The 144,179-nt window shown below is 41.5% G+C and overlaps 2 protein-coding genes and 3 non-coding genes across 6 annotated transcripts; 2 read left to right on the top strand and 3 right to left on the bottom strand.

The window, feature by feature from the left end:
• Positions 1 to 24,079: 24,079 nt before the first annotated feature.
• Positions 24,080 to 46,028, bottom strand: EAPP (E2F associated phosphoprotein). Of its 2 annotated transcripts, XM_032871297.1 has the most exons (6): positions 45,873 to 46,023; positions 40,391 to 40,572; positions 39,263 to 39,358; positions 37,206 to 37,323; positions 32,155 to 32,268; positions 24,080 to 24,626 (listed from the first exon to the last, which is right to left on the bottom strand). In XM_032871297.1, the coding sequence occupies exons 1-6, from the start codon at positions 45,944 to 45,946 to the stop codon at positions 24,350 to 24,352; spliced, it is 861 nt and encodes a 286-aa protein (XP_032727188.1). In that variant the 5' UTR covers positions 45,947 to 46,023; the 3' UTR covers positions 24,080 to 24,349. The 2 variants fall into 2 exon arrangements, with proteins under 2 accessions (XP_032727188.1, XP_032727189.1); XM_032871298.1 differs by lacking the exon at positions 37,206 to 37,323 and having other exon boundaries at positions 24,432 to 24,626; positions 45,873 to 46,028.
• A 5,364-nt stretch (positions 46,029 to 51,392) lies between these two features.
• On the top strand, positions 51,393 to 51,556 carry LOC116875707. The gene has a single exon (XR_004384259.1). It is a non-coding gene; the product is annotated as a U1 spliceosomal RNA (small nuclear RNA).
• Positions 51,557 to 56,263: 4,707 nt separating this feature from the next.
• On the bottom strand, positions 56,264 to 56,353 carry TRNAY-GUA. The gene is given in 2 exon segments: positions 56,264 to 56,299; positions 56,317 to 56,353. It is a non-coding gene; the product is annotated as a tRNA-Tyr (tRNA).
• Positions 56,354 to 60,301: 3,948 nt separating this feature from the next.
• On the top strand, positions 60,302 to 60,465 carry LOC116875708. The gene has a single exon (XR_004384260.1). It is a non-coding gene; the product is annotated as a U1 spliceosomal RNA (small nuclear RNA).
• Positions 60,466 to 63,013: 2,548 nt separating this feature from the next.
• SNX6 (sorting nexin 6) lies at positions 63,014 to 126,732 on the bottom strand. Its single transcript, XM_032871295.1, has 14 exons — positions 126,485 to 126,732; positions 126,271 to 126,318; positions 113,692 to 113,796; positions 112,780 to 112,890; positions 110,773 to 110,894; positions 108,731 to 108,854; positions 98,707 to 98,802; positions 96,689 to 96,794; positions 86,838 to 86,913; positions 84,855 to 84,894; positions 78,759 to 78,845; positions 72,969 to 73,128; positions 72,795 to 72,880; positions 63,014 to 64,709 (listed from the first exon to the last, which is right to left on the bottom strand). Exons 1-14 carry the CDS (start codon positions 126,488 to 126,490, stop codon positions 64,656 to 64,658), a joined length of 1,221 nt encoding a protein of 406 aa, XP_032727186.1. The 5' UTR covers positions 126,491 to 126,732; the 3' UTR covers positions 63,014 to 64,655.
• Between the last annotated feature and the right edge of the window lie 17,447 nt (positions 126,733 to 144,179).

Raw genomic sequence — 144,179 nt, 5'->3', positions numbered from 1 at the left:
GGTGAGCAATCCTGATGACTCACATATGAATTCGCTCAACGTCATGTGCTGGGAACCAGCCGTACAAAGGGACTCTTTGAAGGGCTCAGCTCTCAAGAAGCTCACAGCCCAGATACAGAGCAGATGATTCCACACAATTCCTTACAACGGCAGAGCTCAGCAGCTGATGCCAGGAGCAGCAGCCACCAAGCCCAGGCTTCACCAAGGAGCACCTGCCTTCATCAGACCCCCTCTGCTTTTTGTCCACAGATCCTGCTTTATTGTCACGTAAGCAGTGAAAAAACCGAAGCTGGGCGGGACTATGAAAATTAAACATCTGCCTTGCCTTGTCCAGATGAAGGTAATAGTTACAGATGAAGGCAGCCACAAAATAAAGAGAAAAGTGCCTCTCCCGATGACACACTATATAGCTCTCAAGTATCAAACCCCCTCCTTTGGGTGACTACGGCTTGCTACCTCCCTGAAAGCCTTGTTCTCTTTACAGACTAGATTATCAGAAATTTTGCTATTTGGGGCGCCTGCGTGGCTCAGTCAGTCAAGACTCTGCCTTTGGATCAGGTCATGATCCTGGAGCCCAGGGATCAAGCCCCACATGAGCCCCACACCCAGGCTCCCTGCTCAGCAGGGAGTCTGCTTCTCCCTCTGCTCCACCCCCCACTTGTGTTCTCACTCTCTCTCAAATAAATAAAGAAAATCTTTAAAAAAAAAAAAAATTTTCCTATTTAAAATTTTATCAGTAAAAAGGAAACAACCATTGCCGGATACAAAGAAGCAGTCTTGATTTACAACCTAGGCGCAAAGCTTCAGAAAAGAGGTAGTGGACCCAGCATTCCACATCCAAACCCTATGGTTTTCAAGGAAACAACACAACAGTTTAGACTTAACACTGACCCCTTTCCATGAGTCTGTTTTGCTTCTAGACTATCAAAATACTGCTTTACTTAAATTTTATTTCCTCCCTCCCCCCAAGTCTTACATTAATGCTTATCTTTTGTTTGGTCCTCTGATGGGTAGCCTCCCCCATTGCAATGAGTTCGTCAACCTCAGTTGGTCGGACTATAGGTCTGTAGATGGGCTGAGACACCATCAAATCTATGAGAACCTTGTTGATCTCCAAAATGCCATCATAACACTCTAGATAGCATTGATTTGGGGTAATTAGCAAATTCATACCTGAGGTTTAGTTTCTCAGTAAATGTAGTCATTTGGTAGCTTGAAATTTGGTCCTGTACATGGGTTATGATGAATGAAATCTGGAAACAGCATTTTAAGAAACTTAAAGTCTACTATTTTAAAAATAATAATAAGAAGAAGATAGATGGAAAACTTGCATTCAGACAAAAAAAGTTTCCCAAAGAAGAGTTTGGTCAAACAAAAAATTAACAACCTCCGAGGGCTGCATTCCTGACCAATTCACACTAAAGCCCTAGGATTCAGCTCAAACATTATCTCCTGTACAGAGCTGCCCCTAGTCCTTCCTCTTCTATACTCTGGTGGCACCTGCTGTCAAACGGGTGCCATGGCACCCATCACACATTACCGTCACTGCTGGTTACTTGCTTCACCGACTCCTTTCATGTCAACTGGTTAACAGCAGGCCCCTGCCACTGACCTGTCAATTCCTAGCACCTGGCATAGTCCCCACACATGGGAGGAGCTCAATTCCTGATGAACAGACAAACAATGAAGGAAGGGGAGATGAGAAGAAAGAAAACCAGTTGGCAGGTAGTTGTCATGGTCCACAGGGAATGAAAATGATTGGCACTCAGCGTGACTAGAAGGAAAAGATAGATGAGTAAGGGCCATTTGAGAGTGAGAAGAAAAAAGATTTGTTGGGGCACCTGGGTGGCTCAGTTGGTTAAGCACCTGCCTTCGGCTCAGGTCATGATCTCGAGGTCCTGGGATAGAGCCCCATGTGGGGCTTCCCACTCAGCAGGAAGTCCACTTCTCCCTCTTCTTCTGTCCCTTCCCCTTTGTGTGCTCCTGTACAATTTCTCTCTCTCTCTCTTTCTCACTCTCAAATAAAAAGATACAATAAAATAAAAGATCTGTTAACTAAAAGGAAGTGTGAAATGAATAAAAAGGAATCACCATGAAAATTTTTTTTTAATTTTAAACCTACAGTGTTAGGAGGCGGCTACCACAACTGGCATAAAGGAATTCAAGAGGAGCCAGTTTGTCCAGCTTTAGAAAAGCAAATTTTGCGAGGTCCTCGAAAAATCCAATATGCTATTGCACATTCAGAATGAGAGTCAAGGCTCAAAACAGACTTAGGAGCCACTGGCATTGAGGCTGAAACATTTGAAAACTGTGGATGAATTCTTAGGAAGAGACTATGCGTTGAGTAGTTGAAGGACTGAAATCTCGAGAACGCAAAGGCCTCGAGGAAAGGAAGAAGAAAAAAAGGTAGCAAAGAAAAATGTGTTTGTGGAGGGGCAGGGCTGTGCAGTATCCCAGACACCAGTGGAGAAGTACCCCTTGCAGATGAGAGGTAGAAAACCCGAGAATCCCCCAAAAAACTATTAGAACTCACAGTTCAGTAAGGTGGTGGGTTACAGAATCCAACAAGCAATTGTCTGCAACAATCAATGGCTTTCCTCCAACTACAACCTGTTAGAAAATATAATAGACAAAAGATCCCATTTGCAATAGCAAACAAAACAAAACAAAACAAAAATATCTAGGGATGAACTTGGAAAATGTGTGGGACTTTTATGAATTCACAAAAAACTGAAAAAGGATTTTGATAATGAGAAAGTTTGGTAAATTGGAAACATGAAATGTCAGTGTCCTGACACTGTATACATTTAATGTATATACTTAATATGTTTAATGTATACATGTATTATTTTATAATCTGTATATTTAATACAACTTCAAGCCAAAATAAATTTCCAGGTGGACCAATGAAATGTATGAAAAATAAAAACATAAAATAAGTATAAAAGGGGAAAAAAGGGTAGAAAGTTTTCCAGCCATAAGCCCAAAGGCTGTACTCTAAAGAAAATGTTTGCTTGCTAGATAGGATTCTGAACAAACCGTGATTCCGAGAGCCCAAGCATCCTCGCCTTGAAAATGTCCTCCTAAGTCCTTGGATCTGTGATAAGGCCATTCCAATTTTTCTCCCCCTTAGCTCAAACATTTCCATCCCCTGTGCAGAGAAATCATCTGTAAGTACTCATCAATGCTCTCCACAATCCTGCTGTGAGCAAACCCACACTGAGCGTCCTCTCAAAGCCTTCTAATACAGCAAACGCTTAGCCCTGGCTAAGAAATGGGATCAAGAGGAAAAAAAAGGCCAGGCCCCGTTTGGCACTGATAATCCAGAAGACAAAATTCCACATCCAGAGTGTAGCATTGTTCTAGCCCTAGAAGTAGAAGTAACACACCCACCCAACCAAAAGCAGAGAGAAGACAGTAGCAGGTGTTTGTATTAGGGTGAATATTTCAGTGTTCTTGGGCTTGCTTTTTCTTTGACATGTTTTTCTTCTTTCTTTTTTTTTCACAATAAGTGTACTCTTTAATCCATCCCCATCCCCTATTTCCATCATCCCCCTACCTACCTCCCCTCTGGTAACCATCATTTTGTTCTCTTTAGTTAAGAGTCTGTTTCTCAGTTTATCTTTCTTTTTTTTTCCTTTGCTCATCTGTTTTGCTTCTAAAATTCCACATTGAGTGAGATCATATAGTATTTATCTTTCTCTGGCTTAGTTCACTCAGCATTATACTCTCTAGCTCAATCCATGTTCTTGCAACTGGCAAGATTTCACTCTTTTTATGGCTGAGTTTTATATATATATATATATATATATATATATTTAACACCTTGACTGTGGTGAGTTTCATGGATACATACATATGTAAAAATAAAATTGAACACTTTAATATGTACTTTATTGTACATCATTTATACCTCAATAAAGCTATAAAAACATTAAAAATATGCAAGCCAAAGTGCACCTGGTGGTAGTCAGTAGAAAAATATGACTGGATCTTGGGGTTGCAGGTTCAAGCCCCATGTTGGATATAAAAAAAAAAAAAATCCTTTAAAAATCTTAAAATAAAAATAAAATTTAAATATGAAAAGCAAATCCAGAAATATAGAAAAACTATAATATGAACCTAAAACTATTCTAAAAAATTATCTATTAAAAAAAGGAGGGGGGACCTACTCTTGATCTCAGCTCAGATGTTGATGTCAGGGTCATGAGTTCAAGTCCTGCACTGGGTGTAGAACCTATTTAAAAATTAAAATTATAATAATAATTATATAATAAATATTAAATATTTATTATATTATATATAATATAGTAAATGTATTATTTTATATTAAATATTATAATAAAATTAAAATTATAATTAAAATCAAAATTATATTATTATTAATATAATTATTCTATAAATAACATAATTAATATTATTAATTATATTTTATATAATATGATTAATTATATTATATTATATTTTATATAATATAATATAATTATTATGTTATAATTATAATAATTCTAAATAATAAAACAAATAATTGTGTCGGGGCAGGGTTCCCAAGACCATGCCCAGGTTCAATGGTTCAGAAGGAGGACTCACAGGATTCAGCACATAGTCACACTCATGGCTATGATTTACTACAGCGAAAGGGTACAAAGCAAAATAAGCAAAAGAGAAAGGCAGATGGGCAAGTCCAGAGGAAACAAGGCACAAAGTTCTAAGAGTCACCCAGTGGAGTCACTGGGACACACTTAACTCCCCTAACAACAAGCTGTGGCAACATGTGTGAAATGCTCTCTACCAAGGAAACTCATTAGAGATGGGGTTCCCAAGGTTTTTATTTGGGGCTGGTCACATAGGTACGCTCTGCCTAACTGTACCAAAATTCCAGGTCCTCTGAAGGAAAGTAAGTGTTTAGCATAAATCACATTGTTTACACAAACAGTTTAGGCATAGTGAGCCGTTCTTATAAGTTAGAGTGTTAGAACCCTCCCAAAATTCCTGGTTCCCAGATGCTAGCCAAGAACTAACATGGTAAGCAGGCCTTTCAAAGGATAGCAGTCAGGCCAGCTATGTTAACTCTTTTCCACACAATACTACAAACTAGTTGAATTTATCCCAGAAATGTAAGGGGAGTTAACATTTATAAAATCTATAAATAATGTTCCCTAATCAAAAGAAACTAACCATTTTAATAAACAGAGAACATAGTTGGTTAAATTCAATACACATTAATTATAAACTTCAGCCAAGCATAAATTAATCTCATAAAATATATCCATTAAAAAAAAAGATCTAGGGGTGCCTGGGTGGTTCAGTGGGTTAAAGTCTCTGCCTTCGGCTCAGGTCATGGTCTCAGGGTCCTGGGATCAAGCCCCACATTGGGCTCTCTGCTCAGCAGGGAGCCTGCTTCCTCCCTCTCTCTCTGCCTGCCTCTCTGCCTACTTGTGATCTTGTGATCTATCAAATAAATAAATAAAATCTTTAAAAAAAACAAAAAGATCTATAGCAAACATGATTTCTTAAAACATTAGAAGCAGGGGCGCCTGGGTGGCTCAGTCAGTTAAACAGCTGAATCTTGGTTTCAGCTCAGGTCATGCTCTTGTTGTCATGAGATTAAGCCCCGTGACCGGCTCTGAGCTCCACACACAGTTTACTTCAAATTCTATCTCCGTCTCCCTCCAGTTCACTCTTTCTCTATCTGTCTCTGCCATTGCTATAGCAGCCAATAAACTAATCAGCTCACATCAAAAGGGGTTTCTCTCACTTCAGAGCCCGCAAGGAAAATAAATAAAGTCTTTAAAAAAAAAAAAACAACAACATTTAGAAGCACACTCTTTAGTTAAGGAACAAACAAGAATGCCTTCAATCAATGCTTCTATTCAACATTTTATTGGAGATCCTCACCAGTCCAGTAAGAGAAAAAAATAAAAGGTATAAGGATTGGAAAGGAAAAAAGAAATGCCATTATTCATAGATGATAGCATTGTCTACCCAAAAAAAAAAAAAAGACAAAAGTATAGGAATACAAGAGTCTAGCAAAATGACTGAATATAAGATTGATTTATAAAATCAATTGGCTTTAAAAGGACAAACTGTACAGTATACCTCAGTATACTGTATACTCAGTATACTGAGGTATATTGTATAAAGTTTACAGGTATACTGTATAAATTACAGTATACTGAGGTATGACTTCATGTCTCGTCCAAAAGCAAATACCAGATTTTTTTTAAATACAGCAGCCACACCAAGATATAACTCATATACCATACAACTCACCCATTATATATAGATAGATAGATACAGTATATATATATATATATATATACTGTATCTATCTATCTCTCTTCTATTCAGTCATCTTGCTAAACTCCTATATTCCTGAACACTTAGCTTGCCAAATCACTACATCATATACCTGAAACTAATATTATAATACATGGCAATCATACTTAAGTAAAAATAGAAAAATTTTTTAAATATTCTAGGCCAGACAATTACTAAAGTTAACGTACTCAAACAGAGACCATGATCATGATATTGTTTAACTATACATTTTTTTTAAAGATTTTTATTCATTTTTTTGAGAAAGAGCACGAGCAGGGTCAGAGGCAGGGAGTGCGTGGGCAGCAGGCTCTGGCTGAGCAGAGTGCCCAACGCAGGACTCGATCCCAGGACCCTGTCATGACCTGTGTGGAAGGCAGACACTCAACCGACTGAGCCACCCAGGTGCTCCCTAACTGTCCATTTAAAAAAATCCAAAAATAATCCAGAATTGAACACTTAAGTTCAAAATTAGAAAAGCTGACTTCAAGAGAAAACTCCACGCTTAAACAACAAATTCTACCAGAGATATTTAGAAGTTGATCAGCAAACTAATAGAACACTGCATGTTAACCAAGTGTAATTAAAATAAAGATTTAAATTAAAAACAAAAAGAAGTTCGTCAGCATTATCAGGAAGGAACCATCAACAGTCTCCACTGGTGTGCAGGGACTCCGGAGTAAAAGAAATGAAAAATACAGCAGTACCAAAACAAAAAGAACGAATGAGCCTTCCCATGTCTCTCATTGCAGCACAACTAGTGATTAATTAAATTCGGATAAAATAATGGAGGAGATGATTTTCATGATGGTTAATGCTTGGGTAGGACAGAGGACCGTTCTTTCAAGTGGACATTAGACCCCATATTAGTGATCTGACTTCGGTGAAAGTGAAGGAAATGACAAACTCACTATGAGTAAAAATGAAAGTCTTGGTTTTATGAAAGGAAAAGCCCCAGTAAAGAAAGGGAGAAGAATCCACGTAAATCAAAATGTAGTACTTTGGGACCCCAGGAGATGCCATTGCTATAGCAGCCAATAAACTAATCAGCTCACATCAAAAGGGGTTTCTCTCACTTCAGAGCCCGCAAGGAAACCACTAACAAATATTAAGTCCCGCAGCTAAAAGCAAGGTCTAAATAGATTCCACAAGCAGCCTCAGGAAGTGGTGGCTACAGAAGCCCACTTGTGAATGCTTCTAGTAAGTCTTGATAACTGGTAGAATGTTTTACAACAATTTCACGCATCTTCCTATAGAACACAGCATCTGCTCAAACAGAAACACAGTGAAACGGAGAGGTTGGCATTTTTGTTTAATGCATGGGAGGAAGCTATGTGAATGCCTGTGTGTGTCTGTGTAAAAATCGCTTTATATTAAATCACTGATACAGGAAGTACTTCTCAAGTACCCCATTAGCCCTACTATAATGTCAGTTAATATTTTTTAAGGAAGCATAGGTCTGAATTTATCATAGATAAGTACTTAGAAATATTTTAGATAAAGGTGTGAATTTTAATCAGCTGCTAGTCATATATATGTAATTAATATACATATATATTTGCTTATATATGTATTCCAACTCTTGTTAACCTTAAGAATTAATAATACCCAATGTGGTTGTGCCTTATAAAAACATAGATGTTAACCCCAAAGTAAGCAATTCAGAAATACGATTAAAGAGGGAATTTGCCTTTTTTTTTTTTTAATTTATTTGACAGAGAGAAATCATAAGTAGACAGAGAGGCAGGCAGAGAGAGAGAGAGAGGGAAGCAGGCTCCCTGCTGAGCAGAGAGCCCGATGTGGGACTCGATCCCAGGACCCCGAGATCATGACCTGAGCTGAAGGCAGCGGCTTAACCCACTGAGCCACCCAGGCGCCCCGGAATTTGCCTTTTTTATTTAAAAGCAATTGCACCTCGCGCCTGGGTGGCTCAGTCATTAAGTGTCTGCCTTCGGCTCAGGTCTTGATCCCAGGATTCTGGGATTGACTCCCGAGTCAGGCTCCCTGTCTGCAGGGAGTCTGCTTCTCCCTCTACCCCTCCTCGCACTTGTGCTCTCAATCTCTCTCTCTAATAAAGAAATAAAATCTTAAAAAAAAAAAAAGAAAGAAAGAAACATGTATAAGAATGCTCATGATCCCAATGTTTATAATAGCAAGATAAACAGGGGACACCTGAGTGACTCAGTCAGTTAAGCTCCAACTCTCCATCTCAGAGTCAGTCCTGAGTTCAAGCCCCACATTGGGATCCACTAATTCTATAATAGCAAGATAAATAAAAAGAAAAGCAATCCAAATATCAACCAGCAGGAAAATAACTCTTCTCAATGGCCAGGTTTCAACTCAAACATCACTTCCTTGGGGCTTCTCTGAGCTTTATTTTTTTTTTAAGATTCTTTTTATTTATTTGAGATAGGGATAGAGAACTCACACGAGCTGGGGGGTACAGGGGGCAGAGGGAGAGGAAGAAGCAGACTCCCCACTGTAACCCTCCCTCAGAACAACGTGTTGCTTAAAATATAACCTATGAGGGGCGTCTGGGTGGCTCAGTGTGTTAAAGCCTCTGCCTTTGGCTCAGGTCATGATCTCAGGGTCCTGGGATTGAGCCCCGCATCAGGCTTTCTGCTCATCAGGGAGCCTGCTTCCCCCTCTCTCTGCCTGCCTCTCTGCCTACTTGTGATCTGTCTGTCAGATAAATAAATAAATTACACACACACACACACACACACATATATATATATATAACCTTATAACCTATGTTATATAATCTAGTTACCAAGCATGCTTAGATATAGCTTTAAGAAAAACATGTACTGGTAACAGGTCTTTGCGGAGAGAACGATCGACGTCTTGAAGCCGAGCAGCTGGGGATGCCGGATTCGCTCAGGACGGAATGCTGCCTGCTTCATTTTTCCGTTATCTCCCCTTCCCCAGAGAGCATCAGCAGTTAGTCAATGCTTTCATTTGAGCTTGCTCACTGTAGGTCATGTACTATGTGACCAAACACATTTTGCCTTTCTTCTTACATATCTATAAGATTCATAGTCAATGTGTAATCTTCTCCGGCTTTGTTGATTGTTATTCACTTTCTAATAAATATGAGACTGAGGAGTTGTTTGGGGCGACAATCTTTTCTACTGTCACCCCCTGTCCCATTCTCTTGCAGCTGACTTGTTTGTGCCTCATTCTTCTCCCATGCACCATCAGGAGGTGACACCCCACTGAGGAGGGAGCCAGCCCCACGTGGAGCCAATCCCAGGACCCCAGAATCATGACCTGAGCCAAAGGCAGATGCTTAACTGACTGAGCCACCCAGGCGTCCCTCTCCCCGCTTTAAATTTAAAACACACACCCACACTCAGTCACTCTCTTCTAGCAGCTACACTTACATCAAGACACAACTATCAATTACTACCCAATATCAATGCTTTAAGATCTGTCTTCTCCCCAAGAGACAGTAATCTCCATGAAAAGAATATTGTCTCTTCTTACTTTGTATCTCTAGGCCTTAGCATATAGTAACACTGAAAACAAAGCAAAGGAGGGAGGGAAATCACAAGAGTGGGAAGGGCAGGGGGAGGAGTCAAGATGGCAGAGGAGGAGCAGACTGAGATGACATCAGGTCACAGGAGTTCATTTAGTTATCAAACTTCCGAACACCTACAAACCAAATAGGAGATCAAAGAGAAGAAGAGCAACAATTCTAGAAACAGAAAATCTACCACTTTCTCAAAGGTAGGACATAGGGAGAAGTGAATCCGAAGCAACGGGAAGATAGACCATGTGGGGAGGGGCCGGCTCTTGGCAAGTGAGCACAAGCAACGGAGCACAAAATCAGAACTTTTTTTTTTTTTTAAGATTTTATTTCTTTATCTGACAGAGGAGAGAAATCATGAGTAGGCAGAGAGACAGACAGAGGTTGGGGGGGGGGGGGGGAAGCAGGCTCCCTGCCAAGCAGAGAGCCCGATCGATGCGGGAATCAATCCCAGGACCCTGGGATCATGACCTGAGCTGAAGGCAGAGGCTTAATCCACTGAGCCACCCAGGTGCCCCACAAAATCAAACTTTTAAAAGTCTGTTCCATTGAGGGGCATCGCTCCAGAGGCTAAGCAGGGATGGAGCCCTCATGGGGACTGTGTGGTCTCAGGACCCACGGGGTCACTGAAAGATCAGGGGTGTCTGAGTGTGGCAGAGCTGCCAGGTATGGGAGTGGGGAAAGCCAAGTGCAGAGACAGAGCCGAGGAGTAAGCTCTCAGCTTGGGGTTACCTTAAACCGTGATCCAAGGCAGAGTCGGGCACTGCTCTTTGAGAAGGGACTCCACAAGTGGAAGATCTGGGGAGACCCACCTTCATCCACTGGAAGAGCAGAGCAACAGGATCTGCTGGGTGCGCAGACTCCAAACAGGGCCATGTGCCAGAGACAGAAATGCTCTGTCACAGGCTGGGTGAGCTCAGAGCACAGCCGGAGACCAGGGAGTCAGGAGGGATTGAGCGCTTTTCTCTGAGAGTGAACTGAGGAGTGGGGCCCCTAGCTCTTGACTCCTCTGGGCCAGAGATTGGGAGGCCGCCATTTTCATTCCGTCCTCCAGAGCTCTATGGAAAGTGTTCAAGGAACAAAAGCTTCCGAGAGGGAAACAGAGCAGATTAGTTAGCCTGGCCCCTGGCAAGGGTGGTGCAATTCTGCCTCAGGCAAAGACATTTAAGAATCATGGCAAGAGGACCCTCCACCAGAAGATCAGTAAGAATATCCCGCCAAGGCCAAACTCACTAATCAAAGGTAACAGCAGAATTCCAGAGGAGGGGAAAGCAAAGCATGGAATTCATGGCTTTCTCCCCATGATTCTTTAGACTTGCAAAGTGAATTTATTTTATTTTTTTTATTTTGTAATTTTTTTTTAACTTTTCCTCTTTCAACGTTTTTTAACTAGTTTATCTGAACAATACCTTTCTTTAAAAAAAATCTTTTTCAGGGATGCTCAGTTGGTTAAGCAGCTGCCTTCGGCTCAGGTCATGATCCCAGGACCCTGGGATCAAGTCCCGCATCAGGCTCCTTTCTCAGCGGGGAGCCTGCTTCTCTCTCTGCCTCTCCTTGCCGCTCTGCCTACTTGTGATCTCTCTCTCTGACAAATAAATAAATCATTAAAAAAAGTCTTTTTCAACCTTCATTTTTATAGTCCTATTTTATCCTTCATTGCATCTAACTTTATTTTTTGTATACATATAGGGGTTTTTCTTCTAAAAAGTTCTGGGATACAATTTCTAGTAGATAAAAATATACCCTAAATCTAGCACAGAGCTTTGTTCTAGTCTCCAGCCTGAGCAAATTCTCTCCTCATCCCTTTTTTTTCCTTCTCTTTCCAACCAACTTATCTTCTCAATTCTTTAGAATTTTTTTTAAATTTTCATCTTTACAGTCATATTCTATCCCTTCAGCATGTTTACACATAGTTTTGTGTATATATATATAAGATTTTCTTTCTTTAAAATTTTGGGAGGTAGTTTCCTCTAAGTGACCAAAATACACCCAAAATCAAGTGGGTGGCTCTGTTCTATTCACCAGTCTAATATATATATTTTTTTTTAATTTTTAAAAAAAATTTTTAAACTTCTTTTCACCCCCTATTTTCTCCCCCCAATTTGGGGTCTCTTCTGATTTGGTTAGTGTACATTTTTCTGGGGTCTTTGACACCCTTTTAGTATTTTATTCTCCCGTTCATATATTCTTATCTGGATAAAATGACAAGGCAGAAAAACTCACCACAAAAAAGAGAACTAGAGGCAGTACTGAAGGCTAGGAACCTAATCAATACAGACATTGGTAATATGTCAGATCTAGAGTTCAGAATGATGATTCTCAAGGTGCTAGCTGGGCTCCAAAAAGACATGGAAGATATTAGAGAAACCCTGTCTGGAGAAATAAAAGCCCTTTCTGGAGAAGTAAAAGAACTAAAATCTAACCAAGCTGAAATCAAAAAACCTAATAATGAGGTGCAATAAAAAATGAAGGCTCTTACTGCTAGGATAAATAAGGCAGAAGAGAGAATTAGTGATATAGAAGACCAAATGACAGAGAATAAAGAAGCTGAGCAAAAGAGAGACAACAACTACTGGACCACAAGGGGAGAATTCAAGAGATAAGTGATACTATAAGACAAAACAGTATTGGAATAATTGTGATTCCAAAAGAAGAAGAAAGAGAGAGAGGGGCAGAAGGTATATTTGGAGTGAATTATTGTAGAGAATTTCCCTACAATGGAAAAGGAAACAAGCATCAAAATCCAGCAGACACAAAGAACCACCCTCAAAATCAGTGAAAATAGGTCCACACCCCATCATCTAATAGTAAAACTGACAAGTCATAGTGACAAGGAGAAAATCCTGAAACCAGCCAGGGACAAGAAGTCTAACATACAATGGTAAAATATTAGATTGGCAGCAGACTTATCCACAGAGACCTGGCAGGCCAGAAAGAACTGGCATGATATATTCAGAGCACTAAATGAGAAAAACATGCAGCCAAGAATACTATATCCAGCTAGGCTATCATTGAAAATAGAAGGAAAGATAAAAAGCTTCCAGGACAAACAAAAACTAAAACCAGCTCTATAGGAAATATTGAAAGTGGTCCTCTAAGCAAAGACAGAGCCTAAAAGTAGTAGAACAGAAAGTAACAGACAATATACAGTAACAGTCACCTTACAGGCAATACAATGGCACTAAATTCATAACTATCAATAGTTACCCTGAATGTAAATGGGCTAAATGCCCCAATCAAAAGATACAGGGTATCAGAATGGATAAAAAAAAAACAAAACCTATCAATATGCTGTCTTAAGAAACTCATTTAGACCCAAAGCCACTTCCAGATTTAAAGTGAGGTAGTGTAAAACAATTCACCATGCTAAGGGACATCAAAAGAAAGCTGGGGTGGCAATTCTTAGATCAATTAAATTTTAAGCCAAAGACTATAATAAGAGATGAGGAAGGACACTATATCATACTCAAAGGGTCTGTCCAACAAGAAGATCTAACAATTTTAAATATCTATGCCCCTAACATGGGAGCAGCCAACTATATAAACCAATTAATAACAAAATCAAAGAAATACATCAACAATAATACAATAATAGTAGGGGACTTTAAAACCCCCCCTCACTGAAATGGACAGATCATCCAAGCAAAAGATCAACAAAGAAATAAAGGCCTTAAATGACACACTGGACCAGATGGACATCACAGATATATTCAGAACATTCCATCCCAAAGCAACAGAATACACATTCTTCTCCAGTGCACATGGAACATTTTCCAGAGCAGATCACATCCCAGGTCACAAATCAGGTCTCAACTGGTACCAAAAGATTGGGATCATTCCCTGCATATTTTCAGACCGCAATGCTCTAAAGCCAGAACTCAATCACAAGAGGAAAGTTGGAAAGAATCCAAATATATGGAGGCTAAAGAGCATCCTACTAAAGAATGAATGGGTCAACCATGAAATTAAAGAAGAACTGAAAAAATTCATGGAAACAAATGAAAATGAAAACACAATTGTTCAAAACCTGTGGGACACAGCAAAGGCAGTCCTGAGAGGAAAATATATAGCGATACAAGCCTTTCTCAAGAAACAAAAAAGGTCTCAAATACACAACCTAACCCTACACCCTAAAGGAGCTGGAGGAAGAACAGGAAAGAAAGCCTAAACCCAGCAGGAGAAGAGAAATAATAAAGATCAGAGCAGAAATCAATGAAATAGAAACCAAAAGGACAGTAGAACAATTCAACGAAACTAGGAGCTGGTTCTTTGAAAGAATTAATAAGATTGATAAACCCCTGGCCAGACTTATCAAAAAGAAAAGAGAAAGGACCCAAATAAATAAAATCATGAATTTTGAAAAAGGAGATATCACAACCAACACCAAAGAAATACAAACAATTATGAGAACATATTATGAGCAACTATATGCCAGCAAATTGTACAAACTGGAAGAAATGGAGGCATTCCTAGAAACAAATAAACTGCCAAAACTGAACAAGGAAGAAAAGAAAACCTGAACAGACCCATAACCAGTAAGATTGAAGCAGTCATCAAAAATCTCCCAAACAGGGGCTCCTGGGTGGCTCAGTGGGTTAAGCCTCTGCCTTCAGCTCAGGTCATGATCTCAGGGTCCTGGGATCAAGTCCTACATTGGGCTCTCTGCTAGGCGGGGAGCCTGCTTCCTCCTCTCTCTCTCTCTCTCTCTCTCTCTCTGCCTGCCTCTCTGCCTACTTGTGATCTCTGTCAAATAAATAAAATCTTTAAAAAAAAAAAAAATCTCCCAAAAAAACAAGAGCCCAGGGCCAGACAGCTCCCCAGAGGCATTCTACCAAATGTTTAAAGAAGAATTAATTCTTCTTAATTCTCCTGAGTTATTATTCTCCTGAAACTGTTCCAAAAAATAGAATTGGAAGGAAAACTGCCAAACTCATTTTATGAGGCCAGCATTACCTTGATCCCAAAACCAGACAGAGACCCCATCAAAAAAGAGAATTATAGACCAATATCCTTGATGAACACAGATGCGAAAACTCGCACCAAAACACTAGCCAATAGGATCCAACAGTACATCAAAAGGATTATTCACTACGACCAAGTGGGATTTAATCCTGGGCTGCAAGTTTGGTTCAACATCCGCAAATCAATCAATGTGATACCACACATTAATAAAAGAAAGAACAAGAACCATGTGATACTCTCAATAGATGCTGAAAAAGCATTTGACAAAGTACAGCATCCTTTCTTGATCAAAACTCTTCAAAGTATAGGGATAGAGGGTACATACTTCAATATCATCAAAGCCATCTATAAAAAAAAAAAAAATCCACGGCAAATATCATTCTCAATGAAGAAAAACTGAGAGCTTTTCCCCTAAGGTCAGGAACATGGCAGCGATGTCCATTATCACCACTGCTATTCAACATAGTACTAGAAGTCCTAGCCTCAGCAATCAGACAACAAAAAGAAATTGAAGGCATCCAAATTGGCAAAGAAGAAGTCAAACTATCACTCTTTGCAGATGATTTGGTACTTTATGTGGAAAACCCAAAAGACTCCACTCCAAATCTGTTAGAACTCACGCAGGAGTTCTGTAAAGTGTCCGGATGTAAAATCAATGCACAGAAATCAGTTGCATTTCTATACACCAATAACAAGACAGAAGAAAGAGAAATTAAGGAGTCAATCCCATTTACAATTGCACCCAAAACCATAAGATACCTAGGAATAAACCTAACCAAAGAGGCAAAGAATCTGTACTCAGAAAACTATCAAGTACTCATGAAAGAAATCGAGGAAGACACAAAGAAATGGAAAAACGGTCCATGCTCATGGATTGGAAGAACAAATATTGTGAAAATGACTATGCTTCTGAAAGCAATCTACACGTTTAATGCAATCCCTATCAAAATACCATCCATTTTTTTCAAAGAAATGGAACAAATAATCCTAAAATTTATATGGAACCAGAAAAGACCTCAAATACCCAGAGGAATGTTGACAAAGAAAGCCAAAGTTGGTGGCATCACAATTCCAGACTTCAAGCTCTATTACAAAGCTGTCATCATCAAGACAGTATGGTACTGGCACAAAAACAGTCATATAGACCAATGGAACAGAATAGAGAGCCCAGAAATAGACCCTCAACTCTATGGCCAACTAATCTTTGACAAAACAGGAAAGAATGTCCAATGTAAAAAAGACAGTCTCTTCAACAAATGGTGTTGGAAAAATTGGACAGCCACATGCAAAAGAATGAAACTGGAGGGGCGCCTGGGTGGCTCAGTCGTTAAGCATCTGCCTTGGGCTTAGGTCGTGATCCCAGGGTCCTGGGATTGAGTGCCGCATCAGAGTCTCCCCTCAGTGGGAAGCCTGCTTCTCCTTCTCCCACTCCCCCTGCTTGTGTTCCCTCTCTGTCTCTGTCTGTCAAATAAATAAATAAAATCTTTTTTAAAAAAATGAAACTGGACCATTTCCTTACACCACACACAAAAATAGATTCCAAATGGATGAAAGACCTCAATGTGAGACAGAAATCCATGGAAATCCCTGAGAACACAGGCAGCAACCTCTTCGACCTCAGCCACAGCAACTTCTTCCTAGAAGCACCACCAAAGGCAAGGGAAGCAAGGGCAAAAATGAACTAGTTGGACTTCATCAAAATCAAAAGCTTTTGCACAGCAAAGGAAACAGTCAACAAAACCAAAAGACAACTGACAGAATGGGAGAAGATATTTGCCAACGACATATCAGATAAAGGGCTAGTATCCAAAATCTATAAAAAATTTATCAAACTCGACACCCAGAGAACAAATAATCCAATCAAGAAATGGGCAGAGGACATGAACAGACATTTCTGCAAAGAAGACATCCAGATGGCCAACAGACACAGGAAAAAGTGTTCCACATCACTCGGCATCAGGGAAATACAAATCAAAACCACAATGAGATACCGCCTCATACCAGTCAGAATGGCTAAAATTAACAAGTCAGGAAAGGACAGATGTTGGCAAGGATTCGGAGAAAAGGGAACCCTCCCACACTGTTGGTAGGAATGCAAGCTAGTGCAGCCACTCTGGAAAACAGCATGGAGGTTCCTCAGAAAGTTGAAAATAGAGCTACCCTATGACCCAGCAATCACACTACTGGGTATTTACCTTAAAGATACAAATGTAGTGATCCGAAGGGGCATGTGCACCTGAATGTTTATAGCACAATGTCCACAGTAGCCAAACTATGGAAAGAACCTAGATGTCCATCAACAGATGAATGGATAAAGAAGATGTGGGGTGGGTGTGTGTGTGTATATACATATATACACACATACATACAATGTAATACTATGCAGCCATCAAAAAAACCCAAAATCTTGCCATTTGCAATGACATGGATGGAACTAGAGGGTATTATACTAAGCAAAATAAGTCAATCATAGAAAGACAATTATATGATCTCTCTGATATGAGGAATTTGAGAGGCAGGGTGGGGGTCATGGGGGGTAGGGAAGGAAAAAATGAAATAAGATGGGATCAGGAGGGAGACAAACCATAAGAGACTCTTAATCTCAGGAAACAAACTGAGGGTTGCTGTGGGGTGGAGGGGAGGGATAGGGTGGCCGGGTTTGGACATTGGGGAGGATATGGTGAGTGCTGTGAATTGTGTAAGGCTGATGATTCACAGACCTGTACCACTGAAACAAATAATACATTATATGTTAATAAATAAATAAATAAATAAATAAATAAGTAAACAAACCTGTTCCTGCTTTCTAGCTTACACTCTTACTTCCACTATTGATATGCTTCATCACTGAGGGGTAGGGGTGTTCCTATTAGAAGACAATGGAAAGTAAGATTCATCTTCATTGAAATGTGCTTTACCATCAACTTTGCTCATCTCATAAAATGAAGAATGACAATTGTTATGGGCTTAACTGCATCCTCCCAAAATTCATGTTTGAAGTCCTAACTGTGGTGTCTAAACACGGTGTCTGTCAGATCAGATGGGGGCCCCCAAACATGAGGCGAAAATTTGGTGGAAAGTGGTAGCTTGGGCAGTTGAAGAATTCACCTGAGGCAGAACAAAGGAGAGAGTAGTTTATCAAATATACTACAAGGGAGTGGAGGGCAGGACAGCAGAGGAGATGGTGTCTGTGAGGAGACAGTGGGTAGGGGCTGTTTTCAATGGGGGGGAAGGCAAAGAGGTATTGGTGATATATGGAATTTTCCCTTTTTTTTTTTGGTAACTGTGCCTAGTTGTAAGTAGCCCACTGGTTAGTTAGGGCCTACAGACATTTTGAGGTGGGTCGCCCTAATGGGCTTTCTATTCCTCCGGGGGTGGGGGGGGTCACTGTGGGCCCTTTCTACATTCCATCGCTCAAGCCTGTTTGCCAGAAAGCTAACCCTACCCTAATGCCTTTTCCTTACCATGTGACTATACTTGGAGACAGGGTCTTTAAGGAGATAATCAAGGCAAATGAGGTCATATAGGCAAGTCCTAATCCACTGTGACTGGTTCTTATGAAGAGGAGATTAGAACACACACTTGGGAACACAGAGGAACCACAGTGTGAAGAAACCACAAGCAGGTATCCTTCTGCAAGGCAAGGCAAGAAACCAAACTTGCTGACACCCTGAATGTGAACTTCCAGCCTCCAGAACTATCAGGAAGTAAATGTATATTAAAGCCGCCCAATCTGTAGTATTTTGTATGGCAGCCCTAGCAAACTAATGCACAGATCTAAATAAAAAGTATTCTGCCTAGAATTGCTTTAGTATGAAGAAAAATTTTCCTGTGCTTCTCTAACACCGATTAAGTGAAAGTAAAATCTGTCATACTATTAAGAATTACTGAAATTGCTTAATTTCCTGAGGATGGGATGTTAGTAAACTGCTGTCAACCTTTTGTCCCCTTACTGATCCACAGGCAGAGTCAAACAAAACCAATTTATCCATCTGGCACTGCAGGCCCAGTGCCCAGGGCTTAAAAGCTTTTCCAGAAAAGAAAATCCACAGGGAAAAAATGTCTGTGATATGGGCAGGTCCTGGTTCTAAATAAAATAAATCTACAAAAGTAAGAGATATTTAATTAAATTCACATATAAACATCATAATTTTTAAATTTAAAACACAGATTTTCGGGGCGCCTGGGTGGCTCAGCGGGTTAAGCCGCTGCCTTCAGCTCAGGTCATGATCTCAGGGTTCTGGGATCGAGTCCCATATGGGGCTCTCTGCTCAGCAGGGAGCCTGCTTCCCTCTCTCTCTCTCTGCCTGCCTCTGTCTACTGTGATCTCTCTCTGTCAAATAAATAAATAAAATCTTTAAAAAAAAAAAAAAAAAAAAAAACACAGATTTTCATTATGTTTGACATTAATTCATATACTGAATTTTTGTATTTAAGAATTCCCATGTACACACAATGACTTTAAAAATCAAATCATAAAAGAGGCAATATAGTCTAATAATCTCAAAAATAAAAATAATCCATTCAAAAGGTTTTACAAGAAAATCATTCCACATTGGATATAGGTGCATCTTACTATTTGCTATGACAGGGTAACGGTCTCCCTTTTCTCCCCCTGCTCCCTAACTGCCTTGCCTCCTTTAGTGCCAAATCACTGATAACAGTTCAGAAAGCCTGAGGCAGTATTCCTGCCAGGGAGGGCTGGTGGTTGAGAGGGCAAAGTTTCTAAGGAGTAGGAGGATGAAGAGCTAAGAAAAGAAGCAAGCACAATCTGAATAGAACCTGCATGCAAACAGACCAAACACAGCTATATCCAGGGTCCTTTGAAATATAAGTGACAGACTTAACAGGCAACAGATTTCATGCTGTATTTCCACAGACAGCTGCAGGAGGCCACATCTAGAAGTAGGTTCTCTTCTGGGAGCTAAGAGCAGCTCCTGGCTTAGGACCAGCCAGAAACCAGCAAGCTCAGCTCTATAAGCATAAGGCAGTGGGTCCTGCCAGTAATATAAGGGAACTTAGAGGTAGGATCTTTCCCAGTCAAATCTCCAGCCGAGAATGCAACCTGGCTGGCAACTTGATTACAAACTTCTGAGACCCCGAATAGAGAACACTAGGCTGTACCCACACTATCATCTCACAAAAACTATGGGGTGATAAATGTGTCATTTTTATGCCACTAAGTTTGTGGTCACTTGTTAGTCACTTGTTACACAGCAATAAAAATTAATACAGTGAGCCAAGCTGATCAGGAAAAAGAACAATTTAGTTTCATCAGAAATCACCAAACCATAGCCCCAGGCCCACATATTTAGTTAAATTTCATTTATATATTAATTAAATATTAAATAATTTATGATTCTTATAATATAAATAAATTATGTTCATATACAAAGGGAATGGTGGCGGCCACAAGTGGTTCTTTAAAGGCTCCCATGTAGCTCTTTAACAGAGATAAGACAAAAACATTTATGATTACAGAATGTGAAAGGGCTATGCTGAAAAGCATGGCTTGTTGAATAATCTGTAGATATCACATTGTAGACAGCATCCTAAGAAAACAAAAGAACAGAAAGTATATTCAAAACTATGCATTAAAAATTGAAGTGGGGGTGCCTGGGTGGCTCAGTGGGTCAAGCATCTGACTCTTGATTTCAGCTCAGGTCTTGATCTCACAGTAGGAGTTCTAATTGGCCTCCATGCTAGGCCTGGAGCCTACTTAAAAAAAAAGGTGGGGGGAACGCCTGGGTGGCTCAGTTGGTTAAGCCACTGCCTTCAACTCAGGTCATGAACCTGGGGTCCTGAGATCGAGTCCCACATCCGGCTCCTTGCTTGGCAGGGAGCCTGCTTCCTCCTCTCACTCTGCCTGCCTCTCTGCCTATTTGTGTGTACTCTCTCTCTCTGACAAAAAATAAAATCTTTAAAAAAGGGGCACCTGGGGCTCAGTGGGTTAAGCCTCTGCCTTCGGCTTGGGTCATAGTCCCAGGGTCCTGGGATCGAGCCCACAGATCCAGCCCCACGTTGGGCTCTCTGCTCAGCGGGGAGCCTGCTTCCCTTCTTCTCTCTCTGCCTACCTATGATCTCTGCCAAGTGAATAAATAAAATCTTAAAAAATATATATATATTAAAAAAAAAAAGATGGGGGGCCCCCGGGTGGCTCAGTGGGTTAAGCCTCTGCCTTCAGCTCAGGTCAAGATCTCAGGGTCCTTGGATCAAACATTGTACAGAAACACTCAAATTATCAAATGTTAAAACTTAGAAATCACTAGTTAAAAACAAGATTTAAAATATGAGTAGCCAAATAAAATTATCAACAAAGACATTTAGTAATTACTGCAGTTAAAATCAATGTCTGATGGGGTGCCTGGGTGACTCAGTGGGTTAAGCCTCTGCCTTCAGCTCAGGTCATGGTCTCAGGGTCCTGGGATCAAGCCCTGTATCGGGCTTTCTGCTCAGCGGGGAGCCTGCTTCCCCCTCTCTCTCTGCCTGCCTCTCTGCCTACTTGTGATCTCTCTCTCTGTGTCAAATAAATAAAATCTTAAAAATAAATAAATAATTAATTTAAAAAAAAAAAAAAGATGGAAATCTATCACAGCCCACCCTGCTTCAAGCCAGAACAGTGTTCATCACCAATTTCCATAAGTGATATTTCAAGGAATTTTTTTTTAAATAAGAGGACATCTGGCACTTCGGTGGCTTAGTTGGTTAAACATCCAACTCTTGATACTGGTTCAGGTCATACATTAATCTCAGTCATGAGATCAAGTTCTGACTCAGCTCTATGCTCAGCATGGGGTCAGCTTGAGATTCTTTCTCCCTCTGTCCCTCCCTCCCCAACACTGCTCATGCATTTTCTCTCTCCCAAAAAAATAAAATAATAAAATAAGCAAGAAATAAAGGGATATAAAGAGCTGTACAGTTTTATATTTTATGATATAATACTCATATATATTATGCTCTATTCTTGGGTCACTTTAAATATTCTTGTTGCAACATCTTCATGGTTACCCTAGGAATTACAAGTGCCTTCTTAAATTTCTTTCTTTTTTTTAAAGATTTTATTTGAGGGGCACCTGGGTGGCTCAGTCGTTAAGCATCTGCATTCAACTCAGGTCATGATCCCAGGGTCCTGGGATGGAGCCCCGTATCAGGCTCCCTGCTCGGCAGGAAGCTTGCTTTTCCCTCTCCCACTCCCCCTGCTTGTGTTCCCTCTCTTGCTGTGTCTCTCTTTGTCAAATAAATAAATAAAATCTTTAAAAAGTAAGGATTTTATTTGAGAGAGTGAGCAAGAGAGAGTGCACAAGCAAGGGGAGGAGCAGAGGGAGAAAGAGCAGCAGACTCCCTGCTGAGCAAGGAGCCCGACTAGGGGCTCGATTCTGTCATGACCCAAGCTGAAGGGAGATGCCCGAGCCAAACATAGACGCCCAACCGAATGAGCCACCCAGGCACCCCAACTTCTTAAATTTCTAACAAACTAGCTTGAACTTACCTTCGCTAGTACATAAAACTCTGCTCCTACACAGTTCTGTATCTCCCCTTTATGTTATTGCCAGAAGTTAAATCTTTATATATTGGTTACCTGCTCACTTTTATTATTGAGTCACATTCTGAGTAGGGCCTTTTACCATCTGCCCCAGGTGGCCTTTATGTGTAAGACTGCTGAGACCTTTCAGTGAAGTGGAGAAGAGGGTACAATGGAGGAGTGGTTGTAGGATCTGAGAAGAAAGAGGGTTTGCAATGACAGTAAGTAGGAAAGAGATCTTCCAAGCTATAATATGGCAAAAACAAGATTAAAATACACTAGTAGTATTATTCTGTAACATATCACCTGACAATACATTAAAACATTTAGAAGTAAATCAGCACACTATAAAAATTATAAAATATGCTATTAAGATACTGGAAATTCCCTAGAAGCAAATCGATAATTTTTCTGCCTCCACCCAATTCAGAGGAACACCACACCATCACTGGTTCCAGCTCTCCTTCTGTGCAGCTTTTAGAAAACACAGAAGGCAAGGCAGTGGGAAGGACATGTCTCCCCTCCTGGAGGTGTATCATTCTGAGGGAGTACAGAGGTACCCCTCAAGCTCTGCTGAGCCCTGACCTCTGTAAGCAATCAGTGCCCTTGTCCTATCTTTTCACTTTATAGATGGGAAAACGGAGACTCACGGGAACAAACTTGACCAAGATTAGTGTGAGAGAACCTGAACTAAAACATATTTCCTGGGCTACCTGGCTGGCTCAGTCAGTAGAGCACATAACTCTTGATCTCAAGGTCATGAGTTCCAGCCCCACATTAGAGATTACTTTCAAAAATTAAAAAATAAAATCTTTTAAAAAAAAGTATTTCGTGTGGTGCCTTGGTGGCTCAGATGGTTAAGCATCTGACTTCAGCTCAGGTCATGATCACAAGGTCCTAGGATTGAGCCCCCCACTCTCCTCCTCCCCCTCCTTGTATTCCCTCCCTCAGATAAATAAATAAAATCTTTTTTTAAAAAAAGTACCTCCTGGGCACCTGAGTGGCTCAGGTCATGATCCTAGAGTCCCAGGATGGGAGTCCCACTTTGGGATCCCTGCTCAGCAGGGAGTCTACTTCTCCCTCTGCCTCTGTTCCTTCCCCTACTCATTTTCTCTCCCTCTCTAATAAAATCTTAAAAAAAAAAATATTTCCTGACTTTACTCCACTCTATCATATCTCTATTAGAATATCAGGACTCTGAGTTTCCTAATGTTTTGGAAACAATTCATTCTTTTCAAAAGCACCAATGCCTATGATGCAATTTCCTCCAAGGGGTCACTAATGATTTTTACACTATTAATACAAAGAAGAAAGAAAGAAAAAACAACACATTGGTTGCTGGAAACAGAAGTTCCAGAACAAATGGGGGTGCAAGAGGCAGCAAAAGGATTTTTAAGTCTAAGGGTGGAGGGTGAGGTTGCTTTTCACCAGAAATTTCTATCTACTGTGTTAATTCACTACATTTAGAATACCGTCACTACACAATCCTTTTAGGGAAAGACCTATATTAATTACTCAAAACACCTGGCAATATTAACTTCATGTAACTGTAACAGTTACTAAATACTGTCACTCCATACTATAAGGTAAAAGTAAATAAAGATACTTCTTAGCAAAAACAATATAGGCAGAAGCCAGGAAATAGTTTCTAGGTTTTTTTTTCCCCTCCCCCCGCAATAGTTTCTAGTTTAATCACACCACAAGTACAACCAAAATAAAAAATAAAAATAAAACTGAAACAAAGATTACTTATAATTCCAGACCATTTTAATTCTAAAGAGCTTTAATATATAAAAAGCCCCATAGTTTCCAAATGCCCCACAAAAAGGGAATGAATAATGAGTCCCATCAGAGCTGAGGAAAAAAATTTTTAAGGGGGTGGAGAGATGAAGGCTGACAACCATTCTCTTTCAAAAAGATAAACAATGTGTCCTCAAATAACTGCTCAGAAGGAAAAGAACTGTCCACATTTGCCTTACATACGGTATTGGGCAATTAAATGCCAACTTAGCTATTTAAGAATGACTTGCTAAAACATTGAAAAAATGAAAGACTTCGTCCTTGTCATAGACTGCCACTTCAGTGGAACATTCGGTGCACATGACTGGGTGGTAGAGTTCTTCTGCTTGTGCCTCTGCCGGCTCTGCAGCATCCTCATGGCTGGACCTCATCTTCTTAGGGCCTCGCCTTTTCTTCCTGTTCTCTGGGATTTTGTATCTTAGAACCTCCTCTTTGTTGACAGAACAATTCATCACAAACATTGCTCTATACTGAGTTTTGTAGGATTCGTGCCTAAGAGGAAAATGAAATGAAGAATTTGGATTTATGTTCTATTTTAATAGGTTATCCATTTAGATTTTTTAAAAATTTTACTGAAGTATAGTTGACACAGTGTTACATTGGTTTCAGGTGTACAACACAGTGACTCAAGAAGTTTACACGCTACTATACTCAACAGAGCAGTGCAGCTAACATCTGTCAACATACAATGCTACATACAATACATACATACATACAACATACAATTATAGTATCACTGTATTTTATCCCCATGACTTATTCACTCCACACCTGGAAGCCTTTATCTTCCACTCCCCCTCACTCATGCTGGCCATTCCCTACTGTGCTCCCCTCTGGCAACCATCAGTTTGTTCTCTATAATTATGGGTCTGTTTCTGCTTTTCATCATTTATTCATCTGTTTTGCTTTTTAGATTCTACGTATAAGTGAAATAATATAATATTTGTCTTTCTCTGACTTAATTTCACTTAGCATAATACCCTTTAGGTCTATCCATGTTGTCACGAAAGGCAAGACCCTCATCCTTTTTATGGCTGAATAATATTCCACTGTGTGCATATATCATAGTCTCTTTATTCATCGATCAAAGCACACTTAGGTTGTTTTCATATCTTGGCTATTGTAAATACTACAATACACACAAGGGTGCATATATCTTTTCAAATTTCAGTTTTCACTTTCTGGAAAAATACTCCGTATTGGAATGACTGCATCACTGGTTATTTCTAATTTTTTTTTTTTTTTTTAAGGAATTTCCGTGCTGTTTTCTACCATGACTGCACTGATTTACCTTCCCACCAACAGTACACGAGGGTTTCCTTTTCTCCACATCCTGACCAACACTTCTTTTTTTTTTTTTTAAGATTTTATATATTTATTTGACAGACAGAGATATCACAAGGAGGCAGAGAGGCAGGCAGAGAGAGAGAGGAGGAAGCAGGCTCCCTGCAGAGCACAGAGCCCGATGGGGCTCCATCCCAGGACCCTGGGATCATGACCTGAGCCGAAGGCAGAGGCTTTAACCCACTGAGCCACCCAGGCGCCCCTGACCAACACTTTTTAATTGTCTTTTTGATTCTAGCCATCATGACAAGTGTAAGATCGTATCTCACTGTGGTTTTAAGTGCATTTCCCTGATGATTAATGATGCTGAGCATCTTTTCATGTTATCTGTTGGACATTATAAGTCTACTTCAGAAAAACATCTATTCAGTACTCTGCCCATTTTAATCAGATTATTCGGGTTTTTCAGTGTTGAACTGTATCCGTTCTTTACATAGTTTGGAATATTAATCCTGTAACAGATCACTTGCAAAAATCTTCTCCCATTCCATGAGGTGTCTTTTCATTTTGTTGATGGTTTCCTTCACTGTGCAAAAGATTTTTATTTTGGTGTAGTCTCATCAGTTTATTTTTGCTTTTATTTCCCTTGCCTTAGAAGACATATCTGAAAAAATGTTGCTATTTTTTTCCTTGCCTTAGGAAACAAATCTGGGGAAATGGCTGATAGCAAAGAAATTACTTCTGTTTTTTTCTAGGAGTTTTATGGTTCAGGTTTCACATTTAGGTCCTTAATTTATTTTTGTGTATGGTGTTACAAAGTGGTCCAATTTTCCCAGCATCATTTATTGAAGACACTATCTTTTTTCACCACTGTATATTCTCACCTCTCCATGTAGTTAAAATTTTTTTAAAGATTTATTTTTTCGACAGACAGAGATCACAAGTAGGCAAAGAGGCAGGCTGCGGGGGGGAGGGAATGGGGGGGGAGAAGCAGGCTCCCTGCTGAATGTAGTTAAAATTTAAGAACAAAAAAACTTACTGAAATATAACCAAAATAAAAACCTGAGAACAAAATGGGAAATTTAAAGAAATGTTAAGTGGGGTGCCTGGGTTGCTCAGTCAGTTAAGCGGCTACCTTCGACTCAGGTCATGATCCTAGGGTCCAGGGATCAAGCCCTGCATTGGGCTCCCAGCTCAGTGGAGAGCCTGCTTCTCCCTCTCCCTCAGCCTGCCGCTTCTGTCTACTTGTGCTCTCTCTCCCTGAAAATCTTTAAAAAAATAAAATAAAATGTTAAGATTATTTTAAGAACAAGAAAAAACTTGTTAATAGAGAATAGTTTATAAAGAATGAATATATCCTTTTTTCCACTGCTTTAAAAGTAACTTTAATCTCTGAAAAAAAAAATTTGCTCTTCAAACTTAGAAAGACAAGAAAGTTATTGGAAAACTTGAAAGCTAATGTTTAAACAATTTTGACTGTCTTTTCACACTGTGGCCTAAAATTCTGCCCTCCTCTCGTTACAAGTTGTGCTATTCTTAGGGCACCTGGGTGGCTCAGTTGGTTAGGGGTCTGCCTTGGGCTCAGGTCATGATCCCAGGGTCCTGGGATCGACCCCCCACATCGGGCTCTCTACTCAGTGGGGAGCCTGCTTCCCTTCCTCTCTCTCTGCCTGCCTTTCTGCCTACCTGTGTTCTCTGTCAATTAATTAATTAATTAATTAATTAATTAAAATTAAAGGGGCACCTGGGTAGCTCAGTGGGTTAAGCCTCTGCCTTCAGCTCAGGTCATGATCTCAGGGTCCTGGGATCGAGTCCTGCATCAGGCTCTCTGCTCAGTGGGGGCCCTGATTCCCCCTCCCTCTCTGCCTGCCTCTCTGCCTACTTGCAACCTCTGTCAAATAAATAAATAAAATCCTTAAAAAAATTAAATTAAAAAAAAAGTGGTAATATTCTTGTCACCATTTTAGTAATAGCTACAGTTTTATAAAAGCTTAAAGAGCTTCCAACTTTACAATGTCCACTCCTGGCTTTACTCCAGCAGTCTACAGAATAGATAACGCTTCATTTATTCTCCTCATATACTCAGTATTTTCCTACCTCTTTCCCCACCTAATAAGGTGGATTTTTCTCCCCTTAAACCTCATGCAACAGAAATATCTATCTGGCTAAACACAGCAAACTCAAGTATACTTTCATTAGTTCCAAATGTTGATCTCCACCACCAACACCACCCACAAAGAATTTAGACTATGCAAGCTGGTACTTCTCCAAGTAAAATTATAAAAATTTCATTTATACTCCACTGTATAAAGGACTAGAATCCTGTATTAACATGGAACACAGTTTTTACCAAGGCTGATTTCTATCTGTTAATTATGGCACAACTTCTTTTGAATACAGCAACTCTATAATAACATGGTTTAATTTGGAAGAGAAACAACTGCAGTACAAAGATATTTTACTTTTTCTGCATTCCATAAGTATGCTCTGGGTTGTCAATTTATATACAAAAAGCATAACAGTTCATTTGGAAAGCACAAAATTTAATTGTTGCAGATGATCAAAAACCTCAAGCTAGCTTATAATAAGGTGAACCGTATCTGGCTATTCATTAGTACTAGAACAAATCCACCACCCACAGTATCACTTAGTTTCGGTTATATATATACATATAAAATATATATATATAAAATATATATACATATATTTTTTTTAGAGACAGACAGAAACAGAAAAGGAGAGAGACAGAGGGGAGGGAGGGAGAAAGAGAAGACAAGAGGGGTAGAGGGAGAGAGAAAATTCCAAGGAGGCTCCATGCCCACCACAGCCCAATGCAGGGCTCAAGCCCACACCCCGAGATCATGACCTGGGCTGAAATCAAGAGTCAGATGCTTAACTAAGGGAGCCACCCAGGCATCCCAATGACATGACCTTATATGTAGGAAACTGAAGACTGCACAAAAAACTACTAGAGCTGATAAACTAATTCAGCAAAGCGGCAGGGTACAAAATCAACACACAAAAATGTGTTCGCTTCTATACATGAGCAATGAATGATCCAGAAAGAAAAACAGAATAGAGGTTACCACAGGCTGGGGTGGGTAGGGGTGGAGAATGGGGAAATTTTGTCTAATGGGTACAGAGTTTCTGTCTGGAATGACAAAAAAGTTCTGGAAATGGACTGTGGAGATAGCTGTACAATATTGTGAAAGTAGTTAATGTCACTGAATCGTACATTTAAAATGGTTAAAACAGGGAACAAAGAGTACCCCCTCTCACCACTCTCACCTATTCAACATTGTCCTCTAAGTCTAACCAGGGCAAGATCAGGCAAGAAAATGAAATAAAAGGTATCCAAATAGGAAAGAAAGAGGTACAACTGTTTGCAGATAACATAATTTTTTAAACATAAAATATCACAGACGCCACCAAAAAAAATGCCAAAATAAATATAAGGAGTGCCCGGGTCGCTCAGCTGGTTGGACGTCTGCCTTCGGCTTGGGTCATGATCCGAGGGTCCTGGGATCGGGCCCTACACGGGGCTCCCTGCTCAGTAGGAAGACTGCTTCTCCTTCTCCCTCTCCCTCTGCCACTCTCCCTCTTGTGCTCTCTCTCTCTCTCTCTCAAATAAATAATATCATAAAAATAATAATAAATAACAAAATAAAAAATAAATATGAAATTCAGGAAAGTTTCAGAATAAAAAACCAATATACAAAAACCTACTGTATTTCTGTACATTAACCGTAAACAATCTGAAAAAGAAATTAAGAAATTAATCCCATTCATGATGCCATCCAAAATAATAAAATACTCGGAAATAAACTTAACCAAGGAGGTGAGAGATTTATACACTGTAAAACATTCATGAAAGAAACTGAAGAAAATACAAGTAAATGGAAAGATATCCCATGTGCATGCATCAGAGAACTACCATAATTTTTTTAAGATTTTATTTATTTATTTGACAGAGCGAGATCACAAGTAGGTAGAGCAGCAGGCAGAGAGAGGGAGAAGCAGGCTCCCCAATGAGCAGAGAGTCCAATGCGGGGCTCAATCCCAGGACCCCGAGATCATGACCTGAGCTGAAGGCAGAGGCTTAACCCACTGAGCCACCCAGGCGCCCCAAGAATTACCATTATTAAAATGTCCACATTACCCAAAGCCATCTTAGTCAATGCAATCTCATCAAAATTTCAATGGCATTTTTCACAGAAATAGAAAAAACCCTCAACGCTGTATGGGATCACAAAAGACCCCAAACAGCCACAGCAACCTTGAGAAATAACAACAAAGTTGGAGGCATCACACTTCCCAATTTCAAACTGTACTACAAAGCTATAGTAATCAAAACAGTACAGTTTAGGCATAAAAACAGACTCACACACCAATAAAGCAGAACAGAGAGCCCAAAAATGAACTCATGCATACATGGTTAACTAATACTTGACTAGGGAGCCAAAAATATGCAATGCCAGAAAGATAATCTCTTCAGTTAATGATTTGGGGAAAATTAGATATTCACATGCGAAAGAATGAAACCGGACCCCTGACTTACTCCACTCACAAAATTAACTTGAAATGGATTAAAAACATAAATGTGAGACCTGAAATTATAAGACTACTCAAAGAAAACAGGGAAAAAGCTCAACATGGGTCTTGACAATGAGTTTTTGGATAAGCATAGCAACAAAAGCAAAAATAAACAAGTGGGACTACATCAAGCTCAAAAGCTTCTGCATAGCAAAGAAATCATCAACAAAAGGAAAAGGCAACCTATGGAATCGGAGAAAATATTTGTAAATCATGTATCTGACAAAGGGTTAATATCCAAGAAACTCATACAACTCAACAAAAAGCAGAGTAAAGCAAAAATTGGCAAAGAACCAAAACAGACATTTTTTTCCAAAAAACGATACACAAATGGCCAACAGGTACATGAAAAGATGTTCATCATCATTAATCATCAGGAAAATGTAAATCAAAAACTACAGTGAGGTATCACCTCACACCTGTTAGAATGGCTATAATCGAAAAGACAAGAGAAAACAAAAGTGAACCCTTTTGCATTACTGGTGGGAATATGAATTGGTATAGTTGCTCTGGAAAACAGTATGGCACTTCCTCAAAATACTAAGAATAGTGGGGTGCCTGGGTGGCTCAGTCAGTTAAGTGGCTGCCTTCAGCTCAGGTCATGATCCCAGGGTCCTGGGATCAAGCCCCACATCAGGCTCCCTGCTTAGCGCCCTCTCCCTCTGCCTGCTGGTCTGCCTACCTACGTTCTCTGTCAAATAAATAAAACCTTTAAAAAAATATTAAGAATAGAACTACCATATGATCAAGCAATCCTACTTCTGGGTATGTGTCTGAAGGAAATGAAATCACTATCTCAAAGAGGTATCTCCACCCCCACCTCAGCCAGGTGATCAAGTTCAACATTAACAGTCATAAATCTGTTGATTTTTTTGTTGTTGACAGTCTGTGCCCTTGATATAATATAATGAAAACAACACTTTACCTCTGTGGTCTTCTCCCCCAAATCTACTACAGCTTTATTCATAACAGCCAAACATGGAAACAAACTAAGTGTCCATACATAGGAGAATGGATAAAGAAAACAGGGTGTATAAATATAATAGAATATGAAAAAAAAAAAAAAAGGAAATCCTGCCATTGTGAAAACATGGATGAGCTTAAGGGCATTATACTAAATGAAGTAAGTCAGACAGAGACAAAAAATTATTGATCTCACTTATATGTGAATCCAAACAAAATGAACTCATAGAAACAGAGAGTAGATTGGTGGTTTGTGGGGGAAGTGTGGATGAATGAAAACAGTCAAATGGTACAAACTTCCAGTTATAAGACGAGGAAGGTCTGGTGATGTGATAAACAGCATAGTTAACAATGTTGAACTACATACTTGAAAGTTGCTAAGAAAGCAGATCTTAAAAGTTCTCAACACACACACAAAAAAGGTATAGATGTGAAGTGATGGATGTGTTAACTTACCTTATTGTGGTAACTGTTTTGCAATACATGTGTATACCAAGTCATCATGTTGTACACTTAAAACTAACACATAAACAATGTTATATGTCAATTACATCTCAATAAAGCTAGGAAAAGAGTCTAAATTTTTAAATGGTCTAGTTGACAATAAACTGAATATCCAAATGATGTACTCCTTAATGAAAATTTTTTAATGGTTAAAATGATAAATGTTATGTGTATTTTATCACAATTTTTTTTGAAAAAAGTGTCTTTGACAGATTCTGTCATTCTATAACATACATGCAGTTTCACTGAATCCTTGTCAGTACTGATAAGCGCTTTATTAGAAAAACTACTTATAATAGAAATACATATAACCAAAATTATTTGTATAAAGATTAATCATGTAGCAGCAAGGATATGTGAGGACAGAACTTTATCAGAATTCCTAAGTATAGGGGTGCCTGGGTGGCTCAGTCAATTAAATGTCTGCCTTCAGTTCAGGTCATGATCCCAGAGTCCTGGGATTGAGTCCCGCACAGGGCTCCCTGCTCAGAGGGGAGCCTGCTTCTCCCTCTCCCTCTCGCATTTCCCCTGCTTGTGCTATCAAATAAATAAAATCTTAAAAAAAAAAAAAAAAAAAAATTAAGTATATACCTCGAAAGTCTATTTTTTATTTAAACAAAGACCACCAAATTTTTTTTCGTTTTATGTGTGCATGTGGTCACCCTTTATTCGTTACCTTTGGCAATCAAGACATAGTGTGGTCATGCAGGCAGGGCAGTTCAAGACAGCATCACTATTTGGAACAGGCTGCTGTTGTTGATGTGGCCTCTGTATTCCAAAACCATGGTAGCTACAACAGAAAAAGAAAAGGTTGGTGGAGGTAGTGGGAGAGACATACATTAAAGCCAAATCCTGATTCTTTTTTTTTAAGGGGCTCCACGCCCAACATGGGGCTTGAACTCACAACCCCAAGATTAAGAGTCACATGCTCTGGGGTGCCTGGGTAGCTCAGTGGGTCAAGTGTTGAACTCCTGATTTCAGCTCAGGTCATGACCTCAGGGTTGTGAGACTGAGCCCCATGTCAGCCTCTACTCTGAGCATGGAGCCTGCTTACGATTCTCTCTCCCCCTCTGCTTCTGCCCTTCCCCACCTCTCTCTCTCTAACCCCTTAAAAAAAAAAAAAAAAAAAAGTCACATGTTCTACCAAATGAGCTGGCCAGGTACCTCCAAGATCTTGATGTCTAATGCCACTCTCCAATAAAAGAAACTAGTACTCCTGAGAGAAATGGCTGATTCTAGGAATAGGCATACAAGATGAACCTGGAGCTTCTTGTACTGCCAGAAAGTAAGGAAGTGCTCAAAAACAATGAAGCAGGTATGTCAAGGGGTCACAAAAGCCAGCTTAAAGAGTTCCCAATGGCCAAAGCTGAAACAATTAGAACAAAATAAATCAATATTGGATTATAACCCAAAGTATAAATAAATACCCGAGTCTATACTGATATGAATGAATGAATGAATGAACGAATGAAGGAAGGGAAGGATGAAGAACAGACAAATCTCCCGTATGAAAGAATAATTTATGAAGATATTCTCCCCTCAAGGAAGTGGAGCATAACTCCCCACTCCTCAAGTCTGGGCTGCACATAGTGACTTCCTTCCCGAAGTACAGCATGCAAAGGAGGGGTGGAGAGTTAACTTTACAGGAGGAAACCTGACAAACAGTTCCTTACCAAGGTGACCAAGATCAACATTAACAATCATAAATCAGTATGTGCCCTTCATTACAATGTGATGAAAATGGCACCTTGTCTCTGTGGTCTTCCTCACCAAAACCCATAATTACAATCTAATCTATGAAAGATTAAGAGTCACACATTCCAATAGAGTGGCCTCCTACAATATACCTGACCACTACTCCTAAAAACTGTTAAGTCAAAACCAAGGAAAGTCAGAGAAACCGTCAACAGCAAGAAGAGCCTAAAGAGACATGACAACTCTAAGTACCTGGTGTCCTGGATGGGCTCTTGCAATCGAAAATACGTAGTAGGTAACTAAGAAATTCTGAATAAAGCATGGACCTTGGTTTATAATGATATATAAATACTGGTTCATTAATTGTGACAAATGTACATATTAATGTAACATGTTAGTAATAGGTGAAACTCGTGTGTGTGTGTGTGTGTGTGTGTGTGTGTGTGTGTTACTGTGGGAGGGTATACAGGAACTCTGTATTATTGGCTCAATTTTTCTGTAAATCTAAAACTGTTCTAAAAAATAAAGTCTCTTGGGGTGCCTGAGTGGCTGCGTCAGTTGAGAGTCCAACTTCCGGTTTCGACTTGTGTCATGACCTCTTGGGGAGTGGTGGGACTGACGCAGAATCAGGCTCCACACTCAGCAGGGAGTCGCCTGAGATTCTCTCTCTCTGTCCCTCCCTCATCTTTGTTTTCTCTCTCAAATAAATAAAAAAATAAATCTAAATATATAAAGTCTATTAATTTGAAAAACCTAGCAAAGCAACATTTTAAAAGCAAGCACATAAGCTCTAAGTGCTTTAAGATTTTTGTCTGTTTTGTTCTTTGCTGTATTTCAAGAATCTAGAACAGTGTCTGGTACATAGTCACTGTTCAGTGAACATTTGCTGACTGCAAAAGTATAACACGAATCTACTTATGAAGGTACTAAAGTATAAAAGCATATGTTTCTGAAAAGGGAGTTATGGTAAACGCCCAAAAACCAAACAACAAAAGATAAATTATTTGATATTACTTCCGAAACTCTTCAAATGTCTCTGGGGAAAAATACTGAAAACATGTGGTACTTATTTATAACTGTTGTTATATCCCTCCAATGCTTAGCAGATTTCAAAACCCAAACCTCAGAAAGTAACATATTCATTCAACAGATACTTAATGAGTGCCCATTTAATACAGAGTGTAAGATGTCTGGGATATAGCAGTGAACAAGACTGCCTCCATGACACTGAAAACGTAGTCAACTCATTATTTTAAGTTGGTTTCTGTAATCTTAAAAGACAACTACCGCTTGATGCAGGAATGTGAATAAACCAATAAAATGTTAATTCTTCTCAAGATATATATATAACAAAAGGAGCGCCTGGTTGACTCAGATGGTAGAATATCTGACTCTCGATCTTGGGGTCTTGAGTTCAAGCCCCATGTTGGCGACAGAGTTTACTTTAAAAAAAAATTTTTTTTTTAATTTTATAGAACGATGACGGATGCCTGGGTGGCTCAGTTGATTAAAGATTATAGAACAATGAAAATACATTCCATCTTACCTCACTGACCAGAATCAAGAGCTACACTGTAATTTTCTTAACTATCTCAGTATCAATCATGGCACTCAAAATGTTCATTTTGCACTGGGGGCAATCAAAACATATTTATTTAATAAATACAAGGGGCAGTTGTAGGAAGTGGTACATGGGTAAAACTTTGAGAAGGAAAGAAGGAAAAATAACAAAGTGGGAGACCGGAGGCTAAAAGGTAAGGTACAAACACCCAACAACATCAAACTCTCTCTGGACTTAAATATACTTGATTTATGGGTAGCCTGGGTGGCTCAGTGGGTTAAGCCTCTGCCTTCAGCTCAGGTCATGATCTCTGGGTTCTGGGATCAAGCCCCACATCGGACTCTGCTTGGCAGGAAGCCTATTTCCCCTTCTCTCTTTGCCTGCTCTCTGCCTATTTGTGATCTCTCTCTCTCTCTGTCAAATAAATAAATAAAATATTTTTTTAAAAAATACTTGATTTATCTTTTGTTGTTCAGTTTTCAAGAGTTTACCATCCCAGCCCCTATTACCTTAGCTAAATCAAAACTTCCTAGAATGGGACTCCAGGGTTTGCATTTAATTCTTCCCAGGTGATTCTGAAGCACAGCCAGGTGAGGGAAGCACTGGGTAACAGCAGTATACTGCCTAGCTTTTAGTTGTATGACAAATTAGCCTTCACAAACTCGAACTGGAAAACAAGTATGGCCATTTCCTCTTGGGATGATGAAAATGGTTTGAAAAATAGAGGTAGTAGTTGCCTAACACTATGAATATACTAAATGCCACTGGATTGTTCACTTTAAAATGATTAATTTTAAATAAATTAAATGGAGGCACCTGGGTAGCTCAGTGGGTTAAAGCCTCTGCCTTCAGCTCAGGTCATGATCCCAGGGTTCTGGGATCAAGCCCCGCATCAGGCTCTCTGCTCATCGGGAAGCCTGCTTCCTCCTCTCTCTCTCTGTGTCTCTCTGCCTGCTTGTGATCTCTGTCTGTCAAATAAATAAAATCTTTAAATAAATTAAATGATTAATTTTACATTATGTGAATGTCTCCTCAATTTAAAAAAAATCTAATTTGTGGGGCACCTGAGTGGCTCAGTCGTTAAGCATCTGCCTTCAGCTCAGGTCATGATCCCAGGATCCTAGGATGGAGTCCCATGTCAAGCTCCCCACACAGCGGGGAGTCTGCTTCTCCCTCTCCCTCTGCCACTCCCCGCTCCCCCAGCTCATGGTCACACTAATAAATAAATAAAATATTTTAAAAATCGAATCTGTAAATAATTATAAAGAACAATTCAGGTGTAAAATGTAACATCCACTCTTCATCCACATAAATGTTTAATCTCCAAATAATCTGAAATTATGTCTATTTGAGAAAAGTCAGCATTATTTCTTCAATGGAGAGACTGACTACAGCAGTTTGAATTCAACAACAGTTTTTTTAAAAATAAATTACCTGACAGGTACCTGAATGGCACAGCCAGTTAAGCATCTGACACTTGGTTTCAGCTCAAGCTGTGATCTCAGGCTCAGTGAGATCAGGCCCCAAGTCACGCTCCATTCTCAGAGCAGAGTCTGCTTAAGACTCTCTCCCCAGGGCACCTGGGTGGCTCAGTCAGTTATGCAACTACCCTCAGCTCAGGTCATGATCCCAGGGTCCTGGAATCGAGCCCCACATCAGGCTCCCTGCTCAGCCTGGAGCCCTGCCTGTCCCTCTCCCTCTGCTGCTCCCCCTGCTTGTGCTCTCTCTTTCTGTCAAATAAATAAATATATTTTTAAAAGACTCCCCATCTCCTGCCCCTTGCCACCAAACTTATTCTCTCTCTCACTCTCTCTCTCTCTGTCAGATAAATAAAAAAATCTTTCAGAAAAGTTTAAAAAAACAAGTAAGTCATCTGAGTGAAATCTGCTGGTAATTTTCAAAATAAATAATTCAACAGTTTTCTTCCAAAATTCTTTTTTTAATGTATGTCTGTATGAACACAATACACATAAATTCAAAATGTGAACACAGAGATGCCCGGGTGGCTCAGTCGGTTAAATGTCTGCCTTTGGCTCAGTTCATGATCCCAGGGTCCTGGGACTGAGTCTACATCAGGCTCCCTGCTCAGCGGGAGCCTGCTTCCCCCTCTGCCTGCCACTCCCCCTGCTTGTGCTCTCCCTCTCTCTCTCTCTGACAAATAAATAAACAAAATCTTTTTTTTTTTTTTTTTAAAGATTCCATCCATCTACTTGACAGACGGAGACCACAAGTAGGCAGAGAGGCAGGCAGAGAGAGAGGAGGAAGCGGGCTCCCCGCTGAGCAGAGAGCCCAACTCGGGGCTCAATCCCAGGACTCTGGGATCATGACCCGATCCGAAAGCAGAGGCTATAACCCACTGAGCCACCCAGGTGCCCCTAAATAAAATCTTTTTTAAAAAATGTGAATGTAGTAAAAATCATCTCTTAATCATTTTTCTCTAAAGATTCTAAATATTAAAGTTAAGTTCTTACCCTCTTCTCTGTGCATCAACCCAGGCCTGATCTCTATTATCTTTTTCAGGATCATATAGTAACTCATCATTTGTTGGAATCCTGTGTCGCTTTTTCTTCTTCTTCTTGGTCACCTGTGCTAATTTTGAAAATGTTAAGGATATGGCTAGGTATCATGTCTAAAGCACACATTTATTTAATACAGGACATAGAATCTTCACCTACATTTTTTTTCTATGTGTATTTCCCCCCCCCAAATTTTTTTAACTATTCCTCCAAATAAATTTCTTGTCCAATTAATAAGGCATTAAAATGAAGATGACAGAGGAGGAAAAAATTGTTTCTTCACTAAAAATATACTGTTATCTCAAGAACTGTACTCAAATAATGAGAATTCAGTCTCAGAAAGACCAATGTAAACCAAGATCAAAAACTTCCTGATGTTATAAATTCTCAACAAGTTCCCATATATAAAATGCTACTGAAATCAGAATAAAAGTATTTCAGGGCTACATGGGTAGCTCAGTCAGTTAAGGGTCTGCCTTCAGCTCAAGTCATGATCCCAGGGTCCCAGGACTAAGTCCCACGTGGGGTTCCTTGCTCAGTGAGGAGCCTGCTTCTCCCTCTGCCTGTCTTTCCCCCTGCTTGTGCATGCACTCTCTCACTCTCTCTCTGACAAATAAAGAAGTAAAATCTTAAAAAAAAAAAAAAAATCTTAAGAAATCAGGGGAGGGGCGCCTGGGTGGTTCAGTGGGTTAAAGCCTCGGCCTTCGGCTCAGGTCATGATCCCGGGGTCCTGGGATCAAGCCCCACACTAGGCTTTCTGCTCAGCAGGGAGCCTGCTTCCTCCTCTCTCTCTCTCTGCCTACTTGTGATCCCTCTCTGTCAAATAAATAAAATCTTTAAAAAAAAAAATTAAATTAAAAAAAGAAAAAGATCAGGGCCACCTGGGTGGCTCAGTCAGTTAAGCATCCAACTCTTGATTTCAGCTTGTATCATGATCTCAGGGTCATGAGATCAAGCCCCATGTCAGGCTCCATGCTCGGGGTGAGCCTGCTTGAGATTTTTCCCTCTCCCTCTGACCCACCCCTGACTCACGTAAGCAGGCATGTGTGCACACAGTCTCTCTCTCTCTCAAAATAAATAAAGAAAATCTTTTTTAAAAAAAAAGTGAAAACCCACTATGGTTATCTACATGCACTAGACTCTTAAAATTTACTTAAATATGTTAATATTTAGGTACTAATATATAAAAATATAAAATTGTTTCTTGGAGTACCTGAGTGGCACAGTCAGTTGAGCATCTAATTGTTTCTTTACCATATAAATGTGTTACTTGTGTATTTCAGCATAATTACTGATATAAATCAGTTTTAACTCTTACTTTGCTCAGATTTTATACAAAATCAATTCCAGAGAACAGAGAAGCCGATAAAAAAGCAATGAGTTAGAAAAATTTCTGCAAAATATAAAGTATATATAAATTTCTATATTTTCTGTAAAAATAATATTATTAATTATTTGCAGGTGTGAAAGCAAATGTTGCTGTACTAAGGAACCTTAAGAAGGGCGCCAAGAGCCCTGAAGATGTTAGGACTGAGCTGGGACACACTCTCCCTTCTTCCCAATATGCCCATGCAGTGCCCATGCAGTGCCCATGCAGTGCCCATGCAGCACCCCTGCCGGTCCCATGTCCTCATACGTGCATTCCCATCTGTTCTTATTTATCAATTCCTGCTTTTGTTTTCACATCAACAGCCTAGAATTTTTTTTTTAAAGATTTTATTTATTTATTTGACAGAAAGATCACAAGTAGGCAGAGAGGCAGGTAGAGAGAGAAGGGGAAGCAGGCTCCCCGCTGAGCAGAGAGCCCGATGTGGGGCTCAATCCCAGGACCCTGAGATCATGACCTGAGCCGAAGGCAGAGGTTTAACCCACTGAGCCACCCAAGTGCCCCAACAGCCTAGAATTTCTTAAAAGATAAAACTTGGAGGGAAATTCTAATATCCAGTAATTGTTAGGTTAACCTTTTTTTTCTATAAAATATAACCTCTAAACGTGGTAAACATGCTACTTACCTGTTTTGTCTTCATCCTCAGAATCAGAATCAAAATATATATCATCATAGTACTTTGTCAGAGCTGTTCCAACTTTTCCAGTTCCCGAGGAAGACCCTATTTACATAAGGGCAGTTTACAGATTAAACCATATAAAACTGACAAGAAAAAAAACGCAACTTACTCTTCCATCACCTCAAAGTAATTATCAACTCATTCCCAATTCTCATTTGGATGAAAAAATACTTTCACATCAGTGACTTACTGAATTTCTCTGCCCTATGCAATTACAGAGAACTGTAATTGTTACAATGTAAGGAAGTGTTCCAAATCATAAGAAAATTTTTCTCTCACCCTTCTCACAAATCTTGAATTAGATTTTACTGAATTACAAAATAGCCTATTTCCAGGTTGCCACCATACGTATCTCTACCTTTCAGCCATGCAGTACACTGTTAAGAACAGGAAATAAACATCTCCTACGGGACTTTAGGGGAAAGAGGATAAGAGCCCTAAAGAGAGGCAGGGCGCATGATTCAAGGACACACTTTCCTCTCCTCAGTTGTGCCCAGCACCATGACTCAGACTATATTCGTGTCCTCACAAGCCTGTGTCCCTAATTCCTCCTCTTAATTAACATCTGCTTTTGCTCTTATTGTTATTACTATTACATATGCTTTCAGTTCCTAACAGTTAATACATGGAAACCAAAGCTGAGGCACAAATCAAGTTTTGGGGTCAGGTACACTTTACATAAAAACAAAGCATCAAAATGAAGTATGTTTCATTACTTACTAAAATGAGACAGGAATTTGTGGTGACCTATCATTCACTCTGCCGTATCAGTGCTATATAACCCTAAAAACACCTCTATAAGCTTGTGTCTTTCTTATCCTAGGGTAAAAATTACAAAAGAAAATCACACAAGTAAACAATACTAAACAGTGTCATTTCAACAACAGGAAAATTCTTCACTAGTCATCAAAGAAAACTATGCTCAACTTGCCAAACATATTTATTCATTCACTCAATAAATATTTATTGAGCACCTACTCAAAGTGTCGGTGTAACATAACAAAGCATAAATAAGGTTCCTGCCCTTGCAGAGCTTAGAAAATTATCTATATGAAAATTTAACTAAAAGTTTACCTGTTTCCAGAGAGGATAACTTGTCCTCCATTGTTTTTATGGTAGAATTTAATTCGGCTTCCATTTCTTTTTCAAATTCATCTTCGCTAGATGATTCACTTTCTCCAGTAAGACATTCTCTGATGAGTTTTCGTTTTTGGTCAGGAGTTCCATGTAAAAGCACATCCACTTCATCTTCAGAACTAGTTTGCATTTAAATCATAAGGCATGTGAATACTAAAGAATTAAAATGACCTAAAACTTCCACCCTCTCACTGCCCAACAATTTTAAGTTTTTACAAGGTTGCATTTATGTATTATATTAAATACAGCTATTCTCATTTAAAGATCAACCATTTCTCAGGGTGCCTGGGTGGCTCAGTCAGTTAAGCATCTGCCTTCCGCTCAGGTCACAATTTCAGGGTGATCTCAGGGTCAGCAGGCTCCATGCTCAGCCGGGAGTCCACTTCTCCCTCCCCTTTTGCTCCTCCCCCTCATGTGTGCCTGCGCGCCCTCTCTCAAATAAATAAAATCTTTAAAAAAAAAGATCAACCATTTCGCATATTTCCAAATATATTTCCAATGTCTGCATAACATTTCCTCTTATAGATGCTGTATGTTTATTTCTCTTTGCTATTACACTACAATGATTAGCTCAGTAGGGCATATGTAATTTCGTTTCTGTTGATTTCCTTAGGATAAATGTCTAAACTAGACATAAAAACATCTTTCTAACTTCTTGAATTATCACACTGTTTTCCAAAAGTATTGCACCAGTTCATAACTCTATCAGCAATGAAAAGTTTACTTCACAAAACTAGGAGTTTTTTGACATACTTAAATAAAACTTATTTGTACTTAAAACTTAATACATGCAGCCAATATACAGCTAATATACACAAACAAAATGTTAACAGATAGTAATTAGATGTTACCATTTTAAAGGCTAAAGAGAACTATAAAAAGAAGGTTAAATTATATTACAAATTCTCCTGAGCAATTACTGCCAAATTACTTGCCCTTTTGCCCCTGGGTTTCCCATTAATAGCAATATGACAGAAATAAACCAGATACCAGAAAAAAATGAAATGTTATCAAAATGAATGAAACACCTAATATATTTCTAATACAATCAATAGTTCATAAAGAATGTTCAATTATTTGTGGTCTGATGAATAGTTACAGACTACCCCTGGCTTTCGTTTCTCTACGTTCTTCTTCTAGGACAATGCTTTTAAGCCTCCAGCAGAACATAAATCTGTAAAATGCAACTTGCACCATTTAATTCTGCTAATGATAGAGGCCTTAGCCAGACTCTACTCATAAGAGAATTCCCCATCTAACACTCCTCATCCTGAACCATATACTCCCTTTCTCCTTTACCACTATACTCATTTGGGTCCTCTTAACTCTGCCTACTCCCCCATATCCTAAGGATCACCACGCCTCCCAACTTTTATTTCGTTCTATCCTTAATTCTGCTGCCAAAATGTTAGTCCTAAAAAACTGTCATCACATCACTACCCAATTCTGAAAGAAATCATCTATGGCCAAATCTTCAACTACAGCACTCAAAAGAGCCTTCCCCATTTTGTTTCACCTTATCTTTCCACCCGCACTGGGATCCCTGCTCAGCGGGAAGCCTGCTTCTCCCTCTCCTGCTTCCCCTGCTTGTGTTCCCTCTCTTGCTGTCTCTCTCCCTGTCAAATAAATAAAATCTTTTAAAAAAAAATTTCTTTCCAGTCTTAACCCCTCACCCTTGAATTACACCACTGGTCTCCAACTAGGGGGCATCTTGCCCTCCAGGGAATGTATGGCATAGCTAGACATTTTTGACTGTGACAACTAAGAGGTGGGAGGAAGGACTAATGGCATCCAGTGGGTAGAGGTCAGGGATACTGTTAAACATCCTACAATGCACAGGACAGCCTCCCACAACACAACAGAAACTTATGTGATCCAAGATGTCAATGCTACTGAGGCTGAGAAACTCTGATGTATCTTATATTCCAGTGTTTCCAAAGTGTGCAATGTATTATCTTAAGGAGTACCAGGACAGACAGGCTGCTAAACAACTTTGAAGTCATTGTGATAGGACTCTAAAATGATAGAAATACTATGTAGCTTGACAGGGGCGGCTTGACAGGGGCGCCTGGGTGGTTCAGTGGTTAAGCGTCTGCCTTCAGCTCGGTCATGATCCCAGGGTCCTGGGATCGAGCCCACATCCGGTTCCCTGCTCAGCGGAAAGCCTGCTTCTCCCTCTCCTGCATTCCCTGCTTGTGTTCCCTCTCTCACTGTGTCTGTCAAATAAATAAAATCTTAAAAAAAAAAGAAAAGAAAAGAAAATAGCTTGACAGTTTCTTATAAAACCAAACACGCATCCACCACACAACCCGGCGGCAATCATATTCCTTGGCATTTATCCCAGAGAAATGAAAACTTACGTTCACACAAAAACCTATACATGAATGTATAGATGCTTTATTCACAAGAGTCACAATGAGAAATTAGACATCCTTCGATAAGGGAATGGTTAAAAAAAAATGTGAAATAGTTGTCAGCAATAAAAAAGGAATGATTTACTGATACCCACAACAATGTGAATAAATCTCCAGAGAATTACGCTGAATAAAAAGAGCCAATTCCAAAAAGTTACATACTGCATGATCCCATTTATGTAATATTCTTAAAAAGGACAAAATTATAGAAGTGAATAATAGATTGGTGGTTACCAGCATTTAAGTAGGGCACGGTGGGGCAGTAAGTTGGCAATGAGGGATCCTTGTGGTAATGAAAATGTTCTACATTTTGACCATATTAATGTCAAATTTCACCAGTTGTAATATTATACTAAAGTTACTAATGTTAACATTGAGGGAAAGTGGGTAGAGGAGACACAGAATCCCTCTGTATAATTTTTTGTTTAACTTTTCTCGTGGCATTAATTTGCTGTCATAAGTTCTTACATTTAAATATACAATTAGGGGCACCTAGGTGGCTAGTGGGTTAAGCCTCTGCCTACGGCTCATGTCGTGATCTCAGGGTCCTGGGATTGAGCCCCACATCGGGCTCTCCACTTGGTGGGGAGCCTGCCTCCCCCCACCTCTCTCTGCCTGCCTGTGATCTCTGTCAAGTAAATAAATAAAATAAATAAATAAAATCTTAAATAAATAAACAAACAAACAATTAAGGGCACGTGGGTGGCTCAGTTGGTTAAGCAACTACCTTTGGCTCCAGTCATTATCTTGGACTCCTGGGATGATGAGTCCCACATCAGGTTCCCTGCCTAGCAGGGAGTCTGCTTCTGCTTCTCCCTCTGACCCTCTCCCCTTTCATGTTCTCTCTCTGTCTCTCACACTCTCTCAAATAAATTAACTAATTTTTAAAAATCTTAAGTATACAATTCACTGATTTTTTTCTATATACTATTTCTTATAACTACCTCTGAACCTACCTCAAAATGAAGTTTAATTTTTTAAAGAAAGATTAATCACAAGACAAGAGAGTTACTTTTATTACAAATTTTCTCTAACCCTTGTGACTATTTCAGGAGAAGTGTCAGCACAGTTAGCTGAGGCAACACTGTATGGGCCAGGTACATTCTTGCTGAGGGTGTCAAGAAATGCAAAGTTCTCATCACTCTTCACCCAGGCCATTTCTCAGGGTTATGTTTTACAGTGCGCAGCCTTGAAGGAAAGGTGAGGTCTCCCTCCAGGAGAAAGAGCAGGCTTATTTACTGACTGCTGTAAAAGAAGTGGAATTCCCAAGCTCAAGTGGTCCTCAGCCATGATACAACCCACTGAATGTGTAGCATCCACCTGGGCCTCTCCGTGCAACCTCTGTAGGAGTTGGCAACTAAGAGCAACCAACTTCATCGTAATGCTCATTCTGCCTGCTCTGAGTAGTCTCCGACCCAGGAGTTTCTTATTTTCTGCCAGGTTCCATGAAACAGTAAGACTATAAAATACTAGCTTATAAGTAGGATAAAATCAAATCCTGACAGACACCTCCCGAATCTCTCCAATCTCCCCTCTTTTAAGACAACAAGCACCAGACTTGAGCAGGCAATACTGTCTAATAACACTGTTCCATTTCATAGTATTTATTCTTACAGTTACCTTACCAGTGGCAACTGTCACAGGATTACAGAGCTTCTTTAAAGAAACTTAACCCCCACCCCTCCCCCCAAAAAAAGAAAAGAAATTTAGCTACAAAAATCTTAAAGAAAAATATTAAATAAGTTGTAATACAGGTGAATATGGAGATGGTAATGGCTGAGTAACTCAAGTCCAGGAAATACTGCTTATTTCAATGAAACTTATTTCAATGAAATTTCAATGAAACTGAGGCCTACTAATTGATAATCTCCTTTCACGGACCAGACCCACTACCTGAAACTCGCAGGAAATCTTCGAATCCATCCTCACTCCCCACAAGAGACTCTTCACAGCAGTCCAATCTCCCAAGCCTACAACCCCTCCCCAGGGTAATACGAGGAAACATTAGGATTGGACGAAGGACAGTTTCACAGAAAGCTTAGTTGGGACAGAATGTTTTAGAGTTTATTGTCAGGATCTGCTACCATCTTTAAAAAAAAAAAAAAAAACATAAGCGTGCTAGGAAATCTCTTGCCAACATAACTGCAAGTTTCCCCCAGGTAAGCTGAAACCCTCCTTCCTGGAAATCTCTCCAGAACTTCATCTGTGTCTATCTCAGGTCCTAGTTTTCTACAATACTGTCCTGAGATAACATACTTTTTCCCAAGATATTTATGTTCCGAATACGTGTCTTATTTCCCCTACTATACTGAGAGCCTGTAGAAAACTGTAGCCCTAAACAAGCATACAAAACGCGCTCAAAAAAAGTCTGGGGACCGGGCGCCTGAGTGGCTCAGTTCTTAAGTGTCTGCCTTCGGATTAGGTCGTGATCCCAGGGTTTTGGGATCCAGACCCACGGAGAGCTCCCTGCTAGGCTAGCCAGCTTCTCCCTCTCTCTGCCTATTGATCCCTACTGTGCTCGCTCGCTCTGTGTCAAATAAATAAATAAAATCTTAAAAAAAAAAAAAACAGCTGAGTATTCCTTTGTTTATGACAGTTTAGTTTTCGAGATGGTCATTTCACATTAAGTCCCATTAGTCTCACAACATACTTAAGATGCAGCTGTTATCCCTTTTTGTAGATGAAAAAAACGAGGGTAAGTGACTTGCTTCCACTCACTGTGCTAGTAAGCTGCAGAGGCATGATTCGATCCCAAAGCTTTTGAAGACTTACGCGTAATTCCAGAATATTCCCGTTCCCCGCGCCGGTGTCCGCCCCGCCTCCCTTGTGGCTGCGCAACCTCACCAGAACCCCACTTGGCGTCCCACAGACAACAGCGGGACGCGAAAGGCGCCCGAGTCGCTGGGCCGAGGGTCCGCAAGGGCCTGGGAGGCGCAGCGACTGGAGGAGGCTAAAGCTTGTCCTCGGCCCGAAGCCTCGGAAGCCGGGACCCGGCAGGGGCCCACCTGCTCAAAGCGGGTTCTTCGTCGCTAGGCTCTTCTACTGCGTAGGGGTCGTAGTCCTCCTGGAGCCGGTTCATGGTGGCCTGCACCCTCAGACACCGACTACCAGCCGCCGCACAGAATTTGTTTACTCCGCAGGTGCCCCCGCTAAAGCGTCCGCCACTCCACTTCCGCCCACACTTCCGCGCCCTCCCTGCGCGCCTGCGCAGATCGTAACAGTGAGGGGGGCCAGAAGAGGGGATGAGTCCCAGCGTCTTGCCGCCGCCCTGGGGGTCTTCTGCTTACTTGGAAACGCAGCCTAATTACAGAACCTAGGAATCAGCAGTTTCCCAAGTGGCATTCTGAGCTGAGCGCTCTAGGTGCAGTCTCTCACGTCGTAATACGAAAAAGCAGAAATCTAGACGCTGAGGGACATGCAGCCTGAAATCTGGGCCAGTAGGTCCCCAGACACTAACACCTAATGTCCCTCCAAGCCTCAAGCCCTTCTGCCTTCTTCTTTTTTTTTTTTTTTTTAAGATTTTATTTATTTATTTGACAGAGAGAGATCACAAGTAGGCAGAGAGGCATCTGCCTTCTTTTTTTACCGTTAGGCTCTCTCACCTTCACCACTATTCGCTCCTCCATCTGACTTCAGCCCGACTGTCTACCGAGAAGTTGCTAGGCTGTCAGCAGTCAATTCCTAATTACCTGTTCTTGGCCTCTTCTCAGGCCTAACCTTTGATTGGCCCTTGTCCCAATTCCGCTCAATACTTGAGATGACATAGGTGATAACTTGAGATGAGGCCTCTTGATTGTTAAACTGTTTGCTGCCCTGTTTCTGTATTGGCCTCTTCTCAAGCTCCCTCTTCATGATCCCGTTCAGATAACTACCCATTTTATTTGGTCCTTGCACTCTCCTCGGGTACTATAATGGATTTCCAGTTGCCTGATTAGATAATCTCCACCGTGGTACCACTGGCAATTCAAATCAACATAGTCCAAATCCAACTGAGCATCTTCCATCCCATTTCTGTACCTCAGCCAGGAGCTATTTTGACCTTTGATTGCTGCTCATGTCACTTTCTCCATCCTTACAACTACTACAGGCTTGAATTTTGGTTGACTCCTTCCTCAACCCCTCCGTGAGCCCTCAATTCCCAAAGCCCTATGGATCGCTTCGTAACTGCTCTCATGAAAATCCCATCTCCCCACCCTTCACGTTGACTACTGATGTAGGCTCCTAATTGACAGCCTCGTTTACTTTTGTTCCCTTTCCAGTCTGTGCCACTCTCTACTGGCAGAGTAACCCTTTCCAACACAGCTTTGGTCTGGACAATTTCCTTCCTAAAAAGTTCTAATAGTTTGGGGCATTTGGGTGGCTCAGTTAAGCATCTGCTTTTATCTTAGGTCATGATCCCAGAGTCCTGGGATGGAGCCCCTTGTCAGGCTCCCTGCTCAGTGGAGAGAGCCCAATTCTCCCTCTCCCTCTGCCCCTCCCTGCTCTGATCATGCTCACTCTCGCGCTCTCTCTCTTTCTCTCTCTCTCTCAATCTCACTCTTGCTGTCACTCTATCTCAAATAACTAAATAAAATCTTTTTTTTTAAGTCCTAATAGTTCACCTTTACCTGCTGATCTGTTCATCTCATCTTGCAGTATTCTTGGCTCTCCACAATGCTTCCCTACATTATGCCAAACTGATATCCCTATACATAACCAACACAATTTGCTGATTCAAGAGTATGTCCCAGGGGGAAAAAAAAGAAGTATGTGTCATGCCTTCCATCACTAGGCCTTTGTTTATGCTGTTTCTTGGAGCTCCCTCTCCTACTATAAATTCCATTATCCAAACCCTATCTATCCTTCAAGATCCATTTGCAAGCAACAGATAGGACAGTAACTAGACAGAATGACATTTTAGGCTACCTTTCAGCCATGAGATGCTGCAATATTGGGAACTCGCTCTGTACCTTTTCCACAATGCCTTTTCAGACTCTCCCTCTACATGGGTATTTTTCTCTGCTTTGAACTCTTACGGGATCATGTACCACTCACATGCCATGGATTTCTCTGGTTTTCAATTGTTGTTCCACCCAACTTTTTTGAGAAGTAGAATACTCTCCCTGAGTCACAGTGATGTCAAGGACATACCTGTTGAGGAACCCATTTTCTCTTTTCTGGGACTCATGGGCCTCCTCAGGGATATGCCCTTACAGCATGTTCATTCTGCTCCACAAAAGTTGGGTCATTATTTACTGATTCCAATAAACTTTAAACTCAAGAGTTAGGGATTCTAAGGAGTTGGCTATGGTCCTAGGACCTACAAAAGGACAAATAAACTCAGAGAATTGCCGGATGAGACTGCCATTTTGGAGTGAGGAGCTTTGGGTGCAGATGATGAGCAAGCGAAGAAAAGTAGGAGTATGTAGCAGAGAGACTTTCCTTGACTCCCTTGTCAAAAACTTTAAGTCCTCTATTAAGCTAAGCAAAATAAGTCAATCAGAGGAAGACAATTATCATATGATCTCTCTGATATGAGGAATTTGAGAGGCAGGGCAGGGGGTTGTGGGGGGAGGGGAGGGAAAAATGAAACAAGATGGGACCTGGGAGGGAGACAAACCATAAGAGACTCTTAATCTCAGGAAACAAACTGAGGATTACTAGAGGGGAGGGGGATGGGATAGGGTGGATGAGGGACATTGGGGAGGTTATATGCTGTGGTGAGTGCTATGAAATTATGAAAGGCTGATGATTCACAGACCTGTACTCCAGAAACAAATAATACATTATATGTTAATAAAAAAAAATTTTTTAAATAAAACTTTAGGGGCACCTGGGTGGTTCAGTGGGTTAAAGACTCTGCCTTCGGCTCGAGTCACGATCCCAGGGTCCTGGGATCAAGCCCCGAGTTGGGGTCTCTGCTCGGCGGGGAGCCTGCTTCCCTCTTTCTCTCTCTGCCTGCCTCTCTGTCTACTTGTGATCTGTCTGTCAAATAAATAAATAAAATCTTTTAAAAAAATAAAAAAAAACTTTGAGCCTCAACCCCAGTCCCTTCTCTGCATCCCAACTCCTCTATCCCTTAACCACTTTTTTTCTCTCGTCTACTTCATATTGCTTGTTTGCTTGCTTCTCTCTCCTTGTTCCATTCTGTATTGGTGCACAAAAACACCACCCTAAAACTTGAGAGCTTTGAAACAATAACTGCCATCAATTTGGATCGCAGATATGCAATTTTGGCAGGCATTACTCTGCTCCCTGGTGTTTGGGGTCTCAGTTTGAGATTGAAACAGCTGGGGACTAGCTATGCACCTCTCTTTCTATGCATCTTTCTCCGCAAAGCCTTTGGCTTCTTCACAACACGGTAGCCTCAAAGTAATCAGCCTTCTTCCACGGTATCTCAAGTGTCCCAGACAGGGTTCCCAGACACCCAGATGGAAGTGGTAAAATTTCTTCTGATCCAGGCTGAGAATTCCCTGAGCAACCTTTTTGCCACATTGGCTGGGTCAAGCAAGTCACTACATTCCAGTTTCCAGGGGAAGAAATAAACCGATCTCTCAATGGACAGAGTAGCAGAGATTTAAAAAAAGGTTAACAGTGTACAATCTAAAAAATTGTGTTTGGCTCACCATCTAAAGGCAAAATGAGAGTGCGTCACCTGGGTGGCTCAGTCTTCCAACTCTTGACCCCGGATCAGGTGTTGATCTGAGGGTCCAGAGTCCAGGCTCAAGTGTTAGGCTCCACACCAGGCGTGGAGTCTACTTTAAAAAAAAAAAAAAAAAGAAAGAAATAGTTAAACAGATTAACTGGAATGTTTCAGAAACTGTGAATTGGCTAGAAAAAAGAAGAGTATACTTATAGTATACTTACAATTTTTCAAGTGTTTTAAAATACTTTCTGTTTTAGCAGCATTATGTACTTACTTGACCACTGCATAATTTGTTCAGTGGATGAAGTTTGCACTTTGTCCTGGTTTCAAGGTTAACTTTTTTTCCTTGACGTTTTTTCCCCCTTAGGGCGTTTGAGGGTTTGTTTTGGTTTTTGGTTTTTTGAGGGGTTTCTTTATGTTTTTTGTTTGTTTTTTAGAGAGGTGGGGATGAGCAGGGGGAGACATACAAGCAGGCTCTACACGGGCAAGCCAAATTTGGGGCTAGATCCCACCACCCGAGATCATGACCCGAGCGGAAATCAAGAGTCAGCCGCTTAACCCATTGACCCAGGCGGCCCTCCATGAGGTTTTACTAAGCTCACTTGTGTACGTTGAAGAAGTTCATACGTTAAAGTAGATTCTGACAGGCTTACTCAGGAAGATGCCATGAAAAAATAATCCTTGTTAATTTGGCTGGGGGACATCTTACTACTTAAGTGCTTAAGGGGAGAGTGTAACTGAACCCAAGTGTAACTGAACCTTTGCCTGGTGCATACAAAGGCAATCACTGAAACATCAGGTTTGCAGTAAGGAAAGGGCTTATTCAAGAGAGGCAGCCAAAGGAGGAGATTGGAGAGCAAGCCACCAATCTGCTTGCCTGAAGGGGGAGGGAACAAGTTTGGTTTTTTTTATAACCACAGGGCCTGCAGTATATACCTATTGATGAAAAGAGCAGAGAAAGTTATGATTATGCATGAGGAAAGATGGAGCAGGTGCATTTAGCAAGTGCATATATAACATACTTTTCGTGTTCACTTAGGGTGGAGACTTAACATCAGAAAAAAGCAAAATCCAGCCCCTTTCATCAGGAGATTATCATAGGCCATGCAGAAGGGGGCTATGGGCATGCTCCAAGAGCTGGTATAAACTGGATGGGGACTTGGGTTGATTACCGTGGGTTAACAATATGGGTTGGAGGCTAGAGAACCATATCGTTGACCTTGAATCCAGGCTTCTGCAGAGACAGTAGGATTATTGGTAGGGTCAGAAAAGACACAAAAACTGATGACGGGGAAAGCGTTCTCTGAAAAACAAGCTTTAAATTTTCTGCTAGCTTCAACCTCATTAATCTTATAGGTCACATTTTCAGGATGGGCAAGTCCGCATAATAAACTTCCAGTGAGGATGAGTTCAGAGGAACTGGCTAAAACAAAATATACTTCCGATATATTTTCGCTTTCGGTAAGGCGGGGTCACCCTCTCGTTGGGCCCTCAACTGCTCAGAGCTGAGAGACCCGTCTTCTAGAGTCACCGCTCCAGGTGCGGACGTCCTCGGCGCCCACACACCCGGTCCTCCTCCACGCCCCGCAGGCATCCGCGGCCTCGGCGGGGACGAGGACATCCGCTGTCCCAGAGCCGGGGACAGGGCTCGGGGACGTCACGACAAGGGCGTGGCGTATGCAGAGGAGCAGGCGCGCAGAGGCTGCCGGGCCCGCCCCGCCCGAGCCCGCGGGTCCCGCGTGGGGCCGGACGAAGGCGCCCGCCGTGGTTGCGCGGGTGGGCGAGGGGGCGGCGGCGGTGGTGCGGGGGGCGGGTGTCGCGGGGGCGGCGGGAGGGAAGTGACCGTGTGTAAGGAGCGGGTGGGGCGCGAGGGTGTGTGTGGGGAGGGGGAGGGCGACTCATACTTACCTGGCAGGGGAGATACCATGATCACGAAGGTGGTTTTCCCAGGGCGAGGCTTATCCATTGCACTCCGGATGTGCTGACCCCTGCGATTTCCCCAAATGTGGGAAACTCGACTGCATAATTTGTGGTAGTGGGGGACTGCGTTCGCGCTTTCCCCTGGAATTTCTGGTCTTTCAAGAGAAGGCTTCTTAAGTTCACGACCGGAGCTCTCTTACGGTTGCTACTTGACGGTGCCCCCCGAGATTCCCTATGGTTTTTTCCCTCTGTAAGTGACGTGCTCGTACTGCGGGCTCCCAGAGTGTCTTTAGTTTGTGGTGGCTCTTTCTTTGTCCTGCGGACTCACAGCGTGTCTTCAGTTTGTGGTGGCTCTTTCTTTCTCCGCGTTGTCACTGTAGTTGAAGTGTATTTATTGTTCAGCCAGGCAAGGGAGCTGTTTTCGAGAAGTTCCTTCCCTACTACTAATGGAAAAGCCCCTTTTCTTTTCTTCTTCTTTGCGGGGTCGCTTGCAAGGATTTGTCACCTTGGTTCGTGTGGTCCGTCGCCCAGCGATTTCAGCATCCTCTGGTCCCGTGGGCGCACGGTGGAGAAATGCCTCGTCCTAGGGTTTCCTGGGTGGTGCAAGGAGTGAAGCGTCAGGTCAGACTCTTGCTTTCAGTTCAGGTCGTCTCAGGGTTTCCGTGGAGCCTAAGGTTCTCCCTCTCCCCCAAACAAGGAAGCAGCATCTGAGGCCTCACCTTGGCACCATCTACCGATCATGATCAGCAGTTTAACAAGAGTCCCATTCGGTTCTAGGGGCATTAAAGTTTGGGAAGCACTGATCTGACATAGTATATATTTTACTTTTCTAATTTTACCCTCCTGCGATGTAAGTCCCCCAGGGCTGGGATTCTGGTCTATTTTGTTGACGCTCCATGCACACTTGCCTAGAATAGCCCATGGCCATATACTAGGCTTTCAACATACTGAATGAATTCACTTACTGATCTCAGTCTTTAAAAAGTGGATTCCAAGTGGGTTCTGGATTCTAGCTCTGAGTCCAGGTAAGATGACCAACACTCTCCTTCCTACAGAGAAACCACAGAGTTGGAAGCACTCCCTGTCCCGTTTCATCAGTAGTACCTCTGAACATCATTTGCCGGAGCCCCTAAAAGAGCTGTACAGAACAGTCCCTGGACTCAGGGAGAGGATCCTCTAGTCTACACCCTCAGCATCCAATCTAGCCTCCTTCAGCCCCTTCTCCCATGAGAGAAGAATGGGATCATTTTACAGACATCAGAGAGAGGTAAGTCAGGGGTTAGCACCTTATATCTGTCACATGCCTGCCTCTCTTGCTCATCCATTGCTTCACCCTGGATCAAACAGTAGGGGACACGGACTTTATTTCTATCCTTTTGGGGTCTCCACAGGACCTGAAAATTAAATGGACATAAAACAGAATAACAGGAGGCGGGACTGGGTGACTCAGTCCACAGAGTGTGTGCCTTCAGCTCAGGTCATGATCCCAGGGCCCTGGATTGAGTTCTCCGTCGGGCTCCTTGTTCAATGGGGAGCCTGCTTCTCCCTCTGCCTGCTACTCCCCCAGCTTGTGCTCGCTCTACGTCAAATAAATAAAATCTTGGGGCGCCTGGGTGGCTCAGTGGGTTGAGCCCTCTGCTTTCGGCTCAGGTCATGATCCCAGGGTCCTGGGATCGAGCCCCGCATCGGGCTCTCTGCTCGGCGGGGAGCCTGCTTCCTCCTCTCTCTCTGCCTGCTTCTCTGCCTACTTGTGATCTCTGTCTGTCAAATAAATAAATAAAATCTTAAAAAAAAAATTAAATAAATAAATAAATAAATAAAATCTTAAGGCATTAGGGACCCCTGGGTGGCTCAGTTGGTTAAGCGGCTGCCTTTGGCTCGGGTCATGATCCCAGCGTCCTGGGATCGAGTCCCACATCGGGCTCCTTGCTCGGCGGGGAGCCTGCTTCTCCCTCTGCCTCTGCCTATCACTCTGCCTGTGCTCGTGCTCTCTCTCTCTCTCCCTCTAACAAATAAATAAATAAAATCTGAAAAAAAAAAAAATCTTAAGGCATTAAAAAAAAAAAAAAAAAAAAAAAAAACCAAGACCAGAGTAAGAGGAGGCAAGCGTACAGATTTTTACATGTACGTAGGAGACCACGTAGTAAAATGAAGACCCAGAGAGGCAGCGAGGTGGGTCTCCAAGAAGCTCGGGTTCCTTTTACTTTTTCTTTTATTTATTTGAAGACCAAGATCTGGTGCTTCGTGGTCACGGATACTGGTGTGTCCTGGCGCCTATTTTATTCCACAGATTATAATGCATTATTATCCTTACCTTGATTTGGCCAGCGGGAAGCCTTTCAAACTGGCCCTCGTGTGCCTGACACGTCCACGTCGGTCACCGCACGTTGCTCTACTTTTTGGCACAGCTACGTGTTCCGGGGCTTGACGGGGCCGGTGCAAACCCAGCCGTGAGGGCCATGCTGGTGGCGTGGCTCCTTGGACGCTCCCTTGCCCACCGACCTGGATTCCTGAAACGGGTCAAGATTCTCTGGACTTCCCGGAGAGGCCCTGGAGTCAGAGAGAAGGGAACGCCAGTGCCCGGGATGGACTCCCTGCCCTGGCTCCCCTGCACTGCAATAAGCCTCTCCGATCCCATCTAGCCTGTGCCCAAGACCACTCCCCCCACCCACTGAGAGTCCCACAGAGGCCCAGCAAGCCACAGGTGCTCAGCCTTCCCCTCACTTGAGTGCCACCACCACCTGACTGGGTAGCAGGTACCTCTGCACTTGCAAGGCTGGGGGGCAGCACCTTGGAAGCCCCCTGCTGCTCTCCATGACACCCCAGCCGGGAACGGTCGGCCATGCTGGGGCCCAGGCTTGCATTGGCTGGTCACCAAAACCCAATGCCCCCCCCCCCCCCGCTCTTTCCCCAAAGCACCAGAGCGAGGTCCCCAGGGATGCCACCCCTCCACATCCCATCAGGGGCCACATCCAGTGAAGGTCTTAAGGTATTCTCCTTGGTTCCTGTCTGCTGGTCTCTGTAGGTAGTGACCTTGGAGGCTGGGGTTTCTCTGTGGCTTCAAAGCAATCACATCTTGCTGAAGGTCTTCACCTGTTGGGCTTCCCTGGCAGGCCCTCCTGAGCCCGTGGAAAGTATGGCTCAGTCCATCTCAGTTAGCAGTGGCACAGTGGGATTGACACTGGGTTGAGGAGAAAACCAAGAGGAGCCTGCCCGGAGAGGAAGACGTGTGGGGAAACACAGTCTTCAGTCTGAGAGGCAGAAGCAATGGCGAAAAGGAGCCCGTGGGCTCCGAGGTCAGGGATGGCAGTGGCTGCGTCCCCGAGGCTCCCAAGGGCCACACTCCCCTTGGAGTCCCATTGGAGTCCCCTCTGGGATGCTCTCCACCTGTACTTCGAGACTCTGGAGTCTCCTTCCCTCAGGAAGGAGGAGAACAGGGAGGACTATTCTCTGGAGTTCTCTGCACCCACACTCCTCCCCCCAGCAACCTGGCTCTGGCTCCAAGGTGAAGCCCATGGTCTCCGCGGTGCCCTCTGGCTGGGCCTCAGGATCTGGCTCTTCAGGCCCTGCCAATCTAGCCTGCAGGCCCGGCGCTAAGTCAGCCGGCTGCTCAGAACCCGCAAGAGGGCCAAGGAGGTGAACGTGTGTGCCCGTCCACGCTGGCAGCTGTCCGCGCCCCACCCCACCCCCACCCCACTCTCCTCCCACTCTCCTGCGCCCTGCCTTCAGCCCTCATTGCCCCGACTCTCTCGGGCTCTGTCTGAGCTCTAAGTGTGCGCTGTGGCCGCCGATCTCACTCCTCCCCCCATCCCTTCCTACAGGTGGAGACCCCTGCGGTCAGTGGCCAGAAAGCGGGCAGGATGGAAATATCTCATCTGTTTCTACCTCCCGCCATCGGGTGTAGCCAGAGAATCGGAGAATCGGTGTGGGGGGTTTACCGCACCCCCAGCGCAGTAGGGAGGAGGCTTGTACCGAGTGTGAGCAGTCCGCGCTCCCTCAGCAGGAGCACCTGCCTCCCACCCTCCCCACACACCACCCCCGCTCCACCCGACGCCAGGGCTACGAGAGCAGGTGCAAAGGCGCGGGAAAACGGAAGTGTACCCGGGCCGCACCCGGTCCTCACACGGACGGAACCCTGAAGGCGCCTCCGACGTTCTCAGCCACACTGGCCAGGCCCATGGAGGCCCCTGCTGCACTTCGCTTCTGCCAACGTCAGCCTCGAATCAAGCGCACGACTGGCGATGGCTTGAAAAACCTCAGGGTGACAGTTCTGTCCCACGAGCAGAGTGAGCGGGTCCGCGAAGAGGCTCTTCTGGCGCCGTAATTCTGGAGGTTTCTACACCACCTGAAAGACAGGGAAGGAGACAGACAGACAGACGGCGGCTGGGAGAGACAGAAGCGGTGACCGTCCCCGGAGGCCGGGTAGGAGACGGCCCCAGCTCGAGAGGGACAGTTGTCCTGAAGGAAGCCGCGGTGCTCCCTGCCCCATGGGAGGACCCGTCCGCTTGTCAGCCGCGCGGGCTGGCGGGAGGCAGACCCTCTCGGGCCACCTGCTGGTGCGGAGCCGGAGTCGCGGGGGGGGGGGGGGGGGGGGGCGGAAACCAGCGCCGAGGGCGTGGGACCGGGCAGCCGCGCGGACCCGGAGCGCCGCAGGGCTCGTGGCGGCCCACGGCGGCAGGAAGGCCCGGGGTGCTCCCGGGGCGGCGGCACACCCGCAGCCGAAGAGGCGAGGGTCCCGAAGGGCTTCCGGCCTCGGGCTGGGAGGGCGAGGCAGCCGGGGGGCCGCCGGGGGGCCCGGGCCGGGCGCGAGGGGGCGGTGGCTTCCCCGACGGCGCAAAAGCGTCGCGCGCGTCCTTCGAGCCGGAGTCGAACCAGCGACCTAAGGATGTCCACGCCTCTCAGGCCTACAGTCCTCCGCTCTGCCAGCTGAGCTATCGAAGGCTGCGCGCTGGCGGGCCTGAGGCCGGGCTTTTTCTCGAAATGACGGAGGCCACGGCGCGGCCGTGCGGGACGTCCAGCGGGCCCTGACGCGCTCCGAAGCCATCCCAGAGAAGAGCCGAGTCCCCGCGGCCGCAGCGCCCGTTCCGCGCGGGGCAGCGAGTCCCCTGCGCTCGGCGGCCGCCCGGGGCGGGGGGGCCGCATCCCGGGCGTGGCGGCCGAGACGCCTGGGCGCGTGCTCTCCCCCGTGGCCTCAGGTGCCCTCCCGGCGCCCCCTTCTACAGGTGGGGCCACCAGGGTCCGTGGCCCGGGAGCGGGAAAGAGGGGGAGGAGGGGCGTTGGTGAACCCCACGCGCGGGCTGGGCGACCAAGGCCTTGCGGAGCGGAGGAGGGGACCCCACTGGATTGCGCACCAGGTAGGCGGCTTCGAACCGCCCAGCTACCTGCTGGTTTGTGGGCGCCTTCAGGCCAAAATAACCCTTGGGCCAAAATGACACTTGGTGGTGGTGCAGCAGATGATGCCGGCGGCGTTCGCAGCCAAGATCATCTCGTTCGGATTCCGCAGGTCTCCTAATTTCCCTGCTTTCACCCTTGCAGCCAGATTTTTTTCTTTTAATTTAATTCATTATTACTCCCCCCGCTCCCGCCCCCGCTGCCAAGAGGAGTGGGAGGGGAAAGATTCCGATCAAGCCACTCCTCTGCTCAAAACCTTTCAGTGTAGGGGTACCTGGCTGGCTCAGTCGGTAGAGCATGTAGCTCTTGATCTCAGGGTTGTGAGTTCGACTCCCCACACACACCACACCCCCCACCCACTGGGTGTAGAGCTTCCTTGTTTTTTGTTTTTGTTTTTTAAGATTTTATTTTAAAGTAATAAGCCCGGGGGGGTGGGGGGGGAGATCTTACTTAAACAAACAGACACAGAGCAAACCAACCAACCAACCAAACAAACAACCTTTTGGTTCACTCAGATTGCTAGTCTTAATGATCATCACGGAGTGCAGTGGTCGCTGGAGCTGCCGGGCTGGTCAGTTCTGAGGAAAGGCTCCGCAGGGGGATGGACCCAGCCAGGGAAGGCTCACCCCTGAGAGGGACTACAGAAGGCACTACCAGAGGTGGAAGTCCAAGTCAAGAGCGTCTGTCAGCTGTACCCAAGGTGATCTCAGCAGCAGTAAGTACCTGTGGTGGATTTCCAGGCGAAACGGAGCCGGGCCTTCTTAGCTGAGACACCAACAGCTGGCTAAAGCAGTGTTGGAACATCCAGGTAGCTGAATTCCAAGGGGAAATACAAATATTATCCACCAAGGGGCGCCTGAGTGGCTCAGCAGGTTGAGTGTCTGATTCTTGATGTCAGCTCTGGTCATGATCTCAGGGTTGTGAGATCGAACCCCAGGACCGGCTCTGCACTGGGCTTGGAACCTGCTTATGCTTCTCTTTCTCCTTCTCCCACTGCCCCTCCCCTCCCTGCTCTCTTGCTCTCTCTTAATCCCCGCCCCCACCCTCCAAAAGCCATAGAAAGGTAGTCCTACAATGATTTTCAAGACCCTCATGATCTTACTCCCACCTAGTCACCTCTCTGACTCTCTAATTTTGTCAAGCCCTTCAATGTTGCTCTAGACACAGGGCCTCCTTGCTATTCACACACAGTCCTACCTGGGCCTTTGTTCTAGCTTTTCCCCAGATAGCCCATGACCCACTCCCTCACCTCCTCCCAGCCTTTGCTCACAGAGCACCTGCTCAACGTAGCCTCTTCTGACCACCCAATCCACCTCACTGCCTGTGGCCCTAACTCCACTCCAGATCCCCTCTCTCTCCTCAATGCTTTCTTTTCTCAGCTCCTAACACCTACCAGAGTACTTAAGTACCTATTGTGTCCATTGTCAGTATTCTCCCACTCCCCCTGTCCCTCCTACAATAGAGGAGTGCCCAGAGGCCTTTTTGTCTTTTGTCACCCATTCCCAAAGTATGCATATATACTCAGCCAAGGGTTGTTGAACGGACAAACTCTCCACGTCCTCGTCCTCGTCCTCGAAGAGGCAATGAGACTGCACAAGGAGGGGCCAGGAGCCAGGGTTCAGCCAGGGGGAGGTGCAGAGTTACCTTGTTTGATCACAGAACAGGGTCTCTTCAGTTGAGAACTGTAGAACTCTCCTCTCTTCCCATAACAATCCCTCCAAACTGTTTTCTTTCCTGAGATCTGACCAGGCTCTAGCATAGCTTCTAGCAGCATAAGGTTCTGTCCCTGAGTGACCTCCCACCTGAGAAAGGTAGACACCTGACACACAGGCCCCCAACCTCTCTCTCTCTCTCTCTCTCTCTCTCTATATATATATATATATATTATATATATATATATATTATATATATATTTTAAAGATTTTATTTATTTATTTGACAGACAGAGATCACAAGTAGGCAGAGAAGCAGGCAGAGAGAGAGAGAGAGGAGGAAGCAGGCTCCCCGCTAAGCAGAGAGCCCGATGTGGGGCTCGATCCCAGGACCCTGGGATCATGACCTGAGCCGAAGGCAGAGGCTTTAACCCACTGAGCCACCCAGGTGCCCCTATATATATTTTTTGTTTTTAACACTTCATTTATTTAAGAGAGTGAGCGAGCACAAGCAGGGGGAGCAGCAGGCAGAGGGAGAAGCAGCCTCCCCGCCAAGCAAGCATCCCGATGCTGGACCCCACCATCCCAGGAGCCTGGGATCATGACCTGAGCCAGAGCAGACACCCAACCGACTGAGCCACCCAAGCGTCCCTCTTTGGGCATTCATTAAAAAGCGCTTGCAGTTGTGACCATGGGTCTGTTAGGACTCCAAAGGATCCTTCTCAAGGCCCGAGAGCCATTCCTTTGAGCTGTAATGGTGAAGGCTGGGGCCTATGTCCCAGTCTCTGTGGGACGGTAGCCCCATAACCTGTCAGTTCAGCTGTCAGCTAACACACACAGCTGCCCTACAGCGGCCCTACTGAACGACCGGGTGTCACTTTTCACTTCTCCAACGGTCCCGGGCCCCCTTCGTCTCATGCTGCGCACAGATGCGGGTGGAGCTCAGCTCTTTCCCCTCCTGTCAGCAGTTCCTGAGGAAAATCTTTTTTCACCACTGTAGCTGTCGTCTGCTGCGTTCATCTTTGACAGAGTCCGAGTGGGAAAGGACCAGAGGGCACTGGGCGGGACCAGCCTGTGCGCGGGCTGCGGGGCGGGACCGCCGGGGCTCCCGGGGGGACACCGGACAAGCTGCGGCGGAAGGGCACCGCGGAGCGCGTTGCTTCATGTGCTTTCTTCAAAACTCAGCAGGACGCTTTTCCTTCCCTCCCGCGTTCCTGGATCGGGCGACTGCATGTTCGGACGCCGAGTGAAACTTGGGAAGACCCCAGAAAGAAACACTGCCACTGCCGCATCTTACTGGGGCGGCTTAGCCCTTAACGCCGACCGTCAGAAAGGCCTCTCCTGAGTTTTCGACTCGGTTTGAAAATGAGTCTCGAACAGGCGAGGACAAAAAGGGGCTGAAATTTTCTTTTCGCGGAAAGGAAGGCGAGACCAAACCCGAGTCTTGAGCCACCACCATTCCCGCTGGGCTCCGGGAGACCCCGCGTTCTCGGGTCTCCCCTCCAGGTGCGGACACCCTCAGCGTCCGCCCCGCAGGCATCCGCGGCCTCGGCGGGGACGAGGACATCCGCTGTCCCAGAGCGGGCGACAGGGCTCGGGGACGTCACGACAAGGGCGTGGCGTATGCAGAGGAGCAGGCGCGCAGAGGCTGCCGGGCCCGCCCCGCCCGAGCCCGCGGGTCCCGCGTGGGGCCGGACGAAGGCGCCCGCCGTGGTTGCGCGGGTGGGCGAGGGGGCGGCGGCGGTGGTGCGGGGGGCGGGTGTCGCGGGGGCGGCGGGAGGGAAGTGACCGTGTGTAAGGAGCGGGTGGGGCGCGAGGGTGTGTGTGGGGAGGGGGAGAGCGACTCATACTTACCTGGCAGGGGAGATACCATGATCACGAAGGTGGTTTTCCCAGGGCGAGGCTTATCCATTGCACTCCGGATGTGCTGACTCCTGCGATTTCCCCAAATGTGGGAAACTCGACTGCATAATTTGTGGTAGTGGGGGACTGCGTTCGCGCTTTCCCCTGATCTTTTAGTGGTGTAATGAAAGATAATACCAGCTTTGTTTTTGAATTTTTTTTTTTCACATTTACGCCCCAAAGTTGGGGTCTAGGTAGCACAAAGTTTTTTGCTTGAGGTTATGCGTCAGGCGAAAAGCTTTTTTTTCTTGTCTTTTTTTTGTTTTTTTTGTGTGTGTATGTTTCTGTGAAATGTATCAACAGAGTCTTCAAAGCAAAAAGCAAACATGCTTGTGCTTTTGGGTTTTGGCTTTACTTTGAAGTGTGAGTAGGAGTTCTGAACTTGGAGTTTATAAATGCTTTCAAAGATCGTGGTTTTGATTGGAAAGTCTGAAACAAAGTTTTAAGTTGTTTATACAACCGAAGATATGTCGTAGTATTGAAATCCGTTTTGTGGAGTTGAGGTAGGTGTACCATCTGTTTCAGGTAGTTCCATACAGAGGTGGTGTGCAATTTAAGTGTTGCTTGGTGTTTTTTTTTTTTTTTTTTTTAAGGATTCTATTTATTTGACAGAGAGATTACAAGTAGGCAGAGAGGCAGACAGAGAGGGGGAAGCAGGCTCCCTGCTGAGCAGAGAGCCCGATACGATACCGGGCTCGATCCCAGGATCCTGGGATCATGACCTGAGCTAAAGGCATTGGCTTTAACCCACTAAGCCACCCAGGCGCCCCTGCTTGGTGTTTTTCATAAGGCCTTGAACCACTCTAATTCCGCTAAAGCAGTTTTCCTCTTAAACCAGCCAGACTTGTCTTACTAATACTTTAAACTGTTTAACCTGTAGTGCCTCTCTCCAAAAATATCAGCTTGAGCTCAACTTCTATAGTTTTGCTACAGAACGTTAATATTGTATAAGCTTTTCCAAACCAGGTGCAGACATCTAGCCCAGTCTATAAGCCTTATTGGGCCTGACCCTCTTTTTCTTCCTTTCAAAATTTTAATTCAACTAACATATAATGCATTATTGGTTTCAGAGGTACAAGTCTGTGCTTCATCAGTCATATGTAATAGCCAGCGCTCATTACATCACATGCCCTCCTATGTCCAACCTCCAGTTACCCCATCCCGCCACCCTCCTTTCCAGCAACCCTCAATTTGCTTCCTATGATTCTCTTTTTGTCTCTCTGGTTTCATCTTATTTTTTCCTCTCTTCCTCTATGATCCTGTTTTGTTTCTTAAATTCCATGTATCAGTGACATCATATAATTGTCTTTCTCTGATTGACTTATTTCACTTAGCATAACACCCTCTAGTTCTGCCCATGTTGCAAATAGCAAGATTTCATTTATTTATTTATTAAAGATTTTATTTGACAGATATCACAAGTAGGCAGAGAGTGAGAGAGAGGAGGAAGCAGGCTCCCTGCTAGCAGAGAGCCCCATGTGGGGTTCAATGCCAGGACCCTGGGATCATGACCTGAGTCAAAGGCAGAGGCTTTAACCCACTGAGCCACGCAGGAGCCCCAAGATTTCATTTTTTTATTTGTGTAATATTCCTGTGTGTGTGTACATACCACATCATCTTTATCCACTTGACACCTAGATCTTTCCATAGTTTATTATGGGCATTGCTGCTATAAACAGGGTGCAGGTGCCCCTTCGGATCACTACATTTGTATCTTTGGGACAAATACCCAGTAGTGCAATTGCCATGACCCACTTTCCTTTGCAATTTCCTCTCTTGCCATCTCACCCTCACTGCAAAAAACCCACAACCTTCATTCCCCTGCCCACCCCGTTCACACCCTGGGTCATTCCCACTGCCTAGATTGCTCTCTTCCTCTCAGAGCATAAAGTGTCCCCTGTGGCAGACACTGTACTACCCGTGTAGGGCTTTGTCTGTGTTCCTGGGCGTCCTCCTGTTTGTCCTTTGTGTCCCCCAGGCATACGACAACAGCCAATAAATGTTTAATGAATGCCACAGCACAAGAGCAGTGAAACCAGGGCAATTATCAGGAACTAGCAGTGAACTATGGAATGTTTCAATTGTTCTGGAGGTACAAAGTAGAACCTCTCCTAAAGTATGTCCTTGAGGGAGTAACATATGTTCTTTATCTTGTGCTTTGTGAGAAGGCCCTTGCATAGAGCAGTCAACTCACTTACATGTGTTCATTAAGCACCCTCCCACATATGCTCTAATATGTAACTGCTGCTTCCAGTCTACCCCTGCCCCAACACACATTGTGAAAATGTAAAAATGTAAACCAGGCACCAAGGGATGGGGGCACTCTCCTACTCCTTTTCCGCAAAAGACCTCCTTGGTACAGATTAGCTGATGGCTACGTGGAACAATACAGCTTTATGCCCTGCACTTGCTATTTCTTTCAATTTTTAAAAAAATATTTTATTCATTTACTTGAGAGAGACAGTGAGGGAGAGAGCACAAGCAGGGGGCGGGGAGAGGGAGAAGCATGTTCCCCAATGAGCAGGGAGTCCGGATGTGAGGCTTGATTCCAGGACCCCAGAACCACGACCTGAGCCAAACGCAGACGCTCAACCGACTGAGCCCCCCAGGCGCCCGTGTACTTACTACTTCTTAGCATTTACACAGCATCATCACATTTCCAAAGCACTGTACCAATGTTTATTAATCCTCACAACACCCCTGTGAGGTAGGTCAATATGTCCTTTGTAGTAGAGAAACTGAGGCAGACAGAGGTCAAGCGAACCTGCCTGAGGCCACAGGGGCAGCCAGTGAAGGGACTGCACCCAAATTTAGAAGCTAGGGCTCTCTGTCCCATGTTCACCCACTAGAGAGGGTCACATAGGTGTATTTTCACCAGTGAAGGAGACACGGAGGAGGACAAGACACAGAGATTTCTCAGGCAACAGAAAAATCAAGTTCAAATGGCATCAGGGAACAACATCAATGAAAGAAACATTAACCAGCACACCAGTAAGGCAACAGAACATGCAAGGCTGGAATCACGTTGACTACTCTTTTAAGACCTAGACCAGGGTTTGGGAAAATGTAAACGAGGCGTGACCAACCCAAATACCTGTGGTTTCCAACTGCAAGAGAACTTAGTGAAAAAATCAAACAACACATCCTAATTTTAAATTAGAAATAATGTGATGTTAATTTACATTAAAAAGGCCAATAATATTTTTTGTACCCACTTTATTTCAAATATTCCAATTTCTCCCCCACTGACAAATGCTGTTCTCTACACACTCTTTCTCTCCACACACCAAGTTATACACCAGCGTTAACAATCAAGTGGGCTCAATGGCACATCCCATGGTTCACTGGCTGAGCTAGAGATGGACGTCAGGAAACCGTAACAGACCATTCTGTCTGCTCCTGTATTTTAGAAATGTCTGCTTCTAACCTGCCTCTGCCCAGGTCCAACTTCTATGAAAGGCTAAACGCACACAGAGAAGCAGTTCATTCTTTTGTAAAGGGACTGGTGAACTTGGTTCAATATGCTGTTTAAAAAGAGAAAAAAGGAAAAACAAAGACCTACACTGTAAAGCGTAATAAAGGAGTAGATTTATTATAGCTACTCCAAATTTTAGAGTGATACAATGACCACAGAGTTAAAAACTATCACTGTTATCACTGTTTATTTGATAATAGTTGGTTTAGTCTACAAGTTTAAGGCAAACATACTAATGCATTTGCTTTTCATCAGAAATCATACTTATAAAGATTACATAAAATCTGTCCCCAAACTTCTAAGAAATGTTCATTAATTAAAAATAAGTCTGATTAAGATGCTTTACCAGGATACATGAATGAACTAAGGTGGTATACAATGTTTTTTAAAAACAAAATTCAAAAAAAGGTAATGGCAATCTTTATCTCATTTGAGCAATGTATTTTTAAAAGGGTTAAACTTCAGAAAGTACTTAAAAGTAAGTAAGACTGGCAGCCATAAGGAATACTATTCATAAAATAAACACAGTTACAGAGGCTACTTAAAACAAGACTGAACTTTGGGCTTCGGGAGAGGAGGCGCGCACGGTGAGGGACAGCTGTTGCAGGGAGCACACAGGTGCAGGGGTGCCGCATCCCACCGCACACACTGGCAGAGCCCATGGACGGCACCGCTCCGTGGTTTCTCAGAAAAAAGGAGAGTAGATGCACTTTGTCAGCTGTTTCTTTTGTTTCCAGTGAGCAGTAAATGCTTAATATCATTAAGAAAACAAAAATAAAATCTGAAGGAAGGCAGCCCTTTTTAACCGAAGGTGGAGTGTGGCTTATGTGTCTCCATTTAACACTGCCAAGCAGTTCTGCAGCAACTGTAGGTTACCCTACAAGGGAAGGGAGAATAAATTATGAAGCTCAAAGAGCTTGGAAGAATTGTACTGAAAAAATATACAGCACTAGAAATCACGTAACTTTAAATTTATTAAGCCAACAGAGTTTTGGTAACAAGCTACTCATTACACAGAAGTAACTACTTTTTAAAAAAGATTTTATTTATTTATTTATTTGAGAGAGAGAGAGAGAGGGGATTGCAAGCAGGGGGAGGGGGAGAGAGAGAAGCAGGCTTCCCGCTGAGCAGGGACCCCCCCCCCAAAGCGGGGCTCTATCCCAGGATCCTGGGATCATGACCTGAGCCGAAGGCAGATGTCCAATGACTGAGCTACCCAGACACCCCCAAAAATAACTGTTTAAAGACATAAAACTATATACTTTGTTTCATGTACAATTTTCCATATACCAGATTCTTCAGTAATTTTCCATCTAGACCAATATTATTGTTTTGAATTGCCTGGCACGCTCTAATGAGAGATAAAATATGCTCTGTGTGTCCAAGTTAAACTACTGATATTTATTTAGAGAGATAGCAGGGAGAGGGGCAGAGGGAGAGAATCTCAGAGTCCCTGCTGAGCACAGAGCCCCACATGGGGTTCGATGCCATTGACCTGAGATCATGACCTGAGCCAAAACCAAGAGGCATACATTCAACCGAGCCACCCAGGTGTCCCTGAACATTCCTGACAGTAAGATAGGCTCTTATCACTCTCCTTTGGCCATTAAAATATGTGTAGTATATTACATATATAATTAATATAATGTATATTTTAATGACTAAAATGGTAAGTTATAGCAATTTTTATAAAAAATTTAATAAGGGGCTGCCTGCATGGCTCAGTTGGCTAAGCGACCAACTGCTGATTTTGGCTCAAGTCATGATCTTGCAGTTGTGACATCAAGCCCTGCACTGGGCTCATGCTGTGTGTGGAGCCTGCTTAAGATTCTCTCTCTCTCTCTTCCTCCACCCCTCCATACCCTCATGATCTCCCTCTCTCAAAAAAGAAAAAAAAGTAAAAATAAAGTAGTAAGATCACATACAAATGTATTCTATAAAATGCAAACCTGTGTAGCATCTGTAAAACATGTGAACTGGCCCCCAAATTCGGATATGTGTAAAGACAAATGTAAACATATATGTTACATCAACTCATAAATGGGGGAGAGGGAAAACTTCCTTAGAGTAGAAAGCCAACTAAAATGTGTACAATGATGGAATTAGAAATTCATCACCATTTGGCCACCATCATAAAAACTGACTCAGGAAAAAGTCAGGATTGAATGCTAAAAACAATATAAGGCTGAAATGCTAATACTGTGGTCATTAGGTACATGCTACAGAACACTTAAATTTCTGCCAATTAAAATTAAATAAAAACTCAGTTTGAGCTTCTCAGTTGCACTACACACATTTCAAACATTTGGCAGCCACATGTGGCTAGTGATTACCATACTGGAAGTGCTGATCATAGAGTATTTCCATTATCACACAAAATTCTACGGGGAGCCCTCAGATCCTACCACTGATTGACGGTTAAGTGATGGCTATTTAACTTACATAGTCCCAAGCCAAGTATCTCACCACAGAATACTTGTTAATTTCAAAGTATAAAACAGTAACTTTGCCACTGAGAAACCTGCAGACATCATTTTATTTACTTATTTTTAAAAAATATTTTATGTGGGGCACCTGGGTGGCTCAGTGGGTTAAGCCTATGCCTTTGGCTCAGGTCATGATCTCAGGGTCCTGGGATCGAGCCCCATTTCAGGCTCTCTGCTCAGCAGGGAGCCTGCTTCCACCCGCCCCCACCTTCTCTGACTGCCTCTCTGCCTGCTTGTGATCTCTGTCAAATAAATAAATAAAATCTTTAAAAAATATATTTTATTTATTTGACAGAGAGACAGAGAGCGCACAAACTGGAGGAGCTGGAGAGGGAGCAGCAACTCCCTACTGAGCAGGGAACCCAACACAGGGTTGGCTCCTTGCTTGGAGGAGAGTCTGCTTCTCCCTCTCCAGCTCCCCCTACTTGTGTTCCCTCTCTCGATCTCTGTTATAGTAAAATCTTAAAGTAAAATAAAATAAAATAAAATGGAGTTGGGAGGCCAGAAGGGGAGCCCTCAGATCCTACCACTGACTGCATACTTTGTAGACCCATCAGGAAGAGAAGTGAAGTGAAGTACCTTGCATTCTTTTTTTTTTTTTTCTTAGTACCTTGTATTCTCAACAGGAGGAAACCCATGTTACTACCCCAGCAAGAGAAAGCAAGGTGTCTCCTTGTCCAGCAATGGCCCCCACAAGGCAAGCCTGTCACAGCTAAGCCAATGAAAAGCCACGACACTTCCAACTCACAGTTTACTTTAGTGGACTTTTTGTTTGTAACGGCCTTTCCCAACTACCCCCTTCCCTCTATAAAAGAGCATTCCTGTCCTTTGTTCTCTGCACTTACCTGCGGCTTTTGCTATAGCTCCCTTGTCCTGAATTGTAATTCCTGTTATTCCCAAATAAACCCATTTTGCATCAGATAAAATTTGCTTTGAAGGTTGGCAACTTTTAAACATAACATTGCTGAAGGAAACTCCAAAATTCATTCTCCCCCATTTGGAAGCCCATCCATTTGCCAAACTCTGATTCCACAGAAACGATCCATTTGAATAAATTATGTATGGCTGAAATGTTGATAGTCATTCTGTCATAAATAAATGTTTATTTTCTTTGTACCTTTCTGTATTTGCTATGATAAAAAAATGCACAAAAGTTTTACCAAGCCTGTACTGTGTTTTGAGGGACTGTACACAGGTTTGGAGGGTTTTCCTTCGTTTTCGTATTCAAACTGACCAGCCTTTCCTCCCATACTAAGCCAACATACCAGCAGTTTCTCTACCCTGCGGACTGACTCTCACCCCTGCCCTCCCCAGAGCTCATCTGTTTTTCACCTTCTTTTCTTTCTCCTTCACCCACAAATGTTTCTCTCACTGCTCCTGGAATAACTCAGCCTCCAGAGGCTCTGCCCAGCCCCTGCCAGAGAGACGTGGGCCAAGGACGCCGAGGTTACTGTGGCGCTGGTCCAAGAATGTCACAAAAAAACTAGGATTCCTCTGTTTCAGTGTCTTCCTGTCTCTTCCCCTGGGCCAGGAACTCCTTAAACGCTGGCGCTGTGCGGCCTGCCCTACCACGCCCATGGCCCCTGGCAAAGGGAGGTACTTACTATGGTGAAACTTAATTACAACATTCTTTCTGAGGGACACATGGACACGTTTCTTTTCAGACCATGAACTCTGAGAGCAGAGGTCCCAACAGGCTGGTCCCTGTAACCCAGCCCATTGTGGCACAGTGCAGTGGGAGGTGAGTGAATGGCTTGGTGAATGACTGGCTCACTTGAAATGAAGGGATGATTTAAGTGAAAACATTAAGGAGGTAAAAACAAAAAACAAAAAAATCCCACAAAAGGGGCGCCTGGGTGGCTCAGTGGGTTGAGCCGTTCCCTTCAGCTCAGGTCATGATCTCAGGGTCCTCTGATTGAGTCCTGCGTCTGGGTCTATGCTCAGCAGGGAGCCTGCTTCCCTCTCTCTCTGCCTGCTTCTCTGCCTACTTGTGATTGCTATCTGTCAAATAAATAAATAAAATATTTAAAAAACAAACAAAAAAACTCACAAAAGCATGGGATAATTTCTTGAAAACCTGTCATTCTTTTCTCATAAATTAAAAGGATTTTAAGGGGGGCGCCTGGGTAGCTCAGAGGCTTCCCTCCCCCCCAACCCTGCCTGCCTCTCTGCCTGCTTGTGATCGCTCTCTCTGCCAAAGAAATAAAACAAAATTAAAAAAAGAAGAAATCTGAATACAGAGAACATGTTTCAGAAAGGATTTGAAAAGTACAAAATCTGGAAATTAGAGGTTGACATCAATCTATAGTAGCAGTAGAAACTTTTTATGTAAAGGGCTAATTATGTACTAAACATTTAGATTTTGAGGGGCGCCTGGGTGGCTCAGTAGGTTAAGCATCTGCCTTTGGCTCAGGTCATGATCCCAGGATACTGGGACTGAGCCCCGTGTTGGGCTCCCTGCACAGCGGGAAGCCTGCTTCTCTCTCTTCCCACTCACTCTCTCAAATAAAATCTTAAAAAAAACAAAAACCATTTAATTTTAATTTTTTAAAGATTTTATTTATTTACTTGACAGACAGAGATCACAAGTAGGCAGAAAGGCAGGCAGAGAGAGAGAAGGCACCCCCAAAAACCATTTTAGACTTTAAGAGACATTTGATCTCTGTTTTAACTATTAAATATTCAGTAACTATTTGCTATAGTAGTAGTATAAAAGCAATCATAGACAAAGCATAAATGAATGAGCTTGGCTGTATCCTAATAAAACTTTACTTATAAATTATAAATTTCATAAAATTATCACATCATGATATTCCTTTGCTTAAAATAATGACTTAAAAATATGACTGCCAAGGGTTGCCTGGGTGGCTCAGTGGGTTAAAGCCTCTGCCTCCGGCTCACGTCATGATCCCAGGGTCCTGGGATTGAGCCCCGCGTCAGGCTCTTTGCTCAGCGGGGAGCCTGCTTTCTTCTCTCTCTCTGCCTGCCTCTCTGCCTACTTGTGATCTCTCTGTCAAATTAAAAAAAAAAAAAAAAAGACTGCCAAAATAATTAAAAACAACAACAACAACAACAACAACAAATCATGAATGCCACTCTTGACTCATAGGCTTTACAAAAGTATGTTGTAATTTGCCAACCCCTCCTTAATTTATTAGCAAAATCCTTGATAGTTTATAACCTCTTTAAAAAGAACAAAAATAGTGAACATTAGAAACCAATCCATGTAGAGTAAGAATAAATCATGCCAGCTTTATCAAAACACGTTCTTTCTCTTTTTCTTTCTTTCTTTTTTTTTTTTTTTTAAAGATTTTATTTGACAGATAAAAACAGAGCATTAGTAGGCAGAGCAGCAGACAGAGGAACAGGGAGAAGCAGGCTCTCCACTGAGCAGGGAGCCTAATGTGGGGCTTGATCCCAGGACCCTCTCTCTCCCCCTTTCTTTCTCCCTCCCTCTCTCTCCCTTTTTCTCTCTCTCTCTGTCCCTCCCTCCCTTTCTTCCTAGTAGGCTCCATCATTGCAGGGGTTGAACTCATGACCCTGAGATCAAGACCTGAGCTGAAATCAAGAATCAGATACAACCCACTGAGCCACCCAGGTGCTCCCTGTTCAATCCTTTGAATTAAAACTTAGATAAGGACATAAAAGGGAAATTCATACAAATTACAAATGTCTATCACTTGGGAGTAATAACCACTCTAATAGTCAAGTACGATATGATTGAACTGAGGTTTCGAAAAGATACCACACTAGGCTAAAACTAGCAAGCTAAAATTTAATAGACTTAAATATGGTTACAATTACATTTTAAAAAATTAAATGCTCAATACCTGAAGAAGTTCTAGAAACTTGTTGCACAACAATGTGAATATACTTAACACTGCTGAACTGCACACTTTAAAATGGCTACAGTGGTAAATTTTATGTGTTTTATACCACAAAAAAGAAAAAAAATGACTAAAATAAAATGAAACACACAACTGGCTGGAGCTTAAGAAAAGACTTCCAGCAACACTTGGGTGGCTCAGTCAGTTAAGCATCTGCCTTTGGCTCAGGTCATGATCCCAGGGTCCTGGAATCAAGTCCTGCATCGGGCTCCTTGCTCAGCAGGGAGTCTGCTTCTCCCTCTGCCTGCAGCCCAATACCTGTGCTCGCTGACAACTAAATAAATAAAATCTTTAAAAAAACAGGAAGACTTTGAAGAAGAAGAGAAGTGTGACTATAGGCCAAATCAAGCTGGTACGAGATGGCACCTTAAACCCTTGTAACATATAAAGCACAATGTAAGAAGAAATGTGCACAATAATCAGCCCGCGCACAGAAGTGTTTCTATTTCCCAGTGTAATATACATTTTTTAAGATTTTATTTATTTATTTGACAGAGATCACAAGTAGGCAGAAAGGCAGGCAGAGACGGGTGGAGGGGGAAGCAGGCTCCCTGCTGAGCAGAGAGCCCGATGTGGGTTGATCCCAGGACCCTGGGATCATGACCTGAGCCGAAGGCAGAGGCTTTAACCCACTGAGCCACCCATGAGCCCCCCCCCAGTGTAATATTTTAAACCAGCAATGGCAGGAGGGCAATAACATAAAAAGCTTATTGAAATGTAGGAGATAAAAAATATTTAGCCCAAGGATGTCTAGCCTGGAGGAGACAATATATATACAGAATATAAACTATTTAAATATTTGAGGGTAAGCTATAAAAGAAATTAAACTTATCTTTCTTATTTTAGATGACAAAACTTTGACCAATTTGTCAAAGTTTACACAGAAGCAGATTTGTGTTCATGTTCATTATGTGGTGTCCCAAAACTCTTGGTGCAGTTTTAAACTTTTTAATGACTTTCAAAGGGTAAATGCTATAAATATATAAAAAAATAAACACTTAAAAGTTGATTTAAATTTGGGACGCCTGGGTGGCTCAGTTGGTTAAGCAGCTGCCTTCAGCTCAGGTCATGATCCCAGCGTCCTGGGATCGAGTCTGACATCGAGCTCCTTGCTTGTCAGGGAGCCTGCTTCTCCCTCTGCCACTCTGCCTGCCATTCTGTCTGCCTGTGCTCGCTCTCTCTCCCTCTTTCTCTCTGACAGATAAATAAATAAAATCCTTAAAAAAAAAAAAAAAGGCTAAAAAGTTGATTTAAATTTAATACTTACAGTTTGAGAAATTTTGAATATGCTTTTAGTTTTCCGTCCCTCTGACTGAAGACAGAATATGTTAAGTACATTAAGTTTTTTTTTTAAAGGACTTATTTATTGGAGAGAGTAAGAGAGCAGAAGGAGGGGCAGAGGGAGAGGAAGAGAGAATCCCAAGCAGACTCCACACTGAGCACAGAGCCCACCTCAGGGCTTGATCCCACAACCCTGAGATCATGATCTAAGCCTAAACCAAGAGTTGGACGCCCAAATGACTGCGCTATCCAGGTGCCCCTAAATTTTTTTTTTAATTAAAGAGAGATTTTTTTTTTTTTTTAGCTAGTCCATATTAGGTACTAGAGTCTTTTTTCTTTTTTTAAAGATTTTATTTATTTATTTGAAAGACAGAGATCACAAGTAGGCAGAGTCAGGCAGAGAGAGCAGGGGGAAGCAGGCTCCCCGCCGAGCAGAGAGCCCTATGTGGAGCTTGATCCCAGGACTCTGGGATCATGACCTGAGCTGAAGACAGAGGCTTTAACCCACTGAGCCACTCAGGCGCCCCTAGGTGCCAGAGTCTTGCAGAGCTGACCATTTAGAGAAACTGTAGATATTATTCTTGTTTGAATTAGATGACTTGTAAAATCCCTCTCAATTCTAAGATTCTCAAGTTTTTTTTTTTTTTTTTTATTTAAAGATTTTATTTATTTATCTGACAGACAGAGATCACAAGCAGGCAGAGAGGCAGGCAGAGGGGCGGGAGGTGGGGGAAGCAGGCTCCCTGCCGAGCAGAGAGCCCGATGTGGGGCTCCATCCCAGGACCCTGAGACCATGACCTGAGCCGAAGGCAGAAGCTTAAACCACTGAGCCACCCAGGTGCCCCTAAGATTCTCTGCCTACTTGTGATCTTTGCCTGTGAAATAAATAATAAGTAAAATCTTTAAAAACATTATAATCCAATTGTAATTAATTCTAATTCAGGAATATTTCTTACAGTATGCCTATAGAGAGAAACTGTCATTAAAGAATCATTATCATTCCATAATGGATTCATTTCCTTTTTTTTTTTTTAATTTAAGATTTTTATTTATTTATTTGACAGAGAGAGATCACAAGTAGAGAGGCAGGCAGAGAGAGAGAGAGGGAAGCAGGCTCCCTGCTGAGCAGAGAGCCCGATTTTTTTTTTTTTTTTTTAAGTAATCTCCATGCCCAACATGGAGCTCAAACTCATGAACCTGAGATCAAGATTCACATACTCTCCCAATTAAACCAGCCAGGCACCACATAACGGACTCATTTCTAAATTATAAGTCACTTAAATTATTAAACCTTTAATATGACAATACCTTTGCATGCTTCAGTTCTAACTCTGCCAGTTCCACTAAATTTTTTCTGAATGCAGCAACTCTTCTTGTCTTAAAATCTATAAGTTCTGTGAACAAAAGAGATTAGGATTAACTATTTAACCCACATAATAGTTTAAAGTATACCTTATGATTAAAGGGTAAGGTTAACAGTACCTTGTTTTGCAGATTCAGATATTTTTTCAAATTTCTGACAACATAATTGTTGGGAGGTTTCAGCCTGCAGAACATCTTTATTTTTTGCTCTTGCTTTATCCAGTGCTTTATTAGCATTTTCATAATCCACTAGTGACCTAGATCTTCGATAGAGGAGATCCTATAAAACAGAATGCTTCACAGTAATATATGCTGCATGTTTCTAATAGTTACTCGCAACCACCATCATCAGAGCAAACACACCATGAATGCCATACATGCCAGCTACTCTTCTCAACTGTTTTTAATAACAGCTTTACTGAGATAAATTCACATACATGTAACTCATTCAAAGTGCCAATTCAACGGTTTTCAGCATTCTCACAGAATTGTTTAACCATTACTACAATCAATTTAAAAACAATTTTGTTACCCAAAAGGAAACCCCATATTCATCAGCAGTCATTCTTCACTTCCTCTCATGCACCCCTCACCCCCAACCACTAATTTGCTGTCTCTATACATTTGCTTATTCTGGACATTTCATTAAAAAAAAAAAAAAAAAAAAAAAAAGATGGAATCATATAATATGTGGCCTTTTCTGTCTGGCTTTCTTTACTTAGCATAAAGTTTCAAGTTCATTCATGTTTTTGTGTGAACCAGTACTTCATTCCTTTTATTGCTAAATAACATATCATTGTATGGAAATACCACACTGATTTATCCACTTATCAATCAATAAGACATTTGGTTTGTTTCCACATTTTGCCCATTATGAATAATGCTGTTTTGAACATGTTTTCCTTTCTCTTTCATATCTCATTACTTAGGAGTGGAATTGCTGGGTCACTTGGTAATTCTATGTTGAACCTTTTGAGAAACTGCCAGATTAGCAGCTGCACCACTTTACACTCCAATGACTCTTCATGAGGGTTCTAATTTCTACACATCCTTGGCAACACTTATCTGTCCTTTTGGTTAAAGCCACCTAGTGGGTGTGATATGGTATCTTATTGTGGTTTTGTTTTGTTAGTAAAGATTTTATTTTTTAAGTAATCTCTACACCCAATGTAGGGCTTGAACTTACAACCCCAAAATCAAGAGTTGCATGTTCTGGGGCGCCTGGGTGGCTCAGTGGGTTAAGCCTCTGCCTTCGGCTCGGGTCATGATCTCGGGGTCCTGGGATCGAGCCCCACATCAGGCTCTCTGCTCAGCGGGGAGCCTGCTTCCCTCTCTCTCTCTCTTCCTGCCTCTCTGCCTACTTGTGATCTCGGTCTGTCAAATAAACAAATAAACAAACAAACAAACAAAAAAAAGAGTTGCATATTCTACCTATTAAGCCAGCCAGGTATCCCTTGCTGTGGTTTTGATTTGCATTTCCCTGATAGCTAATGTCGTTGAGCATCTTTTTATGAATTCACTGGCTGGCTGTATGTTTTCTTTGGAGAAAGGATTATTCAAGTCCTTTGCCTATTTTTTAATTGGGCTATTTGTCTTCTTACTGAGTATTAAGAGTTCTTCGTATTTTCTGGATACCAGTTGCTTAATTAGGGACTTGTATGATTTGCAAATATTTTCTCCCCGTCTATGGGTTGTCTTTCCACTTTTCTTCACGGTGTACTTTAACACACACAAGTTTTTAATTTTAATAAAGTTCGTCCAATTTATTATTTTTCCTTTGGTTCCTGTGCTCCTGGTGTCATATCCAAGAAACCAATGTCCAATCAGAAGTCACAAGATTAGTATTTGTTTTTTTCTAAAAGTATTACAGTTGTTATGTTTAGGTCTTTGATCAATTTTTTTTCTTTTAAAGATTTGATTTATTTATTTGACAAAGAGAGAGCACAAGTAGGCAGAGAGGCAGGCAGAGAGAGAGGGGGAAGCAGGCTCCCCACTAAGCACAGAGTCCAATGCGGGGCTCAATCCCAGGACCCTGAGATCATGACCTGAGCCGAAGGCAGACGCTTAGCCCACTGAGCCACCCAGGTGCCCCAGGTCTTTGATCAATTTTGAGCATATTTTTATACATAGTATGAGGAAGGGGTCTAGCTTTATTTTCATGTGACTATTCAGATGACACAGTACCATTTATTGAAAAGTCTATTCTTTTCCCCCCAAAACTGTCTTAGGACCTTTGTTAAGAATCAGTTGATTGGGACGCCTGGGTGGCTCAGTGGGTTAAGCCTCTGCCTTCGGCTCAGGTCATGATCTCGGGGTCCTGGGATCGAGTCCCGCATCGGGCTCTCTGCTCCCCAGGGAGCCTGCTTCCCCTTCTCTCTCTCTGCCTGCCTCTCTGCCTACTTGTGATCTCTGTCTGTCAAATAAATAAATAAAATCTTAAAAAAAAAAAAAAAAAGAATCAGTTGATTGGGTGCCTGGGTGGCTCAGTTGGTTTACCTTTGCCTCAGGTCATGATCCTGGGGTCCTGGGATTGAGCCCCACATAGGGTTCCCTGCTCAGCACAGAGTCTGTTTCTCCCTTTCAGTCTGCCCCTCCCCCAGTCTGTGCTCATATGTGCTCTGTTGTTAAGTAAATAAATAAATAAGAAGTGGTCAATGTGAAAAGGCCCTACTATATGACACTCTGGAAGAGGCTAATCTATGGAGATGTTAAAAAAAAAAAGAACATTAAAAATTTAAGGGGAAAGAGGACAAATAGATGGAGCAGAGAGGAGTTTTGGGGCAGTGAAAACTATTCTGTTTATAATGGTGATGCTTATAATGGTAGATAAGTATCATTACACATTTCTCCAAACAAAAAAGAATATGTAACACTAAGAGTGAGCTCTAGTGTAAACCATGATCTTTATTGTTTCGCTTCTTTTACTCAGCAAAATTATTCTGAGATTCATCCATATTTGTTGCATGTTTCCACGGTTCATTCCTTTTTACCGCTGAGTAGGATTCCACTGTATATATACACCACAATTTCTTTATCCATCCAGCTGTTGTTGGACATTTGGGCTGTTGCAGTTTTTGGCTATTACAAATAAAGCTGCTGTGAACATCTGTGGGAACACATGCTCTCAAATACCCAGGATTAGAATGACTGGACCACAGATGTATGTTTAATTTTTTAAGAAACTATAAAACTTTTCCAAAATATTGTATCATATTCCAACTAACAGGGTATGAAAGTTCTAGTTGCTATAATTTTTGTCAGAATTTTTCATTTTTGGGGTGCCTGGGTGGTTCAGTTGTTAAGTGTCGGCCTTCAGCTCAGGTGATGACCCCAGGGTCCTGGGATCAAGCCCCATATTGGGCTCCCTGCTCAGAGGGAAGTCTGCTTCTCCCTTTCCCTCTGCTGCTCCCCCTGCTTATGATCACTCTCCATTAAATAAATAAATAAAATCTTAAAAAAAAAAGAATTTTTCATTTTAGCCACATTCTCATTAAGGGGCATCTGTGGTGAGGGACGTCTGGGTGGCTCAGTTGGTTGAGCATGCCTTTGGCTCAGGTCATGATCTCAGGGTCCTGGGATCAAGCCTCATGATGGGCTTCACGATCAGTGGGGAGTCTGCCTGAGGATTCTCTCTCCCGCTGCTCCCCCCACATGTGCACACACATGCTTTCTCTAAAATAAATACATAAATCTTAAAACAAGAAAAAAAAAGGTGTGTGGTTCCCCCCCAGCTGTTTAATAAATATTAAATATCTTTTAAACAGCTATTTACTTATTTAATTACTTATTATATTCAAGAACAGTTAGCATGCAATGTTACATTAGTTTCAGGTATGCAACAGTGATCTGACCACTCTATGCTATGCTGTGCTCACCGCAAGTGTTAATGCCCATCTGACACCATACACTGCTATTATACTATTGTTGATTCCCATATTCCCTCTGCTGTAGGTAGTTTTAATTTTTGCAATTAAATTTCAATTCCTTCTTGTGGTCACTAAAAAGTCTGGATTTACTTTTATTTATTTTTTATTTTTTAAATTTTTATTTATTTATTTATTATTTTTAAAGATTTTGTTTATTTGTCAGAGAGAGAGAGAGAGCGCGCGCGCACGCACGCACAAGCAGGCAGAGTAGCAGGCAGAGGTGGAGAATGAGGCAGGCTTCCTGCAGAACATGGAGCCCGATGCAGGACCCGATCCCAGGATCCTGGGATCACGGCCTGAGGCAAAGGCAGCAGCTTAACCGACTAAGCCACACCCAGGCATCCCTGGATTTACTTTTAAAGCCATGTTCTAAAAAGTTATGTATTAACAACTATAATATTATAATAAAATAATGAATTTAGTGTTTCAAGTGAATAACTCATTTTGTCCCTATCTACCCCAATGTAAATGGTTTGTAAGACATAATCTGGCAAAATAATTTGATGTGGACAGTATATTTCCAAGTACCTAAGTCCTCAAAGTTAGAAAGATTATTTATAACTTGTTTATTTATTTAAGTAATCTCTCTCTCTTTTTTTCTTTTTTTTTTTTAAGATTTTATTTATTTGAGAGAGAGACACAGCGAGAGGGAACACAAGCAGGGGGAGTGGGAGAGGGAGAAGCTGGCTTCCTGCTGATTAGGGAGCTGGACGTCCACGGGGCTTGATCCCAGGACCCTGAGACCATGACCCAAGCCGAAGGCAGATGCGTAACGACTGAGCCACCCAGGCACCCCTTAAGAAATCTCTTTACTTTGCATGATGATTGCACTCACGATCCCGAGATCAGGAATCATATGCTCTTCCAACTGAGACAGCCAGGCACTCCTATAATTTTTTTTAAGTAAGCTCTATGCCCAACACAGGGCTTGAACTCAAGACCCTGAGATCAAGAGCTGCATGATCAGCCCCCCAAGTGCCCCAAGGGTTATTTATAACTTGATAAGGAATGAAAAACTGGTGGTCAAAGCACCACTGATCACATGGGAATTTTTTGTACAATATATCAATTCATAAATTAACACTGAATTTAGAATGTCTTTTTTCCCCCAAGATTTTATTTATTCGACAGAGAGAGAGAGTACAAGCAGGGGGAGCGGCAGGGAGAGGAAAAATCGGGCTCCTGCTAAGCAGAGATCCCAACGTGGGGCTTGATCCCAGGACCTGAGCTGAAAGCAAGACACCCAACCTACTTAGCCACCCAGGCGCCCCAGCCTCTTTTTGTTTTTTTCTTTAAGATTTTATTTGTTTACGTGTGAGGTAGCAAGAGCATACGTATAAGCAGGGGGAGCAGCAGAGGGAGAGGAAGCAGCAGGCTCCCGCTGAGCAGGGAGCCTCATGTGAGGCTTGATTCCAGGACCCCAGGATCATGACCTGAGCTGAACGAAGGCAGATGCTTAACTGAGCCACCCAGGTACCCCGAATTAAGAATATCTGAGCCACTAAGTTTTTAGTGCTTTTTCAGATGTTTCCGTTAAACATTTTTTTGGATTAGTTAAGAGTTTCAGTCTTGCACATAGACAGACTTCCAAAAGGAAATTTGAGTTGCCTTAAAATAAAACATACCCTGGTTTTACAGTTCTCTCACTCACAACAAAGGACTTAGGAGTCCTTTAGCTATAGAGACTGTTATTTGGGGATTTTATTTTTTGTTTTGTAGGCATCTTACCCAAATGAATATACCAAATTCATTAAAAAAAGTTTTAGATTATACTATATCAGAAGTTTATAGAGTAAACTTTTATGTGGGGATCCTTGACCAACAATTTGTAAAAGGAGAGCAAAAAATTCACACTTGAAAATCTAATTTAAGATCAAGAGATAATCATTAACAATCTTAAGTCTAACAACCTCTAAGGCTTTTGGTAAAGAGATGGCTTTTTGTAAAATAGTCCATTTTAAAAAACAATGAACAGTCAAATTACCTTAGCAGCTTGAGATTCCCTTAAGTAATATTTTAAAAGGTCGGAAAGTTTGAGGTCCTCATCAGCAGACACTCGTGCTTCTATTTTCTGAAAAAGGGGGGGGGAAATCCAGCATTTAATTAGCAGTTATATTCTACAGCCAATGTTTTCTTTAATTATTCAAAAAAAAATTAAAGTTAAAAATAACTATAGTATCCATTATCCATTCCTATTTAACCTAAATTTCCCTGCTTTCTCCTTTCTACTAGACTATTACTTTACTTCAGGACTCTGACAAAAAAATGAACAGAAAAAAGGATGAAATCAAATGAGATTAGTGAATTTATGGAAGAACTCTATATTTGACTCAAGTTCTTGGCAATAATGAGTTTCAGTATCATCTTTCAGCATCACTTATATTTCTTTCTTGTTACATCATTTCAGTGATAAAGGATGGGTGTCCTGGGTGGCTGAGTCTCTTGACTCTTGATTTTGGCTCAGGTCATGATCTCGGGGTTGTTGAGATTGAGCCCATGCTGGGCTCCATGATGCGGGTGCAGCCTGCTTAAGATTCTCTCTTCCTCTCCCTCTGCCCCTCCCCCTAAAAAAAAAAGTGAAGGAAGACTAGGAAATTCAAATCAATCTTCCTACTGATAACAACCAAAAAACAGTCAAAACGTTAACAAAATGTGCCTGAAGACATGAAAGAGTAATAAACAGATGTGTTTAGTTTGAACTGGGATAAAATGCGAAGCAGCCTTGTTAGACTAAAAAGATTAAACTATTTAATTCGGTTTGGAGACAGAAAATAAAAAAAAGATGTGTTTGTCAACCAAATACAAAATAGGGACCTTGTTTGAACCCTAACTCAAATGAACTCCACTGTAAAAAGCCATCTGCATCTATATACTCAATATTTGATGAAATTAAGGGGAAATCATTGATAATTATATTGACGATATTAAATTCTTTTTAAAGTGTTTTTAACATTTATTTGAGATAAAGAGGGAGAGAGAGAGAACTTGAGTGGTGAGGAGGGGCAGAGAGAGAGGGAGAAGCAGGTTCCCCACTGAGCAAGGAGCCTGCTGTGGGGCCTGATCCCTGGACGTTGACATCATGCATCACGACTTAAACCAAAAGCAGGCCTTCAACCAACAGAGCCACCCGGGCACCCCTTGACTATATTAAAATTAATTCTTATCTTTTTTAAAAAAGATATGCATAGGGACGTCTGGGTGGCTCAGTTGGTTAAGCGGCTGCCTTCGGCTCAGGTCATGATCCCAGTGTCCTGGGATCAAGTCCCATATCAGGCTCCTTGCTCCGCAGGGAACCTGCTTCTCCCTCTGCCTCTGCCTGCCTCTCGGCCTACTTGTGATCTCTCAATCTCTCTCTCTGACAAACAAATAAATAAAATCTTTGGAAAAAAAAAAAAAAGATATGCACAAAGGGTAGAAAAAAAATGGATATGCACTTTAGGGGAAAAAGCACTTCTAAGCAATGCTGAAAATGTTAATCATCCAGGAAATCTGGGGGACACACGTACAGGAATACTTTGTATATATATTTTTTTAAGATTTTATTTATTTATTTGACAGACAGAGATCAGAAATAGGCAGAGAGGCAGGCAGAGAGAGAGGGAGAAGCAGGCTCCCTGCTGAGCAGAGAGCCTGATGCAGGGCTTGATTCCAGGACCCTGGGATCATGATCTGAGCCGAAGGCAGAGGTTTTAACCCACTGAGCCACCCAGGCGCCCCAGGTGTACTGGTCTTTTTAAAAAAATATTTTATTTATTCATCTGAGAGAGCAAGAGAGGGCGTGCATGAGTGGAGGAGAAACGCAGAGGGAGAGGGAACAGCAGACTCCTCACTGAGCAGTGAGTCCAACGTGGGGCTCAATCCCAGGACCCTGAGATCATGACCCAAGCCAAAGGCAGATGCTTAATCCACTGAGCCACAATAATTTTTGTATTATTCCTGAAACCTTTCTGTAAGTCTGAAATTACTGCTGAAATAAAGTTAAAATTTAAAAACCCTACAAATCTAGCAGAATAACTAAAATAAAAAAGATAACAAATATTGTAAACTTGTGTAGCAACCCACTACTCACATTTATTCTGGTGGGAATGTAAACTGGTACAATCACTTTGGGGAAATAGTTTGGCAAACTACAAAAGCTTTTCACATGGAGACCCTATGACCCCTAATTCTCCCCCTGGTTATACACACCCAATGGAAATATACACTTATTTTCAGCTGAAGATATGCAAGAATGGTCTTAGAAGTACTATTTGTAAACAGCCACAAACTACAAACTGTCCAAATTCCTACCAACAGTAGAACAGATGAGTAAGTTCAGGTATATTCTTTTTTTTGTTGTTTAATGTATTTATTTGACAGAGAGAGATCAGAAGCAGGCAGACAGAGAGAGAGAGAGAGGAGAAAGTAGGCTCCCCGCTGAGCAGGGAGCCCGATGCGGGACTCGATCCCAGGACCCTGAGATCATGACCTGAGCCGAAGGCAGAGGCCTTAACCTACTGAGCCACCCAGGCACCCCAGTTCAGGTATATTCTTACAAAGGAAAGCTATACAGCAAGAAGAATGGAGGAACTATACAAACATGCAACAACATTGATGAATCTCACGTACATAGCATTGAGTGAATGAAACCAGACATAAAAGAATACATACTGCATAAAGCATTTATATAAAATGCGAAAATAAAATTAACCTCTGCTGTTAGAAGCTAAGATAGTGCTACCCTTGAGAGAGGGGGTAACTCATAAAAGGCAGCTGAAGAGGGTCAGGGTATCTGGGTTGCTGGTAAGAATTTTATTTCCTTTTTTTTTTTTTAAAGATTTTATTTATTTATTGGACAGAGAGGGAAAGACAGCGAGAGAGGAAATACAAGCAGGGGGAGTGGGAGAGGGAGAAGCAGGCTTTCTGCTGAGTAGGGAGCCCAATGTGGGGCTCGATCCCAGGACTCTGGGATCATGACCTGAGCTGAAGGCAGACACTTAACGACTGAGCCACCCAGGCACCCCAAGAATTCTATTTCTTGATCTGGGTGTTCATTATATGGGTATGTGAAATTTGTAAAATTTCACAAGCTGTATACTTCTGGTATGTGTTCTTTCCTGTATGGTATACTTCAATATAAAGAAAAAAACTTGAAGCTTCTCAAGAAATATTCCTTTAGGGGTGCCTGGGTGGCTCAGTGGGTTAAAGCCTCTGCCTTCAGCTCAGGTCATGATCCCAGGGTCCTGGGATCGAGCCCCGCATAGGGCTCTCTGCTCAGCAGGGAGCCTGCTCCCCGCCCCCCCAGCCTGTTTCTCTGCCTACTTGTGATCTCTGTCTGTCAAATAAATAAATAAAATCTTTAAAACAAAACAAAACAAAAAATAAAAATCAATGACTTATTTATAAAAAAAAAGAAAAATATTCCTTTATAATAGAGAAATAAACTTGGAAATTTTTTTTTTAAGAGTTTATTTATTTATTTGACAGATGGAGATCACAAGTAGGCAGAGAGGCAGGCAGGGGCTTCTGAAGGCAGAGGCTTTAACCCACTAAGCCACCCAGGTGCCCCAAAATTTGAAACTTCTTAATCTAACAAATAAATGCACAAAGTATATTCAAAATTGAGTTAGATAAATTTAGATAAACAGATTTATATAAATCCAGGTAACATGTTAGTCGGATGTTGGGTGCTTTTAAATATGGCTCCTCTTCTTCTATTAAGAAGTAGAGTATTTATCCTCTCCCCTTGAATCTGGGCCCTAAGACTTACTGACCAATACAGAAGTAAGGCTGTGCCAGTTTCCAGGCCTTAATGAAACTAGCAATTTCTGCTTCCTATCTTTTGGAATGCTTGCTTTTGGAACCTAGCCACCATATTGTGAGGAAGCCTAGCCGCTCCATAGATAAGCACCATGTAGGTGTTTTAGCCAACAGCCCATGCTGAAGTCTCAGCTGAGAGCCAGCATCACCCCCCAGACATCTGAAAGAGCCTTCAGCTCATTGCAGTCCCTAGCCTTCATATGTTCCCTGTTGAGGCCCCAGACATCATGGAGCAGAGGTAAGCCATCTCTGCTCTGTCATTTCTGAATTCTTGACCTAAAGACTTCATTAGCATAATAAAAAGTTGTTGTTTTAAGCTCCCGATCTTAGGATGGTTTGTTACACAGCAAAAAAACCAGACCACCACAAAAACACTAAAAGAAATAAAGATTGTTGTGGCTACGTAGGGCAGCGTGCCACCTAGATCTCCTTCAAGAACAACTGCTTGCTGCAAGGATTATATACATTTCAGAGTCCCAACGGCAATCTCTCTAGATCCAAAACAATATGCATCCCAAGGTTCTGATGCATCCTCCCCTGCACCCAATGACAGAGCACAGAGGCAGCAGTGCCAGCCTATCCTGCCTGACACAGCAGTCTCTCTAATGAGCCACTTGGGCTCACCTGGACAAAACTTTCTTAGAACTACGCTACGATCTGAAATTCTTCCTACCCAGTCCCCTCTTCCTCTGCCCTCTCCTTTCACAGGTATAGACCTGCATTATGGTCTAAAGGCACTTCATGTCTATCCTGCTCCTTCCTCTTTGTTCTTCCCAATAATCTCTTGCACATCTAAATCCTTTTGACATCTACTTGCACATCTACTGACAAATAAAGCTATTTTGTGATAAATCCCTATTCTTTTGATGTAAACACACAGAAATCAATGATATTTTCCCAGAAAATGCTCATTGGTACAAATAACCAAAGCAGAATAATGGACCCCAGTATAACAACATTTATGTATTTAATGACTCTTTCCTCTGTGAGAGAATGTCTCCTTTCCTTGTCTTCACTACACATTATTCAATTGACAAAGTCATGCTGAACTCAGATTTCTACAATGGACTAGCCACCTCCACTCTCAGTTAAGTACCTTTAAACTCCCCCCCCCCTTTTTTTTTAAGATTTTTATTTATTTATTTGACAGACAGAGATCATAAGCAGGCAGAGAAGCAAGCAGAGAGAGAGGGGGAAGCAGGCTCCCTGCTGAGCAGAGAGCCCAATGTGGGGCTTGATCCCAGGACCCTGAGATCATGACCTGAGCTGAAGGCAGAGGCTTAACCCACTGAGCCACCCAGGTGCCCCATCCCCCCCCCTTTTTTAAAAAAGATTTTGTTATTTATTTGAGAAGAGAGAGAAAGAGAGAGAGAGAGAAATAAAGAGCATGAGAGTGTAAAGGTCAGAGGGAGAAGCAGGTTCCCCACTAAGCAGTGAGCCCAATGTGGGACTCGATTCTGGGACTCCAGGATCATGACCTTAGCCAAAGGCAGTCATTTAACCAACTGAGCCACCCAGGTGCCCAATAAACTTCTAATAAATATTTTCACTATTCTATCAACTTTATCAAAGTGTTTAAATATTACTGCATCTAAGATTGATCCCAGAAAATCAAGACTATGTCAACATTATTCTATGAATTACACCTTTCTACAATTGCCTATTTGTCTTGTATTGATACAACTCATTTTTATTTTTTAATTTTTTGAAAGATTTTATTTATTTAAGAGCGAGTGAGAGAGAGAGAGAGAGAGAGAGAGCACACGAGTGGGGAGGGCCAGAGAGTGGGAGAAGCAGAATCCCCGCTGATCGCAAAGCCCAACACCAGGCTCAATCCTGGGACTCCAGGATCATGACCTGAGTTTGAAGGCAGATGCTTAAGCTACTGAACCACCATCAGGTGCCCTGATACAATTCATTTTTAAACCAGTGTCATGGGGGATCAAAAACAGTATCATCTTGGTAAAATCATAATGAATCTAACACTTTCTTCTAGTTTACACAGATCCAGAAAAAGATCATTCTTCATAAAAATAAACGCGGTTTCATAATGAACACGTTCTCTGATCAAGAATATGAACTTTTACACAAACACCAGAAGGCCATAACCAAAAAATGAATTTCCTGAAAAAAAAAAATCAAATTTTCAAATCTAAATCTGTCTCTTCATCCTTCTGAAGTATAGCTCATCTTTCTCAATAAAGTTAAACACAACCACAACAGGAAACACATTACTATACGCAAGGACTGAGACTCCCAAAGGTTAATTTATAGTACTTACTCTTGTTTTATCAAACAGTTCTGAAACTTTGAGAAAAAACCTGGAAGGGAAAAATAGTTCATCAGAAGTCAGCTTTGAAATGATTTTTCATTTCAAATGTTCAGAGCATATGCCCCCAAAACTGTATTAATAATGAACTTTCTTATTTCATTACAGTAATATTTAATGGTCTTATTCACTGCAGACTTAACTAAGTTTCATTTAGTTTAACACCTCTGTACTTTCATCCATATGACAGATTACTTGAAAACTGTTGTTACAAAAATATCTTCCCATTTCAAGGTAACAGTCTTAGCCATACTTTTATTTATTTAGTATGTACTTTAAAAAAAAATATTTATTTATTTGAGAGAGAGAGAGAGATCACAAGTAGGCAGAGAGGCAGGTAGAGGGGGAGGGGGAAGCAGGTTCCCCTCTGAGCAGAGAGCCTGATGTGGGGCTCGACCCCAGGACCCTGAGATCATGACCTGAGCAAAAGGCAGAGGCTTAACCCACTGAGCCACCCAGGTGCCCCATATTTAGTATGTACTTTTTAAAGTAATCTCTATACCCAATGTGGGACTTGAACTCACAACCCCAAGAATAAGAGTCACATGTTCCACTGATTAGGCCAGCCAGGCACTCTAAACCATACATTTAAATTAAAAACTTTTTCCTTATATTCTTTAGCAATATGCCACATAATATTAAATAAAGCCTGTATCTTCAAATTGCTATAGAAGTACAGAACAATCAGATCCAAAGAGGCTGACTTTAAAGGAAAAAACTAAAGTTGGAGCAGCTCTTGAAGTTATCTGATACTTATGTGTTAAACATCTTCAAGCAGAGCTGCTTTGTTTTAGAAAATAACAAAAATGAATAACCAATTTCTATCTCAGAATTCACGTTTAACTGAACAGCCTATCTCTAAAATGCTGACACCAACTAAAAAAAAAATCCCAATGCCAAACTATTAACAGGGTATTCTGTGAAATAATATGTAATTACTGGCGATGTTATAAATGGATTGGGGCAAGTACTACTAAAAGCTAAAACACTATTTTATGAACTTTATTTTGCCAAAAAGAACTTGCTTTGACAGGTTTATGTCCAATAACTCACAGCAAGGTTGACTTTTTCTTCTTATTAAAGTGTTAGAGACTAACTCTTTGGGAAGGCAGCATGTTAATGTAATAAGTTATATACAGTATCCTGTTTTGCTGAAAAACTTGGATTTTACATGTCTACTAAGACAGGATATACTAGAAAAAAGTTCAAGAATGTGGTTTAGAAAAAGGTATAAATTGTGAAAATAGTTTTGCCACTTAAAATTGAAAAAAAAAGTTCAGATTATTTTTTAGTGAGGAGTTGGATTTAAACAATATTATAGGAGCAACTAAAATTAACTATGGTTAGAATAATGTGAAAAACTAGTATAAAGTAAATAAAGGACAGCTACATATGCAAATATCCAGAAAGCATTTCTATATTAACATGTATGATACTTTCCCAACAGGTTACTCTAGGACTGCCCTAAGATTCATTAAACTTATAAACTAGAATAGCCAGCCTGTTTAAAAAGTGTAAACTGACAGCACCACATTTTACTTTAAAAGTCAATCTGGTTTCAAAGAAATACACATATATATATAGTATATTCTAATTCCAAAATGTTTATTTATAATAAACTTCATCAAAACCTAAGAACATTTTGATATAAATTCTGTCTCCTTCTTCCTCACATACATAAATCAGCCAATTTTCATCAAATAAAACTTTGTAAATGTTAAAATTGTATATATTAAAGTCAATTTTTACTTTTCAGATTTAAAAAAGGGAGAAATGGTAGAGAAAAAATGACACTGAACCAAGTTTGTAAGAAGTGCCTCATTATTGATGTATTTTAAAGAAGATATTCTAAATGCCTCTTGGGTTGGAAATATTCTGTGTGTTCAGGCTACCAATGAAATTTTTGCTTTATTTATTTGAAATGAGAATCCTTACTTGCATATATCTGTAGAATCCTGAGTTCCTAAAGCATATAATGAAGAACCAATTCTATTGTAATCATCTGCAGCACCTATGGGAAAAATTTTTAGAATTTAATATATTTATTCACTGATTCAAAAATATTTATTGAGCACCTACTTGGCAAACAATGTGAATGTAAATAACCCAAGTCTGGTGAAGGAAATGACAACAGCTATAATATAATTTGATGAATACTATATTAGACATAGAAACAGACTTCTTTGGGAGCAGGGGAAACAGATGATTCCACCTGAATAAGTCAGGGAAGGATTTACAGACCCTACTGAGTGAGTCAGAACTTGTAGGATAAGCAAACCTTTACCAGGCAAAATGGAGGGGACAGCATGGATAAAGGTCAATGAGACATAAGAGTACAGTATATTCAGACAGCCATCCAGGAAGAAGGTCCTTTAGAGTACAGAAGAGAATGGATAGAGTTGAAGGTGGAAAAATAAACTGGAAGTATCTTGGGGGGAAAAACAGGTTTTTGTAAGACATGATAAAGTTTGGATTTGATATTGTAAGAATGGGTATTAATAAACATTTTATTTTATTTTATTTTATTTTTATTTTTTTAAATATTTTATTTATTTGACAGACAGAGATCACAAGTAGGCAGAGAGGCAGGCAGAGAGAGAGAGGAGGAAGCAGGCTCCTTGCTGAGCAGAGAGCCTGATGCGGGGCTCGATCCCAGGACCTGGAGATCATGACCTGAGCCGAAGGCAGAGGCTTAACCCACTGAGCCACCCAGGCGCCCCAATAAACATTTTAAAATAACATTTAAAAATAACCACTAAGGATTTTTAGATAAAAGTTCTTCTGCCTCAAATAAAGACTAGAAATGGAGACACAGAAGGCAGAGGAACCACCTATGAGATGGTCAGGATCAAGTGAGCAAGAAGAGTGACAGCAGAGAATGACAAAGCTGGAAGATATTTAGGAAACCTAATAGGCAGGATTTACAAACAAGAGACCTGAGGTAGGAGGGAAATATAAGGAGCTTGGGAAGCTAGATGAATGGTGGTAGCACCACTATCCTTGGGTGTTAGGAAGCTAAGTATTCAACTTTAGCACTTTTCCCAGGGCTCACCCCATAGGACAATTTTTTTAGAAAAGATTACTCATTTCAGAAAAAGGATAGTATAGTGCAACAGTTAATTAAGAGCATGGAACTGGAACCAAATTGCTTAGGGTCCAATCCCAATTTACCAGCTATATGGCCTTGACCTTATCACTTAGCCTGTGTATGCCTTACTTTCCTCATCTGTAAATGGGGATAATAATGGTACCAGCTCTGTGCGATCACCTGGACTAAATGAATTAATGAATGTTATTATATAGGCACACAGCAAGTACAGTATTATATAAACGTTTGCTATTATTAACAAAATCCCAGACATGTCTACTCTGTATGGAAATTCCCACTTATGCCAGTAGTATTTTTTACAAGGTTTAATGTGTTTATTCTCTTAAAAGAACAGTAATCCTTACAATGTACTTTCTTATGCTGTACAAAGTTACATTCAACAGACAAGACTGAAATTTGGTGACTCTATTTACTTTTTAAAATTATTAAAAAAAATAAAATAAAATTATTCAAAACAGGGCACCTGGGTGGCTCAGTTGGTTCAGCAACTGCCTTCAGCTTAGGTCCTGATCCTGGAGTCCTGGGATGAGTCCTGCATCTGTCCCTGCTCAGCAGGGGGTCTGCTCTTCCCTCTGACCTTCCCCCCTCATGCTTACTCTCTCATTCTTTCTGCCTCAAATAAATAAGTAAAATCTTTTAAAAAATTCAAAACAAGTCGATTTTGATATCTTTCATAAAGAATCTTTTTTTTTTTTGAAGTGGGCTCCATGCTCAAACTTACAGAAGAGTTGCATGCTTTACTCAACTGAGCCAGCCAGATGTCCCCATAAAGACACTGTGAATACAAACTTCAGACTCTGAATGGTAACTTCTACATGTGAGATTGTTCACTATTATCCTAAAAGTTTAAGTTATAAAAAAAATAACACTTAAAAATAATGCAAAGGTTGGTTTACTGAGGCAGGAATCAAAAATGATTTGTGTTCCGACAAGGATGTCCACTCTTGCCGCTGTGTTCAACATAGTACTAGAAGTCCTAGCAACAGCAATCAGACAACAAAAGAAATAAAAGATATTCAAATTGGCAAAGAAGAAGTCAAACTCTCTCTCTTTGCAGATGACATGATACTTTCTATGGAAAACCCAAAAGACTCCACTCCCAAACTACTAGAACTAATATAGCAATTCAGAGATGTGGCAGGATACAAAATCGATGCACAGAAATCAGTTGCTTTCTTATATACTAATAATGAAAATATAGAAAATGTAGAAAAACTAGAGAATCAATTCCATTTACTATAGCACCAAGAACCATAAGATACCTGGGAATAAACCTAATCAAAGAAGTAAAGGATCTGTACTTGAGGAACTACAGAACACTCATGAAAGAAACTCAAGAAGACATAAAAAGATGGAAAAGCATTCCATGCTCATGGATCGGAAGAAAAAACATTATTAAAATGTCTATATTGCCTAGAGCAATCTATACTTTCAATGCCATCCTGATCAAAATTCCACTGGTATTTTTCAAAGAGCTGGAAATCCTAAAATCTGTATGGAACCAAAAGAGACCCCGAATTGCTAAGGAAATGTTGAAAAAGAAAAACAAAACGGGGGCACCACTTTGCCTGATTTCAAGCTTTACTACAATCACTTCTTGGCCGTTTGGCTAAGACCAAGTGTCAAGCTTTACTGCAAAGCTGTGATCACCAAAACAGCATGGTACTGGCACAAACACAGACACATAGACCAGTGGAACAGAGTAGAGAGCCCAGATATGGACCCTCAATTCTATGGTCAAATAATCTTTCACAAAGAAGGAAAAAATTTACAGTGGAAAGAAGACAGTCTCTTCAATAAATGGTGCTTGGAAAATTGGACAGCTATGTATAGAAGAATGAAACTTGACCATTCTCTTACACCATACACAAAGATAAACTCGAAATGGATAAAAGACCTCAATGTGAGGCAGGAATTCAACAAAATCCTAGAGAACATAGGCAGTAACCTCTTCGACATCAGCCACAGCAACTTCTTTCAAGACATGTCCGCAAAGGAACAAAAGCAAAAATGAACTTTTGGGACTTCATCAAGATCAAAGTTTCTGCACAGCAAAGGAAACAGTCAATAAAATAGAGGTAACCCACGGAATGGGACAAGATATTTGCAAATGACACTACAGACAAAGGGCTGATATCCAAGATCTATAAAGAACTCCTCAAACTCAACACACACAAAACAGATAATTACATGAAAAATGGGCAGAGGACATGAGCAGACACTTCTCCAAAGAAGACATGGCTAACAGACACATGAAAAAATGTTCATCAGCATTAGCCATCAGGGAGATTCAAATTAAAACCACATTGAAATACCACCTTACACCAGTTAGAAGAGCCAAAATCAACAAGACAGTAAACAACATGTGTTGGAGAAGATATGGAAAAAGGGGAACCTCTTAAACTGTTGGTGGGAATGCAAGTTGGTGCAGCCACTTTGGAAAACAGTGTGGAGATTCCTTAAGAAATTAAGGACCCTTTGACCCTGCAATTGCACTACTGGGTATTTACCCCAAAGATACAGACATAGTGAAAAGAAGGGCCATCTGTACTCCAATGTTCATAGCAGCAATAGCCACAGTCGCCAAACTGTGGAAAGAACCAAGATGCCCTTCAAAAGACAAATGGATAAAGAAGATGTGGTCCATATATACAATGGAGTATTATGCCTTCATCAGAAAGGATGAATACCCAACTTTTATATCAACATGGATGGGACTGGAGGAGATTATGCTGAGTGAAATAAGTCAAACAGACAGAGTCAAGTATCATATGGTTTCACTTACTTGTGGAGCATAAGGGATAACACGGAAGACATTGGGAGATGGAGAGAAGTGAGTTGGGGAAAATTGGAGGGGGAAATGAACCATGAGAGACTGTGGACTCTGAGAACCTAAACAAGGGCTTTGGAGGGGAGGGGGCTGGTGGAGTGGGTGAGCCTTGTGGTGGGTATTAAGGAGGGCATGTATTGTGTGGAGCACTGAGTGTGGTGCATGAACAATGTATTTTGGAACACACACAAAAAAATTAAAAATTATTTCTGTTTAATATCAATTACATTAATATTTTATACATAAATTGACCCTAAAGTTATTTTTTAGAGCAAGAAATTCCTGGATCCTAATATCTGGCTCATAGGACACTACCCTCTTTAGCTGTTACATCATTATGTGATCACAGAAAATAAGCAAACTGCCCTGATTTTATATATTACAGTGATGTTGAAAACTTAAAATTTTTCATAGTCTAGGCTAAGTTCATGCATCATGAAAAAATAATTTTTATTTTATAATTCTGTAAAATTGTATGTTATGTAATTAATTATATGTAATAACTATGACTTTGTAAATAGGTTCACAACCATCTTTCTTAAAAGCACCATTCCATTTGGCCCAATAAATAAATTAGAATCACTAATATTTCCTTCAGTTTTCTTTTTTTCTAAGATTTTTATTTATTTATTTGACAGAAAAAGATCACAAGTAGGCAGAGAGGCAGGCAGAGAGAGAGGAAGGGAAGCAGTCCCCACTGAGCAGACAGCCCGATGCGGGGCTTGATCCCAGGACCCTGGGATCATGACCTGAATCGTAGGCAGAGGCTTTAACCCACTGAGCCACCCAGGCACCCCTTTCTTCAGTTTTCTTAACAGATGACAGTCTACCTTTACAGCTCTTTATGTTTCCACAGCATGAATATACACCTCGATTACAGGACTGATTACAGTACACAGTAATTTTTTGCTTTTCGCTTTTATTTCACCTGAAAAAAATTTTTAAGATTTTATTTATTTATTTGAGAGACTGAGCATGAGCAGGGGAGATACAGATAAAGAAGCAAACTCCCCACTGAGCAGGAAGCCTGACATAGGGCTCCATCCCAGGACCCCAGGATCATGACCTGATCTGAAGGCAGATGCTTAACCAACTGAGCCATTGAAGTATCCCTATTTATTTATTTCTTAAAATTTTATTTATTTATTTATTTATTTATTTGGGTTATTTATTTATTTATTTGACAGAGAAAGCAAGAGAGCACAAAGAGCACAAGCAGGGGGAACAGCAGAGGAGAGGGAGAAGGCGGCTCCCTGCCAAGCACCGAACCCTATGTGGGGCTCGATACCAGAACCCTGTGACCATGACCTGAGCCAAAGGCAGATGCTTAACTGACTGAGCTACCCAGGCACCCCCATTTATTTATTTATTTATTTAATGATTTTATTTATTTATTTGACAGACAGAGATCACAAGTAGGCAGAGAGGCAGGCAGAGAGAGAGGAAGGGAAGCAGGCTCCCTGCTGAGCAGAGAACCCGATGCGGGGCTCGATCCCAGGACCCTGGGATCACGACGTGCACCGAAGGCAGAGGCTTTAACCCAGCGAGCCACCGCTTAATTTTAAAAAGATTTATTTATCTGAGAGAGAGAGAGAGAGAGCACAAGTAAGGGGAGGGGCAGAAGGAGAGCCTGATGGAGGAAGGATCCCAGGACACTGAGATTACCACCTTAGCAGAAATCAAGACCTGGCTGCTTCAGTGGCCACAGTGGCTAAACTGTGGAAAGAACCAAGATTCCCTTCAATGGACGAATGGATAAGGAAGATGTGGACTATTATGGACTATTTATTATGCCTCCATCAGAAAGGATGAATACCCAACTTTTGTATCAATATGGACGGGACTGGAAGAGATTATGCTGAGTGAAATAAGTCAAGCAGAGAGAGTCAATTATCATATGGTTTTGATTATTTGTGGAGCATAAGAAATAACATGGAGGACATGGGGAAATAAAGAGGAGAAGGGAGTTGGTGGGAATTGGAGGAGGAGACGAACCATGAGAGACTGTGGACTCTGAAAAACAATCTGAGGGTTTTGGACGGGTGCGGGGTGGGAGGTTGGGTGAGCCTGGTGGTGGGTATTATGGAGGGCACGTATTGCACAGAGCACTGGGTGTGGTGCATAAACAATGAATTCTGGAACACTGAAAAGAAATAAAAAAAAAAAAAAAAAAGAGTTGGCTGCTTAACCAACTGAACCACCCAGGCATCCCTGAACTCTATTACATTTAAACTCCATTGTGTAAGATCACTTACACTTTATCCCAAGAACATAATGTTGGTTTAACATTTGAAAATCAATCAATACAATTAACCATACTAATAGAAAATAGGAAAAATAATATGATTATCTCAACACTGTAACTGCAAAAAGAACATCGGATAAAATTCCAACATTCATTCCTGACTTAAATGAAAAACATTCTCAGAAAACTGGCAATTTTTATTCATTTATTTATTTATTTCAAAACCTAGCAATTTATAGGAGAGTTTCCCCAACCTGATAAACATCTAGGAAAAATCTACACCAAACACCATAATTAATGGTTTAAGAATGAATGCCTTCCCCATAAGATAAGGAAGAAGGCAAAGATGGCTGCTCTTACCACTTCCATCCACACTGTACTGGAGCTACAGGTACAGCTTTGGTATAATGGGGCAAAGAAAATAAATAAATGCAGCCTAAACTGTAAAGAAGTATAACTGTTTCTATCATCAGATGATCATCTATGTAGAAAACGTGAAGGAATCTACAAAATACTTATTGGAACCAATAAGTGAGTTTATTTAGTAAGACAGCCAGATATATGATCAATATAGAAAATACAATGTATTTCTATGTGTTAGCAAAGAACAACTGGAAAAGGGTAAAAAACACGTAATTTACAACAGCAGCAAAAATAATCAGGGATCAATCTAACTAAAGGTATGTAAGATCTGTACAATGAAAGCTATAAAATATTGCTGAGAGACTTTAAGGAAGACCTAAGTAAGTAGAGAAATACACTACATTCATGTATCAGAGAATCAATATTGTCAATCTTCCCCAAATTGACCTACAGATTCTACATAATCCCAATAAAAATCCAGACACCATTTTTGTAGAAAGTGACAAGCTGATTCTAAAATCCATATGAAAATATAAAGAACCTAGAGGAGCCAAAACAACTTTGGTAAAGAAGAATAAAGCTGGAGGACTTACATAAGAAAAGATGTTCAACATTATCAATCATTAGTGAAATGCAAATTAAAATCACACGGAGAGGACTATGAGAACAGCTAAAAGGAAAAAGATTGAGTATCCTTGTTGGAAAAGATGTGGAGCAATTAGAACTCTCACGTACAGCTGGTAGGAACGTAAAATGGTATAATCATTTCATTTTGGGGAGAAAGTTTGGCATTTTCTTAAGAAGTTAATTATACACTTACCACATGATCCAGCCACTCTACTTTTAGGTATTACCCAAGAGAAATGAAAGCACATGTCCATTCAAAGACTTGCGTATAGATGGTTCATGTCAGCTTTATTTATAACAGCCTAAAGCTAGCAATGACCCAAATGTCCACCAACAGCTGAATGGATAAACGACTGTGGTATATCCATATAACAGTATAACACTCAGCAATAAAAAGGAATGACCTCTTGAAACACACAACTCAATGAATCTCAAAATAACTTTGCTGAATTTTAAAGCCAAATAATAAAAAGTACATATGGTATAATTCCATTCATATAAAATTCTAGAAAATGCAAACTAATCTACAGAGACAGAAAGCAGATCAATGGTTGCCTGTGGACAGAGGAAAAGGGAGGGAATACAAAGGGCTGTAAGGAAATTTTTGGTGGTGATGGATATGTTTATTATCTTAATTATAGTGATGATTTAGAAAAAATTTTTAAAAAAGACTTTATTTATTTATTTGACAGACAAAGATCACAAGTAGGCGGAGAGACAGGCAGAGAGAGAGGGGGAAGCAAACTCCCTGCTGAGCAGAGCGCCTGATGCGGGGGCTCCATCCCAGGACTCCGGGATCATGACCCGAGCAGAAGGCAGAAGCTTTAACCCACTGAGCCACCCAGGTACCCAATTTTTTTTTTTTAAGATTTTATTTATTTATTTGACAGAGAGAGCACAAGTAGGCAGAGATGCAGGCAGAGAGAGAGGGGGGAAGCAGGCTCCCCACTGAGCAAAGAGCCTGATGCAGAGCTCAATCCCAGGACCCCGAGATTATGACTCAAGCTGCAGGCAGGGCTCAACCCGCTGAGCCACCCAGATACCCCTGTAGTGATGATTTTACACATATGTCAAAACTTACCAAACTGTATACTTTGAACAATGAAACTTACTGATACCAACTTATACCCCAAGAAAGCTGTTAAAACAGTCTATCTTGAACTTTGAATGAATCTTTTACGTACATGACTTTGTAACATCATATATTTGATCATTTAGAAAATATCATCTCAGCGGAGCCTCCGATAGCTCAGTTGGTAGAATGGAGGACTGTAGAAAATATCGGCTCAATGAGTTATTACACAAATCTTCCAAAATGTTGACAAACTTCATTATATATACAAACAACATCAAAAATACCACATTCACATATGATTATCAATCTCCTCAGAGAAGTCTTCAATTATTGTGAAGTAAGTTCATAAGGATGGATACAAGTTTTCCAAAATTCTAATTATTGCTGGAGAGCTTGACCTTTAACACTGTCAACAAATACTGTCAGTTGTTTTCCTTAAAGTAACAGACTCATTTAATTTTTAAGAAAAGGTCTATCAAATATTCAAATCTGAATAATTATAGTTTGTCAGCTGTTCTCTCAAGTAGAAATGGTGTTTTTGTTTTGTTTTTTAAGATTTTATTTATTTACTGACAGAGAGATACAGAGCACAAGTAAGCAGAGCTGCAGGCAAGAGGGAGAGAGTGAAGCAGGCTCTCTGCTGAGCACAGAGCCTGATGTGGGGTCGATCCGAGGACCCTGGAATCCTGACCTCAGCTGAAGGCAGCTACTTTACCAATTGAGCCACCCAGGCACCCTCTAGAAATGGTGTTTTTTTGGCGGGGGGGTAGGAGGGTAGGGGTGGAAGCAGCTAATTCAGTTGCAACTAAAGGGCTTTTCTAAAGAGACTGTTACACTTCAGTAAGGAATCATAGTGCTTTATGTATACTTTCCATTTCACCATTGAGAATATTAAAAACATGAACTCTAGGGAAGTGCTTATTACAATTAGTAATTTTAACTGCTTTATCAAATATATTCTTTTTTTTTTTTTTTTTAAAGATTTTATTTGACAGAGATCACAAGTAGGCAGAGAGGCAGGCGGGGTGGGGGGGTGGGGCGGAAAGCAGCTCCCTGCTGAGCAGAGAGCCCGATGCATCTCGATCCAGACCCTGAGATCATGACCCGAGCTGAAGGCAGAGGCTTAACCCACTGAGCCACCCAGGCACCCTATCAAAGATATTCTTAACTGAATTTTTCTTTTCTAATTGTAAATGCACTGCAGGAAAGAATATAGTGACTCTTAGCACAATTTCATGCCACCTCCTCAATCTGTGCTAAGGCACCAGTAATTTTATCCACCATGGCTTCTGCTTTATCAGTGTAAATGTTAACATGGTGAAAAATACAAAAAGCACCATGGACTATTAAGAAAATAGTTTTTTGACCTTACAGACTTGCTAAAAATAAAAAGAGCCTTAGGGTCCAGACTTCACAGACCACAGTTTGAGAAACACTGTTCTACATCAAGACTTTTATAAACTCTAAGTAACATAATAACTTTATAATTATTCCATTAAAAAAAAATGTAAGCTTTAGCCACAGAGAAAAACCTTACTTTTGTGGGATCTTGTCATCCTATCAGATTTAGCAGATGCATCCTTAACTCGGTTATGATATTCTAAAAGGAATGTTCGTTCATGCTCAAAGAAATCATCTACATCCTATAGGGCCAAAAGAAAATATAATTTTTCACTTATTTGCTTTAGTGTAATACATAAATCACTTTACCATTATAATAATAAAATATCAGTAAAACAGCACAGCTATCCTCTAATAAGATGTTCTAATGATTTTACCAACAAGTTCAGACTTTATACAGACATGCACTTCTATCTATCCAGGAAGAAATCTGGAATGGTTTTGCAGATGAAAGCTTAGATACTTCCACAATGGTTCATGTTCACATGTTGAACTCTGAAACGTGTTCCTTCCTACTCATATTCTGTGTCTACAGTCCTGCCTCTCCAAGAGATACATTACTGCCAGGGGAAGTAATATATTGCTTTTGAAAAGAAAAAAATTACGAGAGGCAAGTCTCAATCTATTTCTCTTGGTCTACTATGTATTCTATGAGCCATTCCTGAAGGCTGCCAAGCCTTTGTCATTACAGCCCTCTCTGACTGCTTTGGGGAAATATGGCCACACTAGCCTTCTGGAAGCAATTATTTTATCTTTTTTGAAACAAAGCCAGATACACATTAAAAATAAAACTATTCAAAATCCTTTCCTCCTTTCTAAAACAGCAGTCGCTTTTTTGAAAAAGCACCAGCTAAAATGATGTAATTCAAATCCACATTAACAGAACTTGGGAAAGAAAAGTCGGTACTAACAAAGTTTCTTTAAAATTTGTAATTCATGTGTATAAATTTTCTTAACTGTTAAAATGGGGATAAAACTACCCAACTTGTAGGGTTGAAGAGTAAACAAAATATGGATCAACGAACACACTGTAAATGTTCAAAAAATGTTAGTTACTTCTTCACCAAAATCATAATCCACATAGTGGTTTATACTTAATGCTAAGAAAAATGTTCAATATTAATGCATAAGTAGCATCAAAATGAAAGAAGTGGAGTCCTTATTAGAAAGTAGCCATGGCACAAGCACTGTCAACAGACCAGCTGACCTGTCTCTGAAAAACTGAAGTATAAATCAAATAAACAGTAATTCCCACTTAAGTTTTACTTCAGATGTATTTATAAAAATAGGCAATGATGACAAACAGCATTTATCTTTCTTTGTATCTGCTTGATAATGTAATATAAACTTTTTTCTTTTAATGGTAAGAGTCTTAGATAAATTAATTCTTGTACCATTTTTAGAACATCATTAAGAAATACTTGGGTATTATTTATTTTAATTTTGATTATGCCTGTTTATTTGTAAGCTCCACGCGCAACATGGGGCTTGAATTCATGACCCTGAGATCAAGAGTCATATGCTCTACCAAATAAGCCAGGCACCCCCCCAGCCCCGCCCACAAGACTAAAACCTCAAAGGAGCTCTTCTAACTCCACATCTGAACCCAAGTCTGCTCCTAAGATTTTGTAGGCCAAGGGCAAATGTACAAATGGAGGCAGTCCCTCTTCATGCCCTATCCTGCAGTTCTGTAAGGCACCCAGAGAAACCTCACATACGTATGTAAATGGATATTCTCTCCTGCACACTGATCTTCTCCCCCGTGCCCGCCCTCTCCCCAGCTGTTCCATGGTCACCCCTGACCACCCATGAGTGCATACACTGGAGGATGAACTCAGAGAAGAGGCCCACAGAAGAGGAAAAGTTGGAAATAGGCTTCAGATTTAGGCAAGGAAATATGGGGCTCCAGATCCCTAAAGCCTGGTCTAGTTTGGAGGTAAGGGGCATGCACTCCAGGTGGGTAAATCCCCTTGGGACCTACAGATCTCTCACCCCTGGGAAAAGGAAGTTCTCCAAAGAGTAGAATCGAGGGCAGGGGGCCCAAACTTCTCTTTTACTCCAACAGTGTCATCTGCACATCTGAAATCTCAATCTATCTTCTTAAAAGAAGTAGATTCTCAAACCATTACCTCTATTAATCAAATAAAATCTTACCTTTACTCCCGAAACAATTACTCCATCTGCTGATTTTACCATGTTTTTAAAGAAATCTTCAAGTTTCTCTTTTTTATTTTTTCCTCTCACACTCAGCTGAAAGAAAGGTAAACTTAAGTTGACAATTTTTTTAGATTACAAATGGAAAGTCATACTTTCTTTTTTTATTTTTATTTATTTTTTTTTAAAGATTTTATTTATTTATTTGACAGACAGAGATCACAAGTAGGCAGAGAGGAAGGCAGAGAGAGAGAAGGAAGCAGGCTCCCTGCTGAGCAGAGAGCCCGATGCGGGACTCGATCCCAGGACCCTGGGATCATGACCTGAGCCGAAGGCAGAGGCTTTAACCCGCTGAGCCACCCAGGCGCCCATACTTTCTTTTTTTAAAGTAACACCTCTTTTATTCTCTGACATCAAAATGGCAACCACAAAAGGATCCTGGTTTTTAAACTTTAGTAAATTGGCAATTTCATCATGTGTATCAGTGACTTTCAAACTTTAGGGTACTAAAGAGGAGGCTGGCTTCACTCTCAAAGATTCAGATTCAGGTGGTCTACAATAATGCCTAGATTATCTCAAATTTTGTAAGTACATCTGATAATCCCATTGCAAGTAGCCTTATCATCATATATATAGTAATATATAAAGACAACTACAAATTTAATCCAGGTGTTCCTTTAAAGATATAAAATTTAGGGGCGCCTGGGTGGCTCAGTGGGTTAAGCATATGCCTTTGGCTCAGGTCATGATCTCAGGGTCCTGGGATTGAGCCCCGCATCAGGCTCTCTGCTCAGCAGGGGGTCTGCTCCCCCACTCCCCCGCCTGCTTCTCTGCCTACTTGTGATCTCTGTCAAATAAATAAAATCTTAAAAAAAAATGTAAAATTTATGGAGTCATACACCATCACATGACTCTGTGAAAGCTTTGAAAACACATTCTGCAAATTCTTTTTTTTTGGTAAGATTTTATTTATTTTATTTGCGAGAGAATGAGAGAACGAGCAGGGTGAGGGGCAGATGAAGAAGTAGACTCCCCACCGAGCAGGGAGCCTGATGTGGGGCTCAATTCTGCGACTCTGGGATCATGACTGAGCTGAAAGGTAGATACTTAACCTACTGAGCTACCCAGGCACCCCATATTCTGCAAATTCTTCACTCTGAACTCATCCAAATATCATGTCTTGTCCTGCTCTGGAGATTAGCAACTTATAAGGGACACAAAAGGTTGACACCCAAATGGCAAGAATGGTTATCTAAAGGCAAAACTGAGAAGCAGGGCGCCTGGGTGGCTCAGTGGGTTAAGCCTCTGCCTTCAGCTCAGGTCATGGTCTCAGGGTCCTGGGATCGAGGCCTACATCAGGCTCTCTGCTCGGCGGGGAGCCTACTTCTCTTCTCTCTCTGCCTGCTTGTGATCTTTCTCTCTCTGTCAAATAAATAAATAAAATTGTTTAAAAAAAACCAAACAAACTGAGAAGCAGCTAACTCTTTGACTTTACCACTTGCTACATCAGGATGTGCCACAATGGAACATCCCATCTAATTTTCCTATCTACTGCCATGGCTCCAATGTTCACATTATGTAAATGATTCACAATCATGATTACTACCCCTAAGCTCTTTCCTAAACCTCAGACCCTATTTCCAACTGCCTATGTCATATCCTTATATGGAGATTCTGCTAAACCCGCATTAGATTAAGACAGTATTCATTATAATCTAATCTCCAAATTTTTCTTCTTGGATCCCTATCTATGGTCCCTCCATCCAGCCAGTCTCTTCAACATATTCCCTTAAACACCATACCTCTCATTAAAAATCTTGAAAATCTACTTCTTTTTGTCTCTCACAACTCAAATTCTATCATCAAATGCCTGAAATCTGTCCCTTTCTTTCCCACTGTCCTAATGAAAAACCTTATTATTTCTGGCCTATTATACTGTACTACTTGTTAACATCTCTTTTCCTCAATTCAATTCATTCTGTTGATGACTTCCAAAATCAAATTTTGAGCATGTCTTCCCTACTCAAATTTTTACAGAGTTTCACAATGTTTAGAGATTGAAAGCCTATTCAAGACTTTCAACAATCTGGTTCAACTTATTTTTCCATCTATCACCCTACCCCCACAGAACCTTATGTTCCAAACAGTTCTCAAAAGAAGCTCTGAACTTTTAGGCTCCTCTGTACCTGAAATGCTCTCTCTCCTCCTACCAAAAATTCTATTCAGGTATCATTAAACATCCACATTAAAATATATCTCTTCATGAAAACTTTCCAAACTGCTTTATCTTTAGGCTTCTCAACACATGCTGGGTGTTTTCTTAAACTGCATTTTTAAGATTAATTCATTAATTCACTCATTTAATAAACCACTGACAAATGTACATAAAATCAGGCACTGCGCTAGGTGTTCAGGATATAAAGATGATTATGAGGTGGTCCCTACTATTTTTTTTTTTAAAGATTTATTTACTTGAGAGCGAGCTCTTAAGAGAGAGCGTGAGCTGGAAGAGGTGCAGAAGGAGAATGAGAGAGAGAAAATCCCAAGTAGGCTCCCTACTGAGGATGGATCCAATGCAGGGCTGGATCCCAGCAACTTGAGACCATGACCTGAGCCAAAATTAAGAGTCAGGCCCTCGGGGCGCCTGTCCCGGGATCGGGATTGAGTCCCACATTGGGCTTCCTGCTCAGCAGGGAGTCTGCTTCTCCCTCTGACCCTCCCCCCTCTCATGCTTTCTCTCAAATTTAAAAGAAAAAAAAAAAGGCCCTCAATTAACTGAGCTACCCAGATGCCTCTAGGTGGTGCTGACTCTTAAGAGTAATTTATGGTTCAGAGGAGAATAAAGAGAAACACATGATTTACCATGGGGTGAGTAGTACAATGTTAGCAAATCCACAGGGCACTAGGAGAACACCAAGGGAACTCAATACAGACTTAGGAGAGGAGAAAGGTAAGACTGGAAGCTGAATGAACAGTCAGGGACCGTTTCAAGAATCCACGCAAGGACTGGGGCACCTGGGTACCTTAGTCAGTTAAGACCATCGGAGTCTAGATTTCGGCTCAGGTCATAATGTCAGGGTCTTAAGATGGATTGGAGTCTGGTGTCTGACTCTGCATTGAATGTAGAACCCGCTTAAGATCCTCTCTCTCAACTCTTAACTACAGGGAACAAACTGAGGATTGCTGGAGTGGAGACAGGTGGGGGGTGGGGAAACTGGGTAACGGGCATAAAGGAGGGCATGTGAAGTAATAAGGACTGGGTGTTGCATGCAACTGATAAATCACTGGCTTCTACCTCTGAAACTAGTAATATAGTATGTGTTAATTAAATTGAATTTTAAATAAAAAATTAAAAAAGATTTTCCTTTTCCTTCCCCCTCTCCCCCGCTGTGCCTATGTGCATGCTCGCTCACTCTCTCAAAACAAAAAAAACCTTTAAAATAATCCAGTCAGAGACGCCTGAGTGGCTCAGCTGGTTGAGCATCTGCCTTCAGCTCAGGTCATGATCCCAGAGTCCTGGGATGGAGTCCCACATCGGGCTCCTTGCTCAGCAGGGAACCTGCTTCTCGCTCTGCCTGTTCTGCCCGAATTTCTCTGCGCTCCTGCTCTCTCTGACAAAAATATAAATTAAAAATCTAAAATAATCCAGTCAATAATTAGAAAAGTCAGAACCAACCTTTAGGTCTGGTGATAGGAAAGAAGAGGACACATTCCTAATACTGTAAGGGAGTAAAACAGACAGGATATGGTGTTTCCCTAATAGGAACAGAGAGTAGGAAGAGTAACGAGTAATTTTTAGGTTTTAGTTTTTTGTTTCTGTTTTAAGATTTTATTTATTTAGGGGCACCTGCGTTGCTTAGCCTTAACCATATGCCTTCAACTTAGGTCATGATCCCAGGGTCCTCTGATCAAGTACTGCATCGGGCTCCCTGCTTCTCCCTCTCCTGCTCCCCCTGGTTGTGTGCTCGGTCTCAGTCAAATAAATAAATAAAGTCCTAAAAAAAAATCATTTATTTATAAGATTTATTTATTTGAGAGACAGAAACAGAGAGCTAGTGTGCAGTGCACGCACAGGTGGAGGAGCAGAGGGAGAGAACAAGCAGATTCTATGCTGAACACAGAGCCCGATATGAGGCCTGACCCCACAACCCTGAGATCATGACCCATGCCGAAATCAAGAGGCTATTGCTCAACTGAGACACCCAGGTGCCTTAGTAATTTTTAGGTTTTAAGGAATCGGAAGGTGGTGGTACCTTCTTTGAGACAGAGAACACAAAAGGAAGCACGGATTTATTTTTTTTTTTAAGATTTTATTAATTTATTTGACAGAGAGAGAGACGTAATGAGAGAGGGAACACAAGCAGGGGAGTGGGAGAGGGAGATTTATGTGAGGCTCCATCCCAGGACTCTGAGATTGTGAACTGAGCTGAAGGCAGATGCTTAACAACTGAGCCACCCTGGCGCCCTGGAAGCATGGGTTTAAAGAAGAGTTCAGCGGAGGGTAAAATGCCAAAAGGACATCTAAATAGAGGTTTTCATGAGACTGTTTAATAAAGAGGGCTGGGGTTCAGAATTAATACAGATTTACAAGTTAATAGCATATTAGAGTGCCTGCAGCCACAGGAGTCAATGAGATCACTTAGGGAGAATTTATAGAATTAGAAAGCTAGAGGAACTCTTTTATTTTTTTTTTTAAGGATTTATTCATTTATTTTAGAAAGAGAGCGAGTTGGGGGGTGGTTAGGGAGAGAAGCAGACTCCGTGCTGGGTGCAGAACCTGATGTGGGGCTCCATCTCATGAACTTGAAATCACGACCTGAGCCAAAATGAAGAGTTAGACACTTGGTGCACCTGGGTGGCTTAGTTGGTTAGGTGCCTGCCTTCAGAACACGTCATGATCCTGGAGTCCCAGAACTGAGCCCACCATTGGGCTCCCTGCTCAGTGGGAAGTCTGCTTCTTCCTCTCCCACTGTCCCTACCCCTGCTCATGTGTGTGCGCGTGCTCTCTCTCTCAAATAAATAAAGAAAATCTTAAAAAAAAAAAAAAAGTTGGGAAACTTAACTGCTGAGACACCCAGGTACCCCTAGAGGAAATTCTAAACTTCTGGAGGAGTCAGTGAGGAATCTAGGAAGGATGAGATTTAAATGAATAGATAAATGGAGGGAAAAACTCATGAAGGAGACTAGGAAGGAGTCACAGAGTTAAGAAGAAAACTTAGAAGAGATCCGAAAGATGCAGAAGTAGATGGGATCCAGGAGAGCTAGAAAGGTATCTTCATCAAAATGGAAAGGCACAATGTGAGACATCATATTAACAGAATAAAGGACAAAAACCACATCATCTCAATAGCTATACTTTCCCATAACAAAAACACTCAACAAACTAGGAACAAAAGGGAACTTCAACTTGATAAAGAGCATCAATGAAAGCCCCACAGCTAACATCATACTTAACAGTGAAACAATGAATGCTTTCCCCCTAAGATCAGAGACAAAATGAAGATGTCTGCTCTTGTCATTTCTGTTCTACACAGTACCGGAGGTCCTAGCCAGGGCAGTTAGGCAAGCAAAAGAAATTAAAAGGGTGTCCAAATTGGAAAGGATTAAAAAAAAAAAAAAAAAAAAGAAAAGAAAAGCTCATACATGAGTGTGGCTGCCATCGTGGTTGAGGTTGTGGGAGACACATGGAGTTGTAGGATTTGATTTCTGACTAGCTTTCACCTCCTAGTGAACAAGGTCATTTATCTCATCAAGAAGAACTGCTGCAAGTTAAAATGAGCTTTAATGGAAAATGTGAGAGAGCTATCTAAAGTCATAACCTTGTTATAAATGGAGTAGGCAATCCAGGGTAGATGAGAAAGATATAAAGACAAAAGGGCTGCTAACAGGGTCAAAATGCTGGATAAGTCAAGGGTTTAGATGTACCAGTGAGTCAACGAACAGCCAAAATAAGAATGGGTAAAAACAGAGTTGTTTATGCTCGGAATCTGTTAATACTAGAGTTTAAGAACTCAGACAGGAGGCAGGGTCCTGGGTGCAGCCACTGATAAGGTAGCAAGAATTGAATGGGCTTAAGGTGTTAATTAGGTTAAATATTTAATCTACTGTTAAGCAGACTCAGATTATACCTAGTAGAAAGAGGAAAGGTATATAGCTATCTAAGTAAAGCAACACTAAAGGCAGTCATTACAACAGTGACTACTTCTCACACAACTAAAAGCTAGAACAAGCTTTTCTAGCCCTCCCAGATGCCTCATGGCCTTTTTAGACTTTAAGCACCCTAGTTCCACTTCAACAGCTCATTGGTCCCATGACCCTCTAAAACTGAGGTAACAAAATAGCACAAACAGATTGCTTTTCCTGCCCCAGTGAAGTGAGTAAAGATCAGAGAAACAGCATCAGAACAAGACTGAGAAAAACTTATTAGTTTTGGGCCTATGATCTTCTATAACCTGTTAATGTACTGCTATTAATTAATTATATATTTTATTATTTTTTAAAATTTTATTTATTCATTTGACAGAGAGACACAGTGAGAAAGGGAACATAAAGAGGAGGAGGTCAAGCAGAGGGAGATGCGGGGCTTGATCCCAGAACCCTGTAATCATGACCTGAGTGGAAGGTAGACACCCAACGACTGAGTTGCCCAAGTGCCCCTAATTATATAGTTTAGAAAGATTTATTTATTTATATGAAAGAGAGTGAGAGAACATGAGTGGATTGGGGAGGAGGCAGAAGGAGAGAGATTCCATGCCGGGCACAGAGCCTATGCAGGGCTTAATCTCACGTCCCTGAGATCATGACCTGAGCCGAAATCAAGAGCATCACCCAGGTGTCCTGCTGTTATTACAGAATATTTGCAAAACACTGTCTTGTCTTTTTAGAGTTTCTCCAAAACACCATATGCTGATATTAAAAGGGTTATTACAACATATCACATCATTATTTCTATTAAGCATGTATTAGTTTGGGAGGAAAAAAAATCTACATTGATGGGAGAAAACTTATGAAACCCTAAGATTTCTGAAGGCTATTTATTTATTTATTTTTTAAAAAAGATTTTATTTATTTATTTGACAGATAGAGATCACAAGTAGGCAGAGGGGCAGGCAGAGAGAGAGGAGGAAGCAGGCTCCCTGCTGAGCAGAGAGCCCAATTCGGGGCTTGATCCCAAGACTCTGGGATCATAACCCGAGCCGAAGGCAGAGGTTTTAACCTACTGAGCCACCCAGGCACCCCTCTGAAGGCTATTTATAAAGCTGATCTAAACAATTAATAATCATTCACTTACCTTTTTCTTTTTTTAAAGAGTTTATTCATTTGACAGACAGAGATCACAAGTAGGCAGAGAGGCAGGCAGAGAGAGAGAGGGAAGCAGGCTCTCCGCTGAGCAGAGAGCCCGACGTGGAGCTCCATCCCAGGACCCTGAGATCATGACCTGAACCAAAGGCAGAGGCTTAACCCACTGAGCAACTCAGGCGCCCCTCATTCACTTATCTTTTTTTAAAAAAAGATTTATCATTTGAGAGAGAGCTAGAGAGCACAAACAGGGGGAGTGGCAGAGGGAGAGGGAGAAGCAGGCTCTCCACTAAGCAGGAAGCTTTACGCCTCGACTTGATCCTAGGACGCTGGAATCGTAACAGGAGCAGAAGGCAGATGCTTAACCGACTGAGCCACCCAGGCGCACCTCACTCACTTATCATTTTAACAAATACTTATTTTATTATAACTTAATTGTCAGCCACTGCTCTAAAGTGCTCAGGATGCAGTGGTGAAAAATAAAAGCCTTACTTCCAGAGAGCCTATATTTTAGTAGCAGGAGACAAATAATAAGTACAAAAATTTAAAAAATACAGATATGGGGCGCCTGGGTGGCTCAGTGGGTTAAAGCCTCTGCCTTCAGCTCAGGTCATCATCCCAGGGTCCTGGGATCGAGCCCCGCATCAGGCTCTCTGCTCTCTCTCAGCAGGGAGCCTGCTTCCCTCTCTCTCTGCCTGCCACTCTGCCTACTTGTGATTTCTCTGTCAAATAAATAAATAAAAATCTTAAAAAAAAATACAGATATATATATGGGCATGAGGGTAGCTCAGTCAGTTCAGTGTCCAGATCTTGATTTTGGCTCAGGTTGTCATTTCAGGGTCCTGGGATCAAACCCCATGACAAGATCTGCTTCAGATTCTCTCACTCTCCCTTTGCCCCTCTCCACTCCCTACTCGTGCATCTGCTCTCTCTCTCTCGCTCTCTCTCAAATAAATAAATCTTAAAAAAGAAAAAAAAAGATACAGAATTTCAGATAGCGCTAAGGGATTTGGCGATGGGACAGTGTGTGTGGAGCATGAGGCTCCTCTAGCACGAGCGGCCTTGAGCTGACAATACCACGCCAGTATACCTATGCTGCTCTACCAATTATTATTAAGGTTTTGGCCCAGGCCACAAATAAGGTTGAGGAAAAACAGACACATAACAGTAAAAGATTGATGATAGCATCTATATCACTTTTAGCAACCCTACTCACAAACTGTTTTCACTTATTTTTTTTTTTAAAGATTTTATTTATTTATTTGATAGACAGAGATCACAAGTAGGCAGAGAGGCAGGCAGAGAGAGAGAGAAGGAGAAGCAGGCTCCCTGCTGAGCAGAGAGCCTGATGCGGGGCTCGATCCCAGGACCCTGAGATCATGACCTGAGCCGAAGGTAGAGGCTTAACCCACTGAGCCACCCAGGCGCCCCACTGTTTTCACTTATAATTCATGATATAGCCAGCATTATTTATAATTCCTAGTTACAAATGACCACATACCAGTATCACCACATTTATGCTTGTGAAAGTACCCATGCTTAAGTGCTATGCTTCTGTCATCTTTTTTCCTTTTTTTAAAGATTTTTTATTTATATATTTGACAGAGAAAGAGAGACAGCAAGAGAAGGAACACAAGCAAGGGTAGTGGGAGAGGGAAAAGCAGGCTTCCTGATAACAGGAATCCTGATGCAGAGCTTGATCCCAAGATCCTGAGATCAGGACCTGAACCAAAGGCAGCCACTTAACACTGAGCCACCCAGGTGCTCCTGTTTCTGTGATCTTGAGGTACTTCATACCCTTTTAAAAAATGTGTTGGGGTGCCTGGGTGGCTCAGTGGGTTGGGCCTCTGCCTTCGGCTCAGGTCATGATCTCAGGGTCCTGGGATCGAGCCCCGCATCGGGCTCTCTGCTCAGCAGGGAGCCTGCTTCCCCCTACTCTCTGCCTGCCTCTCTGCCTACTTGTGATCTCTGTCAAATAAATAAATAAAATCTTTAAAAAAAAAATGTGTTCTCTCTACTGCTAGACTTAGGACATTTTATTGTCATGGTCATGTCAACTAAAACCAAACCAGAAAGACAAATTTATATATACAAAACTCTTTGATCTTGATGTTGACTTCTAAGCAAACTAGCACTATGCTACACTTGTTTTTTACTAAAATTATGAGTTAATCTTGTCATCCAAGTATAAATCCCAATAACCATATCACCCACCCTTTAAAATTCTTTTGCCAGTACTACAAATGAAGAAATCTTTAAAGCTCAATTGCATCAATTTTTCTATTTGCACTATAACAGTTTTCACGCAGAGAGGAAGGAACGATTAGGAGCAATCACACTGAAGAAGATCAGTTAAAAGGATCAAAAGTCAATGATTAATCCTAAAGTAACCTGGAATTCTTTAGCTCTAACACCTGGCTGGGATTCCCCACAGGGCTTCAGAGGACTCCAAACTCAAATTTAATAAACAATCAAATTGATAACCCTGTTTCTTAAGAAGTTCACAATTCAGGATGAAAAATCAATATCCCATGTAGTAACATGATTTACCCTCATTTCTTCAATTAATCTACTCAAGTTCTATTGAAATACTGTATTATCACTACAAAGTATCATTTTAAACTGCTTTGAAATATAATAACGTTACAAAAAGAGGTCATCTATTTCTTGCCTTTTCCAGTAACTCTAAAAATAAACCTTGATCACTACTTTAATCAATACTTACATCTTGATTATATTCCAAGAAGACATGAAAATTTAAATCTTTTCTCAAAATAGGATGTGCTGCCACACGACATAGGAACACCTCATGCATTGCAACAGTCTTCTTGAATATTGCCAAATATTCACTAGAAACAATACACAAAATTAAAGGTAAATCACTGAATCAACTAGAAAATCGTCTGCAACAAGTTTTTCAACAAATACTCTGAATTATACTGAATGCAAAATTAAAGATATAAAGATAAAATCCACATAAACAAAGATTTTAGTTGAACTGTTAATAAAATATGTAAAACCCAGCTCTGAAAAGGCTTCATGCTAGTTAATAGTATTTATTTTATTTAAATGTTAATATTTTTAGGTTTTATGAACCTTTCTTCCTATGCAAGTTGATGTTAAAGGTAACTACAGAGGGATTTGTTTTCAGCTCCAGAGAAAGTGTACTACAAATAATTTGATACAATCTTTTTGACTCAATTTCTAGATAATTACTGCATTTAAACACTTGTATACAAAAAATAAAACCCAAACCTCAGTACACATTTTTGACATTAATAATTATTTTCATCTAATGACCCAAACACACAAGGAAAAAAGCATACCACAGAGACTAATTTTTGTCAATACATTGAAAAACTATATTTAAAATATTTTAATATCAGTGAATCACAGCGATCATATAGTAATACATGTCAGTTTGAAAAAAAGAAACACTCAAGGAAAATGCCCAATATTGTTGCTTCAACTACGTGCAAGGAGGATAAATTTTACATACCAGCAAACCAGCAGGACCAATGTTGGGAGAAGTTTGATCTCTGTGAGGGTAGTCATTCAGTGAAGACAAAAAAGAAGGATGCAGAGGATGGAGGTAGCAGTAGGATAAACCCAAGGTTCTCTGTTATCCAACCCCTAACCAGACCACAAAAGAATCATGATCAGGGCCACTGGAAAACCACAGATTCTTTAATATTAATGTGCTCTGCTAATTTCCAGTTTTCAGTCTTAAAACTATAAAAGTATAGATCTCTGTCTGCTCTCAGACTATTGCTTGCACCCAGCATAGACAAAAGTCTTAAAATACCTGGCACCCTACACTTTGACAAAAAAGATCTACTTTGCTAATTTATCCTGTCAAATGAGTTTAGCATTCTGAAAAGGAGGCTAGTGGCCACGGGGATATATGCTTAAAAGCTGAAACTAAGTGGAAGAGGAGAAAAGGAAATGCACGAAGAGGAGAAATGACTAGAAAGAGTGATGAAAGTGATGATGATGCAAGGAAAATATTTCCTTGTATAGCTCCCAAAATACAGAAAAACAGTACACTGCAAATCTAAAATTATTTCAAATGTCTAATAAAAGAGGAAAGATTTGGTATTTTTAGCAAGTATGCTAAGAACAAAATAGAAACTATCTCAAAGTTTTTCAAGGATTTAATACATTTCCAGTATATGTGAAACTAATAATCATTCAATGAAAAACATTTTAAAACTATTCTTTTGTTACTTTGCTCCTATTCTTCTTCCTCCTCAGAAGCCAGAGGTAGAGAAAAAGAGGGCAAAAATTATACATACACACACGCACACACACATATTTAAAAAAAAAGAAAACAGAACATATGCAGAGTTGCACAGTGCATATTTCTATGAGAAACAGAAGTTTGGGTAGTATGCACATATCGAAAAAAGAAAACCAGTTTGGCAATGACTAAGACCTTGTAAATAAAAAACAAAACAAGTTACGCTCTGTTTTTAAAAAGTCGTATTTCCCTTTCTATTATTTTTTAATAAGGTTTTGGATCCTCTGTTTTCAATTTTCAGAGTCTATTTAAAACATTAATTTAAAGAATTTAACAATGCAGACAATTATTCCATAATTTTCCTGTAGGCTCTGATCATGATCATTAAAACTGGTTGTTTGGCTTAAACCTGCATCTTTCAGAAAGGGTCACTGTGGTGAAATGATTAAAAGGATGGGATATCAGAGAGCACAGAAAAAGGCATTAAAATAAGCACAATTAACAAAGCAGTAAGAAAAATCACATACGCTTCCAGTTCCTGTTTCATCTTTGTGAACTCTTCCTTTGTCATGGACCCTTCTCCTTCTCCCAGCTTCTGAAGTTTTTCCCTTGAAGCGTCAAAATCAGGTCTTGGTGGTGCTGGTGGGATCTGTAAGAGAACCAAGTCACTCATTTAAAGACTATTTTCTTTTTCACAGCAGCTGTACTGCTGCCACCATAAAAGACTGAATCCGAGAGAGCTAAAGACATCCTGAATGAACACAACACCAGAAATATATCAATTCAGGGTAGAGAATTTGATTAGGTACTTTCTGCCAACAGCAGAGCACTATTTTCTACTATTAGAACACTCGTTCCCACACTTTAATCTGCAGATTTCTATGTGGCAACTTAGAATCCTCAAATTATATGCACATTAAGCTCTGACTATATACTAAAAGAAGATGCATACCATTTTTCAGAATTATGTAAATGGTTCAATTAAATACAAATATTTTTTAAATTAAGGAATTCACAGTAGCTTTATGCTATTCTGTTTCTAAAATTCATGAATCCCAACAGTAGGATCCAGCAAGGAATGTTAAAAAGGGTTCCTGAACTGGAGGAGTGGATCAGAAACAGAAAGTACGGACTTAAAACCAGGAGAACAAGACAGGGATTAATGACTAACATCATTCTATTTACTCACAGTGGGTAAGTAAACACTTACCTTAAACAAAAATATAAGATCTAGAAGAGCCGTATCATTCAAAGGAATAATAAAGAGAAAGTGTACCTTGAGAGGAAGGGCCTACAAGTAAGAAGAGTTTAGGGGAAATGATGGAAGTAAAGAAAGCAAGAAGGTATGAGGAAGAACAGATAAGTAGGGGAAAGCTACAGAATGAATACAGGAAAAGGGTTATGCTTGAGGAAAGCAACAGGGAAAGAAGTATCAAGAGCAGCTGAGCACACATACACCCCATCTACTGTGTGCCAGGAATGATGCCGAACAATGTGCATATAAAGATAAGTAAGACATGATCTTTTCTTTTTTCTTTTTTTAAGATTTTATTTATTTGTCAGAGAGAGTAGAAAGAGTGAGCAAGCACAAGCAGGGGAAGCTGCAGGCAGAGGGAGAAGCAGACTCCCCGATGAGCAGGGAGCCTGATGCAGGACTTGATCCCAGGATCCTGCGGTCATGACCTGAGCTGAAGGCAGGCGCTCAACCAACTCAACCACCCAAGCGCCCTAAAGAAAACATGGTCTTGCTCTTTGAGGAGTGTTTAGTCTGTAGAAGGACATGGTAGAAAGAAAATGCCATCAGACAAGATGAGGACGGAAAGGTGGAAATAAGATGCGAAAAGAAGGAGCTTCCAGGTTGGTAAAGACACTGACATGCTGGGAAGGTGGAAGGTGGTACACCTGTAGAACATGAGAGTTTTGCACCAACCCCCTCTCCCTGTATCTTGTCCTATGCATCTCTTTCTTTTGGCTGTCCCGAGTTGATCCTTTATATAAACTGGTAGTTTTTGTAAAAGAAAAAAAAAAAAAAAAAAAAAGGAATGCACTGCCAGTTGTCCCCAAATTCTGAGTTATACAAAGAGCGAGCAAATGACTGAGAAGGAGTGGCCACAAGGATGGAAACAGAATCAGATCAGGATGATTTCAAGGAGATTAAATGAAACTAAGTTTCAGGAATCTGAGTGTGGTCAGGCCCTGATGGATACCTAAATAACCTCTTCAGGGACCCTCCAACCCTAAATATCTGTCTACCTAAGGGTTCAAAACCAGTATGGTTTATAATATCCCCCTCATTAATCTCTAGGAAAAGCCTGTTTCAATTCCAATAAACAGTAAGAATTTGAGTTTAAATGAAGGAGCATAAGATATCCACTAGACAATTCAGGATAAAAGGTGGTAGTCCATTGTGTTTTGCAACTGACAATTTTTAAAAATCACACCAGTTCACTAAAATGCTAAACAAGATTTAACACATAACAAGGTATCTAAAAAGCGCCTAGAAAATGGGATTAAAATGGAACCCCAACACTTACAATGTAACCCGCATAGTCTTCATTTTCAATGAAGGAATCATGAAGCCAGATAAATTCCTCATGTTGTCGAACTACAGAAAACTCATTTTGTTTAAAATTTGGCAATGAACTCTGCAAAGATAGAGATTTTCTTGAAGAAAAATCAAAATTATACTAAAAGGCTTTTAATAAACACTTTTAATCTTATTTTCTTAAATTAGTCTTACATGAATGATTATCAGTACTTTTACAATCTATAATGAAAACTCTGAGACACCCAGAAGAAATTATTGTGGCAACTTTGAAAAAGTAAGTTGACAGCCTCTTATTATATTGTACTGCCACCATTACTTAAAGGTTATTAATATATATCAAGCTCAACTACTCAAAGGAAAATAAATCTACGGTCTGAAAATGTGCCTGAGAACTAAAATCCAAGAAGAAAATAATTTGTAAGGCAGTAATTTATTTACTTAATTTTAAATATTTTATTTATTTATTTGAGAGAGAGAGAGAGAGAGAGAGAGAGAGAGAGAGGAGGGTGGCTGCAGGGAGAGGGACAAGCCTGCGATCATGACCTGAACTAAAATCAAGAGTAGGAGGCTTAACCAACTGAGCCACCCAGGTGCTTGGTAAGATGGTAATATAATTAACTGAAAAAACAACACTGAAAACAAGAGTAGTGAAACATATTAATAAGTCTAGAGAAAATTAAATGTGCATTACATCTAGGTTCTGTGATTCTTAAATGTTAATCTTTAAAAAGCACCTTAAAACAAGTACATTCACTAAAACTGTTAAAAGCAGTGAATTATAAACTAAAATATGGTTTCTAATTATGTTTAAAACCAAGGTTCCAGTCAATATATTATTACATATGTAACATTTGCACAATAAATAGCTGAAATAATACATGTTCAAAATCACACTCACCTTTGTGTGAACAGTGAATTTTACTTTATCTCTTTCACTAAGAGCATCAGAAATGTCCACTTGCAGAGCAGCATCACTCTGAAGATCTACATTTATTGCTTTAAGCTAGAAAAGGATAATACTTTAATGAAAAGTTCTGTGGGCTTATACAGAATTTCATTATTTTCTCAGACATTAAGATAATGCAAAAACAGAACAAAAATAACAAAAGAATCTTAAATCTAAAAGGTTATCAAGTTCATTTAAACCTCATATATATTTTGGGAGGCAGGTGCTTTGGATATGTTACTACCTTTTTTTTTTTTTTTTAAAGATTTTATTTAGTATTTGACAGAGAGAGACACAGCAAAAGAGGGAACACAAGGGGGGGGGGGTAGTGGGAGAGGGAGAAGCAGGCTTCCAGCTGAGCAGGGAGCCCAGTGCAGGGGTCCATCCCAGGACCCTGGGATCATGAGCTGAGCCAAAGGCACACCCTTAACGACTGAGCCACCCAGGTGCCCTGGGTATGTTATTATCTTAATCAATTTTCGTTTTATACCATTCAACTATACTTTGTATGAGTCGATGTGCTAACCATGATTCATTTTAATTTCACTCAAAAAGTAAACTATTTTTTCTCTAACTTACTCTATGCCATCATGGTATGTGTGGTTGACGATTCCTCACCATGGACTACCGCAGGGAAGTCTGGAAGTCACCCTAACCTAGGAGCTTGGATAGCCTGGGTTTGAATCCCATCTCTGCACATTAATACTCTGATTTGGATCTTCTCACAAGGCCCATCAAGCAATTTCTGGCAAAGAAACAAAAGCAGAACTGTCCCATTCCCCAGTAGATTCAGATGAAAACTGGTAACAAAATTAGGTACAACTTCAAGAGGAGGCACTGGAGAAGAACTAAGCCGGTCTATAAGCAACAGCACATGGGATGGCACACATATCTATGCTGCACGGTCACAAACTCATATCCTACCACTCTGTAACATCACTACTACTTGAGCAATAGACATGTTTTATCAGGGAAAGGATTCTTCTGTTACTATGCTTCTGCACCAGTTGGTTGGTTCAATAATAAATATGTGAGACCTTCTGTTTGAAAAAAAAAAACAAAAAACAAAAAACAAAACCAAAAACATAAAATTAACTATCTTCCAAGAAGATGGTCCCTTAAAGTTCAAGTGCTCTAAAAGTAAGGAAAGTATCTACCTTTTTTCTTTTAAAATATTTTATTTATTTGACAGAGAGACACACAGTGAGAGAGGAAATACAAGCAGGAAAGTGGGAGAAGGAGAAGCATGCTTTCCACTGAGCTGGGAGCCCAAAGTGGGGGTTGATTCCAGGAGTCAGGGATCACGACCCAAGTGGAAGGCAGCCACTTAACTGACTGAGCCACCCAGGTGCCCCTTTTTTTTTTTTTTTTTTTTTTTTTTGTTTAAAGATTTTATTTATCTATTTGTGAGACAGAGAGAGAGAGAGCATGAAAGCGGGGTAAAGGGGAGAGGGAGAAAAAGACTCCCGCTGAGCAGGGAGCCTGATGCAGGGCTGGATCCCAAGACTCCAGGACCATGACCTGAGCCAAAGGCAGACACTTAATTGACTGAGCCACCCAGGCACCAAGTATCTACCTTTTAGAACACAAAAAATAACGAAAAGAATATTGGCTAATAATTCTACTGCTTAATACGGAATAAACTGTGAAACTATTAAATACAATTAAAGATATTACATATGTAAAGCACTAAGAAAAATGGTAACATACTCAACTACCGCCTGTGATATGAATTAAATTCACATTTTACTCTACAAGCTTTACTACGTTCAAAGAATTGAATATGTTCTAAATTTAGTGCTTTTATTTACTTGTCTATGAGAAGACTTCTCTACTTACAATTCTTTAAGAAAATAAATAAATAAATAAACTCTATACCCAATGTGGGGCTGAAACCCACAACCCGGAGATTAAAAGTCACATGCTCCACCCACTGAAGCAGCCAGATGCCCCTCTACTTTACAATGCTTATCATTAATTCTATTTATAATTCTTAAATTTCATCAAATTTTCTTCCCTTTAAACAAATATACATTTTAAAATGTTTGGCTAATTTGGAATCTTATTAAAAAAAATCAAATACACTATAAGATGAAAATGAAGTCTTAGCAGCAAAGATACGAAATTATTTGAAGTCTAATTAACTACCTAGCTTACTTCAAATACCGTAGTTAAACCCAGGACTTATTTTGGGAATCTCACCTAGTCACTGACATTTCACCTTTTTTTTTTTTAAAGATTTGTCAGAGAGAGAGAGAGAGAGGGCGCAAGTGACCACAAACATCCCTGTCATCATAACCACAATTATCTCTAGGAGTTCCCTCCTTTGACGTTTCTACTTCTTTGCTTTCCACCTCTTCTGTAAATTATCTTTTGTATGCGTTATTAAAGCTGGTAGCCATTCACATATTGCCTTAATGGCCATTAATCCAATCTATCATTTGTCTTTTTCATTCTTTTAGCAACTATGTTCTAGAATTGATCTCAGGAAAAGTGCCTGAATCATAAAGGCGGTCATAGCAAAATGCTGGTGGTGAGACTGTGACTCCTTTAATTTATATTTCATAGTAAATTCAAAATATTAGCTAAAGTGTTCATCCTGATATTGCATTTTTCTACAGTCAGTATGGTATACACTTCATACCTCAATTTTTTTTTTTTTAAGATTTTATTTATTTGACAGAGATCACAAGTAGGCAGAGAGGCAGGCAGAGAGAGAGGAAGGGAAGCAGGCTCCCTGCTGAGCGGAAAGCCCAATGCGGGACTCCATCCCACGACCCTGAGATCATGACCCGAGCTGAAGGCAGCAGCTTTACCCACTGAGCCACCCAGGCGCCCCCATACCTCAATTTTTTTTTCCATTTCCTGAGGTTACAGAGAAAAGGACACATAAAGGAATTATTTTGTTTGGCAATAAGATTTGCTTCACACACATTAGGATTTTTTTTTTAAAGTCCTGTTTTCTAATAACTAAGATGTATAATGGAAAAGCCAGCCAATAAAATGAAATCATCCCCCACATAAATACAAAATTTCCACTGAAAGCTAATCTGCTATATTTTATCATTTCTAGATGCATATTTTATGCATTTTAACACTTGAAACAGGAATGCCTTGCAACTGACAACAAATTTCAGTTTAACTGGAAATATTTTTTTTCTTGGTGGTACACAGATTTGATAAAGTATTATATTGTAAATTTAATGTTAATTACATAAAATGTACACAGGATTTTTCAGGCGTATTTCCTTGTTTCTTTAAAATTAATAATATTAGAGAGCTTTTATTAAGGGAAAATGAAAGCAAACAACTTGTGATTCATCAACATTTAATTAACTGTCTGAAATTAGTGAGGTCGGTGTGAGGAAATTCTCATTAGATGACATTCACTGGTTTAATTCTTTAAACACTGTGTCAAGGCCAAGAGAAAGACTTGGCAGGGAAAACGGATTAAACAACATAAATATATATTATTAGAAAGATAATGTAGGGGCGCCTAGTCGGTTAAGCATCTGACTTTAGCTCAGGTCATGATCCCAGAGTGTGGGGATTGAGTGTCAGTGACCGGCTCCACAATGAGCTGCCGAGCAGGGAGTCTGCTCGTCCCTCTGCACTGCCCTCCCTTTGCGCTGTCTCTCTCAATAAAATCTAAAAAATAAAATAAGAAATATAATTTAAAGACAATGCCCTTTTGATTAATTTTTCACATATACTTATTTAGTAAAGAAGACATTCACTACTAATTTACTATACTGACTCATTTACTATAAAGTATGTACCCTAGAACATTCCTAAAAAATTAGTTCCATCTTTTGCCAGAAAAGCAAATGTAGAGACATGAGTGGATGGATGAAGAAAAGGAAAATAACTCTATTGCAACAGCCTCCCAACTGGTGTCTTGCTTCTACCCCTCACTTTATTCTATTCCTTAGAGAGCTACCAGAAGATCCCATTAAACATTAAACATAAACATCATTCCTTTGCTCAAAACCTAAGGGGTCCCCACTTGGAGAAAAGCCAAAGTCCTTACAGGGGTCTCCCAGGCAATACAAAATTTGTATCTGACATCATCTCTCAGGCTAATCTACTATTCCTCTGGCTCACTGTAAACCTGCCACGTCTTCCTTGTCGTGGCAACGCCCCTTTAATATTGGGGCATGCTGCCACCTCAGGAGTCTTTGCGCTTACTGTTACCTCTACCTGGAATATTCTGCCACCAGATATCTATCTGCAGGAATCACTCCTTCATTTCCTTCAAGTATTTACCAAAACGTCACCTTCTCAGGAAGGCCCTTCCTGGCAACCTTCAGACTACAGCTCAACTCCCTTCCACTCCCAAACAATCGCTATCCCTCCCTCCTTTTTTTTTCATATCACTTGTTTACCATCTACTATATTTTATTTTTTTAATAGTCCTCCCTAACTAGACTGCCAATTTTGTGAGGACACAGGTTTTCGTTTTGTTCATTGCTATATTCCCAGTGGCAGACTTCAATAACTACATGTTGAATGGAAAGTAGAAAAGGGCAGAAAGAAAGGTGGTAATCATAACTGGGCTAAGAAAATGTAATTATAGTATAATCAATGGAAAACCTCTGAGACAGACAGAAGTAAATTCCATTAGTCTCACTAATTCAGGCCAAAATTTAAATCTGTTTAACTCCTAGCCCAGATATGATTTTGGAAGTCCTGTAGAACATCATTTCTATTATTATTGTATGTCTTATACTGAGCAGTCAAACCAATGGTTGATTATATATACATTTTCTGGACACTGGTGTATGAAACCAGATATCCTCTCATATACCAGAAACAACAAAACATTAATAGGGTTACATGATATGTCACTCCAATGCCTTTTTAAAACATTTTTTATTAAGATGTATTAATCTACTTTAGAGAGAGCGAGCATATGCACACGAGGGGCAGAGGGAAAGGAAGAGAAGCAGACTCCCCACTGAGTGCAGGGCCCAAGGCAGGGCTGGATCTTAGGACCCTCAGAACATGACCTGACCTGAAATCAAAAGTCAGGTGCTTAACTGCCTTGAACCCTCCAGGAGCCCCATCCAAAGCCTTTCTGGTGTCACACTCCCACTGCTCTTTTGCCATACCCTGCTTGCAAATTCTCATAACTGTTATTAACCCAACCATCAACTCTCTGCTTTTACACTTTGAGCTGCTGAGTATAGCTAGAGAAAGCGGTCAACTGGCATTTGCAACCAGATTTCCTCTCACATACCATTCCAGACACAATAAAACATTACTAAGTTATTACTAGAGTACTAACGGTGTTTATGCCTGCATTCACTCCAAGTCAGTTAATACTACTGGTAGTACAAATATAACACTTTACTCTATAGACAATATACTAATATGCATTTATTTAATAAACTTTTAAAGAGATTTTACCATTTTATTTATCTATCAGGGAGAGAAAGAGGGCAAGTGCAGACACCCAAGAGAGAGCACAAGCAGGGGGAGCAGCAGGCCGAGGGACAAGCAGGTTCCCTGCTGAGCAAGGAGTCTGATGTGAGACTCAATCCCAGGACCCTGGGATCATGATCTGAGCCAAAGGCAATTGCTTAACTGACTGAGGCCCCCAAGCATCCCTTTAATAAACTTAAAAAAGAAAAAAATTTATCTACTTATCTGAGAGAGGGAGAGAGCATGAGTGGGGGGTAGGGCAGACACCTCACCAAGTGTGGAGCCCAATGGGGGCTGGATCTCAGGACCCTGAGATCATGACCAGAACCAAAATCAAGAGCCGGACGCTTAACCAACTGTGTCACCTAGAAACTCCTTCCCTAGTACTTTTAACCAAATAATTTTTCACCTCGTTTTAATAGATTTCAAACAGCTATCTTGGGTACTGTGGGCACGTAAGGTGAACAAAAAGCTGTGCCTTCAAGAAATTGGTAGTGAGGGAGACAATCAACTATGTAATAAAACACAAAAGGAAGTACTTCCCATTCTTCCTCACAGACTGTACCCTGTGTACAATTTAACCTTATCAGTATCTCCCGTTCTGTGACCTTTCTATACGTCTGCAGTGTGTTACCCTCTCTGCTTCTCTCCTCTTCCACACCACTGCATGATATGTCACTCCACTATCTTTCTTACTGGTCCTGTCAACTCTCATTGCTCTTTTTGCCATACCTGGCTTGCAAATTCCCACACTCAGGATCAATTCAACAACCGCCTTTGCTTTCTGAGCTGCTGGTGTGGTTACAGAAAAGTCACAATTGTTTACACTGGTCTACTACGAAATTAATGGTCTTCGATTTGCATCGGCTCTTAAAACCAATCAACACTCTTGAAGAGATCTGCTCAGCTCCTCTTCTGATTCCCTTCAGCAACTACTCTCAACTTCTACTTCAACCCTCTACATTTCCACCCCACTCTCAACAAGTGACCTGGTTTCCCACATCCCAAAGAAACAATACTAGCAGCTGTTTTCCCTCAGACCTATCAATAAACTCTCCCACAAAAAAAAAAACCAACCTCATCATCTTTTCCACTTTTTCATAAGCAGCGTCCATCTGTTCACCCGAGCATTTAACTTTGCTGTCTGCTTTAGGACCTGCTCATACACTGCTCTTCTAGTTAAGGTTAGACTCTGTCTCACAAACCTTTCACACACTGAGTACCTATTTTAAAAAAATTTTTTTTTATTTTTTAAAGATTACTTATTTATTTATTTGACAGAGATCACAAGTAGGCAGAGAAGCAGGCAGAGAGAGAGGAGGAAGCAGGCTCCCTGCCGAGCAGAGAGCCCGATGCGGGGCTCGATCTCAGGACCCTGAGATCATGACCTGAGCTGAAGGCAGAGGCTTTAACCCACTAAGCCACCCATGCGCCCCTGAGTACCTAATTTTTAAATCCAGTAACTTTTTACTGTTCTTGTCCTCTCTGCAGTATTTTTGCCTTAGTGATCATTCTAATTACTTTAAACTCTCTCAACTTCTGGGGACTTTTCTCATATCCCTCCTACCTCTCTCAGCCCTGTCAATCGATCTATTCTTCCCTATAACCCTTAAACGCTGGTTTCCACAGGTGCTATCTAAGCTGGGCAATCTCAGCCATTCTCGACTGTAACTCCTAAATATTTATCATCAATTCAAACCTCTTAAATTCCCAGTCATACTTTCACAGTACCAACTAGACATATCTGCCTAGAAGTAGTCGCTTGTTAAACAACAGAGTGCCAGGGCGCCTGGGTGGCGTTAAAGCCTCTGCCTTCAGCTCAGGTCGTGATCCCAGGGTCCTGGGATCAAGCCCCATAGCGGGCTCTCTGCTCAGCGGGGAGCCTGCTTCCTCCTCTCTCTGTGTCTGCCTCTCTGCCTACCTGTGATCTCTGTCTGTCAAATAAATAAATAAAATCTTAAACAAACAAACAAACAAACAAACAAAAAATGGAGTGCCTTCAATGTGCAAAACCACTGTCCTAGGAGCTAGGGATAGAGCAGTGAAAAGACACAATCCTCACCCTTTCACATTTTTGGCAGGAAAGGGATTAGATACCTTATAGGTACTTCAAATCCGACATATATGAAACCAAGCATATTATCTACCTCAGTTCTTTTACCCTGCATTCCTCATTTTCTCCTTCTCCTCTGTCCAGCCCATGTACTTATACAGTCACTATACCCTGCCAATTCTACCTCCTAAGCATCTCCTTGCTATGTCCCTTCCTTCATCCTCCCTTCTGATCTAATTATACCTTCATCATTTTTCATCTGGACTATTACAACAGCCTGTTAACTGGCTTCTCTGCTTTGTGAAAGGAAGAATCAACCTTCACATCAGAGTAATCTACAATGCTATTTTCATCTAGGCATAGGTCTTCCGCAGCTTAAAATCCCCAAGGACTTCCCACTGACTGGAATCTTAATTATTATGCAATTTACACTTTATCTATACTATCCATTATCTACCCTTGCTTCCTGTGAGAACAAGTGCTCCAGGTGGAACCAAATTACCTACCCAGGCTACCCACTCTGCTGGCAAGCCTTCCCCTTCCATGAAAGCCTACAAAATTCCTGGTCAATATTTAAGGCTTAGCTCATTTAGGTGATAGCACAGCAGTTAAGAGTGCCAGACCTGGAGCTAGACTGCCTGAGTCTGACTTCAGCTCATATTGGCTGTTACAACCTTGGGCAAGTTATTTAATCTCTCTGAACCTCAGATCTCCTTTCCAAACTAGAAAGTAGCAGCTACTAAACAGGGATTTGAGAATTGAGTGAGTATATGGAAAGTACCTGGCCCACAGTAAATGCTAAATCAGTATGCAGCTATCATTATGTCTTCACTACTTCCCCTTCTCCCAAAAGCAAACACTCCCTCCTTTGTACTTCTATGGTACTTTATCACAAGTCTGCCTCTACACTGTGATGGTCTTAGGATAGGAACTTTCTTTTTCCTTTGCCAACATTCATCTCCTTATTCTCTGCCAACATAATCGATGTCACATTTTTATTTTAAGTATCAATAAATGTGGAATATGCTCAAACTAAATGCTGTGCAGGTACCAAAGAATGCCAACATGTGGCCAAGTCTTCAAAGATAAATCAAATTTCAAGTGGAAAAAAAAAAAAGGTGAGAAAAAAAAAACAACACTCTGCCACATTAATAGGCATAGATAAAGCAGACATTAAAGTACCCTGGCAATGACAAGCAGACTAGAATATGTCTAGTGGGACAGAAATACTGAGAAATGAAGCCAGCCTGAAAATGTCATGAACGGTGTTTAATGCTAGCCCAAGGAGTTTGAACCTTACTGCAAGAAGAACTGGGTCCAGGTAAATGCTTTTGACTAGTGTCGTTACATGATTTAATCATTTAAAATCAGGAAACTTTAAATAAAGTCAAGCTGGACTGGAAGGTAGACAGAAAGGAGACATAGACTAATGACAGGTAAGAAATAGCAAGGACATTAAGGGGGGCCATACTCATTAAAGATGGGCTAAACATTTTTGAGATGAAATTAACTGGCCTTGGGGACACCTGGGTCAGTAAAGTGTCTGCCCTCAGCTCAGGTCATGATCCCAAGGCATTAGGATCCCTGCTCAGCGGGGAGCCTGCCTATCCCTCTGCCTGCTGCTCCCCCTGCTTGTGCTCTTTCTGAGACAAACAAATAAATAAAACCTTCAGAAAAAAAAAAAAAGAAATTAACTGGCCCAGTGACTATTCTGATATGGAGATGAAGGACAGGATTCAGAAGTTTCTTGCCTGCATGACTGGAAAATGATAATATGACAAAGATGAGAGATAAAGAGGGAGGAGGAAGGCTAGGAATCCAGAAGAGGTGTAGTTACTCCACCTGAAGTAATTCTGAAAACAGTAAACATATTATTTACAATTAAAAGCAAATGCTAAGCAAATTATGCCAACAATGTGTTGGCACTCACTGCTTTTATTTAACAAGCACATCTGAGCAAACTGTGTCCAGTTCAAAAGGCTCATTTGTTTACTAAATAATATGTTACTGTCCTTCGTTTTGGGGAAAAATGGCCTATTATGTAGAGGTATGGCTGAAGAGTGGCCAGTAATTTTAAATATTGTGTATTTCTTAAAGCCTGCTTTTTAAGTTTTCACAAGACAGTATTTTTTTTAAGGCAATAAGATTCTCTTCTGATCCAAAAATCATGGTGAAAATTTAAGGCTGCTTAAGAATGTATTTAAAAATATTAACTTTAATTTTGCTTACTTGTTGCTCTGTAGAATGCTTACATCATTTTTGAATCTGTGACTTATATCAAAATTTCTATTGAGGGGCACCTGGGTGGCTCAGTGGGTTAAAGCCTCTGCCTTCGTCTTGGGTCATGATCTCAGGGTCCTGGGATAGAGTTCTGCATAGGGCTCCCTGCTGGGCGGGGAGCCTGCTTCCCCCCTCTCTCTCTCTGCCTGCCTCTCTGCCTACTTGTGATCTCGTCAAATAGATAAATAAATAATCTTTTAAAAAAAATTTCCTATTGATACATGCACTTCATGCTTTTTCTCTCTCAAGAGTTTCTTAAAAGGCTGAACACAATAACCTAAAATAAAAGTACAATGTCTAAAAGTTCTAATTATGGCAATCTATTTCTATCAGAGCAAACACAATATAAGGAAATTTAAACAGGCCAGATATTTGTTCCTGAAATGATGGAACAGCAGGATAACTATGCAGTTGTAATCAAACTTCAGTGCTCAAAAGAATCTTCTTGGGTGCTTGTTGAAAAAGTAGTATATGATAATTACACAGGATTTAAAAAAAGAAGTAGTTATCTGTCCTTCTCCCTACTTTGGGAAATTCTGATTTACTAGGGTAGGGCCCAGGAACTTGTTTTATTTTCCAAACACCCCAGGTGATTCTGAAGCAAATGTTTCAAGACCACTATGAGAAATACTTGTACTGACTCTGGTATCAGAAACATGGTTTAGTTTAAAGTCCACCTCCCCCCTTCACTGGCTGTGTGACCTTACACCGCTTACTTAGTTTCCCCAAGGTTCAGATTTCTTATCTGTAAAAGGCGAATACTAAAAGTTTCATAAGGATGATGAGAGAATATAATGAAACAATGCTTATACAGTACTTAACACAGTGCCCACCTATAATTATTACTATGATTCACCCATTTCCACAGGACAAAAAATAAGGAAGAACTGGACATATATACATATTAACCATGACAACCTAAATGCTTTGTAATTCATGGTAATGTTTTTTTCATTTCCTTCTGGTAAGGCACGCTCTTTGTCTCTCTTTCCCTTTAATTTTGTAATACATGAAAAAAGTTTTTAAACATATTACATTACATGCTTCAAGTTTTATAAACAAATCTTACCAAAGGCATAAGGCAATGAAAGCAAATATTAACTAGAAAATACTCTGCTTTTCATAACAAAATAAATACTCAAAAAATTAATACTTTTATTGAACATTAGCCAGATTTTACAGAAGAGCAAATTGTTTGCTTTTTCTGGTAGACCATAAAAATTAGAGACGAAGTCATCTAAATAAAGAATGCCAACTGCTTTATATTTAGAAAAATCAGTTTAATTGTACTATAATCAATTCATCTCCTTTCATTACACAACTCTACTGTCTTTCCTATTTTAAAATCCAAAATGTAATTTTTCAAAGATTTTATTTATTTGACAGAGAGAGATCACAAGTAGGCAGAGAGGCAGGGAGAGGGGGAGAGAGAGAGAGAGAGAAAAGCAGGCTGCCTGCTGAGCAGAGAGCAGGGTCCAGGGCTGGATCCCAAGACCCCAGAGATCAAGACCCCAGGTGAAGGCAGAGGCTCAACCCACTGAGCCACCCAGGTGCACCACTAAAGTGTAATTTTTAAGTGGCCATCTAATGCTACTGTCTTATCCCAGAACATATAGATACACATCTACAGTTTTTTAAAACTCACTAGAAACTAAACTTTTTAGAAATAACCAGAAATCCTATATGATGCTTTCACACACTAAATTCTAAATGATGCTTTTGTGTAAACTGAGAAATTTATTAAAACATCATTTATAAAAGTAAGCAGCCCCCTCTGTTATCCTTCTTACCATCTGAAAACTTTTAAAGCTCGCCAGTTAATACTAACTACCTCATCTTTTATTTAAAAAACAGTAACATCCTACAAGAATATTTTGTCACCTGCCAAAAATCGACTAACTGATGTGTCTCTCACATTACCTAACATGAATAAGTAAAGGCAAAATGGAAAACTGAAGTGCAGGCTGTTAAATGTGATGGACCCAACGAACCTTGCTGAGCTGCAATCACCATATATCAATATTTTTCAAGCGCTTACTTGTACAACGTACGCCCCCCCCCCCCCCCCCCCAGCTTCAGACAAAGCAAAAGAAGGGAGAGTACAGGAGGAAGGAATCAGAGCCTGGAGGCCCTTTCTTAAGTGGCAGGCAACTGGCCTCAAACCACCACCGAGGGAACTCCGCAAAAAAAATGTATGTTTTTGGATATTAAGAAACGTGAAAGCACCATGAGCTTCCAGCACTTTGCAAAATCTGGCAGGATACTGGAGAAGAGTTAAGGTTCGGCAACCGTAAAATTCCTTGCAAACGGGTAATCTACAAAAAGCCTGTACTGTATCTGTTTTAGAAGGTGAGAAAAGTGGGAGGCAACGGGTTCGACGTCCACAACGGGAGAAAACTGAGGGTGCCACCACAAAGGTCTGAGAATGGGTTTTCATTGCCCCTCAAAGCGTCGGGGGCTGGCGGGTAAGGATCCAGCTCCGGCCTCCACTTCCACTTCCCACCTGCGCCCCAAGCCGGGCGGGGGAGGAGGTCCAAGGGAGGGTCTGAGGCGGGGCGGGGGACAAGAAAGCTGCTGTGGGTCCCCAGGAAATCAGAACCGAGCTGCCCCGAGGGAGGAACGGCTGCAAGAGGGCGGGGCGCGGTGCAACGAGGAAACCGAAAGAGGACGCCGGGGAGAAGGTGCTGCGCGACTGGGGACCCTTCCTAGTACCACACCCAGGGGCCAAGGCGGGGGCGAAAGGGTCCCGTGAGCGAGAAGAAGGCAGAACTTACTCCGCGGTCCTCCTCCGAGAGGAAGTCGGGGCCGTCGTCCAGGCCTTCCTGCGGGGTCGCCGGACCCGGCGCACCAGGGGAGAAGATGGAGTTGGGGAGACACAAAGGGAGACATTAGTGCTAGGCCGGCGCGGACCCCGCGCCCGCCCCGCGCCCGCCGCGCGCCCGCCGCCCCCACCGCGCGCCCGGGGCTCGGCGCCGCTGGAACACCCACCATCATGGCTGCTCCGAGGCGAGGGCCAGCGCACGCGCGCACCGCACCGCGGGGCCGGAGGGAGCCGGCAGCAGCGGGAGAGGCGGGGCTGGTGGCGGCAGGAGAAGGCGGGGTCTCGGAGCAGCCTGCCCCGCCCCACCCTGGCGCGGGGGGCCGGGGGCGGTAAGCTGTAGGAATGGGGAAAGCAGGGCCCTCCGCCCGAGGTTGGAGCACCCCAGTCGGAAAGGGCCCGTAGGCCCAGACCCACATGGCTGCGGGCAGGTCGCGGCTGGCTGGCTCTGACCCGGAAGGGGCCGAATGCCACCTGGGGAGCTGTCCAGTTTCCTTTCCCTTAGGGCTGCAGCGGAAAAAAACAAACGAGCGTCCTCCGGAAGCCACAATAAATCGCCTAGTCTTTGTATTATGCCACACAATAATTAATCACAATTAATATTTTGCCTATAGAAATTGTGGGAACTAAGGGCCTTCGCACAGTGAGCTGTAATCAAGCTTTTACGATTGGTGAGGTAATAACCCCAGGGTTTAGGGTGCTAATGGTTAAGGACTATAAAAGTGAGCTGTTCGTGTTACAAGAGCATTTCTTTCCTTTTTATGAACGAGCGCCTCCAGACCTACTCTTAACTGTCCGGCCGGACAGCACCACATGGGTGTCCACAGGCAATTTAAAAGACGGGACAAAATCATTCCTCAACCTTTGCCCCCTGTCACCTTTTACGCACGCAGACACACGCGCAAACGTATATGCCATCCTTGTGCTTCCAGTCACTTAATGGCATCGGCATCCTTCCACTTTTCAGTCCAGAAACCTCCAAGTCCTATTCACATCCTTCCTTCTTCTCCCTCACTTGTCACTCCATTTAGTAACAGATTCTGTTGCATCTGTAATTTATTGTCTCATCTCTTAAATTAGTCCTGGTCCTCCCTCTCCTCCCTTCCACAGCAATTACCATCAGTTTCTGTCTGGACCCTTGCAATACTCTCTTAACTTTTCTTATTTTCATCTCTACATCCTGCCACCAGTAGTTTGTTTTCTATCTTTCTTTCTTTCAAGATTTTATTTATTTGACAGAGAGAGAGGAGCACAAGCAGGCAGAGCAGCAAGTAGAGAGAGAAGCAGCTCCCCGCTGAGTAGAGAGCCCAATGGTGGGGCTCCATCCCAGGACTCTGGGATCATGACCTGAGCTGAAGGCAGATGCTTAAGGGACTGAGCCACTCAGGTGCCCCTACAGTTTTACTCCTAAGACACAGACATCAATGATAAAGCTGCTAGCCTGTCCATGACCTTTACACATTTTTATTACATTAAGGTCCAACTCCTCTGCCTAGCATTTAAGCCCTCCACACTTGACTCTCTCCCTATTCTGCCAGGCCCTCTTCCTATCTTGTTGAATTGAAGCTCTTAAAACAATAATGTTAAACTATTAATAATTTCTTGAGAACTTCTTGTAGCTTTCATTTTGTATGTAAGGAGAACTGAGGCATAGAGAAGTTAAGTTACTGCCCAAACAAGGGTTATTCTCCACTTGGGTGGGGCGTGGCTTTATTTTTTGTCTTTTGTTTCTTGTTTTCCAGTGCATTGTAGTAACTACTGGAGGAGTGCCCCCCCTCCCCCCGGGAGTCATGAGGCATCATGCGGTGTCAGTATAGTGTGATGAAGTGTCAGGAGGAATGTTCTAGTAATTTGTTGCTGGTGAAAAGTGCCAATATTTCCTATTTTGTTTTTGTATTGAAGGTAATGCCTGTAGAGCTCTGCTTCCTAGATGAAGCTACAGTTAATGAATGGGATTTGCATACAGCTGATAGGAGGGTAAGTGTGTCCTATGGACAAAGGTTGAGAAGTGTCACCTAGGACCACCTAAATGTCTCTGATCATTAACCAAGGGTTTCAAGACTTAAGCCAAGACCGGAAACATTGTACAGAAACACTCAAATTATCAAATGTTAAACTTAGAAATCACTATTTAAAAACAAAATTTAAAATACCAGTAGCCAAGGGGCGCCTGGGTGGCTCAGCGGGTTAAAGCCTCTAGCTTCGACTCAGGTCATGATCCCAGGGTCCTGGGATCGAGCCTCGCATCGGGCTCTCTGCTCAGCGGGGAGCCTGCTTCCTTTCCTCTCTCTCTGCCTGCCTCTCTGCCTACTTGTGATCTCTTGTCTGTCAAATAAATAAATAAAATCTTTAAAAAAAATAAATAAAAATAAAATATGAGTAGCCAAATAAAATTATCAACAAAGACATTTAATAATTACTGCAGTTAAAATCAATGGCTTATGGGGCACCTGGGCGGCTCAGTGGGTTAAGCGTCTGCCTTTGGCTCAGGTCATGGTCTCAGAGTCCTGGATCAAGCCCTGCATTGGACTTTCTGCTCTGCGGGGAGCCTGCTTCCCCCTCTCTCTCTGCCTGCCTCTCTGTCTACTTGTGATCTCTCTCTATGTCAAATAAATAAAATCTTAAAAAAAAAAATCAATGGCTGAGGGCGCCTGGGTGGCTCAGTCATTAAGCGTCTGCCTTCGGCTCAGGTCCTGGAATTGAGCCCCACTTCGGGCTCCCTGCTCTGTGGAAAGCCTGCTCCTCCCTTTCCCACTCCCCCTGCTTGTGTTCCCTCTCTCATTGTGTCTCTCTCTGTCAAATAAATAAATAAAATCTTAAAAAAAAAAAAAAATCAATGGCTGAAAACTCACATGAGTAGAGAACCCAACCTTGAAATAATAAAGTTATTCATTAATACCTGAGCCTATCTATCTGGGTAAAGGTCTCAAACTATACTGGTCTGGGTAAAGGTCTCAAACTATACTTTGTAAATGATAAGAAGGAATTATCAGTAACAGATACTAACAACTATCAGAAAGGCAGTTACGGGGTGTCTGGGTGGCTCAGTGGGTTAAGCCTCTGCCTTTGGCTCGGGTCATGATCCCAGGGTCATGGGATTGAGCCCCACATCAGGCTCTCTACTCTGCGGGGAGCCTGCTTCCTCCTCTCTCTCTGCCTGCCTCTCTGCCTACTTGTGAGCTCTGTCTGTCAAATAAATAAATAAAATCTTAAAAAGAAAAAAAAAGGCAGTTACAGAGTTTAAGGAATATCAAAGGAAAAGAGATTAAAATTAGCTCACACAACAGATTTTTTCTGCTACTTACAGAATAAATTGAGAAGATATTAAAACTGAACCACTTCTCTAGTACTTTTTTTTAAAGATTTATTTATTTATTTTAGAGAGAGAGAGAGACACACACACACACACACACACACACACACACAGCATGAATGGGAGGGGCAGAGGGAGAGGGAGAGAAAATCCCGAGAAAGCCCCACACCAAGCGTGGAGTCTGACATGGGGTTCGATCCCAGGACCCTGACTGAGATCATGACCCGAGCTAAAACCAAGAGTTAGTTGCTTAACCGACTGTGCCCTCCCCCGCCAGGAGTCCCTTCCCTAGTACTTTTAGCCAAATAATCAATTTTTCATCTTGTTTTAATAGATTTTTGTGAAATTACCTACTTCTATATAAATTTCACAAGCATATTGTGTTGAATCACAATCTGATTTTTTTTTTTTAAGATTTTGTTTATTTATTAGACAGAGATCACAAGTAGGCAGAGAGGCAGGCAGAGAGAGAGAGGAGAAAGCAGGCTCCCCGCCGAGCAGAAAGCCCGATTCAGGGCTTCTGAGATCATGACCTGAGCCAAAGGCAGAGGCCCAACCCACTGAGCCACCCAGGCGCCCCTCACAATCTGATTATTTCATAGATTTAGCTACATAAAAATAAAATATTACAGTTTGGAGTAGATACTAAATAGTGTTTCAAAAATAAACGTATTGGAAGATTTTAGAGAAAAGTAAACTTTTAGAGAATAATCAACAAGTCACTTTTAAATTTTGAGAAAATAAAAAAATGTATTTGCTTCGAACATTTTTATCAAACAAAAACCAACTTTTTTTCTAGAAGAAAAACTTTAAAAATCTGAAATGATGATTATTTAATTAGGTTTAGAAGAAAACTGTTTAATTCCTTTTATCATGTTCTGATCAAAGAAAGTTTCACCAAAATGTATTTTTATCAACTCCTCATTTCCTTGAATTCTAGACCATTTCTTGTTTTGGACAACCTTTGGGTCCTAATTCTTCCCTTCTCCCTGGGAGTTATATTACAACAAAATTCTCTACAGAAAGATTGCTGAACCCTGTTTTTTCCAGTTATATCAGTCAGGGTGTGTTTACCTGCAAGTAACAGAAAACATCAATTCGAATAAACTGAGCGGTACAGAAATGTGTGATCTCACAACAAAAAATAAGGAGTCTCTAGGCATAGTACAGATCTTCCTCACTTTATGATGGTGTTACAACCTGATAAAACCATCATAAACTGTAAATACCATAACTGAAAGTTCATGTAATACACTTAACCTATTCAACATCATAGCTTAGCCTACCCCACCTTAAACATGCTCAGAACACTTATATTAGCTACAGTTGGGCAAAAAGCATCTAACACAAAGCCTATTGTACAATAAGGGTTGAATATCTCATGTATTCATTGAATCTTGTACTGAAAGTGAAAAACAGAATGGTTGCATGGGTACAGAATGGTTGTAAGTATATTGGTTGTTTACCCTTGTGATTGCATGGCCAACTGGGAGCTGTGGTTCATAAACCACACTTTACTTAAATAAATCAATAAGCAAGCAAACAATACAGATACCATATATAGAAGATCAAAAAATAAAGAGTCATGTCTCAGGAGAATGAAGGTGGAAAAGTGAATGTTCCAGAGATGAAAATTACTCTTAGAGAAACACAATCAACTCCCACTTTCCTGGGATTCAGCCCTGGGAATCAGTACCAGTCGTGGACCAGCTGAAATAATCTTGACCATAGCGCCTGAGGACCAAGAGAAAAAGTGACATCATCTGTACAGAACCCTGACCCCAAGGCACATGCAGATTTATTGATTAATGTTCATACCTCTAATTCTATTTGGAAGAATTCCATTTAGAAGCCAAAGATCATTACACTGAAGTCTAGCACACTTTCTTTTGCCTATTTTATTTTATTTATTTATTTTTAAAGATTTTATTTATTTATTTGAGAGAGAGAGAGGGAACACAAGCAGAGGGAATGGGAGAGGGAGAAGCAGGCTTCCCGTAGAGCAGGGAGGCTGATGTGGGGCTCGATCCCAGGACCCTGGGATCATGACCTGAGCTAAAGGCAGATGCTTAATGACTGAGCCACCCAGGTGCCCTCTTTTGATTTAAACACGAGTTGATAAGGACAGAGACATAGAGGACAGTTTAGTGTTGCTCCTTGCCTAGAACAAAAGCAGCATATATATTATGTTAAATCATTTCTAAGTCGTATTTCAATATTGATGATTTGATACCCTCATTCCTCAATCACAGAGCTGCAGGGGAAGGAGGAGACAGAAACCTGCAAGAAATACAGGAAGGTGCCTAACACATGACACTCATAAGTAGTTAGAAAAATTAAAATGGTATTAAAATAATTTAAGGTTTCCTACCCCTCTAATCCCAAATGTGAAATGCTTTAGGAGAAGGGAAACCCATGTTTAGACATATTTTCTTTCATCTTTTGTTATAGTCCATTATTTCACTTGAGGATTCAGGCCCTATAGAGAAAGCAGAAACAAAGAGTGCAAATCTTCCAAACAATTTTTGAAATAAAATTAATTTGAAAAAATTTTAAAAGAGTTAAAAAAATTGTTGGACGCTATGCTACACATAACCCATTGTTTCTCTAGTTAAGCATTTCTTGCTTTTTTTTTCTAGTTAAGAATTTTGGCCTTCAGAACAAAAGCTACACTTCCCTCACGTAAAATATTCTACTACTTCTCTAGGGATTTTTCACCCTTTTTCTTTCATGTCTGTGTGTGTGTGTGTGTGTGTGAGAGAGAGAGAGAGAGAGAGAAACATTTTCACTTCCACTTTTCCCTGTATTTTGGAACCTGGGATTTTTTTTTTTTTTTAAGATTTTATTTATTTATTTGACAGACAGAGACTACAAGTAGGCAGAGAGGCAGTCAGAGAGAGGAGGAAGTAGGCTCTCTGCTCAGCAGGGCTTGACCCCAGGACCCTGGGATCATGACCTGAGCCGAAGGCAGAGGCTTTAACCCACTGAGCCACCCAGGTGCCCCAGAACCTGGGATATTTTTAAAAGTCCTTGTTGCAAAGAACGTTGACCCAAGATGTCTCCTGAAAAAGTGATTAATCCAAAAAGCAAAACTCAACAACTTCAAATCATTTTTGGATACTCCCTCTACTCACACTGACATCAATGCTATATGTTTTCATCTTTTTTTTTTTTAAGATTTTATTTATTTATTTGACAGAGAGATCACAAGTAGATGGAGAGGCAGGCAGAGAGAGAGAGAGAGAGAAGGAAACAGGCTCCCTGCTGAGCAGAGAGCCCGATGCGGGACTCGATCCCAGGACCCTGAAATCATGACCTGAGCCGAAGGCAGCGGCTTAACCCACTGAGCCACCCAGGCGCCCATGTTTTCATCTTTTAAAGATTGAATTCAGGAGCTGAGAAATCCTGTGTCTTCTCTCAGTCATAGTCCTATCACATTAACTTTTAGAGCTGGGTCCTTTCATTCTTTTGGTCAACGAACAGATAATTAACCTTAATGTTGACAATCACATTCACTCTGCTGACATAGATGGCGTCTAAATTTTTTCAATACCAGATGAGGTTTCCTAGATGAAATTTCAGTTTGGTAGTTGCATTGAGCACTCTTTTTTTTTTTTTTTTTTTTTTTTAAGATTTATTTGTTTGAGAGCAAGAGAGAGAAAGCATAAGTCAGGGAAGGGGCAGAAGGAGAGAGAGAGAGAGAATCTCAAGGTGACTCTGCTGAGCCTGAGTGCAGAGCCTAATCCAGGGCTCCATCTTACGATCCTGAGACCATAACCTGATGGCACCCAGTGCCTCTGGACTGAGTACTCTTATGTGCAACAATGAGTGAGGTACTGCAATTTTCAAAAAGAGTTCCATGAGACTATTAACAGGTTTCTATAAATATGCTTTTTTTTTTTAAGATTTTATTTATTTATTTGACAGAGAGAGATCACAAGTAGATGGAGAGGCAGGCAGAGAGAGAGAGAGAGAGGGAAGCAGGCTCCCTGTTGAGCAGAGAGCCCCATGCAGAACTCGATCCCAGGACCCTGAGATCATGACCTGAGCTGAAGGCAGCGGCTTAACCCACTGAGCCACCCAGGCGCCCCTATAAATATACTTTTTAAAAAAAAATTTTTTATTTAAGTAATCTCTATCCCCAACATGGGGCTCAGACTCAAGACTCTGAGCTCAAGAGTCTTATGCTCTTCCAGTGGAGCCAGACCAGTGCCCCTATAAATATGCTTTGTAAAGCATTTGTTACAAATATGCTGTGCTAAGGCACCTGGGTGGCTCAGTCGTTAAGCATCTGCCTTTGGCTCAGGTCATGATCCCAGGGTCCTGGGATCGAGCCCCACACTGGCCTTCCTGCTCAGTGGGAAGCCTGCTTCTCCCTCTCCTACTCCCCCTACTTGTTTGTGTTCCCTCTCTTGGTGTCTCTCTGTCAAATAAGTAAATAAAATCTTTTTTTTTTTTTTTTTAATTTCTCAGACAGAGAGAGAGAGAGCCTGCGCGCAGGCGGGCAGGCAGAGTAGCAGACAGAGGCAGAGGGAGAAGCAGGCTCCCCGAAGAGCAAGGAGCCCAAAGCGGAACTCGATCCCAGGACACTGGAATCATGACCCAAGCCAAAGGCAGCCGCTCAACAGACTGAGCCACCCAGGCGTCCCTAAATAAATAAAATCTTAAAAAAAAAAAAAAAGTGCTCTGCCAGATCTTACCTGATGTGTTTTTAAGGAGAAAGTTCAGAAGAAATTGAAGAAATTATCTCTTTACACACATACATCTCTGAAAGTAAATAGCAATTGCCAGGGGCTTGGCAGGGTTGGGGGAGAAATAGGGAGTGACTGCTACTGGGTATGTGGTTTCTTTTTACAGTGTTGAAAATGTTCTGGATTTGGATAGTTATGATGGTTGCACAAAGTGAATATACTAAAAACCACTGAATAGTATACTTTACTTTTTAAAAAATATTTATTTATTTTACAGAGAGAGAGCACAAGCAGGGGGAGCAGCAGGCAGAGGGAGAAGCAGACTCCCCGCTGAGCAGGGAGCTCAATGTGGGGCTGGATCCCAAGACCCAGGGATCATGACCTGAGCCAAAGGCAGATGCTTAATCGACTGAGCTACCCAGGTGCCCTTGAATAGTATACTTTAAAAGAGGGCAGGTTATAGTATGTGAATTATATCTCAATTAAGAAAAAAAGAATGAAGTGACTTCAGGGAATTTATTTCTTAGGAGTTTACACACAGTTTTAAAGAAGATATTTCAAAAGGTCACAGCATTCTTTTCTGAAAAGATATCTGTATGTTTGCATAAAGGAGAATGAGTTATGTATACAAACCCCATGCCTTGTTTGGAAAACCTGCTCTCTCCCCCTACTGCTTTAATCTTTCTAGGAGTAGCTTATCCCTTTGTTTAGGATCAAAGGGTAGCTGGGCAAGAACCATTGTCCAGCAAAGATTAATGAGGTTAAGTCCCAGCAAGCCTGGGAGGGGGCTGCAACCTCTACCATAGGAGTCTCAAGAAAGGAAATGTATAGGGATCAGGAAACAATTCCAGCTCCCAGAACAAAAGGCCTAGAAACACCCTATGGAGACTCAGCCATAGGCCCTGGGCACCCCCTTCTGTTTGTCCCTTTGGTGCTGTTGCTCAGACATAATTGGGTCCAAGAGTTCCAGAAACATGAAGCTTTCCAATTCAGGAGTGGGTGTAAACAATATTTGGTCATTGTGTTCCATGAAGAATAAAATGGCAGGTCTAGGAAGCCCTTTGATTTGTGGTGCTGAATTTTCCTACCCACTATAGTGAAAAGACTCGAAGGTTAGTCTGGTCTAGAAGTGGGAGCTGCCCAGATTTCAGTATGGTTAGGTGGTATAAGGGCCTTCTCTTTTCTCACTGCCTGAACTGACTTCTATTCTCATCTTTGCCTCTTCCAATCCTATTCATCCTTCAAGATTGGTCCAAGACTTGCCTCCATCACCACTCCTTCCTCACCTGTAATGGTTAAGAAAGGATGGCTCTGGGGATCATCTCCTATGTTCAGATGCTGGCCCTGTGACTTGTAACTGTGGGCCAGCCATTTTCTCTCTCTGCCAGTGTCTTCATACGTAATATGGCGACAATAACATAGTGTCATAGACATAGACATCCTGAGTGGCAATCTGAGCTTTGCCATTTAACTATTGTGGAGTCTTGACATTTTCCTAAATGGTTTTGTTCTTTGGTTTCTCCTTTTTTTTTTTAATTTTTAAAAAATTAAAAAAAGAGATTTTATTTATTTGACAGAGAGATCACAAGTATGCAGAGAGGCAGGCAGAGAGAGTGAAAAGCAGGGGCTTTTCTGCTGAGCAGAGAGCCTGATGCGGGGCTTGATCCCTGGACACCGAGACCATGACCTGAGCTGAAGGCAGAGGCTTAACCCACTGAGCCACCCAGGCGCCCCCCTCTTTTAAAAAAAATTTTTATTTATTTGAGAGAGAGCAGGAACAGGATGGGCAGAGGGAGAGGGAGAGAGAGAATCTCAAGCAGACTCCCTGCTCAGCGCAAAGTCCAATGTGGGGCTCAATCTCACGACCATAAGAACGGATCTGAAATCAAGTCAGAGACTCAATCGACTGAGCGACCTAGGTGCCCCTAGTTTTCTCTTTCTTCAAAATGAGGATAATAAATAACATGTACCTCTATCTCAAAGGGTTCAAGGAGGTTTAAAATAATCCATATACAGCACATAAAAGAGTATCAGACATAAGGCAAAAGCTGAGATGTTTGTTATAATGATACTGTTATCATTTTCTTAGAACTACCTGTCCCACTCCTGATAAGTGGGTCCCCCAAAGCCCTGTTTCCATCATGGACAGTAAACTTATGTTACAACTGATTGGACCAGAGGAGGACAGCTGACTCAAGCTGGCTGGGCCAATCAGATTCCTCTGCTTAAGAATTTTAGGAGGGGAGGGGCACCTGGATGACTCAGTCAGTTGAATGCTAGACTCTTGGTTTAGGCTCAAGTTGTGATCTCAGCTTAGGTCATGATCTCAGGGTCCTGGGATTGAGCCCCATGTTGGGCTCCACATTCAGCAGGGAGTCTGCTTGAGATTCTTTCTCTCTCTCTCTGCCCCATCCCCCTCAAATAGATAAATAAATAAATACATCTTTAAAAAAAAAAAGAATTTTAGCAGGGATAAAAAAAGAATTTAAGCAAAGACATGTAGAGATAGAGCCGGAAGCTGAGTGACTTTAATGGCAGGGCTTTCATAAGATAAAAGCACTCCAGAATACTGCTGCTGAGGTCCCTGGTGCTGCTCTGACCCTTCCCCGTGAGAAGTCTCATGATTTGACTTCTCTTTGTATTCAGTAAAATACTCCAGTACTTTCCCAGTAACATCTCCCTTTTTGGTGAAGCTTTTGGTTACTTGTTAAAAAAAAAAAAAGTTTCAATTAATACTAATATATGTACTTTTGTATTAGTTATTATGTATGTGTATCACGTTTAGTGGGTAAGAGCCATATTAGTTAAGATCATGCTAGGTGTTTTAATAGAAAAATCCAAAACCTAAATGGTGTAAATCCAAAACCTAAACCCTGTGTGATTTATTTCTTACTTATGCAAAATGTATTCAGCAAGAGGGGGGAGTTTGGGAGTGGATTCCCTGCTGTATGTAGATATTCAGGAACTCGGTCTCCTCCCATCTTCTGGTTCTGCCATCACTTTTAGGACAGTCATGAAGGTCACAGAATTCAGAGAATCTATAAACTGGATGGGAAAGAAATTTACATCTTCATTTTCTGTAGCTTTTATTGTAGGCAACAAACCACAGTAGTATTCAAGACTGTGCCACCAAAAAAAGTCACAGATATTTTCATGATATATTACAGATGTTAGAAAATCTTGAAATAATGTTTATACTCACCACTATTTAAAAGTTATGATAGTTACTAGACTTACCCCTAATTCTATTTATTTAATGTGTTAATTAAGAAACCCATATGAGCGACACCTGAGTGGTTCAGTTGGTTGAGTGTGTGCCTTCGGCTTGAGTCGTGATCTCAGGATCCTGGGGTTGGTCCTGCATCCCGCTCTTTGCTCAGCAAGGAGCCTGCTTCTGCCTCTGCCTGCTGCTCCCCCTGCTTGTGTTCTCTCTCTCTGGTGAATAAACGAATAAAATCTAAAGAAAAAAAAAACATATGATATTGTATCACAACTTAAAAAAATTCCAATACCTGTATTTCAATATGACTTGTTTTCTTTATAATCCTATTTTATGCATTTAAAACATTATTCTGGAATTCTACAAAATACTTGACTGATACTCCTCAAAAGTACCTGTCAAAGGTCATGAGAAAAAGGGAAAACAGGGGTGGCTGGCTGGCTTAGATAGAAGAGCATGTGACTCTTGACCTCGGGGTCATGGATTTGAGCCCCACATTGGGTGTAGAGATTACTAAAAACAATAAATAAACTTAAAAAAAAAGGGAAGTGTAGATACTGTCACAGACCAAAGGACATTGAGAAGACTTTTTTTTGTTCTAGATTTTATTTATTTGTCAGAGAGAGAGAGAATGTGTGCAAGCAGGGGGAGAGGCAGGCAGAGGGAGAGGGAAAAGCAGGCTCTTGCTGAGCAAGGAGCCCGATGTGGGACTCCATCCTAGGACCCTGGGATCATGACCTGAGCCAAAGGCAGACACTTAACTGGCTGAACCCCCCAGAGATCCCCAACACTAAGAAGACTTCAATTAAGTACAACATATTATCTTGGATTAGATCCTGGAACAGAAAAATGGCATTAATGGGAAAACAAGCTCCATCCGAATAAAGTCTGGAGGTTAGTTAATGATAATATACTAATATTGGTTTCTTAGTTTTGGCAAATGTACCTCAGTAATGTAAGATGATAAGATTGGAGGTCATTGAAACTGAGTGGGGAGTAAAAGGAAATACTCTTCACTATTGCAATGGACTGAATGTTTATGTCCACCCCTCCGCCACCACCCAATCCATATGCTGAAATCTTAATGCCCCATGTGATGGTATTAAGAGATGGGTTCTTTGAGAGGTGATTAGTGCCTCCCATGAATCGAATTAGTGCCCTTATAGAAGAGGCCCCAAAGAGACCCCTCATCCCTTCTGCCATTTGAAGTTACAGTAAGAAGAAGGCTCTCTATAAGGAAGCGAGCCCTCACCAGACACCGAATCTGGCCATGTCTTGCTTTGGACTTCTCAGCCTCCAGAACTGTATGAAATAAATTTCTGTTGTTTATAAGCCATCCAGTCTATGATATTTCCTTATAGTGGCCCAAATGGAGTAAGACACTATCTTTGTAACTTCTCTGTAAATCTAAAATTATTCCAAAATAAAAACTTTATTAAAAATGGGGGAGGATGGGGCGCCTGGGTGGCTCAGTGGGTTAAGCCTCTGCCTTCGGCTCAGGCCATGATCCCAGGGTCTTGGGATCGAGCCCCACATCGGGCTCTCTGCTCAGCAGGGAGCCTGCTTTTCCTCCTCTCTCTGCCTGCCTGTCTGCCTGCTTGTGATCTCTGTCTGTCAAATAAATAAATAAAATCTTAAAAAAAAAAATGGGGGAGGTTATGCCTGGGTGGCTCCATCAGTTAAGCATCTGACTCTTGATTTTGGCTCCAGTGATGATCTCAGGGTCATGAGATCAAGCCCTGAGTTGGGCTCCATGCTCAGAAGGGAATCTGCTTGAGATTCTCTCTCCCTCTTCCTCTGCCCTTCCCCCTGCTCTCTCTCTTTCTCAAATAAATAAATAAATAAAATCTTTAAAAAAATAAAAGGCATGATTCTGAAAAGGGATTCAGATACCCACAGCACAAAAGGATTAATGCCTGCCCTAGAGCCTCAGATGCTATTGGGCAAGGGCAGAGAGAGCAGCAGGAACAAGTGGGAAGCTTCTGTGGGCCAGGCCTGATGGCAGGAACAGCTCTTCTCCCTACGTTCAGTCACATGGTCGGTCTTGGCACAGGAAGGTCTGGGAAGTGATTGTAACTCTGGGATTAGGCAGCAACTCTGCACTGTGGAAGGCCCCACAATTTAGCTAGCCATCTACCATGTGAGTTCTGGCAGGCGAGTTATGGACTTCCTGTCTCTCAGTCAGGATTCTAATAGGAAACAGATGTCACGCTCAAATTAAGAGATTCAAGGAGGGTTCGCTTACAGAGGGAAAAAGTTCAAACCTGAAGGTGGCAATAAGGCAGGAACAGGGCCAGCAGAACCCTTTTCAGGCCAGCAGAAGCCGGAAAGGATTGAAATCTCAGAGGGCAGGAAGTCCACCATCACGGTAACATAGATCCTTAATGGATCCTCAACAAATGGTTTTAATTAAGTTGCAACAAAACGGAATGAAAAAGCTGGGAAATATATTAGGAAGCCAGGCTGACCTTGAGCAAAAAAGTTCAAGAATAACTTCTGAAGTGCAAAGACTTGAATCAGACAGAACTCATTTGAGTTCTAGCTCCTCCACGTAATAAAACAGGACTTGCTTCTGTAAATATTAAGATATTAAAATACTAAATATAAGTACATTCCTAAGTTTTATTCCTTACCTTTCCATCTCTGGCCTGAGCCTTGAGGCTTACTGCCCCAGAGCAAGGGAGAGCAGTCACTTGGTCTTAGTTGCAGGACACTTGGCCATTGGAGGAGTTCGAACATAGAGCTCCCCTGACAATGTAAACAAGAGATTTCTGCCTGCTCCTTAGACCTTACTGGGAGGCTGGAGTGTGAGGGAGACAGTAGCTTCAGCCTTCTTCAACCCTGATGTGGGGGGGGAAGAAAGCAAGCAAAGAGGGCATAGACAGACACACGGGTCCTGATTTTCTCTCTTCAGACTTTATGTCTGAAGGAATGCGGGCATCAGATTCACTGATACATATGCTGGTAATAGTGAGGCACTCTTGTTCATTTTTTCTTTTTCTTTTTTTTTATGTAGAGTGGGTGTGGAGCCTGAGCTCAATGCAGAGCTTGAACTCACGACCCTGAGATCAAGAGTCAGATGCTGACCCGACTGAGCCACCCAAATGCCCCGAGACACTCTTGTTCTTGATGAGTTTGAGGACTCAGAGATGAGTTGTCCAGAAGGCTGCCCCCATACTAACCTGGCAGTTCAGTCCTATCAGGCAGAAAGAAGTTTTGAGGTTTAGCTTTCCTTGCGATATGGTCGAGGCCCAGAAGTTTCTCCACTCCTCAGCCATTCCTCAAAGTCAGAAGACAGCTAAATTGGGTGCCTACAGGTCTTCGTGTGTAAGGCACCTAGCAGATATTGAACATATTAGCTACTGTAGAGATGATCTGAAGACTCAGACAAAACTTTGAAAAGATCTATACAATGCCTCCCCCATGCCTAGAGATCATGGAACAGAACAGATCCTACCCCCACCCCCTATTTCCTGTCTCCATCCCTCCCCCGCCCTACACCCCACACCCCACACTTGCCCCAGCTGGGATGATTTTGGTCTGAGCCTTCCCAGAAGCAGAGAGTTGGGCCAAATGACCTCTTGAGGTTTCTTTCTGCTTTTTGACTCAGCAAATGTATTGAATTATTCACTCTTTTGTATTCTACAACCACACTTTTTTAGTCACGTCTTTGACCTTGCTATTTACACAATTTCCTTTGCCTTGCAGTTTCTAAAAAGGAAAGCCAGAACACGTGCATCCTCATTTTAAAGGCATCCATTAAACCCTAAATTATTAAAGATTATGCTCGCCCCCTCTTGCATTTAACTGAACCCATACCTTGCATAAACTTGCTGTGGGGGCGTCTCAGAAATTTGAGTGAAGACCACCATCACGTGCCACAGGATTCTCCATCTTGTGGCGATTGCAGTAATTGTAAAAGTCTGGTCTGGGGCAGGAGGGTGGTGCCCTTGAGGAGGGGAGGGACGTTCAGTCTGGCCTGTGGATCTGTGAGGGGCTTCAGAGGAGATATTCACCAAACCATCTTCTTTTTTTCCCTGGCCAAAGAGACTACATTACCCAGACCCATGGAGATAGGAGCAGCTGAGTGACTAAGTCAAATACATTGTGAGTGAAAAAGATGTGCACAGGGCTGCCTGTGAAAAACTTCTTTTATGATTGTATTCATTTTCTTACGGCTTCTGTGGCAAATTACCACAGATTTAGTTACTTAAAACAACACAGTTTTGTTCTCTTACTTTTATGGCTGTGAGTTGAAAATCGGTTTCATTGGGCTAAAGTTAGGAGGTGCACAGAACTCGTTCCTCCTGGAGGATCTAATGGGGAATCCATTTCCTTGCCTTTTTTTAGCTTCTGGAGGCTGCCTGTGTGCTCTGGCTCATGGCTCCTTCCTCACCCCAACATCTTTGATCCTCATATCTCCTCCTTCCTCCTTTGACCTTTTTTTCCTCCCTCTTCTGAGGACTCTAGTGATTACATTAAGGGACCACCCAGACAATCCAGGATCATCTCCCCATCTCAAGATCCTTAATCACATCTGCAAAGCCCCATTCTCAATGTAAGATAACATTCCCAGATCCTGGAGATCAGGACACGGACATCACTGGGGACACACTGCAGTGATCCTCCGACATACTTGGCCTTTCCACACCTGCAGAGAACGATGAAGCCAAAAGAGATGGTTAAGTCCCATAACAGAAGGCTGGGTAGCTGAGTGACTGGGTAGAACACAGTTCTCCTACTGACTACACTGAACTGTGAAATGAGGGAGAAAAATCTTTTTATTGTGGTGAGCCACTGTGGTTGACTGAATTGTTGGCCCTGACGATTTAACCTCCTCCTCCCCCTCGCCCGTGTCAACACCTCTGCAATGGCCTCATTGTGGGCAGAGTGTACTTCCTAGCCCTTTGACTTTGGGCTTGACAACATGACTTGCTTTGGCCAGCAGCTTGTGAGCAGAGGTGACTGACAGCGTGCTCAGGCCTTAAAGGGCACTCGTGCATCCGCATGCCCCCATTTGCCTCTGCCATTGCCACAGGCCCAGCCGAGTGCTTCATGACAGAATGGTTGTTGTTCTACACCAATAAATGTTAGGAAGGCTTACTAGATAGCAAAGGTTAACTAATATAACTACTGAGATTTTAACTTGCTTATGACAGGCAGCTGGGAGAACAATGGGAGGGAGGGAGATGGAAGAATGGGACGCGCTGGCCAGAGAGTGGGGAGTTGGAATCTATTATTCCAGTGGAGGAGTAGTTCCCAGTGACAGCAAGGTCAGGGTATAACCATGAAGGGAGGAGGGGCTAAAACTAAATGGAGGCATTGTCACTGGACATGAGCAGAGCAAAGAGAATAACAGAACTTGAGTTGGAATGGAAGACTGACTATAAGCCAAGGGCCTGAGCCATCACTGAATAAAAGGAGCTGATCTTGAGACTGGGAAGCCAAACATCAGATAACTTTGGAAAGAAGAAAATTCAGAAAATGCTAGCATGACCCCATGAAGAGTACTAGGAGTGGGAGACATCCTCCAGACTTCTGTTGTCTGGAAACTGGGAGAGGGGGAAGCCATTGGGAGGTGACATCTTCCTTGGAAAGATTAGCTGTGCTTGATCTCAGTTGTCTGATTTAGTCCCCCAGAGGAAGAAGAAGAAGAAAGGCAGTGGGGATGGGAAGGTTTCATTAAACCACGAATGTTGTGAGATTACACCGAAGCTTCTGCTGAGTGAACCAACGCCCTGGGACACTGGTTGGGTACTTCAACACGGCCTGAATTAGGTGCACATGCAAAGGTATCTCCCACTGGCATATTTATTGGATAATGGCTTTTGTATCAACTGGCTCATTATTTCATAATATTTAGGATAAGGCATAATGTATGTCAACTATAATTCAATAACAAATATTAAAAAATAAAAAGGGCAAGAGGGGTGCCTGACTGGCTCAGTAGAGCATGTGACTTTGATCTCAGGGTTGTGAGTTTAAGCCCATTAGGCATGGAGCCTACTTTAAAAATAAGTAAGTAAGTAAGTAAGTAAAATAAGATGTTTTCTCAAGGTGCCTGGCAGGCTTATTTGGTGGAGCATGCAACTCTTGATCTCAGGATCTTAATCTTTATAGTTGGGTGTAGAGATTACTTAAAAATAACATATTTTTAAAGAGATTTTATTTATTAATTCGATAAAGAGAGTGCATAAGCAGGGGGAGCGATAGGCAGAGAAAGAGGGAGAAGCAGGCTCCCTGGTGAGCAGGGAGCCTGACATGGAGCTCCACTCCAGGGCCCTGGGATCATGACCTGAGCCGAAGGCAGACGCTTAACTGACTGAGCCACCCAGAGGCCCCCAAAATAAAATCTTTAAAAATAAATAAACAAATTAATTAATTAACTAATAATAAAAGGTCAAGGAATAGTATGAGAATATTTTGCATGTCTTTTGTAGAAATTAAGTGTACTAATAATACAGTAATAAATGGGTTTGCTGTTTGAGCGCTCCTAAAAAGGATCTGGAAGCACTCAAAAACTTCTTCCTACAGCTCTAAAGACATCCTGAGGATATTAAGTTCATTTTCCAGCAAAGTTGCAAAACTGCCCTCCAAAACAGACTTCCTGTCTTCCTTAAGGATGGCACTGCAGTGGCACA

Source organism: Lontra canadensis, unplaced genomic scaffold (assembly GCF_010015895.1).
Source record: "Lontra canadensis isolate GAN:19392208 unplaced genomic scaffold, GSC_riverotter_1.0 scaffold42, whole genome shotgun sequence".
Classification (NCBI taxonomy): domain Eukaryota; kingdom Metazoa; phylum Chordata; class Mammalia; order Carnivora; family Mustelidae; genus Lontra; species Lontra canadensis.
Note: the sequence above shows the minus strand (reverse complement) of the source record. Positions and strands in the feature narration are given on the sequence as shown.

Excerpts from the sequence above, each read along its gene's own strand:
- SNX6 (XM_032871295.1), bottom strand. Across the intron at positions 113,797-126,270 it reads TCTCGGAGGAGGACCGCGGA|CTTAAAGCAATAAATGTAGA; the intron begins GTAAGTTCTGCC and ends ATCCTTTTCTAG. Across the intron at positions 84,895-86,837 it reads GATTCTACAGATATATGCAA|GTTTTTTCTCAAAGTTTCAG; the intron begins GTAAGGATTCTC and ends TTTCCCTTCCAG.
- EAPP (XM_032871297.1), bottom strand. The coding sequence starts at position 45,946 with ATGAACCGGCTCCAGGAGGACTACGACCCCTACGCAGTAGAAGAGCCT. Across the intron at positions 39,359-40,390 it reads GTTATCCTCTCTGGAAACAG|GGTCTTCCTCGGGAACTGGA; the intron begins GTAAACTTTTAG and ends TTATGTAAATAG. Across the intron at positions 32,269-37,205 it reads GTTGATGCACAGAGAAGAGG|CTACCATGGTTTTGGAATAC; the intron begins GTAAGAACTTAA and ends TTTCTGTTGTAG.